Genomic DNA, 117,740 nt, shown 5'->3' on the forward strand with positions numbered 1-117,740 from the left:
AAGGATTGTTTTTTTTCTCAAGTCCATAACCAGTACTTCTCTCCATGAGGGGTCCTGATCCTTGAAGTTAATGCTTTTTTGGGGTGACTGCCTTTCCTTATCTGACTGTCCTTGGTGCAGAGAGATACACAGAGAGACAGACAGAGTAAGAGAAAAACCAAGAAACAGAAAGAGACAGAGAATGATAATAAAAATGTGTTTGTTGTTGTTCAGTTGTGTTGGCAAAGATACTGGAATGGTTTCTCATTTCTTTCTCCAGCTCATTTTACAGACAAACAGGGTTAAGCGGCTAGCTCAGGGTCTTATAGCTAGTAAGTATCTGAGCTAGTAAGTATTGAACTCATGAAAATGAATTTTCCTGACTCCAGGCCTGACAGGGAAAGAGAGAGAGACAGACAAAAACAGAGAGACAGAGATAGAGACACAGAGACAGATAGACAGACACATGGGACAATATGCTTGTGGGAGTATCTCAGACAAACACATGTGACTATAATACATATGATAGTAAATACCCATATAGTACTTTCCTTGAAATATCAGCCTTTATGATAAATCCCAGAGGTAAAAATCCCCAAAAGGTTTGAATTACCAGGATGCAGTAACTGAGTTAGCCACCAGATGGTAATCTGCTCAAGGTACCGGCCAAAACTCAGTCAATATGTATAGCTGTTGTGATTGACCTTTGTTCTGGAAGAGCACCATGACATCAAGATGATGACATGACTTGCACTTGACTTTGATTTGAGTGAGGGAGAGCTGTGCAGGTCACCAGCCTCACTTCTCCTCCTGAACCATCTGGGTCCAGTGACCAGATATTCTTCAGGATGACTGGAGACAGCCCAGGATGCAATGGGAGACCTTGGCCTTTTAGGCTAAGGTCTTTTCAGGTACTCACTTAAAGTGAGGTGATGCCCATTCAGGGAATAGGCCTCACCTCTTTAAGAAGTGAATTAAGGGTTGGTACTTTTAATTAAAAAGAAAACAGAACAAAAAAGAAATCAAGCTGGGAGGGGGAGACCCTCAGGGTTGCTGTTCCAAAGAGAAACAGTTACCATAGACATTCACTCTAAATTCACTCAAAGCCATGAGGGCCCAAAATACAGCCATTAAGTGGAGCTTGGCCAGGGACCCATTGTGGTCGAATATACGAGCTTCAGAGTGAACTAGGGAAAGGAAGAAAGGAAGAAAGGAAGGAAGGAAAGAAGGAAGGAAGGGAGGCAGGCAGGAAGGAAGGGAGGCAGGAAGGAAGGAAGGAAGGAAGGAAGGAAGGAAGGAAGGAAGGAAGGAAGGAAGGAAGGAAGGAAGAAGGAAGGAATCTAGGCAATAAACCTCAAATTAACTGGAAATTTACCTCCCTTTGGTCAATACTTAAGCACACACAGGTAGATGATGCCTACCTGGATCTTGGCACATGAACATTGCCAGCCTCTGGATGAACTTTTGACTAAGAAGGGGCATTTTAACCCCTTACTGCTTGGAGTTCCAATCTAGCTTGAAGGGTTATCATGAGAAAGAAGGATTCAACATATTTTGTTTGACTCCAGAGTCTATAAGGAGGAATACTGGGTTGGAAGTTGCAAAAAGGCAAATTGAAACTTGATGCTGGGGAAAACTTCCTAACATTTCAAGAGCATTAGAAGTGGAGTGGGCTGCCTCAGAGAGACCTTCACTCCATTGGGCATCTTCAAGCAAAGATTAGATGATACCTTGTTGGCATACTCAGGACTTAGGGGGTGGGGTGGGGGCAGAAATTCTTTTTCTGGTATGGATTGGACTAGAGAGCTACCAAAATCTCTTTAAGTTTGAAAGTCTATAAAATTCTGTGATGTTTCTATTATCCAAACTGAAGGGAGAATTCAATCTCTGTCATTAAGGCATCCTTTTCTGATCCCCACATTATTAACGTTCACCCTAGAAAATTCCTTTGTGCATATTTGTATTTACTCACCTATGTATATGTAGTTTCTGTTTGCTACCCAAAGTAAAATGCAAATGCTTTGAGGGAAGGAAATAAACTTTTGGGCTTCCACTGTCATATACAGCTCTATTTTCAACAATCTGACCAGATTTTCTTTTACATTTTAAATATTCCAGACTGAATGCCTGGTTGCTTATTGTTCAATGCACTTTTAGAGTCAAACTATTATCAAACAGACAAATTTATCCAGCCAGAGCTGGATAAATGATATTTTCTCTAAGAGGAAGACTTTCTGGGACCCTTATTCATGTATTATTTTTCATATTCATTACTCTTTCTCAAAATTTTATGGAGCCTGGGATCCAATAGTGTTCCCAAAGGGTAGATACTGTGAGACTTTTACTTTGTATAGAAATGGACTCAAAATACAGAATATGACAAGTGTTTTTGGTCCTAAACAATGTGGGAATTTGTTTTGCTTAACGATACACATTTGCTACAAGCGTTTTCTTTTCCTTTATTTGAGGCAAAATGGAAGGAAAGGGCAGCTAGGGAAGGGTATGGGGGAGAAAAAGAAATTTAGAGAAAGGAAAGAAAAGAAATTCATTAGAGATTTTGAAGCAAAAGTATCTGAGTTTGTAACCATCAATAGGGGAATGGCTGGACAAGTTATGGTAGTTATGGTATATGAAGGTAAAGCAATACATTTGGACACATAGCTGCTGCTTGCTTATAAATCTGTTTCTCACTCAGTACACAGCACAGGGAGCAGGATTGCTCCTCACCTTGGAACACCATTCCCTAGTCAGACTGCCCTGTATGTATGACCCAGAACAATCAGATGATCAGATGATCAGGTGGTGAACAATCAGATTTCTAGTTTGCACCTTTTCCAACCTCTTTCACAAGTGTAGGTCTCTCTGTGCTGAATTTGAGATTTCTTGACTGCATTAGAATGATTCTGTGGTCTTTCTCTGGATAGACCCTGAGCTAAGTGTCTGCATACGTAGTTTCACTGTGATTTTTTTTTTTTCTGGATTTTCCAATGAGGATTCAGTCTAGTACATTTTCTAGATCTGTTTAGAAAAGTTGGAGATGGAAAAAGCTCATTACTGTCCTCTTAGCTCCATCTCCCTGTTGTTTATTATAAGTTCTCTGTAGGAGAGGCTGGTCGCCTCCAGAGCTACTGACAAAAGCTGTTACCTTTCTATTCTCACACCTTAAATGTACTTGTGCTAACAAGATAAATTAATCTAAAACCAGTCTTCATTTCTCCAGAACAGAGAAGTGAGAAACAGGCACAATCACTTTTTTTTCTTCAAAATACAGGGAAGAAGACAGAAAGGTCAAAAGAAATTACAAACAAATGGGACAGCTTTGAAAGTTACATGTTGAATTTATTATATGTTTTAAAAGAAAAACAGGGTGTACATAATAATGATTCACTGTTTCCTGTATAATCTTCTTTTTCTGTTCTACTATGTATGTGGAAATGGCCATTTTATTTGGTGGAGTTCAGAAAAACAGTAAATTAAAAAACAATAAACAACCCTTCACCTCCCTCTCCCTAAAGGGTCTCTGGGTATAGGTCATTGACTATCTACACTGTCTATATTTCACAACGTGGTTTTCTGAGACTGGGAACAAACGTAACCCTTTTTTGTCGGTATTTTTAATTCCCATCATGGTCTGAAGGCTCTTTATGTACAACATTCATTATCTGCCTCAGCACAGTCTGAGTGTTTTCTTTCTTTTTTTCTTTGTAAAATATCTCCACAAAGGCAGCTTAAAAGATTGGTTTTTTGTTTTGTTTTGTTTTTATACTACATTTTCCCTTAACTTTATCCCCACTCTCCCTCGCCCCCATAGGGTTCTAGATTTTAGGAGGAAGGGCTCTTATAAGTAGGTCTTGGCATCAGGCAGAAATATAATACTTCCATGTTAAAAAATTCTGAAATCCCCCTATCTGACCATAATTTATTGGCTTTTCACTTCACCCTCTGTCTTTCCTTACATAACTCTACTTTCCAACCACACTGTGAACTCCAATCTCTTTGCCCTTCAAGTCTTTCCTAGGCCATTTCCTTTGCATTAGCCATTCTCTCTTCTCTCCATATTGATTACTGTGTGAACCAATTCAATCACACTCTCCTCCTCTCTGGCATTCGTAGCCTCTTATCATATTGACAGTTGTGTCCAGTCAAGTCTCAGCCTTGGATCACTGCTACCATTGCCTTTGAGCCTACACACATACTATTGAATGAAGTTAGAGAAAATAATGCAACCTTTCTGACTGGATTCACTAAAAATTGATGGTATATAACCTCAACTGAGGCCTCACTGCTGCCAGGCAATCTTATACTACCTGCCTCATCAATTCACTACCTCACTGTCCACAGTGATTCTTCGAAACCTTTTCATCCCTCCTCAAAACTCTTGTGAATCTCCTACCTTTCAACCCTCTCAGCAGAGAGACACTTGCCTCATATTTTACAGAAAAAATTAAGGCCATTTCCTGTGAGCTCCATCTTCCCTCTTTCTCATCTCACCATCACTCAGATGCCTTCTGCCATTTTCCCTTCTTCATCCCTCTCTCACATGATGAAGTGGCCTTATTCCTTACCAAGGCAAACCCCTCTACTTGTTGAAGAGACCCCTTTCCATCCTGTCCCCTACAACAGATTGCTGGCTCTGTCATTCCCCACTCTTTCACTTATTTTCACTCTCACTGTCTAACTGCTTCCCTATTGCCTACAAACATGTCTGTGTCTCCTCTCACTCAATCCTTCCATCTCTGCTAACTATTATCCTATGTCTTCTGCCCTCTGTAGCTAAAGTCCTTAAAAAGGCCATCTCCAATAGGTGCCTCCACTCTCTATCTTCTTACTCACTTTCAAACCTTTATAATCTGACTCCTTACCTTATAATTTTACTGAAATTGCTCTCTCTAAAATTACTAATGACCTCCTAACTGCCAAACCCAACGGCCTTTTCTCAGTCCCCATTCTCCCTGACCTCTCTGCAGCCTTGGACACTGTTGGTCTCTCTTTCCTCCATCATATGCTTTTCTCTCTAGGTTTTTGGGACACCACTCTCTCCTGGTTCTCCTCTGATCTGATTGCTTCTTCTCTCTTTTGCCGGATCCTTGGCTAGATCATGCTCTCTAAGTGTCCTTCAGGGTTCTGTTCTGAGTCCTTTTCTCTCCTCCTTCTATGCTTCCCTTGGTGATCTTATCAGCTCCCATGTGTTCAATTACCATCTCTTCGTTCATGATTCTCAGATCTACCTATCCTACCCCAGCTTTTCTACTGACCTCTAATCTCACATCTCCAACTTCCTTTTGGACATCTCAAACCGTATATCCAGAAGACATCTTAAACTCAATTTGTAGAAAACAGAACTCATTATCTTTCCCTTAAACCTTCCCTTCCTTCTACCTTTCCTGTTACTATAGAGGGCAACACCATCCTTCAAGTCCTTCAGGCTTATAACTTAGGAGTCATCTTGGATTCCTCATTCTTTCTCACCCCTTATATCCAATCTGTTGCCAAGGCCTTATGATTTCATCTTTGCAACATCTCTGAAATATGCCCCCTTCTCTCCTCTGACATTGCCACCCCTTGGGTATAGGACCTCTTCACCTCACACCTGGATTATTGCAATAACCTGTTGATGGGGTCTGCCTGGTTCAAGTCTCTCTCCACTCTAATCCATCCTCAGTTCAGCCACTCAGGTAGTTTTTCTGAAACTCAGGTCTGATGACAACACCACTGCCCCTGCTCAATAAAGTCCAGTGGCTTCCTATTGCCTTCAGGAGCAAATACAAAATACTCTGACATTCAAAGTCACCCTTTCCTATCTTTCTAGCCTTCTTAGAGCTCACCTTCCAGTCACATACTCCTCAGTTCAGTGATAGCAGTCTCCTGGCTGTTCCATGAACAAGACATTTCATTCCTTGGCTCCCTGGCATTCTTTCTGGCTGCACGACCCCCCTCTCCTCTCCCCTCCCCTGCCCATGCCTGAAATGTTGTCCCTCCTCCTCTAACTACTGACCTCCCTGGCTTCCTTCATGTCCCAATAAAATCTCATTTTCTGCTGAAAGATTTTCCTAATTCTTATTAATTCCAGGGCTTTCCTCTTTTAATTATGTCCTATTTATCCTATATTTCGTTTGCATTGTATATATTTGTTTGCTTGTTTTCTTCCCTATTAGATTGTAAGCTCTTTGAGGGTAGGGACTCTTTTGTCTGTTTTTCTATCCCCACCACTTATCATAGTACCTGGCACATGGCAGGCACTTAATAAATGTTTAATGAACTGAATTGGATTGGAGATTCCAATCCAACCTCTTTGTTTTACAGATGAAAAAACTGAGGCTCAGAAAAGTTAAGTGAATTGTCCAAGATTACAAAGGTGACTGTGGAAAGTCAAGATTCAATGTTAAAAAATTGTTTTTACATGCAACTGGGAAATAAGATATACAGGCAATGGAGTATAGAAAGCTATCTTGCCCCTCAAGAAAATAAAAGGGAAGGGGATAAGAGGGGAGGATGATAAAAGGGAGGGCAAACTAGGGGAAGGGATAATCAGAATACATGCCATCTGGTAGGGGGGAAGGGTTTGGGAAAGGAAAGATGGGGAGAAAATTTGGAACTCAAAATCTTGTGGAAATGAATGGTAAAAACTAAAAATAAATTTAAATCTTAAAAAAAAAGAAAATCAAGATTTGAACTTGGGTCCTCTAACTCCAAATTCAGTGCTTTTTCCCACTGAAACTTCCCTTTTAACAAATAAAAAAAAAGTCAAAATATTTGAACAAAATTAATCAACCAATAAAAGACTGGATCTAAAAGTGTATATCACATTGGGCCTCCATAGCCCCATCAGTTTATGAGAAGAGGAGATATGCTTCATTGTAAGTTCTCCAGAAACAAATCATTTATTGAAATTAATATGAGCTTAGATGCCATTTTATGTTATTCCAGTCATTGTGTATAGTATTCTCTTGATTCTACTTGCACTACTCTTTGTAACTCTGGACGAATCTTTCCATCTTTCTTTGAATGCTTTATATTCATCAGTTCTGATAATATAATAATATTCCATTACACTCACATTTGAGGTTTTTCTTGTGGATTAATTCTCTTTTTCTAGGTTTGTGTCTGAGGCATCTCTGGCATCATGATAGCTCTTTTACACATTCTGTGATCCAGTAGTATTGATTTTTTGCGTCCCTTGTGGAAGACACTCCATCTTCTTACTCCAGGAGTTTTCTGTGACTGTTCCCCATGCCTGGAATGCTCTCCTTCCTCATCTCCACTTCCTGGTTTCCATCAAGACCCAGTTAAAATCCTACCTTCTACCAGAAGCCTTTTTCATTCCGCCTTAATTCTAGTGCCTTTCCTCTGTTGATCACCTCTAATTTAACTTGTATGTAATGTGTGTACACAATTGTTTTCATGTTATTGCTGCCATCAGACTATGAATTCCATAAAAGCAGGGGACAGTATTTTGCCTTTCTTTGTATCTCCACTGACTAACTGGCTGAATCTTTACCTTTTTTTGGTTACTTATTCTTTGAGAAATCTGTTCTGGGCAACAGCTTTGTGTTGTTGGCCTAGCTAAGAGTGTCTTCCTTCCACCCTAAATCCTAAGTGGCTAAAGGGTAATCTCTTTGCAATTCTTCCACTCAGTGTCCTTGTCTCACAGGACTGTTAGAATGGTCATTGAGATTTTTCATATATCTATCTATATCTATAGGTATGTAAGTATAGATAGATACAGTTTTCAATAAACCTTCAAGATTATAAATATCAGCTATTATAACTCTCTTCCAGACTCAGGTGGCCACTGGTTGCATCATCTCCAGGAAGAATTTCCTTATTTCCCCAGTTTAATTCTCTCTCCCTGCTTCAGTCACGTTGTATTGACTTATTAGTACACATTGTATAGTATACATTTCTTGGAGATCTATCTCCTCACTATGCCCTTACTCTGGAGTCATCATCCTCATCTTTCTCCCAGTGGAACCTTGGACTCCCCTGGGTCCCCCCGCCTTTTCAGTGCCGTCTTCCTCCATTAAAATGTAAGATCTTTGAAACAGGGACTTTGTCTGCTTGGGTTTATATCCCCAAGTCATTAGCACAGAGTCATGCACACAGTAAATGTTTGACAAATACTCTCTTTATCTACGTGGTATATTGTCCAGGAGAATGCATGCTCCTTGAAATCAGGGACTGATTTTTCTTTCTGTGTATCTGTGACCTAGCACAAGGCCTTGCACATTGTTGTTCCTTAATAAACGTATTGACTTTGATTGATCTTTAGTCCTCTCACCATTATAAAAATCCTTCTCCCCATACCTTCTAGTTTTTCCAATATCCTTCCTAAAATGTGCTGCCCCAAAGTGAATACAGTAATCCAGATGAGATCTGAACAGGAGAGAACACGAGGGAATCATCTATTCCAGGCAGAGATGATAGGGAGAAGAGACTTCCAGGTGGGAATGCTGTTCACTTTCATTGAGGGGGACAGAGACTGTGGTGGTGGCAGATTCCATGTGGAACCATGGAGGGACTTACAGGAGCCCTTGTAGTCTGCGTGGGAGAACTTGTACAAACTCATCCTGTCATCTTGGGAGAGTCTGTGCTCCTTTCCGGGTCAAAATTTCCTCATTTGTCCCATGGGCACCGGACCAAAGGGCATCTGGGGTTCATTCAAGCTGTGATGCTCTGTAGACCCGGGCTCTGCATCAGAATACTCTCTTCGTCTAAAATGAAGCTCAGGTGTCATCTTCCTTGCATAAAACCTTTCCTGATCCCCACAATTACCTCCATTCCAAATGCACAAACATATGTACATAAAACAGATAAAAAACTCACATGGATAGTATAGTAACTCATTCCTAAGGCTTGGATTTCATATACATGTATATATTCACATATATATGAATACATATATACATGCATATATACATATATATCAGTATTTATTGATTACTATATTGATTACCATATTTGTATTTATTGACTTCATATTTACGCTGAATACATTTCGAAACCAACTCCCCGTAGAGCGTCAATTCCTTAGGGGCAGAGATGATCTCCTTCCTCCTACTTACGTCCGCTTATCCCCAGGCACACAGCACGTGCCTAATAAAGGCTGGTCGATTTACCGATCGGAAGTAGGGAACCAGGAAGTGGGGGAGGTGGGCAGGATGAATTTTCCACGCAGTACAGACTTCGGCACCTCACGTTTGGTCCAATCAGCAGCCGGAACGCGGTGGCTTTCGGCAGCACTCTCAAGCATCCCATCCGCCCAACCTCGGCTAAGCACTCGGCCCCGCCCCTGCCCTTTGACCTATGTCCCTTCGCCTCAGGGGCCTTTAACCTCGCCCTTCCTACCTCGCGATAAGAGGGAAAGGCCCTGAGCGTAGGCGGCGGAGGGCGGGTCACTCCGAGGAGAGACCACTAGGAGGGGGGCGGGGGAGAGCCGCGCGCATGCCCGCCGGCTCGGGGGCGGGAAGGGCGCGCGCGCGTCGAGGCGGCGCGGGGATCGCCGGTCCTGTTGCTGGCGTGAGGCGGTGGCGTGAGCGGCTGCGGTGGCCAGCTGGGATGTCGCGCACGGTGAGGAGACCCCCACCCCTAGCCCTCCCACCCCGGGGACCCCTGCCCACGGACCCGAGACATCTCCCGTCAGGCACCCTGCTCCGATACGCCCCCTCCATCTCCCCGAACCTGAGACATCCCCTCCGGCAGAGCCAAACACTCCCCCCGGAGAGATTCCCGCTAGATCCCCCGGGCGCCCGGACCTTTCCACCCCAGAGCCCCCGATTCCCTTTCCCCCATCTCACACCCCCTGCACCTCGAGAGAGAGGGGAGGGGCGCACCTGTCCCCGGAGGAGACCTCACCCTCCCGGACTCTAGGTAGGTCTGATCCCCCACCCCCACCAGGGGCTGGTCAGGAGCCTCCCCCTCCCCCTGCTGAGCGATGCCTGGTCCCTAGACCTGCCTGGCGCCCGCCCCCCAGATCCCGTCTTGTCAGGTCTTGCCTCTGACCTTTGCCCCGCTTCCCTGTTACTCATCTGGGAGGAGCCCCTCCTGCCAGTCTTCCTGTCTTACCGGAGCTACATCAGGGCTTTAGGTGTATTGTGCTTCTAATCTGGTTGTAAGCCCGAACCGGAGGTAGTGGAGAGAGCGCCGACCTGGAGCTTAGGAAGGGCTGGGTTTGAATCTTTGGACACCAAGTGTCAGACTCCGTATCCCAGACAATTCTCCAATCACACAGCAGTTGCCCGTGGTACAGGGAATTTTCATACCTGGAGTTCCTTTCATAAAAGAACAGGTGCATCCAAAAACCAACAAACCTTCCAAACTATTGAAGAAATTAAAGTTTATGGACAACTGTTGGGACTTGTTTAAGGGACCGTGTCTCCAAATCTTTCATGTTTTCAAGATTCTGCATCTGTTTCCTTAACCCCTTATGAAAAGGGGACTCTGCTTTTCCTGATTTCGCAGGGTCCTTTCTATCGTTGAGCTCTTAGGAGACTCTGGAAAGTGTTTGCTATGGTAGGCAAAAATAATGTGATCTTTACACTGCTTTAAGAGGCAATTCTGCCTTGATCAGACTGCACCTTTGAGTATTACTTTCCTTCTGGGTGTCACATTTTACCAAAGATAGTGATAAGCTGGAAAATGTCCAAAGAAGAGCAGCCAGGCCTTGAGATCATGCCATAAGTAATTCTGGAGATGGTCTTAAAATATTGTAGAGCGGTCACATAGAGAAGGGGTTAGATTTGTCCTTCTTGGTCCCAGAAATAGGAGCAATGGTTAGAAGTTAATAGAGAGGCAAATTTAGGCTTGCCTTGTTTCCTTCTGTGCAAGGCTCTTTCTACTATACTATGTAGCCTCCCATCAACAACCTCTATTCCAACTGGCCTTGTATTGTTAGTAAGGACTAGCTAACATTAAGTAAGAGTCCTTGACATACTTGAGAAAACGAAGTATCCTCTTTTGACACTAATTAGCTGTGTGACTTTGGGAAAAATAGCTTCTTTTGGGGTTCAGTTTTCTCTTCTGGAAAATGAGAAGTGTAGAGAGATTTGTCAGTTCCATATAAGGAAAATATCCTGTACCAAAATAAATTAGGCTGCCTCATAAATAAGGTAGTGAGCTATCTATCACTGAAGGACTGAAAGTTGTTGTTGAAGAGATTCTCATCCCAGTACAGTGTGAAATAGATCTCTTTCAGCTCTGAGATTCTAAGTTTCTGTGACTAGGTGGTTTCTGAGACTCTGTTCTAGCTCTCACATTCTGAATCTATGATTTCATCCTTGCCAGGATGACTTGTGCAATAGAAGATATGGAAAGCATCTGGTGTAAAAATGCACATAGAGATGACACTTTCTTTGTTGAATGAGTGAGTGTACTTTGAGTTGGCTTCCTAGAAGTACACATAAATTGGCTATGCTGTCTTTCACTTTTGTACCTGGAGCCCCTTGTAACCAGTTGCACATAATTGTCAGACCATGGCCCTTTGGTTGAGATGAAATCTGAGTCCAGGAAACAGTTGTTTTTTATGCAGAAGTGGCTGGGGATCAAAAGTATAAAGAGAAGAAAATAAAGTCAGCAGGGGCCATGGACTGGAAAATAAGAATGGATGTAGGGACTAAAGGTCACCAAATTTTAGTTAGAAGGGACCTCAGAAGCTGTCTAGTCTACCCCATACTTGGCAAAGAATCTCTTCTACTAGATACCCTCAAAGGGGTCATACAGCCTTTACCTGAAGGTTACCAGTGAGAGGAAATCCATTACTTCCTGACAGTCAGTTATACTCTTGGATAGATCTAGTGTTAGGAAGTATTTCCTTTAGCAAGCCTAAATGTACCTCTTTACAACTTTTGCCCACTGCTCTAGATCTGCTTTTTGGGCAAAGAGAATAAGTCTAATCCCTTTTTCATGTTACAGCCCTTGAAATACCTGAATGGGTCATGTCCCAAAATCTTTTCTTCTGTAGGCTAAACAATCCCAATTTCATTCAGTGGTTCTCAAAGTATCCCTGAGACCCTTTCAAAGGATCCTTGAGGTCAAAATTATTTTCATAATAATACTAAGACATTTCTAATATGGTAAGTATCCACAGATATAACCCAAAGAAATAAAAACTCTTTGGGAGATTCTCAGTAATTTTTAAATGCAGAAAGGGATCCTGAGGCCAAAAAATTTGCGAACTGATGCTGTAGTTGACCCTCATATGGCATCAACTTGCTTTCTGGAAATCCTTCAGCTTGTCAGCATCCTTTCAGAAATATGCATATGGGTCTGCATGGGATAGAGTATAGAGTCAGCTAGCATAGTTGGACACTACTTCTCAAATTGCGGCCCAACATCTTATTGGAGTTTTTTGCACTGCCATATCATATTGGTGACTTGTTGAGCTTATATTAAACTAAAACCCAGATATTTTCAGATCAGTTGCTATCTGTGGTTTTCTGTTTGTTGAAGTTGATTTTTTTAAAATTGAGTTGTAAGACTTTATATTTATCCTTATTAAATTTCATCTTATTAGATTTAGCCAGTGTTACAACCTGTCAAGATATTTTTGGACATGATTTTGTGATCCAGTGTGTTAGCTACACTTTCCACTTTTTTGTCACCTGCAAATCTGATAGGTATGCCATCTGTGCTTTTATTTAAATTGCTGATAAAATTGTCAACCACTTAGTGCCAAGCACAGATGCTTTGCACTCCACTGGCAGCCTACTTCCAAGTTGGTGGTAAGGATAAGGAATAGATTTAGGATAAATGAGACAACTAAAAGATGAATGAACAGTAGGTTATGATTAGAGAAGAGAATTCTAGGACTCAAGATCTTGGAGGTGGCAGTCATAGGTGACAGTAAGATCTAACTTGGTGCTTCCTTGTTAAGAGGCTGAGGAGTTCTGGGAGCTAAGGTGATGAACTTGGAGGCCAAGATGTTTGAGGGGTCAAGAGTTTATATATTGAAATTCACAAATATAAGGACAGAGATTGGGATGAAAAAAAATCAGTCAATAAACAAGCATTTATTAAATGTCTAGTATGTGCAGCAGCTTGCCGAGTTTTAGGGATGATAGGAGCTCACATTTATAAAGACCAAAAAAATGAAACTGTCCCTACCCTCCAGGAGAGCTTTTAAGTCTATCAAGGGAAATAACAGGTATAGATTAAAGTGTGAATGTGTGTACACACATACGCGCGCACACACATAGAGATTATAAATAGATATGTATATAGAAAGTGCATGCATACATAGACATAACTATACTTTTTATCTCTCTTGATAGACCTAAAACTCCCTGAGGGCAGGGATAGTTTCATTTCCATAGCAGATCTGTACCTATCTGTGTGTATGTGTGTCTGTACCTATCTGTATGTGTGTATGTGCGCGTGTGTGTGTGTAGGTTGGAGTCAGATTATTAAGGATTTTAGGAGTGTGTTTGTACTTTATCCTAGGGGCAGTAAGGAACAATTGGCGCCTGTTGAGCAGGGGAGTAACATGGTCAGATCTATGCTTTAGGAATATCACTTTGGCAGGTGTGTGGAGGATGAATTAGAGAGGTGAGAGACTTCATATAGTCATACATAGCTCTAGAGCTGGAAGGGACCTCAGAGGCTGTCTAGTTCTTAGCCCCTTTCATTTGACAGGTGAAGAAACTTGGAATCCAGAAAGGTTAAGAAGTGACTTGCTTAAGGTCACTTAGGTGGTAAATGCCAGAGGTGGAATAAGGTAGGGAGGAAGACCCTGAAATAGGGAGATGAGGCTGCCAGATTTCAGCAAAATGGGTCTGGACTGGGTGATTGGGACAGAGTGAATCTCAAAGGAGAAGTTACTAGGTAAAGACAGTAGTAGGAGGGCCTGCAAGCATCAGCAAGGAGTAGCACCAGCGCCTTCTGCCCTGTTGTATCTTCTGACATGAGAGAAGGATCACCTTATCTAAAAGGGTGACTAGGGATGCAGTATCTTCCAGAGGGAGCTAGGTTTCCATGAGCACAGGAAGATGGAAAGAGTGAGGACAAGGTTTAGGATGAAGGGACATTTCTCAGATTCATTAGACTATAATAGAGCTGAAAGTGACCACAGAAATCAGAATCTAATTCCTTCATATTACAGATGTGGAAATTGAGTTCCTGAAAGAGTAAGTGAGTTGACTGAAGTCACACACTACACTTCTAACAAGAGAAACCAGAACTATAAGAGTTTTGTCAAGATGAGGAGCCTCTGAATTTCAAAGGGTCTAGAAAGAACTGTTTAAGGTTTTGAACCTGTGCAGAGCTGTTGAATTATATGAAATTATACTTGATTAACTCCAATTATATGTGATTTGTGCTTTAGAATTCTCTCATGTTGTAGTAGGTTTGTTGTAGATGCACTGTGTGTACTTGACAACTTTGTACAGGGTTGGAAAAAGAATGCTTTTCCCTCTTCCTAGAGAAGGCAAGCAATATGATATAGATTTTATACATATGAAGTCATGCGAAACATTTCCATATTAGCCATGTTGCAAAAGAAAACAGACAAAAAAGAAAAAGAAAGGTTTTTTTTAAACATATGCTTTGATCTGCATTCATGCTCTATCATTTCTTCGGAAGTGGATAGCATTTTTCATTGTAAGTGCTTTGGTATTGTCTTGGATCTTTATATTGCTGAGACTAGCTAAGTCACTCAAAGTTGTTCATCATACACTATTGCTGTTACTCTTGCTCTGTACAGTGTTCTCTTGGTTCTGCTTACTTCACTTTGTATCAGTTCATATAAGTCTTCCTGGGTTTTTCTGAAAGTATCCTGATTTCTTATAGCATAATAGTATTTCATCACAATCATATACCGCATCCCAACATTTTCTTAATTACTGTCTTGCAACCTCAACTCCTCACTCTTAAGATCCTGTTGGACATTTCAAATAGATGTCCCAGAAACATCTTAAACTCAGCATGTCCAAAAGTGAACTCATCTTTCCCACAAACCCTCCTTCCCTCTTCCAGACTTCCCTATTTTTGTTGAAGACACCACTATCTTTCCAGTCTCCTGGATTCCTTAGCTCAGCATTACCTTGAACTCTTCATTCTCTCTTCATCTACATATCCAGGCACTTGCCAAAGCTTACTATTTTTACCTTCACAATATCTTTCACATTTGCCCCTCTCTCTTTACTTACATAGCTACCACTGTAGTTCAGGTTCTCATTATCTCTAAGCTAAATTATTGCAACAGCCTCCTAATTGATCTCCTTGCTTTATTTCTTTCTCCTCCAGATGCCAAAGCAATTTTCCTTAAGCACATATCTGATCGTGTGATTGCCTTATGCAATCAACTTCTTTGGTCTCAAGGATAAAATATGAACTTAACTTTTAAAGCTGCCCCCAACCTATCTTTCCAACTTCATTAGACATTACTTTCCTTTGAGCGCTCTGTCTCTGTATGTTTCTCACACATGCCATTCCACGTCGTGTCTCCATGCCTGTGTCCTGGCCATCTCCCAGGTTTGTAATGCAGCTTTTTCTTACTATTGCCTCATAAAAGACCTTCTCTTCCTTTAAGATACAGTTCAGAAATTCATCTGAATGAAACCTTTCCTGATTCTTCAACTTCTGGCACCTTCCCTCCCAAACTACCTTGTATTTACCCATGTGTATGTTTTCACTTTATACTTATGCTGTATATATTTTTTTACATATTTGTTGTCTCTCCCATTCAAATGGAAGCTCTTATTAGTAGGGCTTGTTTCATTCTTTGTCCTTGTATCCACAAATGGCTAGTACAGTGTTTGGCACGTAGTAGGCATTTAATAGGTACTTTGTGATGGATCAGTTCAGGTTAGGGACTGGGCCCCCATTTCACAGTAAGGATTCCATTCTCCTTAAGATGCCTAAGCAGGACCATAAGATCACAGAGAACATTTGGTGGGGTTGGCCACCAGGTTTTATAGTATGCTGTCTTTAATGAAACCTGGGAGAATTCTAGGGATGAGTAGCCCTGACTCTTCACTTTACTGCATTTCTTACCTTTTCTAAGGTTCTCCCAATGCATCAGAGCTAGTACCCCAGTTTGTGTGGGTGTGTATATGGTGTGTGGCCTTGCTAAAACTAAGTTTTTCTCTCCTGTAAGAAAACATAGTTCTTTTAGGACAGTAGTTCAAGGACCTTTCCCTTTGAATTTTAAATTGTTTTGTAGACCTTGAGATTGTCTGAAATGCCAAGTTCTGTGACTAAAATGTCCTGCTGAGTTGGAGCCAATATTTGGTCTCTTGTAAATTTGTAATCACTTAGTGGTGGTGTAGGTTTGCTTCAGGGGTTAATACACAAGGCAGTTATTCTTCTGGTCATTCTAAGGAGGTATTAGAACACTCCAGGCCGGATCAAACAAGTATTGCTTCATTTTTTTTGTAGGAACTGGTCTTGGTCCACCACAGGGACAACATCAACCTGAGTTCTGACTCCAGGGGCAGGGACCAGGATTTGAAGTCAAGGGGATGCTAGAATTTTCTACAAATCCTTCTCCTTTGTATCTCTTCCTCAACTCAGCTCCTCAAAACTGTTCCTGCTTTTCACAGTGATTATCTCTCTTTTTCCATTTCTGATCCTCAAAGCATTTCCCCAGTGTTTTCCTCCTCCCCAATATGATTTGGGTCACAGTTCTCATCCTGTTTATTTTTCAGGACAGAGTTCAGCATATCCATAGGACAGTTATACCTCATTTCTCTTGTCCCATTGGGGCCATACCTTGAAAGTCTTGTGGTCCAAGAAATGAAGTCCCAAGCATAAAGATCCTTACATTAGCAGAACTATTAAACTTTAGTCTGCCACCTATGAAGAGTGGCCAATTCCAGCATATTCCCTTCTGCTATCTCTTCTGGTTGAATAATCTTGTTCCCCTTAACTTTCCCTCCCACAACTTCTTTTCTATCTCATGGTCATCTTTGTGATACAGCCTAAGGACTCTTTCCCTCTGAAGTTCAAGAGCCCAGCTGTGACTCACATGCTCTTTGGAGAGGATTAGACATGGGGGATGGGAGCTGTGCCCATGGCCCAACAAACTTCTTTCTGGGCACAAATCTTGTGTAATGCATAGATTGGCCTGATAAGCAGAAAATGTTTTCCTTTTTACTCCTTCATTTAGGTTATTGATTTTGTTTAGCTTTGCTTCTGCATAGCCTTTGGGTCCATTCAGTTCTTAGTGTTATGAGGATTTTTCCCACCCAAGCCAAAGAGTTGCTATTTTTTACTATCTACCTGGGAGCACCATGTAGGCATCTTATAGCAGAAGCCCTTTGGAGTTTGCTTTGGCCTTTAGCCTTTTAACATTTTTACCAAAGACCTGTCTGGTGAGATGGCAGAGAGTATACCCATTGACTAACTTTTAACAGCCAATTCTTCCTGCCTCCAAAATATGCCCTGTGCTAGAAGGGACCTAAAAAAGATCATCTGGGCCAGCCTTCTGGAAGTTTACATGGTATCTCCTCCTTTAAAAATAAGACAATTGAGAAGAGAAACTCCTTCCTGAAGAAGTCCAGGAGGTACATCCTGGGCTGGAGCTGTTCCCTACCACCATGCAACCCCCCTTCCTCCTAACTCACTTCCTATTCTGTGGGCTTCGGTAGGAAGATATCTTTGTTAGGCCTTCACCAAAAATGAGCTGCCTTCTGTGAGCCTCATCCCAGGTACCAAGAGGGGATAGGGGTACAAAAGGAGATGAAATGAGCTCCTATCCTTGAAGAATTTACAGCCTCACCAGGGATATGAAACCTAGAGATCTGAAACACATAGTCAGCAATATCAGGTAGCAGAAATGCTGTGACAATTTCATGATAAAAACAGCAGACATTTATTATGATGCTTTAAGGTTTGCAGAATGCTTGTTCCTAAGCTTTTTTTTCTTCAACTAGAAAAGGCTGCTTTTGAGGCTCATGACAGAAAATAAGAGTCCAGCTCCTCATAGTTCACTCTCACTGTTCTTGTGCCCACCTCCCCTGTATTGTGTACAATTTTCATGGCTAACAGATGACAACCTGCCAAGGTCTCACCACAGTCCTCCCCTCCTTTTGCAGATGAGAAAATCAAGACCCAGAAACGTTAGGTGGCTGCCAGGGTTACACCCCTATTAAGTGCAAGAGTGTAGGTTCAAACACACTTCAATTGATATTCATAGGATCATTGATCTAGAGCTGGAAAAGACCTGAGGCCATCTAACCCAACTCTGTCTTTGGACTCCAGCATTTTTTACATTATACCATGTTCTGCTTAGCTATGCACAGATAGCTGTGATACAGGACAGCCTGGGGTAAGTTTCAAAAGAGAGGCACAAAATAAATGCCGTTAGAGTTCAGAAAGGGGAGGGACCACTGCCTACTGGAGAGATCAGGTAAAGTTTGGGTCCTCACTGAAATGCGAGGCTAAGTCATCTGCTCCAAGTCTAGGAGTTGGAAGTCTGAGCATAGAGGTTCAGGATTTGTTTTGGGGAATGAAATGAGGAGTCATTTTAAGAGCAGAATAGGGCTTTTGAGCAACAGCAGACTTAAGTAATGAATTTTAGTGAGTGAAATAAACTTGATTTTGTGATTATAGTAGAGTGGAAGAAATAGACTTGGTAGAAGAGGCAAGGGGTAAGAAATTGGAGGTAATAATGAAGACAGAGAGTAGTTGTAGGAGAGGTGGAAAGATGGGAAGATGTAGTTAAGAGTGGAATGTCACAATTCCAGATGTTGGATGTGGTATAATTCCATGATATAGGGAGTTCTAAATTGTTACTCTGCCTTATTATGCAGCTGAAGTGGGAAGAAAGAGGCGATTGTTGATGTTGTAAGAGTTAAGTGTGGTAAAGGTGTTAGAAGAATTGTCATTATAAATATTAAAATTTATGGTTATGACAAAGGATGAGAAAGAAATGGACTGCAAACCAGGTTGTCTTTCATTTTCAAAGAAGACCAATGACATCACAATGTTGGAATCAGAGTACGGTTTGGATCAGTCCACTATGAGTTTGGAAGGCACTCCCACAAATCAGGCACAAGTGGTTCATTAGAACTTTTAGAGTGGAAGTGGCTCTGGGTTTGCACAGCTCATGTTTCCTTTGTGCTTCTACAATTCTGCTTTGCTTGTGGAATACAGCACCTTCTTTGATGCCATCCACAGCATGCTACATAGTCCTATGGCAGCATTTCCCGTGTCTCACAGTCATATTAAAGTTCTTCAGAGATACCTCAAGAGTGTCTCTTCTTTTGATTACCACATGAGCACTTACTTTGTTCGAGTTCTCTATAAACTAGTCCTTTGGCTAAGCATGTGATTGGCATTAGAACTATGTGGCCAGGTACTGAAGTCATTGAATCAACATTGGGAATGACTTGACTTTTGGTAGATGACAGCAGCAAGTTTGGGAAAAAGGCGATTTAAGTTGATTACATTTTAACAGGAGAAAAATGATTAAGTAGTAGTGATAGTGATTGAATGATCAAGAATCAAGATAGACACCAACCTTTCTCAGATTTGTGGATCAGGGGGCAGAAAAGTTGTCTCAGTTGATGCTGTGCCTTCAACAAAAATATGGAAGTTGAACAGAGGGACAGACTTGGGAGAAAATACAATGAATGCAATTTTAGATGTGCTGATTTTGAGGCTCTGGTGGGGGACACTTAAGGTAGAGGTATCCAGCAGGCAGTTGGAAGTTTGAGGCTAGAGCACCAGGGAAAGGGTGATGGAAAATATTTTATTAAATTGAATTAAACTGATTGGGTTGGTATTGAAAAAGTGCTTAATGATATTTCATTGAGGGTGTGTTGTTGAGCAACTGGATATTGGGGACTAGAATTTGAAAGAGAGGTCCAGGATAGAGATTTGGGAGTCATCTAAATAAAGGTGGGATTTAAAGCATTGTGTTAAATGCTGGGGTTACAAATAGAAAAGCAAAACAGTCCTTTCTCTCTAGGAGATCTCATTCTGATCAGGAAAAACAACAGAGATTTTTTTCCTGCAAGTTGAATGAAAAGATCCCATGGTCCTTAGGGTAGTAATTCTTTAATAAAGGGTTCTATAATGTATTTCCATTGGTAAGATCATATTCATTTCTTATGTTAAACCATTTGACAGTGCCAAGGACTTGGACGGCCAGACTTTCATTTTTCTGGTTTTCAGTAGCTTCTGGCTGCTAAACAGACAGATTCTAGGTCTCATCTTCACAAAGATTGATTTCCTAGATGATGGCTGCAGATACCAATGGAGGCTGGGGATAGTGGTGTGCTGCTATTCTCAGGGCCTTTAGGTCCTAAGTTGGTCAAGGTAGACAATCTTTTCAAAGTAGTTGTAAGAGAAAGAGAGGAGAGATACAGAATCATAGCTTGGGGGCATGGTGGAGGGGTCTAGTGCTGATTTTTTTAAGGAAAAAGGTGGACATGTTTGAAGGCATTTGAGAAGCTGTCAGTACATAGAGAGAGGTTGAAGATTTGAGGGGGGGATAATTGAGGATGCAGTCTGCTGAAGAAGACTAAGTAGATGGGGAAGGGAAGGGAACAAGTATTTATTAAGTACCTACTATGTTCTTGGCATTGTGCTAAATCCTCTACAAATATTATCTCGTTTGACCCTCACAAAAACCCTGTGAGGTAGGTGCTGTTATTATCCCTGTTTCACAGTTTGAGAAAACTAAGGCAGACAGGATAAGTGACTTGCCCTTGAGACTGGATTTGAACTCAGGTCTTCCTGATTCCAGGCCTCGTACTTTATCCGCTGTCCACTTCACTACCTAACTGCCTCCAATAGGATATATCACTTCCAGAAAGAAGCTGAGACACACTCAAGACAGATATGGATACACAGCCACTTGAGGCCTAGAGCAGTTTTAAGGAGTATCATCCTTGGCAGAAGAAAATGAAGTCAAATAAAGAGAAGGTCCACTTCTTGGCCCAGAGAGGGTAGCAAAGGAAGGAGTGGGAGATGACAGAGGGAGCTCACATTGAGTCCATTGGCCTAAGTATTCCCAGTAAAATGAGGCAAGTTCCTCAGCAGTGGATTGTGGGAGAAGAGAGGGAAGACAAGAGAATAACTTCTACTGGGAGTGAGATAAGCAATTAATTAGGAAGGAATAAAAGGACTGCCTGGCTGGCTTCAGGGTGGAGCCTGGTGGAGTTTGGATCACATATATTTGTATTGTACCTATTCTACCACTCAGGGAGAGGAGCAGAACCTGGGAGTGCTGGGTATGGGGCTGAGGTTTGACAAGAGATGAGTGGTGATAGGATTAGAAGGACAAGGGATTTGAGAGAAGAAAATAGTATGGAGTTGAGATGGCTCATTGTTGGGTTGAAATTGAAGAGAGAAGTAAAGTAAGTCCAGAGTTAATGACCTGCAAAAGTATTAAAGGGTAAAGGGATTAGAAGTCTCCAGGCTGGGAAAAGAGTAAGTTTAGAAGGGGTGAAGCATAAGAATTGGTCACATTATAGGAGGTTATGGTCAGATAGGGGAATGTTAAACTGTCTAATTTGGGAAGTGGAACGTGTGGAAAATGGTAAAATCTTGTGTGTGGCTGAGGTAGAGTGAAAGAATTAAGGTTGAGGGATTTGCAAAGTGCTTTCCTCCCTATTTCATGGATGAGGAAACTGGGGTGCTTTCCTCTAGTGATACAAGCAAGTCACCTTCTAAAGTGGAAGTCACACCCAGCTCTTCTGCCTCAAAGTCTATTGGAAGCACGCTTGACACACAAAAAGGTATCAAGGAAAATTTATTAGAGTTCCAAGCATTTGAACATTTTGGTCAAAGCTGACTAACACTCCTCTTCAGTAGGAGGGAGGGCCTTCTATGGTCATTATGAAGCAGTGGCTTCCAAGTAAGACTATAGAAGACTACAATCCAGTCCAATCCTGTTCCAAATTTTGAACTCCACACGCCACCATTCCCTGGCCCTGTGACTTCATGTTCTCCTCTCTCACAGGCTTTCCCTCAAACAGCTCCCAAGCTTGAGAACAAGTTTCTGACCTCTAACCTGAACGTGCTAGGTCATATCTCTGGAAACAGAACTTCTTCCTTGTTTCCCACAAACTCTAACACTATGTCTGTTATGCCTTAATGCTCTGCAACCCTGATGCCTTCATGAGCAGAAACTCAGGCTCCAGATCTTTTCTTTTTCCATCCCATCCCTCCCGCTTGGTTACTGTCAAAGTGCTCTGATGATCTGAGCTGTAGTATTAGCACAGAGAAGGGAGTCTAGGTTTGGGCCTTAGGGAATACCCACATTTAGGGGGCAGGAGAAGGAGTCAGTAAAGAAAACAGAAGTGGCCAGAGAAATAGGAAAAAGACAAGAATAGAGGGGAATTTTAAGAAGGAGGTGGTCTGTGGTGTGAAATACTGCCAAAAAGGTAGAGAAAATGAAAAGTAAACATTTTCTCAGGGTTGAGGACTTTAGGAGTCTGGTTAGGTACAAAAGAAATTTATTTAAATAAATAACCCAAATACTGGTTGTGAGTCTGGTTGGATGGGTATGATTAAAAAGAGAGTTATTTTTCTATGTTTCTATTTATATTATCAAACTGCTCATCTCTGAATAGATTTTCTGCTTTGTAGGTCATGAACTCACCTCTGACCTTGGAGGCAGGAGACTGACCTTTGACCCCTGTTTGGCTACTTATTAATCTTGGACAAGTCACTTCTCTCTTCTGAACCTCAGTTTCTTCACATATGAAATATTAATTTAAATGGCCTTGCCTATGTTAAAGGGTTTTTGCAAGGATCAGATATGATAATGTATGCAAAGTGCTTTGGTAAACTTTAAAAGCATAATATAAATAGCAGCTTTTAAAATTATTTCCTGTGCCTCTTTTGCCTGCAGTCATCCACCTTGGGTGCCTGCCACTCTCCCCCTTCTCCTCCCCAACTGTTCTCCCGGGCAAACCCTCAGGCTCCAGACCACTCCTCCCCCAACATAACCCTGCTGGCTGCCTAAACTAGCTCAGTTGAGAAACTAGTTAGATTTGTGGTACTCCTATTCATAGGTAAACACAAAATGTTTTTCTGTGGTAAGGTGAGGTGTCTGCTGCCCTCAAGGTAGGACTTTGACTGTCTTACTGTGGTGTCCTTTCATCCTCCTTTCTGCCATCTATATTTGTTTCCCATGTATCCACCAGAGTGTACCTGCTTAGGACTGTCTTCAGTTCCTTCAGACCACTGATTTCAGCCAGACATTAAGAGGAAGGGGACCTGATTAGTTAGTGCTCCTTCTGGATCTCTGCCCCCTTCTAGGAATGTATTCCTTCCCTTGCACCTCTGTAATAAAAACAGCTCCTATCTCTGTAAGGCTTTACAGCTGACACTGTGCTCTCTTCCTAGCATCACTGAGGCAAGGAGAAATTGAGACTCAGGAGAAGTGGTGTGACTACCCATTATCACATAACTGGTAATTGTGGGAGCCAGAACCAGAGCCATGCTATTGAACAGCTTCTTGTGTCTTGAAGGCTGTGCCAAATGTGGAGAGCTTCCAGCACAAGTCTGCCCTGTGGTAGACTGTCACTTGGGGACCAGAGGAGGATCAGGATAGCTCAGGTAGAATCAGCAGAGAGCCAACACTATCTTCTAAGGCATGAGGGGCTTGTGGCCTATAGTGTCCTCAGTGAAAGCCAGAGTCTTGAAGCACTGAAGCCAGGACCCTGGGAACTCTCTCTGGCCTATATTAAAAATAGGGATAATGCCCCAAGGCTGGGAAAGAAATGTTGCATCTCCACCTAAACCTTTCCCCATTTGTTCTTTTTCCAGTTGCAGCTTTGCCGGTTCCATTCAGCATTGCTGCAGAGCAGGCAGCTATCGTGGCTGTCCCCGGTCATATTCTTCAGGAAAAACTTGACAGTGGGACCTGCAAAGTCATTACCTAGAAGGTAATGAATTCTCCCCAGGCCACCAGGATCTTAGAAGATTTTACATCCATACTACATGCTTGAGATCTAGCCCTGTTCCATAGTGTTTACCCAGTCAATTTGTAAATATATTTCTTGGGGCCTTGTGCTAGGTACCTGTGAGGTATGCCAAAGTATATGACCTACTGGTGTCTACATCTAGGAGCTTGTCTCTGAATCATTCAGCTTGTGAACAAGCCTAATGTATTATGTGTGCTCATGATGCACACAGGAGGCTTGGTCTATGGTCTCTTGGTCTCTGGTTCAGAGGAGCTTATAATCTAGTATAAGTGATTACAAATATGAGCATCAGGTTCCATTTATATAAAACATATGGCAGTTTGCCAAGCTCTTCCCTCACATACCACTATGGGACAAATAGTACAAGTATTTCTCTTCACATTTTACAAAGGAGCAGGCTCACAGAGCCGAAGACCATCTAACTTGTGCATTTTGAAGCTGGGACCCAAATTCTGCTCTCCTCGCTCGACAGCCAGTGCTCCTCCAGTCCATTATTGCTATTCCTATGAACACGTATAGTGCTCAGAATAGAGAGCCATGCTTTCGAATTACTGGGCCTCCAGCCTTTTTTCTGTTGGACATTTGAAGCAGCGTGTCGTATAGAACTTAGAGGAAAAGAAATCCATGAAGCATGTGACTGCCTGAGAGGAGTAATGTTTAGGGGAAGGAGTAGTCCCTCACCTGGGCTCTTTCTGTGGGACAGCCCAGGGTTAAGGCAGTTCGTGGAAAGGATAGCATTTATCTAAATACTTTCTCCATCTGTCCAGTCTATCACTGCCTTTGTTGCAATAGGACAGGATTCCAGTTACTAATGTGTGCATGTGTGTGTGTGAAATTAACTTGGTTATATGAGCAGTAGCAAAACCTTTAAGTTCTTTGGATGGTTAAAAAAAAAATGGCAGAATGGAGGGAGAAAAACCCCATAGAAGCATACAGACTCACTTTGTAACTTCTTTGGGAGCTTCTTTTCAAATGATGGTTATTGTTTGGGGTGGAAGTGGAGAGGGAAATGGCTGGAAAATGATGGATGAGGAAGGGTGAGGGTGAGGGTTGGGGTTTTTGTCAACATCAAAAAAGAATCATCACTGCCCTATGGCTCCCCTCCAGCCCCACAGTTCCCAGACCCTTGTGGAAGAAGGCAATTTCCGTCATGGTGCTAGGTGTGCCCCTGCTGTTTGGGCTCCGCTATGCTGTTGCCAACAAACGAGAAAGGAGGAAGATGAGGCTTTTGGCAGATGGCATCGGACGATTTGGCAGGTTGGTTGCCTGTGTGTGAGGGCCTTTTCTTGGGCTCATCCTTCTAATTTGCCTTAAACCACAAAGGATTCCTCTACAATATTGTAGTGTTCTACCCAGTTGAGTCCATTTCTGTAACCCTGTACCAAATACAGAAGATGCCTGTCTGGGCATCAGGAGGATCATAAACTAACATGTCGCAAACCTAGATGCTAAGGCCACTGAGGCTTCGGTAGGTAGGGAATGATATCTATGGCTAGAGTTTTTAAAATGCATGTAAACATCTTCAGATGTCAATTGTTGCTTATGAAACATTTAAAGTCTTTGGAAAAATCATCATCTAAGACTTAAGGCTGTGAAGATGGGGATGTCAAGGGTCAGACTGACTCAGGAATTTGTAGGTCCTGATTTGTCTTCTTTGACTGGTAATTCAGTTAAACATTGTTATATGTCTACCATGTGCAAGTCATTATATATACTTTTCTCCCCCACTTAATAGTATTTTTTTTCCAATTACATATAAAGATAGTTTTCAACATTCACTTTTATAAGATTTTGATTTCTAAAATTTTCTCCCTTTCCTTCCTCCCCACTCCCATCCCTAAGACAGCAAGCAGTCTAATATAGGTTATACATGCACAATCATATTAAATACATTTCTACGAGTCATAGTGTAAAAGAGGAATCAGAACAAAAAAGAAAAACTACAAGAAAGAAAAAACAAAGTGAAAATAGTATGTTTCAATCTGCATTCAGATTCCATAGTTCTTTCTCTGGATGTGAATAGCATTTTCCATCATGAGTTTTTTGAATTGTCTTGGATCATGTTATTGCTTATAAGACGTGAGTCTATCACAGTTGATCATTACACAGAGTTGCTGTTCTCTTGATTGTGCTCAGTTCATGTAAGTCTTTCTAGGGAATACACCTGCTACTCATTTTTTATAGCACAGTAGTATTCCATTACATTCATATACCACAACTTGTTCAGCCATTCCTCAGTTGATAGGCATTCCTCAATTTTTAATTCTTTGCCACCATAAAAAGAGCTGCTGTCAATATTTTTGTACATGTGAGTTCTTTTCCCTTTTATGATCTCTTTGAGATACAGATCTAGTAGTGGTATTACTGGATCAAAGGGTTTGTACAATTTTATAGCCCTTTGAGCACAGTTCCAAATTATTCTCCGGAATGATTAGATCAGTTCACTACTCCACCAACAATATATTAGTGTTCCAATTTTCCTACATCTCCAACATTTATCATTTCCCTTTTTCTGTTATATTAGCCAATCTTACAGGTCTGAGGTGGTACCTCAGAGTTGTTTTAATCTGCATTTCTGTAATCAATAGTGATTTTGAGCATTTTTTCATATGAATATAGATAGTTTTGGTTAGCCAATCTGATCAGGGTGAGTTGTTTTAATTTGCATTTTAGAGAATTTTTTTTTATAAGACTATAGATAATTTTAATTTCTTCATCTGAAATGCCTATTCATATCCTTTGACCATTTATCAATTAGGGAATCCTTTCTCTATATTTTAGAAAAGAAGCCTTTATTAGAAACATTGGCTATAAAAATTATTTCCCAGCTTTCTGCTTTCCTTCTAATCTTGGTTGCATTGACTTTTGTTTGTCCAAGAACTTTTTAATTTAGTGTGATTAAAATTATCCATTTTGCGTTTCATAATATTCTCTACCTCTTGCTTAGTCATAAATTCTTTCCTTCTCCATGATCTGACAGGTAAAATATTCCTTGTTCTCCTAATTTGCTTATGGTATCACCCTTTATGTTTAAATATGAACCCATTTTGACCTTATCTTGGTATATGCTGTGCCTAGTTTCCACCATACTATTTTTCCAGTTTTCCCAGCAGTTTTTGTCAAGTAGTGAGTTATATGTACTTTTTAGGGAGTTGGATATTTTTTTCAGTAGTTATTGATTATTTCTTTTGAGAACTATAAAGGTAACCTTGCATATCTGCAAAAAAGCAAAGCAAATTGCTGAATTCCTTGAGTCATACGCCCTTAACAGTTTAAACGGTTGTATAGTATAATGGAAAGAGCACTGGATTTGGAGTCAAGACACCAGGGTTCAAATCTTAGTTTTGAGATTTACTAGTTGTTTGACTCTGGGAAAGTCCCTTCACCTCTCTGAGCCTCAGTGTCTTCATTTGTAAAATAGGACTAATAATAGTTACCCTGCCTACCTGCCTCTCCAGGTGTATTATGTGGAAAGTGGTATAGAACTCTGACTCGTAATTACTATTGTCTTTATCATTATTTCTTTCTCTTTGGGAAAGTGTAAATCTAAGGAAAAGTATCCCTTTGTAGCTGTACCCCTAGCTGGGGCAAAGGACAGCAGCGGTAACCTTCCAACTTGCATTGTTTTTGTAAGATTTTTTTCAGGTTGGCATCTCTAGGGAGAAGACCCAGGGATTGGCCTGGGACCAGGTATCAACAGAGAGCTCTGGTATCTTCTTCTCAGTTACTTTGCAAGGGTCACCTCAGGATGGCAGAAATATCTTATTTGCTAGATCATCATCATAGGATCATAGATTTAGATCTGGCCACCTGGTCTACTCCTCATTTTTACAGATGAGGAAGCTGAGGACTAGTGAAGTTAAATGATTTGCCCAAAGTTACACAAGTGGTAAGTGGTGGAAGGGATTTGAATGTTTGTCCTTTAGCTCCAAATTCAGGGTACTTTCCACTGTACCATACACCTCCTATTCATTGATGTATCACAAGGCTCTATTCTGGGCTCTCTTCTTTATCTTAGTGTTCTCATTAGACTTGTCTACGTCCATTTATCTCTACAAAGATGACTTTCAAATCTGTTTAACCATCCATTGTCTGAATCTTGAGCTCTAGCCCTGTTTACTGCTGGATATCATTGCCTGGATGTTCTATAGGCATCTCTAATTTACCATGTTCAAATCAAAACTCGTTTTCTTTATCTTTATACTCAACCCTCTTCCTGACTTTTCTTTCAAGGATACCACTGTCCTAGTCATCCAGATTACAACCCCAGAGTTATCTTTGACTCCTACCTGTCCCTCACACCCAGCATCCAGTTGGTTGCCAAGCCTTGCCTATTCAACCTTTACAGGTTCCTTTACAGTCCTACTCCTATCTTAACTCACATGGCCATGTACTAGTTTACATCTCTTGTGTCTTGTAACAGTCTCCTGATTTGTCTTGTTACTAGGCTCCAAAGCTTCTCCCTTCTCTGTCTTCCACACAGTTGCCAACTAATATTACCAACCCTCTTTGACACTGTCTCTCCTTGCTCAAAAGTGTCAGTGGTTCCATACTGCTAATAGGATAGGTTCTTAACTTTGTTTCATTGCTCCCTTAGAAAGTCTAGTAAAGCCCATACATCCCTTTTTAGAATAATTTTTTTAATTAACAAACTAAGAAAATAGGATTACAAAAGAAACCAATTACATTGAAATATAATTAAGAAATTTTTAAAATGTTTATAGATTCTAGTTATGAAATTTTTAAAATGTTCATAGATTCTAGGTTAAGAACTCTTGCCTTAGGATCGAAGGGCTTGGAATATGATATTCCGAGTTCAGAGGAGCTAGGATTGAAGCCAAGAATCACCTACCCAGCAAAACTGAGTATAATCCTTCAGGGGGAGAAATGAATATTCAATGAAGTAGAGGACTTCCAAACATCTTGATGAAAAGACCAGAGCTGAATAGAAAATTTGACTTTCAAATACAAGAATCAAGAGAAGCATGAAAAGGTAAACAGGAAAGAGAATTCGTAAGAGACTTATTAAAGTTGAACTGCTTATATTCCTACAAGGAAAGATATTTGTAACTCATGAGCCCTTGTCTTTATTAGGATAGTTAGAGGAGATAGATAGGTAGATAGATTGATAGATAGATAGATGGATGGTTGGATAGAGGGCACAGGGTAAGTTGAATATGAAGGGATAATATCTAAAAAAATTAAACGGTGAGAGGAATATATTGGGAAAAAAAGAAAGGGAGAACTAAAATAGGATAAATTATTTCACATAGAAGAGGCAAAAAAAAGGTTTCACACTGGAGGGAAAGTGGGGGGAAGTGAGAAGGAATGAGCGAACCTTACTCTCATTGGATTTGGCTTAAGGGGAGAATAACATACATACTCAGTTGGAATTTACCCTACAGGAGAATAGGGGGAAAAGGGGATTGATAGAAAAAGAAGACAGATTAGGGGAGGGGGTAGTCAGAAGCAAACACTTTTGAAAAGGGACAGGATCAATGGAGAAAATAGAATAATTGGGCGGCAGGATAGAATGGAGGGAAATACAGTTAGTCTTTCACAACATGATGATTATGGAAGTGTTTTGCATGACTACATATGTGTAATCTATATTGAATGGCTTGCCTTCTCAGTGAGGGTGGGTGGGGAAGGCAGAAGAGAGAGAATTTGGAACTCAGAAGTTTTAAAAACATATTAAAAAATTGTTCTTACATGCAGCTGGGAAATAAGATATACAGGCAGTGGGGTATAGAAATCCATCTTGCATTTCAAGAAAATAAAAGGAAAGGGGACAAGAGGAGGGGATGATAAAAGGGAGAGCAGACTGGGGGAAGGGGTAATCAGAATGCATGCCATCTTGGAGTAGGTGGAAGGAGACAGATGGGGAGAAAATTTGGAACTCAAAACCTTGTGAAAATAAATGTTGAAAACTAAAAGTAAAAAAAAAATCAAAAAAACTCTCTTCCCAGGATAACCTTTACTCTATCATTAAAGTCTATCACAAGAGCCTTGGGCTGAGAGTCCAGAGAACTGCTTTCTGTGCCCAGTTCAACACCTGAGTTGCAATGGGTCCTGGATGTGATACTTTTCCTTTTTTTGCCTTTGTGGCCCTGGCTGTAACATGGGCATGATACTGCTCCCTGAGTTTCCGTGAATCTTAGTGAAGCTCAGACAGGATTCCAGTCAGAAAATTTCCTTACCATGTAGCCTAGTCTCATAGCCTGTTACTCTGTGGTGCAATTGGATATGCATGTCCCTACTCCTGAAGAGTTTAGTTTGAGATCAGAAACCCCTAGAGCAAGCAGATTTTCACATCAGTAAGTATTTAGTATATACATTAAGAGCAGAGTCTGTTTTCATTTTTGTTTTTACATCCCCAACACTTAAAAGAGTGCTTGGCACATAATAGGAACTTAACAAATACTTGTTAATTTGGATGCTATATAGAATGTGAGAAACAAAATCCCTTTTTCTTTTTTTTCTTTTTGTGCTTTAAGGATTGCAAAATACTTTATTTTTTTTCAGTTTCATATAAACAGGAATTTTTAACATTTTTCAAAATTTTGAATTCCAAATTCTCTCCCTCCTCTCCCCCTTTGAGAAGACAAGCAGTTTGATATAGATTATACTCATGTAGTCATGCAGAACATTTATTAGCTATGTTGCACAAGAAAATACAGACCAAAAAAACTTAAGAATAATAAAGAAGGTTAAAAAAAAGTATGCTATGTTCTACATTCAAACACTCTCAGTTCTTTCTCCTGGTTCAGCTCATTTTACTTTGTTTCAGTTCATATAAGTACAAGATCTCTTTTCTTAAGGAGCTTACATTCTTGTTGGGAAAGATGAGGCTTACACAAGCAATAGCCAGCATAAACAGTTCTTCCAGGAAGTGCTACAGGAACCCTAGCTGGAAACTATTTTCTTCAGTTATAGGATCATGGATCTAAGTTGAAAGAAACGTCAGAGACCATTTAGTCCAACTCTCCTATTTTATAGATGAGGAAAATGAATAGTCAGAGAAGGGTTGATAGAGGAGGTAGGATTTGTACTGGACCTTTAGAATAAGTACGATTTGGAGAAGTGGAGGAGAGAAAGAAGATAGAAATGGCTTGAAGAAATTGGGAATACTTAAAAAGATTTTTAAAAGCCTTTGTTGAGACAGACCTGTCTTGTATAATAGTTCTTACAAGGAGTCTAGGTGGCAGCATGTAAGTCCTAAGAGAAGATGATAGATCAATGGATAGAAATTGAAGAGAAGTAGATTTCAGATAAGTATCAGGAAAAAGTTTGCTAAAAATTAGAGTTGTCCAGAAGTGAAATACACTGCCTTGAGAGGTAAGTCACCTCTTAAGTAGAGGTTGATTGGTCACTTAGAAATGTTATAGAAGGTCATACTTGTTCAGGTGACATCTGAGGTACCTCCTATTGAGATTCTGGGTTAGAAAGTACCTAAAACTTTCCAGGTTGTAGTTTCTCTCTTTTTAACCAACATTTTTGGTTTTTTTCCTTTTCCCAGCCCCTACTGGAAAAACAAGAAAAACAAAAGCCCTATTATGAACATGTATAGTAAAGCAAAACAAATTTTTACATTGTCCATATCCAAAAAAATTATCTCTCAGTCTGCACTCTTGAGTCCATCTTTTCTTTGTCAAGAGATATCATATTTCATCACAAGTCCTCTGGAATTGTGGTTGGTTGTTCCTAAGTCTTTCAAAGTTTTCTTTACAATATTATTTAAATTGTTTTCCTGGTTCTCATTTTCCTCTGAATCAGTTCATACATGTCTTCACAGATTTCTCTGAAACCATCCCCTGCATCATTTATTACAGCACAGTACTACTCCATCACAATCATATACTATACCATAAGTTGTTCATCTGTTCCCACTTGATGGGCACCCCCTGAGTTTCCAATTTTTGCTACTAAGAAAGGAGCCGCCACAACTATTGTACAGATGTATCCTTTTCCTCTCTCTTTGATCCCTTTGGGGTATCATAGTAGTAGTGGTATTGACATCTCAAAGGGTATATATAGTATGGCTTAAAAACTTTCGAGGGACACATAGTTCCAAGTTGCTTTTCAGAATGTCTGGACCAATTCACAGCTCCACCAACAATGCATTGTTGCTCTTGTTTTCCCAAAGCCTCTCCAAAACTTATTTTCCTCTTTTATCATCTTTGCCAGTCTAATAAGTATGAGGTAAATACAAGTTTGCTTTAATTTGCATATCTCTATTAGAGCTTTTTTTTGCCATATAATGGAGGAATTTATTTATTTTGTGGATATATACTTTATTTTTCAGTTCTTAACTTTCACTTCCCACAAGAATTTGAATTCAAAATTTTCTCCCCATCTCTCCTCACCCCCTACCCCAGGGTAGCATGCACCCCATCCACCCCTTCCTCCAGTCTGTCCTCCCTTCTATTACCCACCCTTCTTCTATCCCCCTTCCCCTCTGTTTTTCTGTAGGACAAAATAGATTTCTATACTCCATTACCTGTATAGCTTAATTCTCAGTTGCATGCTAAAACAATTTTTAACATTCATTCTTAGAGCTTTGAGTTCCATATTCTCTCCCTACCCTCATTTAGAAAACAAGCAATTCAATATGTGTAACAATGCAAAGCATTTCCTTAAAAGTTATGTGTGTGTTTGTCCTTCGTTGCCGAAGAAGATATCATCAGAGAAGTGATGACATGACTTGCACTTGACTTTGTTTTGAGTGAGGGAGGGGTGTGCAGGTCACCAGCCTCACTTCTCCTCCAGAGCCACCTGAATCCAGTGACCAGATATTCATCAAGATGACTGGAGATGACCCAAGATGAGGCAATTGGGGTTAAGTGACTTGCCCAAGGTTACACAGCTAGTGAGTGTTAAGTGTCTGAGGTGAGATTTGAACTGGGGTCCTCCTGACTCCTGCCCTGGTGCTCTATCCACTGCACCACTTAGCTGCCTCCTCCATAATAGTTATGTTGTAAAAGACTAACCACATTTCCCTCTGTCCCATCCTGCCTTTCATTTATTCCATTCTCTCCCTTGACCTGTCTTCCCACAAAAGTATTTGCTTCTGATTATCCCTTTCTCCAGTTTGCTCTCCCTTCTATTATCTTCCCTCTTCTGTCCCCTTCCCCCTTGCCTTGTTGCAGGGTAAAATAGATTTCCATATTCAATTGAGTGTGTATTATTCCTTCTTAGGCCAAATTCCATGAGAGTAAGGCTCAATTATTTTCTTTCATCTACCCCCTCTTCCCCTCCATTGTAAAAGCTCTTTCTTCTTGAGCTGATTTGCTACATTCTACCTCTCCTTTTCTCTTACTCCTAGTACATTCCATTCAACAGTAAATTTTATTTATTTTAGATATTCTCCCTTCATATTCGGTTCACCCTGTGCCCTTTATGTATATATACATACATGCACCCATGTACATATACATACCTGCACATATGTAATATACACACATATACATACCCATACACACCTACATATTATATTCATTCTATCTCCCCTAATACTGAAAAAGGTCTCATGAGTTACAAATGACATCTTTCCATGTAAGAATGTAAACAGTTCAACTTTAATGAATTCCTTAAGGCTTCTCTTTCCTGTTTACCTTTTATGTTTCTCTTAATTCTTGTATTTGAAAGTCAAATTTTCTATTCAGCTCTGGTCTTTTCAACAAGAATGCTTGTAAGTCCTCTATTTCATTGAAATTCCATTTTTCCTCCCTGAAGTTACACTCAGTTTTGCTGAGTAGGTGATTCTTGATTTTAATCCTATCTCCTTTGACCTCTGGAATATCATATTCCAAGCCCTTTGATCCCTTAGTGTAGAAGCTGCTAAATCCTGTGTTATCCTGATTGTATTTCCATAATACTTGAATTGTTTCTTTCTGGGTGCTTGTAATATTTTCTCCTTGACCCTGGAATTTGGCTACAATATTCCTAGGAGTTTTCCTTTTGAGATCTCATTAAGGAGGTGATCAGTGAATTCTTTCCATTTCTATTTTACCCTCTGGTTCTAGAATATCAGGGCAGTTTTTCTTGATGATTTCGTGAAAGATGATGTCTAGGCTATTTTTTTGATCATGGTTTTCAGGTAGACCAGTAATTTTTAAATTCTCTCTTCTGGATCTGTTTTCTAGCTCAGTTGTTTTTCCAGTGAGATATTTCACATTGTGTTCTATTTTTTCATTCTTTTGGTTTTGTTTTATAATTTTTTGGTTTCTCATAGAGTCATTATCTTCCATCTGCTCCATTCTAATTTTTAAAGAACTATTTTCTTCACTGAGCTTTTGAATCTCCTTTTCCATTTGGCCAGTTCTGCTTTTTAATTCTTTCTTCTCCTCATTGACTTTTTGGACCTCTTTTGCCATTTGGGTTAGTCTGTTTTTAAAGGTGTTATTTTCTTCAGCATTTTTTGGGGTTTCCTTTAGCAAGTTATTGATTCACTTTTCATGATTTTCTTGCATTACTCTCATTTCTCTTCCCAATTTTTTTTTCACCTCTCTTACTTGATTTTCAAAATTCTTTTTGAGCTTTCCATGACCTGAGACCACTACATATTTTTTTGAAGGTTTTTGGATGTAGAAGCTTTGACTTTGATGTCTTCCTCTGATGGTATGCTTTGTTCTTCCTCATCTGAAAGGTACTTTTGATACTTTTTCACTAAGAATGTAACCTTCTGTAGTCTTATTTTTTCCCCTTTTTTGAGCATTTTTCCAGCCAGTTACTTGACTTTTGAGTCCTTTGTCAAGTGGAGGATGTACTCTAGGGACCTATAAGTTTTCAGTTCCTCCAAGGTGACACTATGAAGGGAGAGGACTTTACTCCTCTCCTGGCCTGTGCTCTGGTCTGGGAGCAACTACAAGCACTCTTTTCTACCCAGGATCTGCAAGTAGGATTCCTTCTCCATAGTCACCACCAGCTTCACCATGCCAGTACCCCAGGACCTCCACTCAGGACTAAGACCCAGATCAGCTGCTTGATTCCCCCAGGGTCTTTTGCCTGAGGGCTCTAAGTGGATGCTGCTGCCACAGTGGCTGCCGCTGCCCTGGGGCCAGACCATGTTCCCCTCTCACCCAGGTGAAAGAGCTTTCTTACTGACCTTTGAAGCTGTCTTTGACGTTCGTGAGTTGAAAAATCTGGGAACCACAACTGTTAACCATGATTCTGTGCCCTGAAGCCTGCTCCAGTCCTCTCTGTGAAGTGCTGTGTGGTCCAGACTGGGCTGCCCTCTGCTCTGAGCCCGGTGCGATAAACCTGTCCTGTCGGTTTTCCAGGCTGTCTTGGGCTAGAAATCTCTTTCACTCTGTCATTTTGTGACTTCTGCTGCTCTAGAATTTGTTTAGAGTCATTTTTTACAGGTATTTTATGGGCTATGGGGGCAGAGCTAGAGCATGTCCGTCCTTCTGTTCTGCCATCGTGGCTCTGCCTCCTAAGAAGAGCTTTTTAAAATATGGTTCTTGATAGCATAGATTTCTTCCTTTGAAAACTGCCTAGTCATATCCTTTGACTATTTATCTCTTGGAAAATGACTCCTAATTTTATACATTTGAATCATTTCCTTATGTATCTTGGAACATGAAATCTCTAGCAGAGAAACTTGGTTCAGTTACTTGCTTCCCTTCTAATTTTAGCTATATTTGTTTTATTTGTGCAAAAATTTTTTTATATAATCAACATTGTCCATTTTGTCTTGTGTGACCCTTGTTTTTTAATCAGGAACTTTCCCCTTTCCATACATCTGAAAGGTAATTTCTTTGCTCCTCTGATTTGTCTTTGATGTGACCTTTTCTGTCTAGATCTTTTATCCATTTGGAGCTCATCTTTATACGTGGTATGAGGTATTGGTCTAAACCAGGGGTGGGGAATCTGTGACCTCAAGGACACATGTGGACTTCTGGGTCCTTGGGTGTGATCTTTTGATTTAGTGCAAGTTTTACAGAACAAATCCTTTTACTAAAAGGATTTGTTCTGTGAAGTTTGGAGTCAGTGAGAGGGGGATTGAAGGGCACCTGAGGACCTAGAGGCCCACATATGGCTTTGAGGCTGCAGGTTCCCCACCCCACTCTAAACTTAATTTTTGTCAGACTGCTGTCCAGTTTTCCTAGCATTTTTTTTAATGAAATAGTGAATTTTTCTCCTAGCAACAGGAATCTTTGAGTTTATCAATGACCATGTTATTTTGTGTTTGTTTCTCTATATTATGTACCTGATCCACTAATTGACCTCTCTATTTTATATGGACTTGGCCTACCCATGAGCAGTTCATTTGTCTCCATATATTGCCAGATATGTTACTAAGGGTGAATTGGTAGGATTTGGTAGCTGGTGGTAGGAGATGGAGGAGAAGAGACTACAGAGTTTTAAAATATGCAGATAATAAGATAGACAATCAAGCACTTATCTTTTATCTATCTGAGGGCATTTGTCTTATGAAAGGAGACAGTTTATTACTGGAGTGGACTGGGGTGTCAGGTCAGGGAATAGTTGTCTTCCTCTGGCCTGGTGGATTGTCGGGGAAACAGGCCAACACCTAAGTGCTAATTCCTCATGAATGAATTCTTATCTGTCTCCTGTAGTACATGATAACCTTTCTTCTTCCTCTGAGCTCCTGCCATCTCTCTCACAGGATTCAGCTGATAAGTCTTTGAGAACTCAGAGTCAGTTCCATGCCATGAGGAAAGATGGCAGTGGGACTTTGGTGGAAGACATCTTGAAATGCAAGGACTACATTTCATTATTAAGATTAGTAAATATGAGACATGGTCCCCTCCGTAATGAAACTCACAGCCTGATTCTGAGACAAGACATACATACACAGAAAGAAAATTGACCATGGAAAACAACATACTACAAGAAGTGCCCAGAATGGTGTAAATTGCATTGCTATGGAAACTCAGTAAGGACACTGTAGACTGTATGGATCCTGTCTAAGAAAATTCTAGCCCCAACTTCATGAGTGAACAATTTAATTCAGTCAACCTTAAGTGCCTCTTGTGCACCAAGTCTTATACTAAGTGTTGGGCGAGACAAAGTTTAAAATAAGACAAAAAAATCTTTGCCCTCATGGAACTCCCTATCCTATAGGGAAATAAGACCTGTAACGTACAAGAATATATGGCAAATGCCTTACCCAGGTGCAGATAGTGTTACATGTAGTCCGAAGGCAAAAGGGTCATAACTGAGAAGGTGTAGTGGTTTATAAAGTCTTTATGGAGAAGGTAGGTGATTGGGGTTGGGAGGTTGGAGGAAGAAGGTATTTCTAGCCGTAAGGTAGGGTGTGAGCAAAGATTTGTTAAACAGGAAAGTACAAGCCATGTCAGGCAAATCCAATTTGGCTTGTTGGTTAATTGAAAAACATTAAACTAGAGAAACAGAGAATAAAGTTGCTCCTGAATGCTTGTTACAACCCCCAGGGAGTTCTCTTCCCACTGAACACCCTGACCTTGAGATACGCTTCTTTGTATTTAGTACATACTCCTTTGGAATTGGGGGGGAGGGAGGAGGCCAGGAAAAGACTCCCCTTATTCCCACTTTAAGCTTCTTTTGGCCTTGGACCATGCATTATATTCATTTCTTTAAATCTACCTTGCTCAGCTTTGGGTGAGTGGGTAAGAGAAGTAGTTAGTAAATTCTTGCTGAATAAAAATGGAACCTAAGAGTTGCAAGTTTATCTCAAGGTCATCTAGTTAACCACTGTGCCTGATATGAGACTCCCTTCTCGGACACCTCCATCCAATGGTCAGGTTAGGCAATTACAGACTAATTGGGTAGAGTAAGCAAGAGTTTCAGCTCCTTAGGTTTCAAAGACAGTTCTAACCAAGTTCCCCTCTTACTCTGGATACCTCCCTCCAACTTCCTACTTCTATTTTCTCTTCTCTTTGGCCCCTTTTAGTACCTTACTTCTCATACAGTTTCTGCCTCTTGGTCTGAATAGAGCTGAATGTTTGATAACTAGCTAAGAAGTCTGCTTTTTTCCTAAATCATAATTTTCTTCCAAAGTAAAATCCTTGCTTTTTTTACCCCAATCTCCCTTTGTCACTGAGAGAAGGCCCTTATTTTGACCATTTGGTCTTGGGGATGATTGATGGGCCTCTTGATTTCTCCATTAGTAATTATGATCATCTTATATGTACAAAAATCTCAGAATTATAGAACTCGACGAGGCTGCAGGTGGCGTCCATCAGAATTCCTGACAAGTAAAGAGATAGCTTCTTGAAAATACTCAGAGTGGGGAAACTCATGAACTTATAAAACAGCACATTCCACTTTGGGATAACTTTAATTGTTAGGAAGGTTATCATTACATGAAGCTTAAATTTTCCTCCTTTTAACTTCCACTTAGTTCTGTTCTCCAGGGCCAAGAAGAATGTCTCCTTTCTCATGTCACTCCTTTAAAAACTGTCATAACCCTCCAAGTCTTTAAGTGTTTTCTCTAAATTAAACATTTTCAGTTGCCCTATCTCGTCCTTATGTGGAATGGCAGCTAGTCCCTTCACTTATCTTGGTTTTTCTCCTTAAGGTCTGTCAAAATCTCTCCTAAAATAGTATACCCAGGACTTTTTTTTTCATTTTTTAATTAATTTATTTTTAGTTTTCAACATTCACTTCCACAAGATTCTGAGTTCCAAATTTTCTCCCCATCTCTCCCCTCCCCCCACCCCCAGAGAGCATGCATTCTGATTACCCCTTCTCCCAATCTGCCTTAAAATAGCACACACCCCCATCTCCTTCCCTTCTATTTTCCTGTAGAGCAAGATAGATTTCTATGGCTCTTTGCCTGTATATCTTATTTCCCAGTTGCTTGTAAAAACAATTTTTAACATTCATTTTTAAAACTTTGAGCTCCACATTCCTCCCTTCCTTCCTCCTTACCCACCCTCATTGAGAAGGCAAGCAATTTGATATAGGTTATACATGTGTAGTCATGCAAAACACTTCCATAGCGGTCATGTTGTGAAAGGCTAACTATATTTCCTTCGATCCTATCCCACCCCATGTTTATCCTGTTCTCTCCTTTGACCCTGTCCCTCTTCAAAAATGTTTGCTTCTCATTACGCCCTCCTCCCATTTGCCCTCCCTTTTTTCACTCCCCCCAACCCCCTGCCTCTTTTTTCCCTGTCCCCCTTGCTTTTCAGTAGGAGAAGATAGATCTCTATACCCAATTGTGTGTGTTTGTTATTCCCTCCTCAAGCCCAGACTGATTAGAGTAAGGTTCACTATTCCTTCTTACCTTCCCGCTCTTCCCCTCCATTAGAAAAGCTTTTCCTTTCCTCTTTTATGTGAGATAATTTACCCCATTCTACCTCTCCCTTTCTTCTCCCAGTATATTCTTCTCTGTCACCACTTTTATTTTTTAGTTATCATCCCATCATATTCAATTCACTGTGTGCTCTCTCTTTCTTTCTGTGTGTGTGTGTGTGTGTGTGTGTGTGTGTGTGTGTGTGTGTGTGTTCCCTCCAACTACCCTAATACTGAGAAAGGTCTCATGAGTTACAAATATCATCTTTCTGTGTAGGAATATAAACAGTTCAACTTTAATAAGTCCCTTATGATTTCTCTTTTCTGTTTGCCTTTCCATGTTTCTCTTAATTCTCATATTTGAAAGTCAGATTATCCAGCTCGGATCTTTTCATCAAGAATGCTTGAAAGTACTCTATTTCATTGAATATCCATTTTTTTCCTGAAGTATTATACTCAGTTTTGCTGGGTAGGTGATTCTTGGTTTTAATCTTAGCTCCATTGACCTCCAGAATATCATATTCCAAGCCCTCTGATCCCTTAATGTAGAAGCTGCTAAATCTTATGTTATCCTGATTGTGTTTCCATCATACTTGAATTGTTTCTTTCTGACTGCTTGTAATATTTTCTCCTTGATCTGGGAACTCTGGAATTTGGTACAATATTTCTAGGAGTTTTCCTTTAGGAATCTCTTTTAGGAGGTGATCAGTGGATTCTTTCAATATCTATTTTCCATTTTAGTTCTAGAATATCAGGGCAGTTTTCCTTAATAATTTCTTGAAAGATGATGTGTAGGTTCTTTTTTTTGATCATGGCTTTCAGGTAGTCCAATAATTTTTAAAGTGTCTCTCCTGGATCTATTCTTTAGGTCAGTTGTTTTTCCAGTGAGATATTTCATGTTGTCTTCTTTTTTTTTCATCCTTTTGGTTTTGTTTCATAATTTCTTGATTTCTCATAAAGTCATTAGCTCCCATTTACTCCATTCTGATTTTTAAGGAATTGTTTTCTTCAGTGAGCTTTTGGACCTCCTTTTCCTATACCCAGGACTTAGGGCAATAGTACAAATATGTCCTATTCTAGGTAGAGTATAGCCAAATTTTCTTCCTTCATTCTAAGGGTTAAAGCCTCCTAGTTGGGTTATAGCCCAGGAGTGAACTTGAACATTATAGAGCATAGGATGGCAGGACCAGAAGGCACCTAGCATTTACTTAGTTAAACTCATTCATTTCACAGATTAGAAAACTGAAGCTCAGAGAAAGCTAGTTAGTGACAGAATCAACACATCGTCTCATGTTTCTTGTTTCCCAGTCTAGTATTCTTTCTGCTATGCCACTTTGCCTTTCCTTTGGCTGACGAGCCTTGCAGTAAGAGAAAGGTCAGAAGTGTGCTCTCACAGAGGACATATCAAGCCATCTGATCATGGAGCAGAGTGGTTATGCCTGAGCTTATTGGAGATAATACCCTGTATCTTAGATTAGCAAACATAGCTGGGAGTCCAGACAGAGATCTAAAAAACAAGGAGAGGGCCCCTCTAGGCCTGCACCTAGATTTCTAGCTATAAAATACTTTTTGCAAAATGAACACATATTCCTAGCTTTATTAGCTCAGTCAGTCAGTAAACATTATTAGAGGCAGCTAGGGGACTCAAACGGTAGAGTGTTGAGCCTGGAATTAGGCCTCCAACACTTAGCTGTGTGGCCCTGGGCAAATCACATAATATTTCTCTGCCTCAGTTTTCATCACTGCAAAATCAGAATAATAGTAACAGTTCATGGGGTTGTTATGAGGATCAGATGAAATGATGTTTACAAAGCACTCAGCGCAGTGCTGGGCACATAATAAATGCTTATTCCAGGAAACACCTATTATTTGCCTGGTATTGTACTAAGCCCTAGGGATGCAAAGAAAGGGAAACAAACCAGAAAAACCCTGTGCGGTGAAGAGAGTGGTCACCACAGTGTAGGGGATGCAAATGGGGAGATGGGATGGCTTACAGGCCCATATCGGATGCTGGACATTCATTTGTCTCATCTCTCCAGTCTCTGTATTCCTTTTTTTTACCCTCAGCCCTGAGCCTTCTTAAACCTGACTTATCCTCCCAGGGTAGTTGCTCCTCTGCTTGGAGCAGGAAATGTACCTTATGCTCAGGGATTTCACGTTCCCAGATACCAATCTCAAGCCCCTGAGCTTCTGGCCTGTGAGTTGACTTGGGGCCCAGATTATACAGATTGAAGGCTCTTATTTCCTTCTTTATTCTGCTGTTACCTGCTGTGATTAGACACCTAAGAGTAGCATCTGTACCCTCTTCCCCCTGCCCTTCTGCCCACTGTGTTGCAAGGCTTTAGGTCACAAGGGTTTATTCACAAGGTTGGAAAAGAGAAAATTCCAATTCTGAAATATTTACCAGAAAGTAATTTGAAATGTGGGTGAAAGAAATCTTAGACTGGACAGTATGTCACTAAGTCAATCTCTCTAGCCACAGTTCCTCAGGCCTGGGTTAGCCCATAATTATTCTTCCTATAGTCCTAAATGAGAATGCCTTCTGTTCCAGAGAATAGAGCAGGTATTGACTTGGGGATTGGCCTCCCTGTACATATTGGCTATATTTTTAACCCTTTATATAATGCCAGCTCTCAGCTCAAAGATGTTCATGATAGCTTCTGTTCCTGTGTCCTTTGGGGTTTACAACGCACTTTCTTCATACTAACCCTGGCAGGCCAGGGAAACCAGTGAAATTCAGATTAAGAAACTCAAAGAGAGGAAGTAACTTGCTCACTTAGTCTATAAGCATTGATTAAGTGCCTACTATGTGGCACACACAGTGCTAAGTGCTGAGGATATAAAGAAAGAAAGGTCAAAGACATTCCTTGTTCTCAAGGAACTAGAAGTTCAGTGGAGAAAACAACATTTGCACATTCAGTCAAGCTGTATACAGGATGAATTAGAAATTATCAGTAGAAGGAAGGCATTAAGAGTAAAGGAATTGGGAAAGGTTTCCTGTAGGATTTTAGCTAAGACTTGGAAGCCAGCACATTAGCATATATTGTACCTGGCACTTTAAAAAATGTTTCATTCGTACTTAAAAAAAAATCGTCACTATCTAGTAAATAGAACTTTCCCTTGTAACAAAATAGTCCAGTTAAGCTAAATATACTTGCACGTTGACCACATCAGGCACATATATCTCATTCCATATCTGTAGTACATCATCTCCACTGGGGGAAGTATGTTTCATCCTCAGATGTCCCCATCATGGCACTGACCTGAATTTTTAAGTCTTTGTTATGTTCCTTTACATTACAGTGGCCAAAATGACTTACAAAAAACCTTTCCCATGATTTTTCTTACTGGATACAGGGCAGGGTGGTTGTCCCTATTTTAGAGATGAGGAACCTGCGGCTCAGAGAGGGGAGTGACTTGCCCAAGGCCACACAGATAGTGAGTGGTGGAGCCTGGACTTGAACCCGGGTATTCTGGTTCCTAGATCAGGGTTCTTCCCCTTGAACCACGCTGCCTTAGGGCCCTAGGCCCCTGCGGGGACAAATGATAGGGAGTTCTGTAAGCAGATTGCCCCAATGGGCTGGCTTCGCCCAGACTTTGAGTCTCCCAACCACAAGATTCCCCTATGCAAGAAGGGCCCAGAGGGAATCTGTCCAAAGTTGGCATCTGTGTGGGACTGTTACATTCTGGCCAATGACTTATCCTTCACCTTTGTTCTGTGTCAGGTCTCTCAAAGTGGGCATGAAGATCTCCCTGGATTACTGGTGGTGCACAAATGTGGTTCTCCGAGGGGTGGACGAGGTATGTCTCCTGTTGTTGGGAATAGAGGGCAGGGGAAGCCTGACGGCCATTAGCTCTGGGGATTTCCTTCCAAAGACCCGTGGTTCTCTAGTGTGCAGGAGAGAGGTCAAGTAGTGTCAACGTTTCGGTTTGGATTAGTTGTACTGTTTTGTCCTCTGTGTCCCTGGAAGGCTAAGTTATCAGTGAAGCTTCCTTAGAGGTGGTTGGTAGCAGTTAAAGATTGAGAGATAGTATGAAGTGGTAGGATAAAATAGGCTTAGATGTCATGAAATAATGAGATTTGAACTCAGGTCCTCAGAGTCCCATGCCTGTGATTTCTTCTCATTAGACCAAGTTCTGTAGTAGCTTGTTGTGTGACCTCAGGAAAGTAATTTGACTTCTCTAGGCCTCAGTTTCCCCCTATAATATAAGGAAGTTGGATTCAGTAATCTCTAAGGCCCCTATGAACTCTAACAACCTTCCTGTAAGGGTGTGAATTGAATTTAGTTGCTCAAAGAACCCTTCCCGTAGTAGATGGTTTTGAATTATGGCATAAAGGGGGAAAAAGATAGATGAGATTTTAGAGACTACCTGGCCCAAACCTTTTATTTTACAGATGTGGAAACAAACCAGAGAGGTTAAATGAATGTAAAAGACACAGGGTGGGAGGCTTCTTTGCCTAGAATGGAAGCCATTCTAGGGTTGCCCTGAAGGGTGGGGGGTTGAGGAGGAGCAGACACCCCCTCCCCCATCCCTTCTTTCTGTCCCTGTGGCCAGAACAGCCCTGGCTATGTGGAGGTGATGTCAGCGTGTCACCAGCGGGCAGCTGATGCTCTGGTGGCTGGAGCCATCCTCAATGGAGGTCTGTATGTGAAGCTGGGCCAGGGACTCTGCTCTTTTAACCACCTGCTACCCCCTGAGTACATCACCACCCTTCGACTACTGGAGGACAAAGCCCTCACTCGGGGCTACAAAGAGGTTAGCAGCCCCTGGGCCTCAGGGATTGACAGGGGATGGAGGGTGGGGGTGGAACTGGGTAGTCAGGGCTAACTCATGCCATCAGCTGTGAAAAACTCCAGCCCCATGCTGAGCACTGGGGAGGACTTAACTTATATAAGTAACTGAAGGTATAGGCTTTGCCTTCTGGAGATTTTCTGACTTGATGTACCAAGAGCTATGGGAGATGGAAGAGCTCGGGGTTCTGGAAGGGGGGTAGTTTCCAAACCTGGGGAGCCTAAGACTTGGAGGATGGTATTGTGAGCTAGATGTTGAAGATAGTGGGGGATGGCCCATATGAAGGTTGGGAGGTGAGGAAATGGAGGGAGAGTGTTGAGGCTTTGGAAACATTACCTTGTTACTTGACTAGGATGCCATTAGTGATCATTAGTAAAGAAGGCTAATGAGCCAGAGTAGGCCTGAAACAGTGTTCAGGAGATGGTCCCTGAACTGGGCTCCCTTTCCCCTGCAGGTGGACGAGCTATTCCTGGAGGATTTCCAGGCCCCAGCCAGTGAGGTGTTCCAGGAATTTGACTATGAACCTGTAGCAGCAGCCAGCCTGGCCCAGGTGCACAAAGCAAAGTTGAAGGATGGCACAGAGGTGGCTGTAAAGGTGTGTGTCTATGTGGGGGTACCCCTTCTCTGCCCAAAGACTTGGGATGGGTAGAAGGGACCATTAGGAAGGCAGATCAATACCACTTGTATGCTATCAGCATGTCTAGTTCTTGTTCAGTTTGGAGAGGCATCAAGATTGGTTTAAGACAATCCCTGGCACCTGTGGAGTCTGAAATCACAGGATCTTAAAGAATATTATTGCTGAAAAGGACCTGAAGAGTCCAACTCCACATTTTGCAGAGGAGAAAAACAGATCCTGAGAGATTCAAACATAGGTCTTGTGACTCCAGGCCTGCTTTTGAATCCATTACACGTCTTTACCTCAAAGAGCAGTACAGCAACCTATTATCTGGCCTCCTCATTTCCTCTAGCTGCACTGGTTTGAACCAAAAGGCTGCTTTCATCAGGTCACTGTCCTGATTGGGAAACTTTAATACTTTTAGTACATCACTAGAAACTTAAGGACCAGATCATCCTTACCAGCTTTTCCCCTGTTAAATCCACCTGTTTCAGTTTTCCTTATCCCCAATCATGTCTGGAATGCCTTCCCTCCTTTGTCTTCCAGGGCCCATTTAACCCCAGGCCCACAAACTACTAGGAAGTCTTGCTGACCTGTTTCAACCCCCACTGCTCTTCCTTTTCTAAGCTGGCCCATTTACAAGCAAGTACCACACTGTTTAGCCTTTCCTTAACTGACCTAAGACCATTTCCAGGTTGTAAATGGGATCCCTCTGCTAGGTGGGAAATACAAGGTAACTCATGGAATGAGAGCACTTATAATGGGGAATCAAGAAAGGCTTAAAATAAGATGGTCCCAGGACTGTTTCTTGAAGGAAGCAAGGGGTTCTGAAACGGGATGGGACAGGAGAAGTCAATATGTGTTGATGAGACAGAAGATGACTCAACCCCTGCATCCAGTACAGGTGCAGTACATTGACCTAAGGGACAGGTTTGACGGGGACATCCACACCCTTGAGCTCCTGCTGCAGATCATCGAGTTCATGCATCCCAGCTTTGGCTTCAGCTGGGTCCTCAAGGTAGCTCTGGCCCCAGCCCCTTAAATGCATTGCACATGGCACTAGAAAGAGAGTAGAAAACACAGCTATACCTAGACCTCAGGGAGATTCCAGTCTAATGAAGTAACAGCCTCCATTCTTGGGAGTTCTGAATCTGCTACAGTTCTACCTCAGGACTCCCTTTTTATCACATCCTCCTTATGTAAAACCCAGTCCCCACATTGACACCTGTCCCTGTTGGATTGATTCCCCAACTCAGGACCTGAAAGGCACCTTGGCCCAGGAACTGGACTTTGAGAATGAGGCTCGGAACTCAGAGCGCTGTGCCAATGACCTGAAGCACTTCCGATATGTAGTGGTGCCCCGTGTTCACTGGGATAAATCCAGCAAGGTTTGAGCCCTGAGATTCCTCAAGAACTAATTCTTTCCTTTACACAACTAGGTCCTCTAAGGATCCTTCCTCACCCCACTACCCCACCCCCTTACTATTCTTATGCTAGGCACATTTGGCCTGCTTATCAGCCTTTGTCTTCCAATTTCCAGAGGGTGCTGACTGCTGACTTCTGTAATGGCTGTAAGGTCAACAATGTGGAAGAGATCCAGAAACAAGGGCTCAGTTTAAGTGACGTGAGTACGAACCTGTTTGTCCACACTTCTGTAATTTATGCACGTGACCTGTGACTTAACATACTCTAAGCATAGTTGTTTGTGAAATTAATATGTGAAAGAAGAATGGGATTTGTCAGTCTTTTATGAGAGAGGTAGCTTAGGGGGTTCAGACTTGTGCCATCCCTGATGATGCTGGGGACGTCCCATTTCTGCTTTTGAGGAAGTGATTGTCACCTCTTAACGGGCACCCTCTCTTTTAGACATCATCTAAATTGATTCGAGTATTTGCTGAACAGATCTTTTACACAGGCTTCATCCACTCAGATCCCCACCCTGGAAATGGTAAGATGCCACACTTTTGGGAGGGAAGAGATTAGTCTGGATCATCTAAGGTTGGGCTAAGTTTGGGTACTCCCCACCTACATTCTCTCTTAGTATTGGTACGGAAAGGCTCAGATGGGCAGGCAGAATTGGTGTTGCTGGATCATGGCCTCTACCAGTTCCTGAATGAGAAGTAAGATCCACACCTATGACATACCCTAGTCCTGGGGGGAGAGAGGAAAGAATTGTTTATCTGCATTGGATCAACCCTGTGGGCCCCCAGAGACCATGCAGTTGTGAGGAACAAGGGGTGGAATCTCTGATCTGACCAGAAGGGTCACAAATACCAATACCACTAACCCCTTCCAGGGAGCGCTTGGCCTTGTGCCAACTATGGCGGGCCATTATCTTGCGGGATGATGCAGCTATGAAGAAGCATTCTGCTGAGCTTGGTGTTGAAGGTAAGAAAGGGGATGAGGTGATGTTGAGAGGTGGGCTTACCCTAGACCATTACGTTTACACAGCAGTCGTAAGTGGTCGTGAAGTTTACCCTAAACTGCCTCGTGTTGCTTGGATTTCTGAGATTGAGGTTCAGACAAGCAGTCAGGCTTTCCACACAGGTGGTCAACACAAATGATTCTTTATTAGAATTAGAAGTCTGCACTAAAGCAGTTAAGTACTGACACAGGGCTATGATTAGAATGACTAATCATTTATATGAAAGTGGAATGCAGTTAAAACTTTTCCAGACATCTGGAGTGCATAGCCCAAACGCCATATCAATCTGTTGCTGGTGTTTTAGTATGTTTTTATTTAATTTTAGAATTTAATATTTTTAAATATTCCCAATTACATTTTAGTTTGATTCAGAACACACTCGGAATGTGGTAGGCTACATGTTTGACACCTCTCTGCTTCAGATGGTTGTTTTCTACTGTTTAACCTAACTCTGGATCTCTGCTCAGTACTGATGGGGGTACTGCCCTTAACTCACCTTTTAAACTTGATTAAGACCTCCTTATGTTACAAGGAAGCTCTCCTCCAATATAGTCCCCTCATTTAACATACAGGTAGATAGATGTTGGCTAAAGTCAGAGGAAGGAAAAAGCTTTGTCCTAGGTTTCTTTGGTTACTCATGAACACCTAAGCACTTTGAAAATTTCTCTCTTTTTATGTTGCAGTAGCTGAACATAAAGTAACATGTCACAATTAGCCTCTTTCTAGACCTTACTTTGCAGGATTAACCTTACCAGTTATTTTTTTATACATTGTTGTAAAAAAAAAAATTACCTGGGATAGCTAACATTCCACTTTTGAACAAAAATAATTGTTAATTGTAAGGTGGGGTATCTTGACTTGAAATCTACCTTAGCAAACTTTCTCAATATTCTATATCTTCACTCTGCACACCAGAACTAGGCTAATCCCTCTTCCCCAACAGTCTTTAAGGCAGAGATATCAAACTCAAATAGAGGAATGCCATATTAACTTTAAGGCTGGACTTTTGAGTTTGATACGTCTGCCTTTAAAGTGCTTTAAGACTGCTGTCATAGTCTCCCCATCCAGTCTCTAACATACTCTCTCCTTCCCCCACCCCAAGACTATTTCCTGTTCTGTGAAATCCTAATGCAACGACCAATTCATATGAAGCAGTTGTGGGATTCTGGTATACTGAGCCATGCAGAGACAGCCTACATGCAGGAAATGGCCAAGGAACACTTTGCCCGAATCATGGAGGTGCTAAAGGCCTTGCCCCGCCCCATGCTGCTCGTCCTGCGCAACATCAACACTGTACGCTCCATCACCGTGACCCTGAAGGCCCCTGTGGATCGCTACTTCCTCATGGCTAAGAGGTCTGTGCCCTTGGAACATAGAAGGCCACAGAAGAGATGGAACTTGCCCATACTCTATCCTATCACAGGCAATTAAACCAAGTGTTAGCCCAACACAATAAAATGAGGAGCCTGGATAGTTAGTAACTACTGAATCTACTACCCACCAAAAACCTACAGCAGAGGGGAGGTGATGGGTTGCTTGGCTCTCTGGCACTTCCTGAGGAAGAAAAAACCCAGGGTCTAGAAAAGGTTGGGGTAGCAAAGAATGTATACAAAGGAGAGAAAATGCTAATTCTGTGGGTTTTTTTGGGGGTGCTGGAGAAGTGCTGTGAGGAGCTGGAGCCGCCTGGTGGGAGAGCAGACTCAAGGTACCTTCTACAGACGCCTTCTGAATTGGGTCAAGGTCACATGGGACAGCTTCAAGTTTGAAATGGTCCTCAGGTGAGGCGGGAGCAACAACCCTTGTGAGAAGGGGAGGGAGAGGAATGGGAAGGGGAATGATGCCACCATCTAGAGTCACTGCTAGGTCCCACCCTTAAACTTTCTCCTGGCTCCAGGTTGGAGATGTTATCAATGCACCTAACCTCAAAGATCATCAAATTCCTGGTTTACCTGGGTGTCATGCCTCAGCCTGAGGAGATATTCAAGGAAATGAAGCCCCAGATCTGAGTGGCCCTGTCATACCCACCCTCAGCTGCACAGATTCACCTTCTTCAACAAAGAAAGGAGGAACAGGCATCAGCCACAGGGCAGCAGGACCCACAGGAGTCAAGGGGCCAAGAATAGAGAGATAACAGACTAGTTGTCTCTCCTCTTGCTCAAGGCGAATGCAGGGGTGGCCCCCTGGGACACAGAATAAAGAAGTGGATGCAATGCTCAGCCTCCAACTATAACTTCCTTGGTTATGGGGTGTAAAGAGCAGAATCTTCAAGGATAGGAAGGCCCCTCTTCATCCCATGGCAGCTTCACAGAAAATAAGTAAAATTCTAATACTCATCCCCATACCCTTTCAGTTTCCTTAAAACAAAACCTCTTTGTTTTATCCAAAAGTGTGTATTTGGGATAGGGGCAACTAGAAGTGAGCTGTAACACGGTCAATCTCCAATAGGTCATCCAGAATCTGGAAGGACAGAGGATTGGGTAGGGTAAGAGTAAGGTACAGGCAAATTGATTGTCTCAGACAGACAGATAGGGCAAAAAACTGAGAGTCTAGGAAAGCTGCTTACGATGTCAGGTGTGGTTCCAATCTTCTTAGCAAGCTCACCACGTTCCATGGTGCTAAGGTAGAGATATCGATTAAGGAGTTCCCCATCAAGGACGTTTCGTACAGCATTTTGTAGGATGCGACGATCAACATGCAGCATCCTGCATTTGGGGGAAATTAAAAATATAGTGTCATCTAAAGAAAGGGGTGGGTAGGTAAGGAAGTTATAAGAAAGGAGTGGCAATGTCTCACCGAAAGGCACGAGGGTTGAGGCCAGCATGGTGGGGTAGCATAGTGGTCAGGGCATTTTGCAACATCAGTAGCCGCCGATATGTCTTCTCCTGCATGGGCAATAGGAGCCCAATGCCACCATCTAATGTGGCTGAAGAAAAGATATGGCAGGCATTGTTAATGTCTGGCCTCTTCTCTGCCCCCCACCCCCACCCCACCCCAACCTAAGGTATTCCTTTCCCTTTTCAATGACTAACTCACCAAACCATGTGATATGCTTGTTCTCCCAGACAATGGATTTCTTGCTAGGCCCTTCTGCCGCCCCCCGGCATGGTGTCCTCCAGAATGTATTCACATGGGCACCCACATGGAAGTCCGCCCGTCGAAGTAGCCGCATCCCCCCAAAACTCTCCTTGGCTAGGATTAGGGGGAGATAAACTGTCATTTTCATCTCTCCTCCCACCTCCCTCAAAAATCGCTGGGATGGATGAAGAGCAACAGTGTGGCTTCAGTGGCTCCCTCTAGTATGGATTGTGGAGAAGTACTCACCTTCAGGCAGATACATGTATACCATGAGGTTGCGGTCCCGGTCTGACACTGTTGGGGAGGAGGGGGAGAGGAGGAAAAGGGTCAGCAGACCCATGTTATATTCCCTGCAAACTATCTTAGAAAATGTCCTTTCTACCTTTGGGGTTTCAGGTTCACTCACCCAGAAAGCCAAGTTGAGCACTGTCTACCATGAAATCCACACTGTACACCTCCAGGGGCTTGGCATCCTGGGGGTAAATTGAGCTTAGTATCTTCTCTTGTGGGCCCAACCCTCCTCCCATCCCCTCCTAAGTTCTGAGTGCCTCAGTCCCATACCCGGGACACCAGGCTCAGGGTTTTGCTTTCCTCCTGGTAACGAAGCAGGGAAATGCTCTTCATGACATCAGCTGCCAAGATGAAATTCTTCACACTGATCATCTGGTGAATGTAGAGCTGCGTATCGATGAAAGCCATGCCTGTAAGCTCGCTGGCCCGAAGACTCCACAGGAAGATCTGGGGAAACACAGAAAAGAGGAGGGAGGACAACCTGGGTCACACGCAGACGGCCCTTTGAGCCTAAGGCTCACCCAGGGCTAGATGGGGTCATTACCTTTTGGCCAATGGCTGACACCAGGTGGCCATTGCAGTGACAGAGAGCTGTCACTGGGCCTTTTTGCTCTTTCTCGTACAGCACTTTGAACTTATTCTTTGTCAGTGGCTGTCCTGGCTCTGGAACTACCTCAATCACATCCATAATGAGAATCTGTGGGGAAAAGGCAATTTAAAGATTTGAGGCCAGCAGTCCCCAGAACCACATCCCTCCAGTAATGTACACGGTTGCTTACCCTGCCTCGGCATGTGACTTCCTCCCCCTGCATGAGGCAGGTCCCAGCAGCCACATAGCCCTTGAGGCCAGATACAGTCTCCTCACTGCGAAGGGATACTGTCTTCATACAGGTCACATGCTCCCATTCCTCCAGCTCAATCCTGCAGAGAATACCCAAAAACACTGGATAGGGCTGAAAGGGATATTAAGAGGGATGAAAAAAGGATGGGAGAAGTTCCAACCTAAAATCTTACCTGGCATTAGGGATGGCCTCCCAACTGACTGGGGAGATAAGCTGGATAGAGAAGGCTTCCTGCAAGGGGTGGATATATCGTTCATCTAGGAGGAGAGGAGTCATCATCAGCCCTTTCCCCTAGACCCATTACTCTTTAGAGGACACCATACAGTCGTTGGAGATGAGAGCGAATGGGTTATGAAGGATGTGAGGAGAAGAAAAAGGGAAGGCTAGGTGGATAAATCACTAACCTCTCTCTATTGTCTCAAATTCCTTTTCTTCACCTGTCATTCGAGGGATGCGGGTGCATAGGGCATTGGTGCTTGTGGCCACAGCATAAACCTATTTGTTTGGAGGAAGCAGGGTTAAGGGGTATAATAATTAATTATGGGTAAGGGACAGAAGAGACAGGAAATTCTTATAGAGTTATAGGAACAGGACAGGGTGGAATGTACTGGGAATTTTGTTCAAGGGATCTCCAGGTATGGTTTCAGGAGGCATGGCTATAGGCTGCTAACCTTGGATTCCACGTGATAGGCAACGTAGTGAGCTGTGCATCGCAATGGGATCTTTCTTACTGGCCAGGGAGCATCATAGGACAAATATGCTGGGAGCACACTGATGCGAAGCTCCCCCTAGGGAATCCAGAAAGGGAAAGGGAGATAAAGATTAGGCAGGTCCCAGACCTGGACACAGCCTTCCATGCTCCTCTGACCTTCACCCGCCTATCCCTGATTTAAAAAATAGGATACTGCCCCACCCAGGTTCCCATTCAGTTAAATAGTAATTACACATTAGTAATATACCCCTCCTGCTTTACCAAAAAAATGCCATCTACCATGAGCTTTCTCATCTCTTACTTATCCATTCCCACTTTGTTTCAGCCTCTAATGAAGTAGCCAATTACACTGTATTTATACCCTTGACCCCATCTTCTTCAAGATCTCCCCTTCCATTGTCTTTGTGACTCCCCATTTCAATGTCTCTCTGTTGGCTCCTTTCTTACAGCTGACACCAAGGTCTCCCAGAATTTAAAAACAAACCCAAAAAACGCTTCACTTGATTGTAATGTCCTTCTGTATCTTTCTTCACAACTAAACTCCAGAGAACTCTCCCTGTCTTCATTTCTTTTCCTTTCTTCCTTCTCACAAACTGGCTTCTAAATTCACCACTTAAATTGGCTCTCTACAAGGTTTCCAACAAGCCCTATGGCCTTTTCTTAAGTCATTTTCAACCTTTCTGCAACATGGGGCACTGCTACTCACCCCTTCCTCAATACTCAAAACTCCCTGGATTTTCATAGCACTGTTTCTCCTAACTGTCTGACTATTCCAGTCTCTTCTTGCTGAATAATATGTACATTATAAGTGTACATAACCCTATCACGTCCCAGGCCTTGTCCTGGGTCATCATCTCTGAATTCTCAGTGATCTCATCAACTCCTAGGGGTTAAAATAACCTCTGCACATATTTCCCCATTTAAATGATGTTCCATAGGCATCTTAAATGCTACATTTCCAAAATGGAATTTGTTCTCACCCCAAAGCACACACCTCTTGCAACTTGCCAATTCCTGTTGAATGCTCCATTGTTCCAGACACCCTGGTTCAAAATCTTTATCATCTAGGATTCTTCCTTCCTTACTACCTGCATCTAATCGGGTGTCAAGTCTTGCCAGTTCTTCCTTTATGACACCCCCTGTATCCATTCTCTTTCTCCATTCACAATGACATCACCTAGTTCAGGACTACATCACCACTTGTTTAGACTATTACAACAGCGCCTAACTAGACTCTGGACTTTCAGTGTCTTCCCTCTCCTATCTGGCTTTCACACAGCTGCCAAAATAGTCTTTAAAAGCACAAGCCTGTCCATGTCACACTTCTGCTAAATCAATGGCTCTCTTATTTCATCTAAGAAGCTTAGCACTTAAAGCCCTAAACAATCTCACCCCATTCTACTTTCCAGGCTTAATACACATTACCCTCCTTCATACAATGTTTCATCCAAATGGGACTACTTTTGTTACCAAAATTTAGTATTTCTATCTGTGCCTCTTTTTACAGAGCTTGTCACCCCATGCCTCACCTAAGCCTCTTCAAAGCCTTCCTTTCATTCTTGGCTCAATTCATTTTTGATCTCCTAAAAGAAGCCTTTTCTGAGTTATCAAATTATGCCCATATTTCTCAACTGGCAAGCTGTGGGCCCCAGGAGCATAGAAGCTCCTTGAGGTTGGGGGCTAGTTTTCCATTTTGTCTTTTTCTCTCTCGCATAGCAACTTACACAGAGTGAGTGCTTAATAAATGTTTTCTGGGTAAATTGGGACACAAGAGAAGATGAGGGCCCTCCCTTCAAGGAGTCAATCTAGTTGGAGGTAAGCTTCACGTGCCTAACAGAAAAGAGTTGAAAACTATGCTATTGTGTAGTGTGGATTAAGAAGAATGACATAAAGTAGTTGGAAGCAGTTCAGAAAGATTTCCTAGAGCTAAGGGAAATGGGGCTGGACCGAGTAAGCAGTTGAGGATCTAGAAGCTCACTGTGAGTAAAAACATGGAGGTGGGCATAAACACGACATGTCTGGGACAACCTTGATAGGAAGGAAGAAGAGATTGAGGTCAGAATATGTAAGGTCTCAAGAGCCAAGCTACATTCCTGTAGAATTCAAGGACGCTCTGAAGATTTGCAAACTAGAGAGAGTCATGGCAAAGTGGTGCTGCAGAGTAGTCTGGCAGTCACATGAAAGGACTAGATGTAGAAATACATGTCTGACTGACAATGACCCATGTATAGAGAAGGATGAGAGGGATGTATGAAGGACTTTTTGTTGCTTCTCCATTCCTACCTGTCTGTTGAAGTACAGGAATCCCCTTGGACAATTGACATTGTGGAAAGGGGCAAAGGAGTCAATGGGGCCATCAATACCCATGGGATGCAATCGAAGGGCTCCCCGACCAGTCACCAGCAACCAGTGGGGTGAAGGACCACAGATGAACACCCCTGAATAGCCATAAATATCTTCAAAATAACGGAACCGGGCCACACGGCCCCGGGCACCAGCACCCTCTTCAGTTCCACCCCCCTCTGGCTTCTTCTTTGATGGCTTTGGCTTCTTCTCCCTGAAATTGATGTTGTGGGGAACCTAAAGCATGAAAAAGAGATGTGAGGAAGGCAGTGAGGGAGGGAAAGGTGGAGACAACACCTTGTCATACCAGAAGTAGTTCCCAGATAGTATGAACCTTAAGGAGGTTAACTCGCATCTAGACGCTTAGAGACAAGAGACCATCCTGTGCAGCCTAATTATTTTACAGCTCACAAATCTTGGTAAAAATAAAGAATGAGCCATATTCAAGTCATACAAACAGATAAGTATTAGAGGCAAATTTCAATCCCAGGTCTTCCAATTCTACATCCAGTGTTCTTGCCACTACACCACTCTCTTCTGGGGTCTTTCTACCAGTGTTCCTCCGCTCCAAACACTATTCATTCTTCAGGCCTTAGCTCCTTTCACCACCCCCAACCCACCCCCCACCCCTGGCATGACCAGGAAGCTTTCCCTGACCACTATTATTTCTGTATTTGAGTCTTGTCACAGTGTAGGTGCTGCCCAGTCCTGGTCCTGCCTCATAATGGGTTGGCCCATATGTTAACTGCCTATGCTAAGAATGAAATAGAGGAGGTAGGTACCTTTTTGAATCGCACTTTGAGATTGCTCTGACCAAGCTGGGAGTCATGGGCAAAGGCTTCATAGATCAATAGTTCCTGGTCTACATGAACCTAAGGGAGGAAGAGGCTATTAGGGCTGGAACATGGGGAAGACTCAAGGCCCCTACAATAGGGGAAATCATGTAGGGGAAAGGGGTAGTCTCGTGTGTGAAACTCACCAGCAGGTAGGGGCGGGTCTGACGGTTACCCAGGGCAACCAGTAACACCTCCTTAACAAGAGGAAGTTCCCCTTGCCTAGTCACCTCTTCTTTCTTGGTATCACCTTGGGTGGCTGGCTGTCCAAAGGAGCTGTCTACTAGTACCCGCTGCCCAACAGGGAAATTCTTCACTAGAAACACCAGGCGCCAATCTGGGAGCTGATAGATCTAGGGTCAAGGACAAAAGAGAGTTAAGTGGCCAAAAGGCCCTTCCCTTCCCAACCCCACCTTCTTGCATCAATACACAAAGACCACAAAGGCAGGAGTTAGAGGATCCCCACTCTTCCATATTAACACAAAGAGGCTGTATTAGTGGAAGTTAGTAGTGCATATCACTGCTGTCCATAGGCCAACAAAACTATACTAACACAGAGCTCAGGTTAAGAGTTAATACACCTAACTACGCCCACTTTCCTGCATTAACACACCCAAGTCAGTGGGGAAGAGGGAGGAGGGTCAAGGATCACTCACTTCCATGGCCCCACTCTCTCGTACTAGCACACACCAGTGGGTGGGCTCTGCTCTGTATGGAGGAGGGTCCCGGTCAGCAGGTGGGAGACTGCTCCTTCGAGCCTCTTCTTTGCTGGGACTGAACAGGGAACTGGAGTCTCCATACAACATCTCTTCTTCATCATCCACAGTGGGGCTGAAGGCAGACAGTGACAAAGCACAATCAGGTTTCATACTCAAAGCTTTAGCCCATGGCCCTGGTCCCTTCCCCCATATATACCTGATCTCGGGTCCTAGGCCCTCAGCCTCCAGTCCCCCTCGACCTCCCAGCTCATCCCGGGACCCAGATGCTCTGCTCTCAGTAGTGAACATCCCACTGACATCCCGGTACACACAGAGTGCAATCACCTTTGATTGCTATAATAGGGAAAGAATGAGAAATCAGCATACCATCTCAGAGGGGCAGAGAAAGGCAGTTGGTGGTCAGAGAGAGGATTAAGAATATGGTCTGGATATAAGAAAAATCAAAAAGAATTATTTTCAGGATTCAGGGGGTGGGGAAGGGAAAATGAAGGAAAAGAAATTAAATTTGAGATCAGTGATTGAAAAGAGGGGTTGGAGAGTAATAGCATTCTCCTACATGATGCAAAGGGGGCTTGTGAAGGGCCAGACGATGGTTCCTTCCCCCATAGGAGTCACTTTTCAGAAGGAACATAGTTACATGACCCTCAGCACTCATAATGACCACATAAGGATCAGCGACAGCACACTGCACAATGGGAGAGCCCAGGTCCACAGGAATGAAGTGCAACTGGTTCACTGCAAGACAAGTGGCAAATCCATCACCATCCCCCTCCTAATGAAGGAGCAGGTCCAGCACTCAGGCTTAACTGCTCCACTATGCTTCTCACAGGTCTTATCCCCAACCCCAGGATTTTAAGTTCTCACCTCCCTCCAGCAGACGAATACCGAGGGGTGACACCTGGACAATGTATCGATTGTCACCAATGTTACCAGCATAGACGGTGGGACCCTGCGTGGCAAAGCCACTTGTATCTAGCTCCATGATCTCCTGACCTGTCTGTAGGATCTAGGGGGGATGAATAGAGAAGATGTTAGACCTCAGGCCTAGGGTTGAAAACTATCTCTTTCCCACTAGGTATTTATAAATAAGTATCATCTCTAAGAATGAGAACTTGGAGGTCATTTAATCTTGCCTCCTACAGTTTCAAAAAAAAAAAGAAAGAAAAGAAGAGAAAAAACCAAGGCCCCAAGAAGGGAAGTGATTTGCTAAAGCTCACATAACAGAACTGGACTCCAACCTAGAGTTCTTCATTTCCAGTTCAGTGTTCTTTTCTTTAATACCAGCTTGTCTCTCAGTACCCCACATCACAGTCCTCCTCCCCTTAATGTCCCCTCACCATGGTAGAATCCTCCCGGCTGAGAATGAGAAAGCCATGTCTCTTCCCATCATCTTCTGTTTCTGGGGAGCTGGGTTCCTCTTCTGCCCCCTCCCCCTTGGTAGTATCATCCTGGGGGGAGAGGAAGACAGAAGAAGACATAAGATTGGGAACCCACAATAAGAGGAAGGAAGGAGACAGAAAGCAGAGGAGGCCTACACGGGATAGCAGCAGAGGGGTGGGGATGGGACACAAAGAGAAATATCAAGGAGATTTTAAGAGATTTTCCCAAGGTCACCCATGAGAGTAAAAAAGAAGTTTTGAACTCAGGTCCCTTGACTCCAAATCCAGAACTTTTTCCATTCCATTAAGATGTCATTTACCTGCTTTGTAATTAATAGCTATTCATTAAATTTTCTCACTCTTCATTTTAAGAGTTATATATTTTATAGAAGTGCCTAAACCATGCAGTAAACTATATTCTCAGTTACCCATGCCTAGAAGAACAAACCTAATCTGTTGGCTTATATAACCTTAAGCTAAGTCACAATATTAAAAAGTAACATCAGAAGGAAATAGGAAGAGAAAAAAAGAATAGGCATGAGGTAGGAACAAGGGTGGAGCTTTGACATGGCTTAGGAGAAAGGAACGGTGGGGGGACTCCCAAGGGCAGGGTCTGACCTCTTCTTTTCGTAAGGGTGCAATGACTGTCCACATGTCATAACAGCCAGGCAGCTCAAAGGTTGTCACCACCTGGGGACGAATGCTCTTCTACAGGAGCAAAGATTTGTTGGGAAGACATCAACTGTAGTATCCTTTACATCCACCTCAGGCCCTCCTCATTTCCCACTGCCTCCTCCTGGGGCACATTACAGGTAGGGAAGGAAGGAGCCTGTGTTGGGATTTAGTCTTCTTGACTTTTCCCCAGAAATCTCCATGTGTTCCCAGCTGCTGCTCACAGGCAGCCCAGGGAGGGACCAGGAGTAGCGATTACTGTGGCACCGGTACCAGACTTACAGCACACGCTCTCTGCTGCAGGCCTTCGCAGGGTGCAGAACCAGCCCCCCCAGACCCCTCCCCTTTGCTATCAGTCTTTATAAAACCCCACCCTGAAAGCCAAGGGGAAGATAACAGACTCATCACCTGAAGCACAGACAACGCTCCGTTCTTGCCATAACCAGAGCAAACCACAATTTCCAGGTCTGGCTCTGGGCTGTTCTGAAACTGCAAAGCATGTAGTAGGGAGAAACAGCATCAGTCACAGCATGGCCTGAAATACCTTGGTCACCCATAGTCTCTCAGCTTCCCCCACCCTATTCCATGAGTCAAGCCTCAAAGTAGAACCCCAGCTGCCTCCCTTCAAAAGAAGAATGCCCCAACTAGGGTGGGATACCTCCTCAGACAGGAAAGCTGGTTCTCCCATAGCAGCATTAGCACAGGGTCCAATATTCAGGATGCTGTCACACACCTGACAAATTGAGTAGCAGTAGATATAAAATAGCTCACATCTATATAACGCTTTAAGGTTTGCAAAGTGTTCTGAATACATTTTAATTTGATCGTCCCAACAAACTTAGGAGGTAAGTCTTATTTACAGATGAGGAAACCAAACTCAAAAGGTTAAAATAACTTGTCTGGTGTCACACAATTCATAAATATTCCAGGTCAGGTACTCTAGCCTGCTGTACTCCCTCAACTGGGTAAGAGACAGAAGTTAGAGATGAGAAAACAGATGAAAGAAGACAGGAAGGAACGAAAGGCAAAGGGGAATAAATTATGAGGAGACAAGATGAATATCATGGGCTGTGAAGTCAGAAAGACAGATACAGTTTCAGGGCCCAATCCACCCATTCCCACACTTAAGTCAATGTCTAAACAGAAATGGAAAAACTGTGGGCGGGTATATGTGGTGAAAGGTCTTTCAAGGACAGCTCCCTTTCCTTTTCTAATTCTCTCTCTCACCTCAAAGGAATAGGTGGCCAGCTGGGTACCAGACTGGGCTTCACTGCCGTACACCTCAATTTCATCCACCTCATCTTGGGGTGCTGACTTCCCACCTGCAATATCAGCCCAATATCAGGCCACTCTCAGGCCCAAGATCAGATTCGCCCCAAAACACAAGCCCCACTCCTATTCAGAGTCCCAGCTACCTTTCCTCATCCCCACCCCCAAGGCCAGGCCAATGTCCCCCACCACCTGCCCAGCCGAGCGTGGACTCCACTCGCTTCTTTTTGACAGGCGGTTCATCCTGAGGATATAATAACAAAAATTCACATTTATGTGATACTCTAGGGTTTATTTTATAAAAACACAAGCTGGGGAAAGGGATGTAAGAGAAAGGGATATTGTGGAAAATCTTATTATGTCTACCCCACTTCCTGTTCTCCAAGTCCCTATAGTAAGGCCCCTTCCTGCTATTGACCTGGAGGGTCTCTGAGGTATCTTCATGTGGCATAAGAAATCTAACCTTGTCAGAAACCTCCCGTGATGGGGCTTCTCGGGCAGCACTGGCTGGTGGTTCCTGTAGTTTCTCTGTGTATTTGAGAAGAAGTGAATTCCCAAGACGAGAGCCCAAAAAAAGGTAACCTGGTTCCATGGTGATCATCTGGGGAGATGAAAGAAAAAAGAATATTCCACAGAGGACCTAAAGCCTTCAATTCTTAGGGGACCATCCCTACTCACTGCTTTCCAGGGTCCTCTCCCCAAAAAAGTGAATTTTCTCCTCCACAACAGATTCTCCCTAGCCCCGTCCCCAGGAGGAAGGGAGTGCCCATGTTTCATCACATGAACTCACACAGGTGGTAAGAACACTAGCCGCTGCTTTGTCAAAGTGAAAGGATCGGACACTACGCATCCCATCTGTGATCAGGGTCAGTACGTAGCTGGGAAGAAAGGAGGACAGAATTCCACTTGAATCATCAGACCTAGAGCTCAATACCCCGAGAGATCATTTAGGCTAAGCCCTTTATTCTACTGGGGAAGGAATAAAGCCCCAAAAGAGTACTAGCAGTGAGCAGCACAGCTTGACTCAAACCCAGGAGGGAGGAGCCAGAATCAGAGGCTGGGCAGGGGAAAAGGGGCCAGAAGTCATGGGGAAAGGGGCCAGATGTCAGGGCAGGCTCACATCTCGCCCCCTTTCAAGGAGATGACCATTTTGTCATAGGATATAAAGGCAGCCTGTGCACAATCCAGAGTGATCTTCACGCCATCCTGCATGCCTAGAAGCAGAGAAAGCACAATGACTTAAGATGCATCCCTTATGGCCCAGTTCTTCCCATATAGACCATTTTCCTCTAACTCTATTCATCTCCCCCCCACACACAATTCTCTCCCATCTCTCCAGCACCTCCCATCCATTCCCAGGTTGGCTCACGTAGAGGAAAGGCTGTGGTGCCAGCAGTGAGGCTATTGAGGGAAACACCATAGGGTGGGACACTCTGGTTCAGGTAGAGGAGGGAGTTGACAGCAAAGATTACTACTCCACCTGGGAGGAGAAGCAGATGGGCAAGCAGAGCTACTCAGAAAAGAGCCTCTAGCCTCTTGCCAGCCTCCCCCACCCTCATCAAACATCCTAGATTCCCTTAGAGAAGGGAATCCTCTTTAGAGAAATGGATTAGTCCCTGGCCTCATGGCTCACCTATTGGTTTGGGTACTGCTAGTGCCTGGGTGCAGTCAAAAGGCAGGTTGGTGAGGGACCAGATAACTGGGTGAACCTTCTGCAGAATGTTCAGAGAGATGGCAACAATGGAGCACGTATCCTGTCGTACAGCCACACGCCTGGCCAAAGAAAATACAGAGGCTCAGAGGCTGCCATAAGCATCTTTTTTTGGGGGGGAGGGAGTAGGGACCTCAGGTTCACCAGGGAGTATGTATCCTACCTAAGACATGGGAGGAAGGATCAAGGAGGAAGCACATCAATTCTGAGAAGGGCATGTGTCATGCTAGACAGCCCTCCGCTGGTCAGGGTGGGAGGTGAGTAAAAGTCTGATCAGAGGGCAATGAGGTCACAAAAGGTTAATTGGTACAGGGGTAGTAATGTACTTAACTTATTTAACTTTGTGTAAATGCTGTTTCAAATTAGATAGGTACAAAATACTCAGAAGGAATGAAGGTGAAGCATATCAAAGAAAAGAGCCTAAGTGTTGAGTTAAGAACAACCAGGGCCAGATTCCCATCTCCTCTGCAGATTTTCTCTGGGGTTTGATTTACCAAATAACCCAGAAGAGATAATGAAGCTGCCAAAGTATGGGTTAAATCTCTAATAAAACATCTCATGTTGGTGCTACATACAATCCAAAAAGCTCACTCCCTTCCAAGGCAGCCCAGTCTTCTTTTGAATAGCTCTGACTGCTGGGAAAGTTTTCTTGATAAGTCTACTTTTCTGCCCTAAGCCTTATTGTTCCTGGTTTTGCCCTGGACACTCTTCCTTGTGACAATAAATGCATCAGGTAATGAACTGAATGCAGTTACTACCAAAAAAAAAATCAACTGTATCACTTGACATTTCAGAAGAAAACTACACCAGGGAAAAGAAATGTCTGGCAATTCTTTAGGTGTTAGCATCACTGATCATTCTTGCAGTGGAAATGGAAAACCTTAGAGAAATGGAAAACCCTCGGTGGTACCTGTCTTGCAAACTCAGCCTTGTTCTATGTGTCGGTATGGTAGGAAAGGAGGAGCACTCAGAGCCAGTCAATGGCATTCATTAGCTATGACCACAAACAAGACATGTACTGCCCCAAACCTCAGTTCCCAGTTCTCAAAGGCAGAAATAATAATATTCGTAGTGTCCATCTCAATGATCTGTGAGGAATAAATGAGTGTCTGTAAAACACTTACTTTGAAGGCCCCAAAGAACCATATATTTGTCTACTGGCACTGTTATTTTCATGACAAATATCAAAGAAGACAAAGGAAAGTCCTTACCCTGGCCAGGTCTGATTGGGTTCAAACAAGATGAGGAGGGTGGGCTCATAGTACCCATGTAGGAACTGCAGATCAATGATATTCAGGAGCTTCTCATCCAAGGCCCGAACATCAATAATGTAGCTTGGCAGGAAGCTTGACTTCTGTCTGGGGAGAGAGATATAGGAGAGAAGGGAGGAGAGAACTCTATCTTGGGTTCCTATCATGGCAATTTCGACTTATGCCCCCAAGGTGGATCCATATATCTCTCCTCAAACAGGAAAGCTCTTGCCCTTCAAAGCCAAATCTATACACCCAAAACAAGGGGCACCAAGAATAGTGGAAGAGTTCCAGAATAAGCTCAATTCCAAACATATGGAGAAACACCAGGTTCACAGGTTCCAGCTTTTCTCTAAGCCCCCAGGAATTCCACAACCTCCATTTCCCAACACTTACCCTTCCCCTACCAGCCCCTCGTGTTCCTCTGCCAGGCTCTCCCTTCGGAAAGGCAAGACTACAAGTCGTGTTCCATAGATCAGCATGACCGCACAGCGCCCATCAGGGTCCACTCGCACCCGAGGTGTGTGTACATTCTGGACAAAGCCATCCTGGATGGGGGAAAATGTTGGGGGAGTACACAGCATCAGGTTAGCATCTGTCAGAGCCTGTGCAAGCGTCCATATGACCCAGAGTAAAGGTGGGGACAGGAAGGTAGTGTCAAGGCCACTTGACCAATTCAGGTCCACAATGAATATATCTGAGGTACAGAGGCATTTCTCCTACTGTAGAAAAAGGGAAGTCCCTACCTAATTGTGACTTAGGGGATTCCAATTTAGTTCTCCCTTCAAAGAACCCAGAGGCCCCTACGTATAGGGTTCATCCTGAGAATGGTAGGAAACTACAGGCACACAGAACCAGGTACTAGAGGGTGAGGAAGACAATTCACAGAGACTCTTACCCTCAGCTCAGGCTCCTCAAAGTAATGTAGTGAGAGGGTCTTCAGGTCATGAGTCCCAGGGTCATACTCCACCACTGACAGCTGAAGACCAGATGGAAGAAGAGAAGAGTTCATTTCATTCTTGGCCCTTCATACCCCATGCCAGGCACTCACAATGATTCTGTACCGATGCCCTGGCACTAGACTGATAATATTACCTCTTCTTGAGACCAGGAGGGCAAGGCAAATTCAGTCAAAAACACTATGGGTAATCTAGAAGTTCACTTCAGGGTCAAACCTGTCTAAGGCTCCACTTATGATCCAAGGCTAGGGAAAGTCTATCCAAGGTCAGGGGCCCTCTCACTCCATTCTTCTCCATCCTAATTCCACAAGTAAGAACAATGAGTTAGCTGACCTAGGGCTGGAGAGTACTGAGCTTAAAGAATTGGAGAACCAGTGTAAACATGGAAGTGTTCTACAACACAGATGCCATCAGTTTTTGTTTTTTTAAGAATTGTATTTTGTGGAACTTCTATACAGAATCATGGACTGTCAGATAGGGAAAGGACCCCTGGTAGGGCATTTATCCCAATCTCTGAACAAAAGTTCTCACTACAAGATTCCTGAAAAGTCTCTGCAGAAGTACTTCATGGAATTCACTTTGGGCTTTCAAGGAAGTCCATTTCACTGTAGGATTGTTTTAACTTTTTATAAATTTTACTTTATGCAGAGCCAAAATCTGCTTTTCTGTACCTGATGCTCTCAGAGACTCTTCCCCCTGGGCCCAAGCAGAAAAAGCCTAATCCCTCCCCTGTGAAAGCCCTCTGCATATCTGACAGTGTTTGTTATTTCTGGTCCAGTAAAATAACCCTTCACTTCATGAGGTTCAATCAGAACTTTCATTTTGCTTTTCAGCCCATTTCAAGTGGGAGAATGAGGACTGTCCTGCTTATTCACCCTTTCCCAGGATTGTGTCCTGAATCTCTGAATATACAACTTGCTACCATGGAAAGACATCATGAAAGTGGGTAAAGAATGTTGGACAGACAAAGGTCAGGAGATGTGTTTGTCTATTTATCAGCTCTCAGGCATTCATTGTGCCTTCACTTCTCTGGGACTACATTTCTCTATGTGTAAAATTAGGGAGTTACACTAGATAAAAGATTGTTAATCTGGGGTCCGTAAACTTTTCAAAAAGTATTATGATAACTGTATTTCAAAAAGATTGGTTTCCTACATAGTCGTATTCTATTTTATGCTTTTAAAAATATTATTCTGAGAAGAGGTCCACAGGCTTCACCAGACTGCCCAAGGGAGTCAAGACACAAAAAAGTTAAAAAACCCTGTACCAGATAATCTCTTAAGGCCCCATCCAGTTTTAAATTCTATAATCTTATCACCCTTCTGATTTTGTTCTCTTATCTATAAAATAGGTATTATAATGGTCACACCTCAAAAATTTGTTATGAGAACAGTATAATGTAAACTTTAAAGTGCTAAAATTATCATTATTATATAAAAAACATTCTCATCTTTTTTGATAGGGTTCAGACAGAAACAGTCCTAAATCTAGTAACTACTATATTTTTTTCACATTTATTATTCTGTTGACTGTTGGACAGACAGAAAAAAATAATTTTTTATACTCAAATATATTCAGAAAATATGCAGATGCTATTGTTGCTATTATTATTATAGAGATGAAAATACAGGAAGGGAAAGCTTTGCCTTGTTTCCCCCCCCTTCCCCTCACCACTACCAAGTAGCTCTGGCACCTTGGCATCTTTGAAACTGAGAAGTAGGGCATCTCTCTTGGCTCCAGCAAGCTGCACACTGGCCATAGACATGACATTTCCAAAAAAGGAGAAGGAGGCCACCAGTTCGAGCTTTTCTTTGTGTTCCTTGTGTAACTTCCCTTCTGGGAATAGAAGCAGAGGTATATTGGGGTGAGGGACCTATCCACAGACAATACTGTCCTCTGAAGACTGTAAGACACCAGACCTTCATCTCCACCCACTGGCCCAGCTGCTTACCTGCGTTCCTATCACTCTTGGTTGAAGTCTTGGGAGAAACAAACACAAAGGAAAAGTCAGATCACTGTCCCACCCCTGGATGCAGAGCAGATTCCCCTCCCCTTATCCCTCATGATCTGTAGGAAGATCAAGGTCAGAACCCCAGACAATTAGAATGATCTTTCCTACTGCTACCCACTACTCCATCCCTAGACCCAGGAAGAGAATAAACCATTTACCTTAGCTAATTGTTCGCTCACATGCATGCACACACACAGGGCACACATGTACACTCCAAGATGAGTTTGGAAAGACCCAAAGTATTGAGACAAGGCGGTCCAGGAATATATATGTGGTGGTAGGTGGCTAAGAAGGAAGAGAATATGGAAAAGTAAAGGGCTTTACCTCTGCATCATGGTTGAGCCGGTATACATAAAGCTGGGAAGTTCCAGCCACCACAAGGTTGCGTTCAGCATTGCTGAAGAAATTGCAATACATGGAAAACTCCAGCCCCGTAGGAGGGTGTGCCTGCTTGTACACAGCATACATGGTGGTGCCAGAGGGAAGGAGCCTCACAACCTAAAACCAATGTGGGAAGAGGTTAGAATGGTTACTGATAACCACCGTGCACCAGACCCAATCACCTTCTCAGAGATCCAGGGGACCAACATATAGTTATCCCTGCCCCACAGCACCTCCAAAGACTATACTTTGGGCTTACACGTACACTTACTCTGCTCCCTCCACTATCACTCTAACACCGCCCCAACCACCCTTACACTACTCTCCCTTCTGAGCCCTGACCTTCCCCATAGGCTAATTCCCTAATATCCATGCTACCTAGGGATACAGTTACCTCCTCCTACCCTGACAGCTCTCATAATGCTTTCCATCCTTCCTGTCTCTCACTGGCCCCCATCCACATGCTTAGGATGCTCACCCAGCCCTTGCTCCAGTCTCCAGCCCTAGCATCTCTCCTGAGTTCAGACCCCCATCTCTAACTTGCTACAAGACACATGCACCTGCTACACTAACCCTATCCAAAACTGGGCTTATTTTTCTCCCTAAATTTGCTCTTCCTTCTGATTTCTTCACCTTCACCAACTTACTGAAATCCTACCATCCTTTTAAAGCCCAGCTCAAAGACCATCTTGAAGAAACCTTCTCCAATCCCCCATTTAGTCTGTAGTTACCATTTTCCCTCCCACCTCAAGCAAGGATTTGCTTTGTACCTCCCTTATGTATTTAGCATGTAACACTATATATTAGAAGGATCTATACCATACATATAATACTATATATACTATAATACTCTATATTAGAAGTGGTGGTAGCGGTGGTGATGGAGGTGGTTGTCCTTTGTCTTCGAAGAAGACCAAAATGACACCACCATGATACAAGGAAATTTCAGCGTGTCCAACTCTGACTGATCAGACCAATACGAGCTCGGAATGCTCTACCACAGGTTGGGCACAGATAGTCCCTGTGAACATTTGGGGTGCATTCTCCAAATCTGCGCGTCCTGCGTTTACTTTGTGCTGTCTCAATTCTGCTTTGCCCATAGGGCACAGCACCCTTTCTGATGTGGGCACGCCATGCTGAGCCGTCCTGTGCCGGCGTCTCCCATGTTGCACAGTCTATCCAAGAAGAACTTTGTCTATTATCAGTATATACATAAATAAGAAAAGAAGCATATAATACAGGACACCATACATGAGAAGTGTCTTTGTCTCATCCTCTGACAGGAAGGTCAGCTCCATGTGGGCAAGGAATTTCCCTCATCTAAGCCGCACGTTCCCGGCATCCAACGGGGCTACAAGGCTCTGAACACAGCAGGCGCTCCAGACATCAATCAGCCCCTGCACAGCACTGACCCTGGAGTCGGCCCAGCTGCGTGTAAACCTGGCCCAGGCAGCTCACTGCGCCCCGCCTTCCAGGTTGTGGGGCAGACGGACAAGGGGGGTACATGCTCGGCAAACCTTACGGCTGTACGCAATGACCACCAGCATGTGGCACTGCCAGGAGCCCTGCTGGGCTGCGCGGCCCCCACCGCTCCGGCCCCCACACTTGTTCGCGCCGAGCCCTCCCCCAGAATCCACCTTTTGTGCTCCCTAAGGGCCCCCAAGCCTCGTCTCTCAGCACCCCCGGGCCTCCCTCGGCCTCGCCCCCTCCCTCTCCCCCGTCCCGCGCTTCCTCCATCGCCCTTCCTCTCCTCAGGGTCCACCCCCCAGGGCCCCGAGGGTGAATTGTCCTCTGCCCCCCAGGTTCTTCTCTCCTTCCCCCCTTCAGGGCTCCCCCATCTTCTCCCCGCCCCCCGGGGTCCCCTGGTCGCTAACTTTCTTTCCCCTCCCCCACCTGTACCGCGCGCCGCCTCCTCCGCCTCCTCACGAGGCCTCACGCGGTCTCGCTCTCGGCGCGCACCGAGCGCGGCGGTTGGACTCGCGGCGGCAGGTAAGGGAGAACGGACGGGGAAAGGAAAGGGCTCCAGGACGTCCAGCAAAGCGTTCCGGCCGCCCCGCGGAACCCTAGCACAAACGTTCCGCTTTGGCCCCTCCCCTCCCCTCCCCTCCCCTCCCCTCCCCTCCCCCCGTCCGCTCCTCCTCTGCGCGCCCCACCCCCACACGCCTGTCTAATCTCGGAGAACATGGGGGCCGAGCAAGCCGCGGGCCGGAAGATCCGCCGCCGGCCCTCCCCGGCGCCTGCGCAGTGGCGGCCCCTGTCACAGTAACGGGAGTCTTAAGCGACGGAGAAGAGTCTGGCATTTTCCGCGCCCTCCTTCCTCCAGTCGTTCTTAAAGCTTTGTTTTTCTTCTAAAAAGTACTGAAGCCGCTCGACCCGTCGGGGTGTGGGAAGCTGGCGAGCCAAGATGGAAAAGGCCCCTCCGCGCCAGCGTGGCGCTGTGTGAGCTCCCCGCCCCCCAGCACCTACGGCTCCCTGGGCCGCTCCCGCCACGCTGGAGCAGAAAGGAGCCTCCGGCCTCCTGCTGCGGTGGAAACAGCGAGCTGTGCCGGGCCGAAGGAACGAGGGAAGTCCCAAGGGGCGAAGGCCGGATCCCTCCCCCCAATCCAGACCCTCTCTGGCTGGGACTGCCCCCTACCTGCGCCCGCCCAGCTCCCAGGCTTCCCCCCCAGCCCCTCGCCGTTCTAGAACCTTTCCCGTCTTCGCCATTCCCTATGGATCCTACCCTGGGCGCAGCTGTCTCTGTCGTGAGATGGGAAGCCCCTGGGATGGGGGGCTGTGCTGCCTTTTGCCTTTTTAGGCCTCCCCAGGATGCCTGGCGCACAGTAGGCGCTTAATAAATGTTGGCCGATGTGCTGGGGCCGGTGAGCCTAGAGGTCCCTAAACCTTAACTGGGCAAAGGAAAGAGAGCCGGGCTTCTTAAAGAGTGGGCCGACAAAACAGGAACCCACTTCAATGGAATAGGGTGGAATAAGGTTAGTGCAGGAGAGAAATGGGAAATGCTGGAAGACTTCGTGGAGCAGACAGATGGCCCCTGGAGCTCTATAAATGTGTTCTTTTGAGTCCTCTAGAGTTTGGTCCTGATGTTTTTTCCTGTTTACTTCCTATTACTTGCCTTCTAAATTCAGGCGGACTGGAATGCTAGCTGTTTCCTGATCTCACCCTCCTCCCCTCTGCTTTCATGCGTTCAAGCTTCACTCTACCTGTGTCTTAAGGGTTACCTCTTCCATGAAGTCCACCATGACCAACTGAAAGTGATCTTGATTTCCACAAAATTTCCTATACCACTTTGTAGCAGTATCCACGAGAGCGGGCCATGGTCATTCTTCCCCTCAGTACCACCTAACATGGTCAAATACAATACAAAAGCCCTGATGGAACACAGCACCTGGTACCTGGTAGGCTCTTAATAAATGCTTGTTGACCGACTGCACCTATGCTGCTGGCTGCTAGCTGCTGGGCCTGCATTCTGGAAAACCATCCTTAGACATTTAAATTGTGTGACCCTAAATGGTTTAACCTCTGCACCTTACTTTCTTCAACAGTAAAATGGGAATGATAATAGCAGCTATTTCTCAGAATTGTAATAATATTTGTAAAAAAAAAAAGTGCTTAGCACATTGGCATGATGTGGTAGGTGCTATATAAGTGCTTATTTCCTCCCTCCCTCCACTCTCCCCATTCCCACTTTATTAAGTGGGGAAACTGACCTGATAGGGAATGGTTGAGTCACATAACCAGAGCAAAAGGAGGTCAATAAATATTTCCTGTCTTCCCTCTCCCCCATATCCAGTCTTGTTTCTTCTTCTCTTCCTCCTCCTCCTTCTTCTATATATCCTGTTCAGCCTCCAGGCTCCACCAACTATGATATGTACAAATCCTATTTCTATGTCATTAAAGGACCAGATATTATAATATCATTTTTGTCAAATGCTTTTAAAACTGGAAAAGTTAAAAAAAAAATCTAGTCAACATTGGAGGGAGAGTGGGAAGACATGCAGACTGTGGTCCATTCGTTCCAAATTTCAATTTGGAATTATACAACAAAAGTCACTAAACTAGGTCACTAAACTGGCCTAGCAATTCCCCTACTAGGCACGTAGCCTGAAGGAACTGCCACCCCTCTCCTGGTTCTCGTACCCATCTGAGCACTTCTCAGCTTCCTTTGCTGGAGGTTCATTCAGATTAATATTTTAAAATAATAGTTAAATAGTGAGTGTCTCCTAGGGCTCTGTCTTGGATCCCTTATCTTCTTGATCTAAACTGTCTCACTACCTGACCTGGGCTCCTATCGGTTCAATGATCCTCTCTAAGCAGATCTTATGAGATTGGGCAGCTTCAGGGTGATATGGCCGTAGACAGTGGTGTAGTGGATAGAGCACCAGTGCAGGAGTCAGGAGGACTTGAGTTCAAATCTCACCTCAGACACTTGACACTCACTAGGTGTGTGACCTTGGGCAAGTCACTTAACCCCAATTGCCTCATCCTGGGTCATCTCCAGTCATCCTGATGAATATCTGGTCACTGGATTCAGATGGCTCTGGAGGAGAAGTGAGGCTGGTGACTTGCACAGTCCTCCCTCACTCAAAACCAAGTCAAGTGCAAGTCGTGTCATTATTTCTCCGATGGCATGATCTTCTTCAGCAACAAAGGATGAACACACCTAAGCACATCTATTTGTCCAACCCTAATCTCTCTCCTGACCTCCAGTCTCACATTCCAAAGTGTCTATTGGAACTTTCCAACTGGATTTCTCATGAACATCTTAAACTCAACAAAACTCTTTCCCCAAAACTTTCCTCTCTTCCAAATTTGTCTATGACTGTAGAGGGTACTAACATCCTTCCAATTACTCAGGGTAGAAACCTGGAAACCTAGGTATCTTTCTCAACTCTTTATTCTCACTGCTCCCGTCCTCCATATTCATTCTGTAGCTAAATCCTATCTTTCTGCCTTCCCAACTTTCCCAAAGTAAATTCCATTCTCTCCGTCACTGCCACCACCCTAGAGCAGGCCCTTCTCACCTTAAACCTGACAGCTAGGTGGCGCCTTAATGCACAGAGTGCTGGACTTGGAGCCAGAAAGACTCATCTTCCTGAATTCAAATCTGACTTCAGACAATAGCTGTGTAACTCTGTGTAAGTCACTTAACCCTGGTTGCCTCAGTTTCCTCTGGAAAACAAGCTGGAGAAGAAAATGGCAAACCATTCTAGTACCTTTGCCAAGAAAACCCCGCATTGGGTCATAGGAGAGTCAGACACAACTGAAAAATGACTTAGCAACTTGCAAGATGTTGTTGATCTCAGGGCTTTACATCTCTTCCCATTTCCCATTTCTCATCCTCTAGTCAGCTGTCAAATTAACCTTTCTAGAGTGCAGGCAGATCATCTCTCTCTCTCTCTCTCTCTCTCTCTCTCTCTCACACACACACACACACACACACACACACACACATACACACACGTGCACACACACACACACACAATCACACAGAACTCCAATGGTTTCTTTTCATGTCCAGGATCAAATATAAACTCTTCTGTTTATTGTTCAAAGGCTTTTATAATCTGGCCCTACCTTTCCATTCTTCTTCTATCTTACTCTCGCCCCACATACTCTTTGTGATCCAGTGACACTGGCCTCACTGGCCTCCTTGCTGTTCCTGGCACAGGACACTTCCTTTCCCAAACCTGTGTGTTTTCACTGGTTGTCCTCCATGCCTAGAATTCTCTCTCTGTCCTCACTTCTGCCTCCTCTGCCTTCCTTAGCTTCCTTAGCTTCCTTCTAGTCCCAGCTAAAATTACATCTTGCACAACAGTGGTGTCAAAATCAAATAGATATGGGGGGCAATAAGGATTCCTGCAGGCAGTGTATTGCATTAGTTTTAAGATGTAATATTATCAATGTTTTATTGTATTTGTATATATTTTGTTAAATATTTCCCAGTGACATTTTAATCTGGTTCTGGCCACATTCAGGAGTGTTGTGCGTCACATAGAACCAGAGGGCTATTCTACAAAAAGCCTTTCCCAGCACTCCCCTCAATACTAGAGCCTCCCCTCAGTTGGTCATCTCCAATTCATCCTGTCTATATTTTGTCTGTACTTGGCTGTTTGCATGTTGTCTTCCCCATTATATTATGACCTCCTTGAGTACAGAGACTTGTTTGTGACTTTCTTTGTATCCCTAGTACTTAGCTTCACTCTTGGAACATAATAAACACTTACCCTATACTTACTGACTTGCTTAATGACTAAGAAAAAAAAGTCAAGGATAGAAGGAAAGGTCCAAAACACACAAAAATATTTACAACAGCATCTTTAAGGTTGGAAATAACTAGAAACAAAGTAAGTGCCCATCAACTAAGGAATGACTGAGAAATTGGTATATAAATGCAATGGACTCTTATTGGACAGTAGAAAAATGATGACTACAGTGAATTCAGAAAATCATGAAAAGATGTGCATACTCTGACCCACTAAAAATAGACAGAGCCGAGAGAATATAATTAATAACCATAATAAACAATAACTGTAATAACACAAGTGAAAAGATGGATTAAAGGAAGCTGAACAATGAATAATGGAAAAACCAAATAAAGTCCTGAAGAAAAGACAATGAAACATAAAGTCCCATGAATTGTCTTATTTTTTTTTACTAGCTAAAGCCAAATAAGCCAAAATTAACCAGTGGACAGGTTTTATTACACTCAGAGTAGGGCATTCTGCATCCTCAGTTGTTGGGGGATTATGCATCATTCCCAATGCGGTGAGCAATATTTGCACATTCCATGAAACAAAGAAAAAGAAAGGTGGCTATTCATTAAAATGCAAATGGCCATACAAGAAAAAAGTATATCCTTTGCTACTGGAGATAGATAAAGGAGTTATCTTCTTAGTACAGCTAGTTTCAATAAATCAAAGAGAACTGCCTATCAGGTCAGACCAGGGAGGAGGACATTCATTCCAAAGACTCTGGAATCCTCTACCTTCAAGAACTAAGTCTTTTTGTACCAGTAAGAAGAAGAATCAATCAGTCAGTAAACATTAAGTGCCAACTATTTTATCAGGCATAAAGAACACACTGAAGTACACCAGCTGCTGCAGACGGCTTTGTAGTTCATGAAGGTTCCTATGCAGTAAAATAGCTGATACAGACCAAGATGGAGTCAATTATTTTCTCCCGAGAAAATTCACTTTCAATAATACTTCATCCCTCACCTTAGAGAGGTAGGGGGTGTAGTAGGACAGAATATTGTATACATTGTCATACAAGGTTTTCTGTACTGGATACTTTTACTTTAATTATTGTTTGTCACAAAGGAAGATTCTGTCTGGGAATGGTGGGGTAATGACTATGATTTAAAGACATTTTGTAAAATGTATTTATTTTAAAACTGCTTTTGAAGCACTTTTCCCCTCTTCTGACAGGAAGAAACAGTGTTTCTTCTAGTCTGTGTGATTAAAATTGCTACTCCATCTGCTATATCTGCATAAGCCACTAGGGGGTGGGCTACTCTTAACTACAATTTCACAACCATTTTCCCCCACCCCCACCCCCCCAAACTGGGAAGGGAACCAACATTTATCAAATACCTACTATGTGCTAAGCACTACAAATATTTCATTTGATCCTCACAACAACTCCATGAGGTAGAAGTTATTACTTTCTTCATTTTACAATTAAGGAAACTGAGGCAGAGAATCTTGTCTAGGGTTACACAACATATGTGAAGCTAGATTTAAACTCAAGTTGTCTTGACTCCAGGCTTAGGACTGTATCCACTGTGCCACTTAGCTGTCCAGCTTTGGGCCCATGGGCAAGATTATTCCAATGACATCACTTCTTTGACTCTTCTGTCCCCCTTTCCAGTAATTCTCAGTCTTGTTTTCCCCACTCAGCATGTCCCCCAAATGACTGACTAAGTTGAAAATTGGGTCAAATCCATTTACTAAAGCAAGAGAAAAAAACTTAAAGTGAAGGGTTTTGGTTTTTGTTTTCTTAACTAATTTATTTATTTTTCATTTAAAGTGTAGTTTTAAAACTCCAGAATAGCAGGCTGTGAAAAAAAATAATATTGTTCCTAGGAAGAATGTGTTAACTAATTGACCTTTAGATCAACTCACAATCACAGTCACTTCTCCAACATTCCATTCCCTGGCCACTGTGTGTGTGTGTGTGTGTGTGTGTGGTCTTTCCCTTTTAGAATATAACCTCCTTGAAGGCAGGCAGGGACTGTGTCTTCTTTGTATTTGCATCCCCATGGCTTACTCCTTAATAAATGCTTTTTCATACGTTCCTGGTAATCTTGGAATTTCCAGTTTTGCCCATCATGTCTTCTGTATCTTTAAAAACATCAGATGTATCCAAAAGTCCCAAAGTCACAAGGGAACAGGAAACACATCATATTATTAAAGTTTCTTAAAGAAAGGACAATGACTAACACTTTGTCCTAGAAATGTTAGCTTTAGCCATAAGACAAGAAGTTGAAGGAATTAGAATACGCTACAAGGAAACAAAATTATCATTCTTTGCAGACAATATGATGGCATACTTAGAGGATTCTAGAAAACCAATTAAAAAACTAGTTGAAATAATTAACAACTTCAGCAAAGTTGCAGGATATAAAATAAACTCACATAAATCATCAATATTTCCATATATTGCAAGCCAAAGTCCAGCAGCAAGAGATAGAAAGAAATACCATTTAAAATAACTGTAGACAATATAAAATAAGTGAGGGTCTACCTGCCAAGACACACCCAGGAACCATATAAACACAATTACAAAACACTTCTCACAGAAATAAAGTCAGATTTCACCAATTAAATCAAATTGTATTATAAAGCAGTAATCATCAAAACAATCTGGTACTGACTAAAAAATAGAGTGGTGGATCAGTGGAATAGATTAGATACAAAATACATAATAGTAAATGACCACAGTAATCTAGTGTTTCACAAACAAAAAGATCCAAGCTTTGGAGACAAGAACTCAGTATTTGCCAAAAAATATCTGGAAAAACTGGAAAGCAGTTTGGCAAAACTAAGTAGGCATAGAACAACTCCTCATACCAAGATAAAATAAAAATGGGTACATGATTTAGATTTAAAGGATGATATAAGCAAATTAGAGGAGCATGGAAAATTTTACCAGTCAGATTTATGAATTAAGGGAAGAATTTTTTATGGATTAAAGGAAGAATTTATGACCAAACAAAAGACAGAGGACATTGCAAAATTTTAAATGGATAATTTTGATTATATCAAATTAATATGTTGTACACAAACAAAAGAAATGCAGCCAATATTAGAAAAAATGTTTTACAGCAAGTTTCTCTGATAAAGGCCTCATTTCTCAAAGATATAGGTAGCTGAGTCAAATTTATAAGAATATGAGTCATTCCCCACTTGATAAATGGTCAAAGGATATGAACAGGCAGTTTTCAGAAGAAGAAATCAAAGTTATCTATAGTCATAAATGGAAAAAATACTCTAAATTACTATTGATTAGCCAATGCAAATTAAAATGATTGACTAATATGACAAAAAGGAAAATGATAAATTTTGGGGATGTGGAAAAATAGGGACCCTAATGCATTGTGGATAGAGTTGTGAACTAATCTAGCCATTATGAAAAGCAATTAGGAACTATGCCCAAAGGGCTTTAAAACTGTGCATACCCTTGGATCCAACAAGACCACTTTAAGGTCTATATCCCAAAGAGATTTTTTTAAAAAGGAAAAGGACTACAAATAATATACAAAAATATTTATAATGGCTTTTTTTATGGTGGAGAAGTATTGGAAATTGAGTAGATGCCCATCAATTGAGAAATGGCTGAAGAAGTTGTAGTATATGATTATTCTGGAATACTACTGTGCTGTAAGAAATGACAAGTAGAATGCTTTCAGAAAAACATAGAAATACTTACATGAACTAACACAAAGTGAAATGAGCAGAACCAGAAGAACAGCAATAGTATATGATGATCAACTGTGAATGATTTAGCTATCCTCAGCAATACAATGTGTTAAGACAATTCTGAAGGTAGTATGTTGAAAAATACTTTCCAGATCCAGAAAAAGAACTGATGGAGTCTGAATGCACATTGAAGCATATGTTTTAAATTTCCTTTATTATTCTTGCTTTTTTGGTCTTTGTTTTCTTTTGCAACATGGCTAATATGGAAATGTTTTGTATGACAGCATATGTATGATTGATATCAAATTGCTTGCCTTCTCAAGAAGCGGGGAGGGGGGGAGAGAATTTGGAACTCAAAATTTAAAAAAAGAATGTTAAAAATATTTATTCACTTGTAATTGTAAAATAAAATAAAAACTAAATATTTAAAAAAAAACAAGGAAAGGACAAAATCAGAGATGAGTTTCAGCAACATTAGTTAAGTAGCTATGTGGAAAATAGATGGGAGAAGGAAGATATGGGAAGAAAGGAGACCAACTGGAGACAATTTCAATAGTCCATGTGATGAGGGCTGGAAAAGGGGTGTGAGACCTCCACAAAGACGGAGGTACCAGGGGCAGGTTGTCTGGAGAAGAATTCACAAATTCAAGCATTGTTGAAGTCAAGGTAAAGATTTATTACACTTTTCAGCCAGCAAGAGTTCTTAGGGAATCTGCAACCTTAAAGGGGTACAGGGAAGGTTTATATAGTATATTGTATAGTATCACTTGTGCCAAATATGCTAACTAGGTGTTTTGGGATGGGATTAGGGAGTGGTTAAGGAGTGGTCAATTCTTAAAGGAACATACACTTTTGGTATCTACTACACAGGTATTTTACCCAAAATTCATCGGGAAATAGCCCAAGGTGGGGGCCACCTGGAGGTGTGGTTTTAGGCCTGAAACATCATTAAGTCATCCAAGGGTTAGGGCTGACCAGGAAAAACCATATTTCTCTCCTCAATGTCTTGTTAGACAAGATTAATGTAAGGGAGTATAGGTATGTCTAAGTCTAGAATACGTATGATTGGCCAGTAAGCAGTAAATGTTGGCATGACCCAGTGCACAGCATATTCAGCCAGTACACAGCTGGTTCAAACTAATGAGTTCTATAGATGCCACTGGCTACTATAGCAAGAAGGGAGATAACAGTTGTTGCTAGGGCAGGCTGTGTCCCTGGGCTGGGGAGAAACTGCCTGAGATAGTATTTTGAGGCTAGGGAGAAATATGATTTTTAAAGAGAAATGTGATTTTAGAATTGGGGCCCAAGTACATGCACCCAAGCACCCCATCACATGCATTAGGTAGAGTGTGAACTAGGATAGAGGCTAAGAGTAGAGAGAAGAGAAGGGTTGTGTTACATTTTAAAATTAAGGTAAAAGAGCACTCAATTTATTATTTAAGTTAATAGTAAGCAATAAGTTGGGTAAATGGTCTTTCTCAATGACTAAAAACTCTAAGTGAGGGCTGACAGGGTCTTTTAGAACAATTGGCAAGATGACAGAGCAAAATCTTGAGCAACAAAGATTTATCTTTTTCTAATCGGCTATTCCACAAACATGATACTCTATCTCATGGTTCCAGACCATGGCTGGAATGGTCTCCCTCCTCAACTCTGCCTACTGACCTCTCTGGCTTTTACAGGAAACCTTTCCCAACCCCTCTTAATTCAAGTACTTTTTCTCTGTTTGTTATTTCCCATTTATCCTGCATGTAGCTTGCTTGTATTTCTTTGTTTGCATGTTGTCTCCCCCACTGGACCGCAAACTCCCCAAGACAAGGACTCTCTCTGATATCTTTTCTATCTCAGGTCACAGCTCATCATCTGGCTTATGAGGCAGGTAGTAGTAGGTGCTTAAAAAATATTTACTGATTGATTGATCCTTCACTCTTTTATACCACTCTATTTTAAGTATGAAAACATTACTTGTCTCATAAAAGGAATTTTAACAGAGTACCTTCTCTGTTCATTTTTTTTTTTAGCCTTCATTAAATACTTACTATGTGCTAGGTATTCTGTCATGCTCCAGGGATACAGAAAAAGGTTTAATCTGTCTGATCACAGGGAAGTCACAGGACAATGGGGGAGACAACGTACAAACAACTACATACAAATTTGATCAATTGGGGGTAGGTTTTTTCTAAAGTAAAAAAATTATGCTTTAATCAGTGCTCAGACCCTATCAGTTCTTTCACTGTCAGATGGATAGCATTTTTCATCATAAGTCCTTCAGAGTTGTCTTGGTTCACTGTATTGCTGAGAATAGCTAAGTCATTCACAGCTGATCATCTCACAACGTTGCTGTTGCTTTGTACCCAGTACATTTCACTCTATGTAGGTTGAAACAGATGGTTGAATCACTTCACAACTCCAACGACAATGCATTAAAATCGCATTTTTCCTACAATCCCTCCAAAATTTGTCACTTGTCTTTTCTGTCCTATTAACCAATCTAATAGGTATGAAGAAGTATCTCAGAATTGATTTAATTTGCATTTCTCCAATCAATAGTGAATTACAGTATTTTTTCATATGGCTATAGATAGCTTTGATGACTTGATCTGAAAACTGCTCACATCTTTTGATCATTTATCAATTTTGGAATGGCTCTTATTTTTATAGATTTGCCTCAGTTCTTTATATATGAGAAATGAGGTTTTTATCGGAGAAATTTGCTTCAATTTTTTTCAGTTATTATTATTAACTGTATTTCCCTTTATCCTATCCCCCCATTAATTCTAACCCATCTCTCCTTTCACCCTATTCTTCCTCAAAAGGGTTTAGCTTCTGACTACCTGCCCCGCCCCCCAATCTCCCCTCCCTTCTATCATACTCCTACTTGATAACCTTCTTAATGGTTACCTTTGTTATAACCAACTTCTCATTTAGATTTGGAGGCGAGAAGTGCTTTGCCTGCTAAAGGTTTAAGTGTCAGACATATATATAAATATCTCTATATATTTATATATATGCATATATATATATATATATATATCAGAGAATAAAAGATTTAGAGATAGAAGAGAGCTTAGAGACCATTGAGTCTCACCTCCCAGTTTTACAAGAGAAGAAAAAAGTAAAGTGACATGGCTTACCCAGGGTCATAGGACTAGTGTGTGTCTGAGGAGAATCTGAATCTCCAGGTTTTCCTGACTCCAAGTCCGTTGTCCTATTCACTATGCCATACTGCCTCTCAATAAGAGGATATTAGCCAAAAGGAGGAAGTCTTTAAAGTTGAAACACTTTAATGTGTTACGGAAGGGATAATAAAGTATTTTCTAGTCTTAGAATCCAAAGCTGCCATATGAGATAAAGGTCAAATGTTCTAGGAAGGCCAATCCAAGTCCAGTCAATAGACCCCAATACCTGAAGTCCCCAAGATAAAAATTTTGAAAATTGGTGGAAGCTAGATGTCACCTATTCAATAAGGGGTTTGGAAGGTGAGGAAGACGAGTTCAAATCTGATCGCAGATGCTCAAATGATCTTGGATAACTTACTTAACCCAATAAACTCTCTGCTTTGATTTCCTCATCTGTGCAATGGGGAGAAGAACAGTACCTACCCCCAGGATTGTTGTATGATAACATATGTAAAGTCCTTTGCAAGTCTTAAAGCCCCATATAAAAGCTAAGTATTATTAAAACTGCAGAATGAGATACTTATTTTCAGATAACAGCCAACATATGGACTTCTGTAATTATATTTATTTGTTATAAGGGAAAGTTTTAAAAAATAATTATGATGGGGGCAAGAGTAAGGGGAAAGGGATAGGGATAGTGATACTTTAAAAAAAAAAAAAAGAAGAAGCAGTGGTAAGTCATAAAAAACAAACAGAAGAGCGAGGAAAGAAGTTCATTTGTTCACCAGGCTGAACTCTGGATTTCTCTCAAGTGCAATATATGCCCATAAGAACCTAATCCTGTAATGGAGATGAGCTGAGCTACAGGAGCTGACGCTACACAGCTGCTGTTGCTCTTGTGACCCCATTTTGGGGTTTTCTTGGCAAAGATACCAGCATCTTTGGTTTGCCATTTCCTTCTGAAGTTCCTTCCTCTGATTGGATGGCTCCTTCCAAAACCCAGGCATCTCTTCATTTTCTACCAGGCTGAGCTTCTCCATCATGCATTGCTCCCTTTTCTCTCTCTCTTCTTAGCTTTCTCTTATGTGTCATTTTCTTCCTCCCTTAGAACATTGGCTCCTTCTAGTCAAGGACTTTTTGCTCATGTTTGTATTCCCAGGGTTTAATATGATGCTTGGCACATTGGTAAACACTTATGAAATGCTTGTTGACTTAACATCACCTGAGAAGGGGACATGGACAAGCAGAGCAGTTGGCACTACCATGCATTAAACTGAAATGAACAAAAACCCAAAATGCAGGTGTTGGAGGACATGGCTTCATAGGCAATCTTCCTTTCCTGTTCTTTGTCTAGGGAAATGTTCATTTCTGTTGATGTCTGTCAAGTAGGTCAATAGTAAATATTTAAAATGAAAAAAAAAAATCAGAGGCAGGAATAACTGATAAAATGTCACCAAAGAAGGTTTACAGTTGGGGCTTTTTCTATAAACAAGGAATGAGCTAGAAACCCCTCTTCACAGAGCTGCCACCTATATTGGCTCTTCCCCAAAAGACTAAATAATTGTACGGATACTTTTCTGTAAATAAGCTTTTCTAGAATACATAAAGTGTATTTGAGTTGGTTTTTTCTTTTCCTGGAGAAGCCAGAACTTACCACATAACTGCTTGATACTACATAATAGAGAATAGACAGAGGACACAAATAATCTCCTCAGCTCTGAAAATTAGCCCTTCTAACCCAGAGCTCACAGCCTGATGGGAAATAGAATACTGACCCTACTTCCTAAGAAGTATTGTTCTCCGACTTCAACCACCATGGGAAATGGAGTTCTGGGACCTTTTGCCCCTCAATGCTGCCTACTATACGTCATAGGTAGCAGTATACCAGGGGCAGTTAGGCAGCACCATAGATAGAAGCCTGGGCTTGGAATCAGGAAGACTCATCTTGGTGAGTTCAAACCCAGCCTCAGACACTTACTAGTTATGTGATCCTGGGCAAGTCATCCTGTTTGTCTCAGTTTCTTCACCTGTGAAATGAGCTGGAAGGAAGTTGCAAAACTTTTTGCCAAGAAAATCTCAAAATGGGGTCATGGAGTGTCAGAGACAACTGAACAACAATTAACCCAATAAACTCTCTCTGCTTTGATTTCCTCATCTGTAAAATGGGGAGTACCTGCCTCCAAGATTGTTGTAAAGTCCTTTGTAAACCTTAAAATCCCATATAAAAGCTAAGTATCATTAAAACTCTGCAGATTGAGACACTTATTTTCAATATACCTGGTGGGAAACAGAATCAGTATACCTGTCAGTTCACCTTCATTAGAGGATTAGGTTCTTAAGAGCATATGTTATTGACGAAATGGTTTTTCGTCTTTATACCCCTCATAATGTAACACAAGAACCTCACTCTAAGAATCCTATAATAAACATTTCTCAAATGGAATGGATGTCCTGAAGAATAGTTTTGCTATTGTTTCAGATTTCAGGAAAGTTGGGTCAAAATTGCATGGACTCTGCCACTCATTCCTTAACTGAGCGTCCAAGGACCTCTGAAGTCTCCGATCCGCTTTTTCAGGTTCGGTGCATTTTATTTCCCTGCATGTTCTGCCAAACTAGATTTTTACCGGTTCCCCAACCTCTATAATCTGTTTCCTATCTTTTTGCCTACTCACCTTCAGATCTAGCACTTTATTATCTATAATCATGGGGAAGCTATTTAGCTTCTTAATAATTGGAGATGATATCTGTAGTGCCAACTTTTCAGGGTCATGAGACTTTAATAAGATAATGTAAAGTGTTGGGGGTGTAAGCTCAGTTCTCACATGGACAGTCTCGGGCAGGTAAAGGTGAGGACTTCTAAACCTCAGAGTTCTCATGAGGCCCCCCAGGGAACAGCTGGGAATTGAGGCATGAGACATGGGCTCTCGTGCATTTCCACCTCTTCTCTGGGAAACTTGCTGGGGAGAGCATCCCACCCTTGAGATTGGCCCATGGTCTGAGCACACCTGTTGTTGTCTAGCTAAGGGCTGAGAGCAGGCACGGTATTCAGGTGCAAACTATGCGGCGGGAGAGCTTAAGTAGGGACAGGAAAGCCTGAAGGCGCTCTTCGAGCTGAGGGGCGCTTAGAGGGCAGAAGGTCCCTCCCCTCTCCCGCTCCCATCCTCTTGCTGTACGATCTTTGCCCCTTGGGAGGAGGAGGATTCCTCTCTCCTGAGGAAGAATTCACCATGCACATGTAACTAAGACCCTGAATAAAGCCTAACCCTTGTTCGACTCTGGAAAGTCTCTTCTCTCAATATGTTTATCCAGTTGGCCACCGAAGACCTGCAAAAGGTAAGACTTGGGTAGCCCATCGGCCTCAAGGCCGAACAGTAAAGCACCAGGCAAACTGGAAAATATTACACTTGGTGTCCCAAAAGTCTTAAGCTATTAAAGTTGAAAACAGCAGTCAGACTTTTGGGACACCCTGTGCTGATGTCACTTGTTATTTCTCGCATCTATCTCTAAGTATCTTTATTTTTCTGATAGTTTTAGTTCAAGCGTAATTTTTTCAGTCATTAGTCCTATGTTCCTCCTCAAATTTCCTTATATTTATTTAACTGTGTACATGTAGTCCCAGCCCAAAGTAGAAAGTGATCTCATTTAGGGAGGATCCTCTGTTTTGTTTGGTTTTTCTCCTTCCCAGGGTGTAGGCATGCATTGCACAACTGAGTTTGATCTAAAACTGATGGGTCTCATCCCTTCCGTAGACCTCAACTTTTTCATCTGTAAATGAGGGTGATGGAGCAGATGGCCTCCCAGGCCCCTTCCAACTTTAATCTTGGTTGACTTCAATAGGTAGAAATGTGGCAGGAATGCCTCCCTTTCCATGAGGACCAGCTTCAGGAATTCAGGGATGTGGGAGAGCACAGAGGGAGACCAGGGAGGAGGTGTTAGCTTACTTTGGTAGGGCTCTATAGTGACAAAGGAGAATAATATGAAATAAGGTTGGAGGAGTAGGATAGGGTCACATGGAAGTTTTCAAGGCCAGGAGAATGGTTGCATTTTGCCCTGTAGACTATGGTGAGCCTCTAAATATTTTTGGCAGAGTAGTGCAGAAGGCAGGGTAAGACCCAGGAATTGGGAAAATTCTTTCGATAGCTGTGTGAGGGAAAGACTGCAAGCAGGGAGACCAATTTGGGGTCAATAGTCTGAGGGAAAGGAAAAATCAAAGTTGCTTTCTCTCAGACCTTGGACTCCTTTACTGGATTGACCTTCATTCAGCCTGACTGAGTTAATTCCAAGACTTGGTTACCAAGACTGTGAGTACCTGTCTGCACTATGGGTCAAGGCACTGATGCCTTGAAGACTAGGGGCTTCTTAATTGTGAACCTGGATTGGAGATGGTGGTAAATGACATCTTTATTTTTACTGAGTCATGAGATTCAGCATTTAGAAATGTAGGGGGAAAAACCATGGTAGAATTAATAGTACTTGTGACTAAACAGAAATCACACATATTTTCACATCACATTATATCTCCAAATATCATTTATGCTCATTATTATTTTAAAGTGACAGTATTCAATTAGGCCCATGCTAGATAGGTTACTACAATCACAGATTTTTAAAGAACAATTTAAATAACTGTATTTCAACATAATTGATTTCCTCTGTTATTTTATACATTTTAAAACATTCTGAGAAGGGATTCATCACCAGGGCTATCACCAGACTGCCAAAGGGACCCAGGACAAAGAAAAGGTTTATAGATCCAGATAGGATTATCTCACCATGGAATTCTTTTGTCTGACTTCAAAAAGGACTCTGACATGTTCAAGAAATCCTCTTATATAATCAATTATTTTTCTAGCCATCTTTCAAACACACACACACACACACACACACACACACACACACACACACACACACATGATTTCACTCCCTCTTTTACTGTGATATAGAGACAGAAGCTCTCAACCTAGGACCTAGGATATGTAGGTTCCGTTCTCCCCCTACCACAATGGCCCCTCAATTCAGTATAATGGGGGAATATTCCCAGCTCTGCCTCCTGACTAGGGCAATTGAAGGGAAGGAGAAAGCTAAGGCATGGACACTTTTAAATGCCAATGGAGAAGACCATAAGAATTCTGGATGAAGTTCATTCAAATAAACTCAATACAGCTCAGAGAATCAGACTGTCCACATCTGAAGGGAATAGCCAGAGCATCTTGTCCAACTTCTCTTGAACAGAAACCTCCCCACTTTTGCAGATATCCAGCATCTGCTCCATCCTGCTCCCCCTTCCACACTGGCCTCCCTCCATCCTTTCATTGTCTCCTTCCTCCTTCTTAGTGAAGGGCTTAAAGGGTTACGTGAAGCTAGTTATAGGTTACTTATAGGGTTACTTATAAGAGTTACAAGAAGTGGTGACAGGGCGCCTCTCTGGAACTCACCCTGGGTTAATCTGCTCTCCCTGTGCCCCTGTGTCTAGCACAAAGTGTACAGCAGGAATTCACAGAGGCCTGAGGGACTAAGGACCAGGAACACAAAACTGATGCCTAGGACCATGAGGTCATTGGAGGTTAGAAGGGGGGAGGAGAGAGTGAGTGATGAAACCCTCCTCACCCTCCTGGTGCATTTTAGAGTATGTTGAAAGAATTTTGTAGAAATTCTCTCAAGCTCTAATGTAAGGATCCTGAAAGATCCAGAAAGTGACGGAGATGGGAATGTACCTAGGGGCACCTCATTAGGAATTATCAAACAGCCTCCTAGAAAAGCATCTAGTGCATTGCAGGAGATGACAGAGGGAGTCAGAGGTCAGAGGCCAGAGGGCTATGCTGAAGCCAGTTCAGAGTCAGAGAGCAGAGGGTGGACAGTGAAGGGTCACATGTCAGTCAGGTTGCCCAGGAGGCCAGTGAGAGATCAGAAGGTGATGTTCTCCTCATACAAGGAGAGCACCAGCAGGATGACCCAGCCACTGAGGAGGCCTAGATTGTGCAGGAAGAAAAGCAGCCAGGGCCTCTCATCCCTCACGTTCATCATTGATGGCAGCTAACAGAGAGAAAAGAGGCAGGGTCACTGCATGGCGTATCTCACCCACCTCTCAGCTCTCCCCAGCACCAGCCACCCCACTTCTCTGTCCCAGCACTGACCATGTCACAGAGTGCCACATAGAGGAAGAGCCCTATGGCAACTGCAAGGATCCAGATCTCACTTTCCTTGCTGGACCCAATCCCCAGAGCCACATAGAGCCCAGCAAAGGCTGTCAAGCTTGAGACCAAGTTCAGCAGCAGGGCACGAGTCACTGACAGCCCTGCATGGAGCAAGGCACCAAAGTCCCCTGGGGAGAGGAAGGAGGAGCTCTCAGTACCATGTACCAGATGCTCCTCTTCCCCAGGGTACAGGCCCCCATGGGTCACCCACCCTGTTTTGTCCCATCTTCTAGGACCCTGGGCCAGCCCCCACAAGTCTGGGCCAGCTTGTTCCCTGGGATCAAGAATTTGGGGATAGATGCCTCACCAAGTTCATGGGGCAACTCATGGCACAGAACAGCCAGGGAGGTAGCCAGACCCGTCTTCCATGAAGCAGTAAAGGCAGCACCCACTGTCAAGCCATCCGCAAAATTGTGAAGGGCATCTCCAAGGGTGATCATGTAGGGGAGGAGCCGCAGCTCTGGAGGAGAGGGACAGAGAAGCCAGGGCTCAGCAGGCAATCTGGGGAGGGGAGGCTCAGGAAATTCTCAAGGGGTTCACTTAGGGGACAAAGGCTCTTCCAGGTACTTTCCAAGGAGTATACTATTTGATTTGAGAGAGACTTTTATCAAAGGAAGCTTCCAGATTCTAAGTTCCACAGGGCAGGGGGCTGTGTATTGCTTTCAGCACACAGTAGATATACATGAAAAAATGGTTCCATGGGACAGGCTTGAAAAAAGAGAGAGACCAGTGTTTTTGTGAACAGTGGATCAGACAGGAAGGGCTTTCTATTAAGAGTGGAGACTTGAAAGAGGAAGGATGTGGGGATGGGGTGGGGAAAGGTGTGGGGAGAGGGTGTTTGGGAGAGGCTCTCCAGGTGGGGAGAACAAAGACAAGGAGATAGGAGCACACAAGGCACATTCAGGGAAAAGAGAAGAGACCAGCCTAGACAGGTTGTCTGAGACCAGGTAATGGAGAACCCTGAATATCAGGCTGAGGTGTATGGATTTTCCCCAGAGGAAATGTGGTATATTGAAAAGAGTGCCCAGATTTGGCATCAGGTTATTGGGGTCCAAACTGTACCTGTGTTACCTGAGGTAAGCCTTTCCTTTCTTAGATCCTGACCCCTCCTTAGAAATGTGATGTAGTAAAAGGGGCCACTAGACTGAGCCATAGGAGACCTGAGTTAGAATCGTCCTTCTGTCATTTACTCGTCCTTTGACACTGACCAAGTCACTTTCTATCTGAGCCTCTCTCTTTTCCCATCTGTAAACATTAAGGGGCTATAAAATTGAGCTGGATGATGGCATTTAAGGGTCATTCCAGCTTTAAAGCTCATGATCCCACTGGTAAAGTAGAACTGAGGGAGGAACCCAGCTTCAGGGTGTAGAAGAGGTAGCAGGGGTGGGAAGGCATGGAGACTGTTGCAGTGACCCTGGAAGGGATGAGATGGAGAAGGAGGACCATGCTTGGGAATGAAGAGGAAAAGATAGGAAGGAAAAGATGGAGGAAGGGATGGTCAAATGGTCAGATCAGGGAGACAGCAGAACCCAGGTAAAGAGTATTGCCCAGTGTCTGGCTTACCTCGGTCCAGTCTTTTGTGATCCTGACCAGAAAGTTCTAGGTTCCCATCTGACACCTGGAGAGGAAGAGGGGGAGACAGAAGCTTGGGGAGGATGGCCAGAGGTCAGTCCTCACACAGGTTCCTGCCATGACCAGCCAGTCCAAGTTCATGGAGGTGTTTTGGTGGAGCCTTGGGGAGGCTGATTTGTGACCTCCTAGGAGCTGGATTCACCCTTCTGTCTGATTGTCCTCTTACCTGGAGGTGGGGAAGCTCAGGCAACCTCTTTGGGCTCCCTGGAGCCTAGGACATGCCATCATATTGTACCTCTCACCCCTGTACAGCAAGTGGCTCAGAAAATAAGGGGGAGTGGGGAGGAGAGAATAGTGACCTTGGGAACTGCAATTTGTGCCGGAGAGGGGCTGGGAATGGGACTAGAAGTGAGGTCAGAGGTTCAGGCTGGGCTGGTGCTAGACACACATAGCATCCTCCAGGGAATACTTCCTTTATTTCCTTTAACCTCAGCCAATAACACTGGGTCATGACCAGAATACACCCTTAATAAATGCTGGCTGAACGGTATGGAGGCCGGGCTATGATCACAGCCATTACCAGGTCTGTCCTCGAGCCTTCCGGCTGCTGCTGATGCTTCTGGTGTGACAGTTCATCTGTCACCATCTGCAGGGACATTCCATGGCTGTGGTTGCAGGTGCTATTGTCCTCTTTTCCCTGTAGGGACAATGGATATTCACCCCTAAAGTCCAAGGGACACTCTGCTTCCTCTCTCCCCAAGACACTGACTCTCAGACAACCCTCCCCACCCCCAGCCCTAAACACTCTCCCTTCCTCCCCTTTTCCCATCACCCCTTTGACTACCGGGGTTTCCTCACCTCTGAATTCCGGGACATCAGGATGTTGAAGAAGTTCTCAAGGAGAAAGAAGGCATAGAAGCCACCCAAAACGCCCAAGAGCCTCCACACCAGCTCAGGACTCCCATGTTCACTCTCCTCCCCGTGAGAATGTTGGCCCAGCACCTGGAAGGAGAGAGCCAGGAAGACAGAAGTGTGGTTTTTGCCTTTCTTTTTATCCCCAGTACTTAGCACAGTGCCTGGAACATGGCAGGCACTTAATAAAGGCTCACTGATGGCCTGACCGATTCTAGGGTATAGCAGGACATAAGACTGTTATCAGAGAGAGTGGAGGGAGAGGGATCTGGGGGAATGAAAACTAAGGGGTTGAGCCATGTCCTACCAGGCTTGGGGAGACTGAGGCCTCAAGGCCACACATGGCCCTCTAGGTCCTCAAGTGTCACCTTCTGATTGAATCCAAAATTCACAGAACAAATGCCCTTAAGAAATGGATTTGTTCTGTAAAACTTGGACTCAGTCAAACAGCTGCACCCAAGGACCCAGGGGGCCACATGTGGCCTCAAGGTGCAGGTTCCCCATCCCTGTAACCAAGGTGAGAACTGGCAAAGGGGACACCTTACCTGGTCCCCATCTTTTAACTCTTCTAGGGTTCAGGAGGCAGTTGTGGGGAGAGGGTTTGTAGGAAGGGTCAGGGTCTGAGGAATGGCAATTCAGGGGGCACTTTGGAGGGACATACCTGAGGGATGAGATGAAGTACAGCATCCCCAGTGAGGGAGCCCACAGCCATGCCCAGGAAGGTCTGGATGACATAATGGGAGATGACTTTGCAGGAGGCACAGAACACAATCACCAGGCCAAAGAGGGAGGCGAGGCAGATGATCAGTGTGGCTAGGGAGCTATACAGGTATTCTGTGAGTATAGACAGGGGATAAATCAGGGCTGAGGAGAGGTCACCTGCTGTCCCTCCTCTCCTAGGAGTGAAACTGGAGAGCTGTCCTGGGGACAGACTGGTCCTCCACTGTCCCCTTTTCTCCTGGAGCTCTTTCCCTCCTCTGCTGGAAATCATGGAGACAGGAGAGAGGGATAGAGGGGAAGGGCTGGGTCAAAACAGAGATGCTTGATTTGGCAATCCCACTGGGAGAGATCCAGACACCCTACTCCCTTGGCCCCCCCCATCCCGGTGATCTTCAAGAAGGAACTGGGAAAGTGAAGAAGATGTTGAAATGGGAAGCAAAGGGAGAAGAGGTAGCAATGAATAGATTAGACTTTAAGGTGGGAACATTTTTAAAAATTTATTTCAATTTTCAGTTTCAAAATCTCTCCCTCTCTCCACCTCTCCCCCACCTTCTGAAAACACAAAGAAGACAATACCTATTCTATATAGGAAGTCATGCAAAACACACATTGAAAGTTCCCCACCCCTGGAATAGGGATTGAGTGGCCAGGATAACATTCCTTCTTAGTAAGTCAAGCATTCAAAACTGGAAGACCCTGAGAAGGCATCTAGTCCAACCTTAACCTGAGCTGAAATCTCCTCTGCCATATTCCAGCGAAGGGGTCATCTACTCTTTCTCAGTGGAGACTTTGCGGATCAGGGAGCTCACTATCTTTCAAGGCAGGCTGTTCCATTTTTGGCTCAGCTCTAATTAATGGGAAACTTGTTCTTGGAGGAGAGAGGATATAGCATAGTGCAGGAGTGGGGAACCTGCTGCCTTTTAACTGGCCTCACTTGAGGATCTAGAAGGCCACATGTGGCCACAAAGCTGTAGGTTCCCCACCCTTGGCACAGTGCATAGTGTGCTGAACTTGGAGGTCAGGAAGACCAGGGATTGTTCCTGCCTCCTAATACTAGGCTGCCTCTTGGATGACCTGTCACTCATGGAGTGCTTCTCTCACAGAGGATTGATTCTCTGTGGCTACCTGTTCCCACAACCTTTTGCTGCTGTGGCCAGGTGATATTCTAGTAGGACTGACCTGTGACTGAGGCTGGACTATGTAAGGACTAAGGGACTACCTACTCCCTTATCCCAACCCCCTCAGGTGGCAAGAGAAGGACTAAGCATTAAAAAAAACGAAAGAAGTGGCCCCAAAGGCCAAGTGGATGAATGTAGGCTGAGTGGGATGGAGTTTCTGTGGCCTCAGCACTAGAGGCCAACCTCTAGTGGGTGACACTCACTTTCAGTGACAGTGAGGTCCCCGTGGGTGATGGAATGGACAGACACACAGGCCCCACTGAGCTGCTGCTGGAGTAGGGCTGGGCTGAGCTGGGCCCAGGCATCTGGGGATACCCCTTCCTCTTCTGACAGCCCATACACCTCCAGGACATCAGAGGCACTCAGGCATACCTAGGAGCAGAGAGGGGAATGGAATTAGGCAGCAGGGGGGAAAGTAGGTTAACTTCCTCCACTGTTTTCCTCTCTTCTCCCTCTCCCCTTCCTCCTGACTTACTGTGTCCCATACGCTGTCAGAGTCCTCCACTTGGGCCTGTTGAGGAGTCCTCAGCTGGTGGCTTGCCCTCCCTTCCAGGCTGTACTGTGTGTGATAGTGCTGGTGTTCTTCATCACTGTCATGGGGATGGACCTCAGCCTCTGTCCCCACTTGCAGCTGGCTCATCAGAGCCTGCAACTCTGGGTAGGGAAAGCAGGGTGCTGCTGTTAACTTCTTCTCTGCCCCCCACCACCACCTCAACAGCCTCTGCCTTTAGGAAGCCTTCCAGGACTGGCCCACTTCTCCAGGAGGATCTGGACTGAGCACAGTGCTCTTGTCACATGGTGGTCATGTCCAAGGATTGGGAGGGAGGGAGAGAAAGGTGGAGAGATACGTGTGTAACAGGAACTGAAATGGACATTGACTGGGATATGTTGGATTCTTTAGCCCTTCATGGATCTATTCCTAAACCTGTTATTCCACTTTTTCCCCTTTAGGGCATTTCTCCCATGAGTCTTCCCTTTTCCTGAGTCCAAACCCTTCTCTACTCAGAGGTCAAGTGAAGCCTTCCCTAAAGGGAGCCCATCTGAAGACTGCCCTACTCTGAGATCCATCTTTCCCTTTCATCTCTAGTCTCAACCCCCTACTCCTTACCAGAGAGAGTGAGGTTCCGTGACTCATTGCTATGAAGTCGGAAGACGAAATCAATGAAGTACTGGGGACTGGGCAGGACATGGAAGCAGGACCCAGCTATGGCATGGTCCAGGAGGGCAGCCAGAGCCTGGCTTGGACCTTGGCTCTCAGTTCCCTGGGCTCCTGCTGCTTCCTCCAAAATCTGGTGTATGTCCACACAACTCTGAGAATCAGAGATCAACACTCAGGCCCCTCCTCACCCCAGCTCACTTACCTCTTCTCCTCACCACCCTCCTGGGGTGGTGGTGGCACCCCATTACTTATGTGGGGGGTTGAGGGTGGGAATGAGGGAAGGCAGATGGCCCCCACATACACATTTCCAGCCCTGACTTCTCTCATGAGCTCCAGGCCCACACCTCCAGTGGCCTAGAGATCATCTCCATCAAGATATCCAACTTCACATACATATCCCTAACTCAGCTTGTTTCTTACCTCTCCCCCTGTAACTCTTCCTCTGGCATCATGGACCTAATCACCCAGGGTTTAAACTCAACCCCCTTCTCTCTGAGCTTCCATATGCATTCAGTCCTCAAGTCCATCCTCTTGATTCACACTGCTACTTCCTTAGTTCAAGCCTTAGACCTTGGGCCTAGACTTCCAACCAGCCTCCAGGCCCTTCCCTCTCCAAATCCACCTTTGCAGAACTTGAAGACCACTCTTCCCACTGCACACAGCATCAGGATTTAGAGCTGCTAGCACCTTTCAGATCATCTTGTCCCTCCTTTAAAACCTTTAACAGCTCCCCACTGCCTACAGGATAGTCCAAGCCCCTGAGCTCAGAGTCCAACCTCCCTTCCCAACCCACCCAGTTTAAAAATGATGGAATTGAGGTCCAGAGAGAAGGAAAGAGACATTCCCAAGAGCACAGAGCTCTTCCCTTCCATATGCCTTGTGCTTTCCCCCTGTCACAACACTGCCCTCACCTGGCCTGGCTCTCCTTGGTAGTGCCTTTGGATCTGCTGAAGAAGTTGGTTCAGGATGTTGGGGTAATGGACCCCAGCAGAGGCCAAGGAAGCCAGGAAGCTCTCTGCCTGTGAGCCCCAGCTGCCAGCCTGGATAGCAGCACAAGTGCTCTCTGGATCCCGGAGGTAGAGAGCGATTCCTGCACAGAACTGGGTCACATTCTGGGAACTCAGAATCCCACCCTGCCCAGCCAGGGCCAGGGCATTCTCCACTGTCATGCACTGCAGGCACAAAAAGTCAGTCCTAGAAGTTAGGGGAGTAATCAGGGGAGTTTGGGAAATAAGCATTTCAATAGCCATTTTTACAAATACTTTCTCAGTTGGTCTTCACAACAACCCTGTAAGGTAGGTGTTATTATTATCCCCATTATACAGTTGAGGAAACTGAGACAGAAAGAGATTGAGTAGCCTACCCAGGGTCAGGCAGTTAACAAGTATCTGAGGTGGTATTTGGACTCCTGACTCCAGGCCCAGCTCTCTGTCCACTGCCCCACCTCAGAGGAAGAAATCTCCAGTGCTCCCCTGGGTTAGCCCTATCCTTTCCTTTCCTGGGAATCCTTGTCTTACCCATCCCCCACATCCTGCCCCCACCATTCCAGTGGCTCTAAGCTACACCCAGTTATTCCAAGCCTTAACACCAACCCCAGGGCCTCCAGGATGAGGCCACAGCATGGGACACATGCACTTCCAGGCATTGAGTCAGGAAGTGAGATTGTGTGCCCCTGTGCTCACAAACTCTAGTGTATGTTCGTCCTTTGTTGCCAAAGAAGACCACGCCATCAGAGAAATGATGACATGACTTGCACTTGACTTGGTTTTGAGCGACGGAGGGCTGTGCAGTTCACCAGCCTCACTTCTCCTCCAGAGCCATCTGAATCCAGTGACCAGATATTCATCAGGATGACTGGAGATGACCCAGGATGAAGCAATTGGGGTTAAGTGATTTGCCCAAGGTCCCACAGCTAGTGAGTGTCAAGTGTCTGAGGTGAGATTTGAACTCAGGTCCTCCTGACTCCTGCCCTGGTGCTCTATCCACTGCACCACCTAGGTGACCCCTGCTCACAAACTAAAAAAACAACAGAAAGGAAGGAAAGCCCCCTGGCCCTACAGGTGGGAAGTCCCATTGTAGACTCCGGGAGTGCTGTTCCCTCTGCCTCTATCTTTCCCTGTCCCACAGACATAAAGTACTCTCTCACACAAAGTACTCAGAGCTCTGTTGACCACCCCTGTACAGAGGAGCCATGTCTTCCTCTTACACATATGAAGCTTCCTGTTGGGGCAGCTAGGTGGAGCAGTGGATAGAGCACCAGGGCAGGAGTCAGGAGGACCTGAGTTCAAATCTCACCTCAGACACTTGACACTCACTAGCTGTGGGACCTTGGGCAAGTCACTTAACCCCAATTGCTTCATCCTGGGTCATCTCCAGTCATCCTGATGAATATCTGGTCACTGGATTCAGATGGCTCTGGAGGAGAAGTGAGGCCGGTGAACTGCACAACCCTCCTTCACTCAAAACAAAGTCATGTGCAAGTCATGTCATCATTTCTCTGAAGCCATGGTCTTCTTTGGCAATTAAGGATGAACGCACATGAAGCTTCCAGAACAAGATGGAAGGGTGCTCTCCCACTCCCTTTCACACACACACACACACACACACACACACACACACACACACACACACACGAGTGCCAGCTCTCCCATTTACTCATGAACACAGATGGGAGACTTATTGCAGCCTCTCACTCAGAGGAGAGGGAGAGAGGACAACATAACAGTCACTGGCCCCTAGGCACCATCCACTTCTGGCCGAAGGATGACTTTAAGCCTCTCAGCTAAGAATCCTAGGGAGAGGATTGGGCCCTGGGGGGAAGTCTGGAGTCTCAAGGGAAAAAGGAAAAAGAGGGGGAAGGAAAAAAGGGGGAAGAAAGGAAAGAAGAGACACTAGTGTGTCCCAGGCCCCAGACTTTCCTGCCTTAGTAGAGCACAAGCTACTCTCTTTTCCCATAAAGGTCAGCCCAAGTGTGCCCACCCCTCTCTATGACCAGCTCTTCCCACCCCCGTTTCCTAAGGTAGCATTGGATGGCAAAAGCCTGGCTCCTTTCTGCCCTGTCCCCCATTTCAGCTTCCCATCCCAGGCTAAGCCCCCTCTCAGTCCCTGGGTCCTCCTCTCTCCTGGAGCACTGGTAAAAAGTGATAGGTTGAGGTGGACCCTCTAGGGCCCCTTTTCTTCCTTGGCTGTCCCTTGCCTGCCAAGACACCTAAGTCTTGTCATCTCCTATCTTCTCCCCTCCCTCCCTCTTGGAATTTGTCCCCTTTGCTCCCCGCACTAGTTAGGGGTGGGGTAAGCAGAGGGAGGTTAAAGCTATTTGCTGTCTCTTACCTTTCCACACGGCTCATCTAGGCATTGCACACGGGCCGCCAGTGTATTTAACAGGGAGCCCAGGGCAGCCTGGTCCAAAGAACTTTGGTTGGAGGTGAGCACGTTTAGTAGACTGGCAGGTCTTGGGGTAGTCCCCAGGGCTATCCCCAGCCATACCCCCAGCCAGAGACAGACCACACTCCGCATAGCTCAGGTTTCCAGAAGATTCTTGACAAGGGTCAGGTTAGGTTTGGGGAGGGGTGGATGGTGCTAAAGGATTTCCTGGAGGTGGAGGCAGAGGTGGGGATTTGGAGGGCTGGGCTATGGATCTCTGCGGGCCTGGCTGAACGGGTGAGTGGGGACCCCCTCGTGCAGATCTTGGTCTCAGGAAGAGGAGAAATAAGAGGACTGTACTGCAACTAGCCACAAGAAGTCCTGGGCTAGGGCAGGGCTGAGCTGTAGGATTCTTGGGGAATCTCCCAAGTAGGTATTTCCTGCCAGGCACTGTGATTGGCTGCCACCCAGATGGCCCCAGGTTAACCATTCCAGTAGTTGATCCTCCCTAGATAGAACAGTCGGAACTATCCAGTCACCATGGCCTCATTCCCTCTCCCAAAACTCAGCTTCACTTTTTTGAGGGGGCCTAAACTTTTAAGTCTTTTTGTCCCTACCCTTTCCACTATGTTTCATGGACCTACAGCATTATTTCCCAGGCCCAAGACCCTATGCAATATCTCTCTCCCCCCTCTCCTTTTCTTTCCTTTCTCCCTCCCTTCCTCCTTTTCCTTTCTTCTTTCCTTCCTTCCCCTCTGGATCCATATCTTGTTATGCAGCCCTTTGTCCTGTGAGATCTGTTCCTCTCACCTGTATCTACAGAAAGCCATGAAAGCCTGGGGACGGTTCAAGGTCTCCTTCCTGGACTACCCAGGAGCTCATCCAACTCTGATCAGACCATGATACTGATGCAGGTAGGCAGACATTATACAAAGATACACACAAATTTACATAAACATATGGATAGGCAAACTCAGATTTACACAAAATACAAAGAGAAACAGAAATAGTCTTGTTTTTAAAAGTTTGGTTCCTTAGACCAGTCAGGCTTGGCCCAGACAGGGTGAGAGAGCAACAAACTTTCCTGAATTTCCTCCTGTCCTCTGGGCCATATGCTTTGGGGAAGGCAGGGGAAAATTGGAATTCTCCTTTACCCTTCCCTTCTTCCAGAGTCACATCTGAGAAATTCTCTTGGCAGCAGATCTACGTTTGGGTGAGGAAATAGAAAGAGAAAAGGGTTGGGCTAGGAGAGTGACTAGAGGAGAGAAGGTTTTTGCTGTCATGGAGCCAAAGCACACAATTCGTGGGGGTTTCCCAGCACTGGGCAGGGAGCTGCAGACACTTCCCCTCCATCCTGTCCTCCCCTCACTTTCCCCTTCTCCAAACTCTTTCTCGGCTGAGTAGAAGCAGTATGGGAGTGGCAACTAGAATTCCTGAATTTTGCCATTTCATTCCACTCTTTCACAATTCTAAATACCAGAGTTTGGGGGTAGGGTGTGGTAGGTCGGTGAACTTGTTGTTAGGAACTGTTACTAGGGGACCTCCGAGACCTTGTAATATCTGAAAAGAATTCGCTTTATGACACACCTAAGTGGCCATTCAATTTTCTTTTGAAGACCGCCTGCTAGGAGAAAACCCATTTTGTCCTTTCCAAATTTAGATAGCTCTCCTTATTTGGAAGTTTATTCCGCTATTTAGCCCCATTTTTACTGCTTTACCGCTCCCACCCATTGTGCTGGTTTTGTCCTCAGGGGTTATCTTTCCCAGTCTTTCCCAGATATGCATCCTGTCCTATCACATTTGTACTTCTCCAGTATACTTGAGGAGAGGAGATAAGCTAGGACTCTTGGGCAGGTTAATAGTAAAGGGGCTCCTGGGGTCCCTGGCTAGGGATGGGGTAGAAGTTTTGAGTCAGGGCCCTAGACTGGTCAGTTAGGGAGAGATCGCCAGCGTCCTGAGAGATTTGGTAGACTCCACAAAGCCTGGTCAAGGAACCTGAGCCAATCAGTGGGGGAGTTCAGGGATGCTGATTACAGGTTCTGGGGTTCCAAGTGTATTGCTGTCACCCAGGGAAGGTAGAAACTGCTGCTGGTGCTGCTTCTCAGAGCCAGAGCCAGAGATCTGGGGCATGACTAGGGAAGACAAGAAGCTCATTGCTGATGGTTAGTTACTGTCCACCTGCTCCAGTTTCCTGACTGGGAGCCTGTGTCCCACAGATAAGGTCCCAGTACAGCCATACTTTTTATGGGCATGCATGTGGGAAGATTGAGAAATAAAGGATATGAGGGATAAGGTGTCCTGCGGGGGGAGGGGGAGTGCCTTCCAATTCTAACATACATGGACATTGAGCATGGTGGTAGATCTCAGGGAGGAGGGAACAGAAAACAGCCTTTATTTTACCAGAGTAATGACAGTGCCTTCCCTAGAGTGTCTAAGACTTCTCTGTGGTTGCTTGAAGCTAGGCTCACAGAGGACAAAGGTTCAAGGAAACTATGTCCAAAGGAGGGGGAGGTTGGGCTGGAAAGGTAAGGGTCAAAGTTGGCATACTTCTGGCCAAGCCCTCTCATCTTATCAGCCTCTCCCTGGCCTTTGCCCACCAGATTTTATCAGACGCTATTTAGCCAACTCAGCAGGTCTGGGCCCCAGAGCAGCCAGAAGAAGGGGTAAGTCATCAGGTGGGGTCAGTCATTGTTTAGCAGTTTCTGGCTCCAAGAATTCAGATAAGCCAGTCAACTAGACACCCTATACTTCCAGGTGGAGACAGGCATTGTTGGAATGGTGTAGTCCACATTTATCAGCCACTTTTTTACCCCCATTCCCTCTCCAAATACACCCTGAGGAAGTCCTGGGATACTGTCTTGTTCTAAGTCAAGTAGAATAGCCTACCAGAAGCTGCTTCTAGGTACTGTTATGGTGTTAAGGTGGAATAATGATACTGAGGAGTTACGGGCAGATGATTTATTTAGCAATGAATGATACTGCAGAAACAAATCCAGTCTAAGGCTCTTAGTTTGCATAAGAACTAAGACTATTGGTGTCTACAGCCATTACATCTGGGCAACAGGATAAACCTAGGCAAGCTTCCCCACACTATTTGGCATGATGCCTCACTATTCTCGTAGGGAACAGGTAGAGTGACTTGCATATACCCCAAGACCTTTAGAGAGAAGCATCCCCGTGATAATCAAAGTCTCAGGGGAAAGAGAAGCACTTTCATCATACTTCAGCTTCCCCCATCTTGTGTGGGAGAGGACATATCATATCTTTCTGGTCCACAGCTGGGTGAACATTAATTCTAGAAAGGCCATTTGACTCCTAGCCATTCAACACTTCAGTTTTAGTTCCCAAAGTTCCAGTCATTAAGAGCAAATGTCCAAAGAAGCCCAAGGGTGCTAGAAAGTGTTAGAAGTAACTCACTGGCAACTGCCCTTTATGGTAATCCTGAGCCTTTTTCATCTTCCTTTGATGCCTAAAGATACAGAAAATTGCTGGAAAAAACTGCCAATAGTGCATTCAAAAGCTTAACGTCTATTTGGAAACATATCTATGAGAGCAATAACAGAGAAATGCAAACCAAGGCAACTTTAACCTAACCTTACCTGCGCAAGACAGGTAAACAAAATGAAGACCCTTTGATCTAGCAATGCTACTGCTAGGTCTAGATCCCAAAGAGATCATAAAAAAAGGGAAAAGGGCCCACTTGAACAAAAATATTTATAGTAGTTCTTTTTGTGGTGGCAAAGAATTAGAAATTGAGGGGATGACCATCAATTGGGGGATGACAGAACAAGTTGTGGTGTAGGAATCCTATGAAATACTATTGTTCTATAAGAAATGATGAGCTGGCAGATTTCAGAAAAACCTGGAAAGACTTCCATGAGCTGATGCTGAGAGAAGTGAGCAGAACCAGAACATCGTGCACAGTAACTGTAAGACTGTATGATAATCAGCTTCGATAGACTTAGCTCTTCTCTGCAATACTATGATTTAAGACAATTCCAAAAGACTCATGATGGAAAATGCTATCCACATTCAGAGAAAGAACTATGGAGTCTGCATGAGGATCGAAACCTACTATTGATGGGGTTCAGACTCTGGGAACCTCCTCGAACTTCCCTGAAATCTTCCCACTTAATGTGGCCTTTCATACTCAAATCTGTGGCGCTTGGCCTAGCCTGGCCTTCCATTGTCTGTTACCTCTGGATTGCCCCACCTGCGTCCCACCCAAGCCCTCCATTGTTCCATATCTCTTGTTTGCCTCCAGCTGTTTCTAACCCTTGACCAGTCACCCCACTCCCATTGACCTCCTCCTAGGACTTCTCAAAACCCTCCCTAAATTCCTCCTCCCATCACCCTAGCCTACCAGACCACCCCCAGATCCCTCCTACAGTCCTTTTCTGTATTCAAGTTCCATCTCGCCTTCATGAAAGCACTTGAATTCAATCCAGCTCAGACTCTCTCTGAGATTCTATCTGGCCTACTTGCGTTACAAATGCTTAGACTCCTTAAAAGTCAACCCAATAGGGCAAATCTTTAATAAACTTTGTTTTTCTTTGGCTTTAAGAAGGTTTGCATCAAATTCATTCGAGCAGGAACTGGCATGTCAGTATTTCGGGGTCCCCACCACCCTGAACCTCAACGCTATTATCTCTTTTTAAAAAAAATTTTTTTCTCTTGGTTTTTCCCTTTTGTTCTGATTCTTCTTTCACAACATGATTAATGTGGAAATGATGGGGTTTGGAATCTGGGAGCCTCCTGGAATCTTCCCACTTAATCTGGCCTTTTTTACTCAGATCTAATCTTCCCATTTGTTCTGCCAGTCTCTGGAAGTCTATGGGTGTTGGGGTCCCCTAGACCATTACGGGAATCCCTAAACCACGACCCAAGGCTCATGTCCAGCAAAAGGCCTTGATTTGGTGAGTAATGAAATGAGGTATGAGACAAGGTGGTGAGAACTCTGTTTATTCCAGCTAGCTCACATGCATATATAGTCTTAATTATGTGAACATTCCTAAGCCTATACATTGAACCTATCACCTAACATTATTCCTGTTGACCTGAAAACTTGGTTAAAGAAAAGGCAACAGGCTAAATGCATACATTTTATGATTTAATTAATTAATTGATCAATTCCCTATTAAAGACAACCGTAACATAATCCATTATGGAGTCAGAAATCTTCTGGCTTATATACATTTTGCTGTCAGAAAGGAACTCTCCGAGTTGAACAAATCATAAATTTAGTAAGACAAGACAATTAACAAAGTAATGTTGGTCAGGCCTTGCGATTCCAGGCTGGGTAAACATATGTCTCGGTGACAAGGAAGGAAATCCCACCGCTAGTGAGTGGCAGGCTTCCTGCCCTAAACAGATAACTGACATAGGAAAGGGTAAACAAAGTTCAATAGAAATTATGACCTAAGATGTCTATATTTTCTTTACCATTAATATGCCATAACATAGTATATGTCTATAGATAATAAGATATAAAGGAAAGTCCCATTATTCAAGATAGTGTCTTAGGTTAAAGGTCTCCTAAGGAATGTAGAGTCAGCCTTGGCTGGCTTTGTTGACATAGGAAGAGGCACCCTCTGAGTTTGCTTCAGAGAGAACAAAGAGATTATTCCAAAATTTTATATTAAACATTATCATTTCTTATATGGGTGTCTTCTCCACTGGACATCCAGAACTGGACAAAGAACTGCCACGTTGCCAACAAAGACGAGACCCTTCCTCCTGAAATCCATCTAGTTCCACCCCTACTGAGAAGCCCCCAGGTTATCTAGGCAGGCTCTCAGTGTGGTGTCCTGCGATGGACAGGGGTCGGCTCTAACTCGTCCCGTTACGTATGGGCTTTTCATTATTGCTGTGCCCAGGTCTCTGTTGCACTCCCCACCCTTGATTCTACTGAAGCCCCATTTCCCCAAACTGCTGACTACTCCCATCAAGATCCTTCCTACAGTCTATCTGTATTCACCCCAGGGTACCGCTCATTCCCATACCGTTCCTATCTAGACCATCCCTGAGGCCCCAGACTAGTTGGTGGCACCTGGATTCTTCCCTCCTATAATCTTTTCTGTATTTAAATTCCATCTTGCCTCCATGAAGGCACTTAGATTCAATCCAGCTCAAACTCTGTCTAGCTGAGATTCTATCTGGCCCCCTTGTGAATACAGGCATTACAAATGCTTAGGCTCCTTAAGAGTCAACCTAGTATGGAGAATCTTCAATAAACTGTTTTTTTTCTTTGTTTTTAAGAAGGCTTGAGTTGAATCCATTCAAGCAGGACCCAGCGGGCAGTATTTCAGGGTCCCCAGCAGCCCAGAACCCCAATAGAAATACGTTTAATATGATTGTACATGCATGGTCTATATCATTGCGCTTGCCATCTTGGGGAAGGAGAAAATAATTTGGTACTCAAAATCTTATCAAAGTGAATGCTGAAAACAGTTTTTACATGTAATTGGAAATAATAAAATACTATTAAGTTAAAAAAGAATAAAATTTGGAGTGGTGAAAAAGAGAGGTAACAAAAGCAAAACACAAGATTCAACGTTGGTGGATCAAGGAAGAAAGAAAGAGTTCCTTTGGGCTGTCAGTGGGAATGCGGAGTCCCACTCTTTGGAGGGTAAAGAGGCCAAACAAAATAGAAGTTGGAGAATGGAGATACTTTGATTAAGTTATTCAATTGCTAGGACTTTGTCCTTAATATATCACAAAAAAGTACCCATACAAAAATGTTAATTGCTCTTTATTTGTAACACTGAAGAACTGGAAACAAACTGTGTTCAGTGGTATACAGTGGCACTACAAAACATAAACATGAAGGATAAAAGGGAACACACAAAGACCTGAATGAAATGATGTAAAATAAGATTAACAGGAGCCGAACAACATATACACATTAAGTACAACAGTAAGAAAACTGAGCCACACATCAGACACGAGAACAAATCTTGTCAATTCGCTTTTACTTTGTTAAAATAGCCAATATACTATGCTAAGGATTTTATGTAAAATTCTATTTCTTATGTTGTATGTTTCATTAATCCTTTTGATGGCTGTTTATAACTTGGTTAAAAAGTATCACTGAATATACAGATAAAGAAGTTAACTTATAAACTGTTAAGGGTAACTTAAACATCAGTACAAACCTGACCACAAATCTTTTCCTTAATTCAAAAAGCCTACAAAGCTTCCTGTTGCCTCTGGGGAAAAATACCAATTCCTCTGTTTGGCATTCAAAGCCTTTTACAACCTGGCTCCAGCCTGTTTAAAATGGTTCTGCACAGCTATCTCTCTTAATCCCAGGACTGTCTCTTAAAGAACATTCCAACTCCATCCCTCCACACCTTTAAGGTTGTCCCCGAAGCTTGGAATGTTCTCCTTGACTTCAGCTTCTGGGAATATCTGATTTCCTTCAGGTACCCCCACCCCTACTAACCATGTATATATACACACATAAGAGTTTTCGCTTTACCAAAGTAGGCCATTCTGTAGACCTCTTGGCAGAATGATTTTTACTTAATGCAAACTTGCTCATGGACTTTTAGAAGGGAGGCAGGGAGAATGGGGGCAAGCAGTTCAAAGGGGTGGGGGGTGTGAGAGGAAAGAGCAGGAACAGGCAGGGGCAAGGCCAGCCAAGTGGGGGCCAGAAATGGCAGTTAGGTGACATGAGATCTGAGCCAGACAAGTGATAATCAAATGCGTATAGAAAGAAACTAGACATACAAGCAAGGGGGCAGAGCAGCAGCAGCCTCTTCCATGTCCTTTCTTTCCCTTGGGAGTTTTCAGGGCTTTTTTGGGGGAGGGGGGGCCTATAAAGATGTGAGCCGAGAGACAGAAGCAGAGACTGAGCATAGTACTGTGGAGCAAAGTTAATGGAGCTATCTTCTTAGAATGTGGGTTTCTTTCAGAATTCTTTATGTAGTTGAATTTGTATAACGCAAATTGCCTTAAAGTGAGAACCATCTGTGTGGTTTATATTTACTTACCTGTGTACTTTGTTTTAATGCAATTGGAAGTTAGGTTGAGAGTGCTGTTTCTTAACATCCCCTACACTTAGCTTAAGTGCTTGGCACTTAGTGGTATCTTAATGCTTGTCAAAATAAATGAAGATTCATTTTTAAAAAATCACACACGCACAGCTGTAAAACTTTCTGTGTCTCTCCTAGGTTCAAAGGGTAGATTACTTCCTGATGAGGAATCTAACTGAGTAAGTCCAGGAAAAATTTCTTCCCTTCTTTGCACTCTTTCAGCATTAATAATCAACCCAAACCTTGATTTTAGCCTGCCTCAAATTCTTCTCCATTCTTTTCCTGCTGATTTCCTGGAGATTGTTCACTCTACTCATTATGCCAGACATGAGCCAACACCGGCTCCATTTGTTAATACCCTGCATATCCTTCCCTGCAACCTCCCCACTCACCCCCAAGTCTCTGTCCAGTGAACTCTACAAGTACTTTGTAGGCACTTTGCACGTTTCATTTTTTTGTAATTTTAAACTATCTTCTCTGAAGGCATTCAAGTCCCTGGAGTTCAGGAGTCATTTGGATTTAATTTTACACTTCCTCCAGCATCAACAACACTGCTCTGTACAGTAGTCATTTAATGTTTATTCAAGTCTCAAACTTCTTAAAAGCCAGAAACTGTACCTTACTTGATGTTTTAATCTTTGCTTGCAAAATGCTCTGTACACATAACTAAACAAACATTTATTAAAGTGCCTCATATATGCAAAATCCCGAAAACAAAAGAGTTTCTGTCCTTAAAGAACTTAACAGTCTTCCAGGGGACATGTAGTATGTACACAGGTATGTAAACACAAAGTAATTTCAGGAAGGAGAAGGCATTAATGAATATGGAAGGCTTCACAAAGGTAGCACTTTCCTGAGTGCACAGGAAGCAGTTAAAAAGTGTTAAATGAATGACACTAGGAGACTAGATAACAGAGAAGCAGGAAGAAATATAACCCAGCTCCTCTAAGATAACTCCACTAAGACCTAAGAAATGAACCAGACTGAATCTTGAATGGAAAAGCCAAGGGAAAAAAAAAAGTCATTTTTCCAGTCCAGGTCACTGCAGGGAGGCAGAGAGGTCGCACTGAAAGCTTTCCTCACCCTGTTCCTGACATCCTGGAATGAACCAACAGTTCTTAACAACAGCTACAGGACCAGCCTAGACTCTTCTTCCAGAAGTGCTGTAGAGCCCAGGCCTAACATCAAGTCCAAAGTCAGAAAGCAGTCTGCAAGAATGGGCCCTCCCCCCATAATGGACTATTATGTGGCAGGGCTGCTTTCTGACACAAAGGCAGAAAAAGCCAATGACTCCGAAATATCAACAAGCAAGGCACCCGAGAAAAATACAGACTGAGCACAAACCCAACTAGAAGTGTTGGAAGAGATGAAGCGAGAGTTCAAGTTTTTATAAACGGAATGAGGGAATGAAAAATGCTATCCACCTCCAGAGAGGAGAAAACTACCAAAGGATGACTTTATAGAGCTAGAAAAAACAGTAACAAAATTCATCTGGAAGAAGAAAAGATCAAAGGAACGAATGAAAAGAAGAGGAAGGGAAAGAGGCCGAGCTAGGCCTCAAACGACACCACAAAGCAGTAATCACTCAGATAATTTGGAGCTAGCTAAGAAACAGGCTGATCAGGGGAAAGGATCAGGCACACCAACCACACATACTGAAGCAGATGAGCACGGTAACCTAAAGATCCTCGCCACTGCAGCAAGAACTGACTGTGTCAAAACCTGCTGGGAAAAGAGAAAGGTACAAACCAAGAGCTCACATTCACCACCACAACTCTCCAGTCTGGAATATGACTCAGACATGAAGCCTGGCATCATCAACAAATTAGAAGGGAAAGGAAGAAATCATCTGTTACTTCTGTGCAAAAGGGAAGATTCGTGACCAAATAAGGGTCACAGAAGATAAAATGGACAATTTTGATTACAGAAAATTACGAAATTTTTGTATAAACAAAACCAATGTGGCTAAAATCAGGACAGGTAAATGGGGGAAAAAACCCTTGCAGCAAGCTTCTTTGATAAAGGTCTCATTTAATAATAATAATACCTAGTATTTATATAGCGCTTTAAGGTTTGTGAAGCACTTTACAGACATCTCTTTTGATCTTCAGGAGAACTCTGGGAGGTAGGTGCTATTATCATCCTCATTTTACAGATGAGGAAACTGAGGCTCAGAAAGGTCAAATGACTTGTCTAGGATCACATAGCTAGTGACTGAGACTGGATTTGAACTTAATCTAAACTGAGTTCTTGACTCCAGTCTCAGTACTCTATCTCTTGTACCACTTGGCTGGGATAATATAGGGCAAAGACATCAAACTGCTGTCTTACCCGTCTCCCCTGCAAAACTGCCCAGTGTAGCCCCTGAACCAGATTAAAATAGAATTGGGAAATGTTTAACACAACACAAAATAGAAATCCAACATAGATAAAGTTAATTTGTGGTTTCCAACATCATTACGTGGTTGGCAAGGATCCATTTCTATTGGAGTTTGACACCACTGTTAGAGAAAACTGATTCAAATTTATAAGAATAAAGCCACTCCCCAGCTGATAAGTACTCAAATGACAGGACTATGCCATGAATTTTCAAGGGAAGAAAACCCAAGCTATCAATAACCATATGAAAATATATTCTAGTTTACAAATAATTAGTGAAATGCAAATTCAAACAACTCAAGTTGTAAACCTGACAAAAATGGAAAAGGACAAATATCAAAGGGGCTTTGGGAAAACAAGCACATCGATACACTGTTGGTAGTCCAGCCATTCCAAAAGGTAATATGGAATTATGCCCTAGACATGATTCAATTGTGTATGCTCTTTTGACCTATGTCCACTCTCCAGAGAGATCAAAGAAAAGAGGAAGAAGACCCACACGTATAAAAATCACTGTAGCAGCTCTTTTTTGGTGACAGAGAATAGGAAATCGAGGGGAAGCCCATCAATTTGGGGAGGGATAAATAAGCTATGTCATAGGAAATATGATATGATATTCCTGTACTATAAGAAATGAAGCAGGGGATGATTTCAAGAAAAATTTGGAAAAACTTGTGTGACCTGACACAGAGTGAAGTGAGTAGAATCACATTTTGTGTAATAACAATAAAGGCCACTTTAAAGACTTTGGAACTCTCATCAGCATAATGACCAATCACAATTCCAGAGTACACAAGATGATACATGTTACTGACCTCCTGAGAGAGAGGTGATGAGAGTGAAGTGAGACTTTTTTTTTAAATCATGGCCACTGGGGGAATCTGTATTGCTTGACTATGTATATTTGTAATGGAGGTTTTGTTTTGCTTGCTATCTCAATCAAGGAGTGGGAAGAGAATGCTCATAAGAAAATAATTTTTAAAAATATGACTAAAATCTCCTTGAATGATACCTTGTGTTCCCAATAGTACCTAGACTGGAGTGAATAAATGCCCGTTGACTCCTGAGAAAGGCCTAAGAAGAAAAATGCAAAGAGAAATAAAGAGAGAGAGAGAGATATTCGACAGATTTTCTGAATTCTGTTGGTGGCAGCGTAGTGAGGGGGAGGCAAAGGGGATGTGGACAGAGAAAGACATGTCTTGTCCCTCATCCTGCTCACTTGGAGAATTAATCCCATAGTAAGGTTGGCATTGGCCGTTCAAAGATATTTGCCTCATTCAGGTCTGGTCTTAGTTTTTTCGTCCCCTACTTAGTACTAGAAGGACCAGAATTTAAGAATATTTCAAAAGACCAAGCTACATCAATTGACAGAGAACATTTCTTTTATCCATAAGACAAAAGAAGATAAAAATTTTCATTTCAAAATAAGATTATAATAAAACCTGGTCCTTTTAGTGTTAATAACTTGGTGATCTCTACCCTATCCAGCTGCTGTCATAATCAAGGTTTTCTGTGTGAAGGGGTTCATATTCATTTCAAATTCAAGAATACAAGGACAGCAGGCCAGCGCCTAACACTCACAAATCAGAGTTGGAAAGAGATCTTAGAGGGGCCATGTAGTCTGACCATCCATCCAATGGAGAACTCCCTACCAAAGTGGTCTCACCAATCTACCCTCTCTACCAGAGCAAACCCCTGCACTAAGAATGATCCTGTTGACAGGGGTCAGAATCATGGATAGAGAGTAGAAACTTAAGTTGAATGGGGATTAGACTGGAATCAGATTTCCCTAGCAATGGAAGATCTCTGGGATTATCAGACTAGATATAGTGATGCAGACTCTTAATTCATATCAGCTAAGACTTACACCTACACTCTGCTCTTATGGAGGCTGGGGGCAGGGGCAGGCTTGGAGCACCTTCTAGGCTCCAGACAGTGCTGGGTCCAAGAGGATAGTGACAAAAAAGACGAGTATCTAACTTGGTAACTGCTTTAGGAAAATGAGTTGACTTGGTTCAGGAGAACCTTCCCTGTTGGTGTAGAGAATTTTAAAAGTCTCAAGGAGTCTAATGGGTATGAATTAAGTTCTAGCATGTCATTCCAGTGTATGGAATTAAGAGATTTCAAGGGGAGGGGAATAAGTATTTCTATAGTGCTTACTAGATGCCAGGTATTGTGCTAGGCTTTTTGCAAATATTATCTCAGTTGATCTTTATGAGAACCCTGTGAGGTGGGTGCTAATATTATCCCCATTTTACAGCTGAGGAAACTGAGGCTGAGAGAGGTTAAGCAACTTACTCAGGGATCACACCCTACTGAGGCTGGATTTGAACTCAAGTCATCTTGATTCAAGATAAAGGGCACAGTCCTTATTCTGGGAGACCAGTGGGACAAGATAGGGCAATACCTACTTAGCCCCATAAACACTCCCACCCCTGCTCCAAGGAAGAGAGATTAAAATGGCCAGGGGTAAATGTGGGTTGTGTGGATTTGGAAAGAAGGAAAGGAGGAGAAAGAACTCTCTAAGGAACCCAAGAGCCCCTGATGACTTGGCTCATACACCATCTGTAAGCTAAAGTGATTGTGTTAAAGCACCCTGGGTTATAAGGGATGGGGCCAGCCCAAGCAGAATGCTCTGGTGTGAATGAACCCCAGGCCACCACTTACAATCATTTCTTGAGGAAGTGGTGAAAGAAAAGCATTCTCATGTAACCCTGAGACAGGTCCCCTCCCAACCCCTACCCCACCAAGCTGGAAGAAAGGGGGGAAATGAGCAGTTTATTCTAGGGTCCTACCCCACAATTCAGGGATCCTAGCCCTGTAAACCATGGTCCTAGCCCTGGGTCTCAAACTATAGCTGAGTGGGATGGACCAGGAGCCCTGGGTTTAGGCGTGCAGAAAGCGGTTGAAGGCATTGTATGCAGACTCCAGATCAAACAGCATCTGCCGGACCTGAGAATCATCCAGCTCATCCGCAGCTGACATGCCACTCAAGGTCTGTAGCCTGTGGGAAGAAAGAAAGGTCACTGGGAGCCCATAAGAGCTCAGAAATTAGACTTTCCCCCTGAACCTCTTAACACCATGGTAAAAAATGTCCAATTTTTCTGGCTCTTCAGGATGTTGTAACTTGGAGATACTCAGATGACTCTCCCCTAGACAGTCCTGTTTACGCCCCTTTCCCAATGACTTACCACTTCCAAGCCATCTCCCAGGGGTCACTCACCACTGGCTGACTTTCTGTCGACCCTCAAAGTCAGGAGGCAAATGGCTCATGCGATTCATGGTCTCCATTAATTCTCGAAGATCAGGCTGGATCTGAAGGTTAATGACGTGTCAGATTCCAGGGAGAATTATCCCTCCTTACTTCCCCCTCCTGCCCAACAACCAAAGCCTTTCCTAAGATGTATAGCACTCAGCTCACAGTCAGTCTTGCAGAAGATGGAGTGCCCTATAGAGCCGGGCCCTCCCAAAATAAGAGCATTCCCTTATACCACTTTCACTCAGTCAGGGGATAGAGGGTGGATTTCTGAATGCCCCCTTGTAGACACCTTACCTCATCCATGGCACGGATTTCCAGACGGAGTTTATCCATCACAGTGATGAAAAGCTAGGGAGAAAAAACAAACTTTAGGCACAGACCTTACAACATTAACTCTGACAGAGACTTGAGGGAGGGCAGAGCTATATTCCCTAATATTTAAAAAAAAAAAAAAGGTAAGGATGTCCCAAACATCTTCCTTCAAAAATGCTTTCTGACTTTGCCATCTATTAACTTACTTTTTCCCCCCAACCTGTTTACCTTTTCAACTCATACCACCTTTTGGTGGGCATCTAAACTTGTTTCAAGTTTCCAGGGATGCCCCCTTGTTATGGTTTAATATGGTGCCTGCACACCTTTGTTTTTGCAGATCAGAGCCCTTGTCTTTTTAGTCTGTCCTTCTGGGGCATCATCTCACTCTGGTCCCCAATGCCCTTCTCAGGCAATGTCCAGTTCTGAAACTAGGTTGTGTGATGTACAAGGTTAGTAAGATTCTGAACTTGGAAGAAACCTTAGTCAACCTTTCTTATTTAGACAGTGGGAAATCGTGGCCCAAAATGCTAGAATGACTTGACCAAGGTTATAACACAGGAGTTATGTGGCAAAGCAAAGACTGGAAATTAAAGTCTCCTGACTTTCAATTTATTGCTATTTCTTGCTGGCAGGGACATGCCCAAGCTTCCATATCTATCACTTTTCTGCTCAATGGTTTGCATGAAGCAAAGAATTTTTGCTTTATTTTCAAATCCCTAACTGATGCTCAGTTCTCTGTAGAGCCATCTGGCCATATCTACACATTCAGCTGTTTTCTGGGAAAGTTCTCCAGTGATTCCTGGGCCCCTTTTCTTGCTTTGTAACCAATGGTTGAGGCCATCACCTTATAAATATTGGATTTCCCTAAAATACAGACTGGTTGCATTCCATTAGATTCACTTCATTTCCAAGTTAGGTGTTTGGAAACTGAAAAGTGTTCTCCTATAGAAACAATGTCATGGATTACCCAGAAGTTGTGGTATTTAATCTTACTTTTTCCTTTTCAGTAGCATCTGACTCTTTGTGACCCCATTTGGAATTTCTTGACAAAGATACTAGAGTGGTTTGCCATTTCCTCCTTCAGCTCATTTTACAGGCGAGGAAACTGAGGCAGACAGGGTTAAATGACTTACCTAGGTATCACCCAGATTGTAAATGCCAAGGTCAGGTTTGAACTCAGAAAGATGAGTCTTCCTGACTCTATCCACTGTGCCACCCAGCTGCCCTACAAAAGCCGAGTTATACAGAAAAGGGAGCTGCTCCTCAAGTTTATCCACTTGGCCTCAGGCCTTTGCACCTGGGACTGAGCTAATCTGAACGGTGAGTAAAGGCCTAAAAACTCACCTCATCCCAACCCATCTAGCACGTGCCAGATCACACTTCTTTGTGTGCCTCCTAGCTGGGATGGATCTCAGGCCCTGCCCAGCTTGGGCTTGTCCCTAACACGCCCTGTAGCACATGTACCTGCTCCCCACTTCCAATCCCCTTTTCTACTCTCACAACATTGCTTATGTGTCCCCTGCATGGGCTGCCACACCATCATTGCCCTGACAGGTCTTTCTGCCTCTATCACCCCTGCTTCAACCTGTCTTTTCATATGCTTCTCAGCTCATTGTATATATGAAGAAATCTGGTCATGTGAATCTTCTGATCAAAAGCCTCCAGGGTCTTCTGATTACCTACAAAGTATAGTTCTAACTCTACTTTTCATCATCCTCTTGGTCACCTACCTCAATCCTATTTTATAGATGATGAAATTAAGGGCTAAAATAACTTGGCAAAGCTGGAATTTGAACCCAAGTCCTCAGGTTTCAGATGCAGTCCTCTTGCCTCTGCCAGACATGACCATACCTTACCAAAGTAAACGATTTCACCCCAAAGGTGCTTCACTATTTAGGAACACAGTAGTTTTCCTCAATTGGGTTCAGGAGCATGAGTACCATGTAGTTTATATAACCACTGAAATGGATGGCCCTCAGAAATCATCCAGTCCAGCAAACACCTGAACAAAAATCCTTTCTGTATCATTTGTGAAAAAAGGCCATTTGTGACTTACAGTTCTGGAATGAAAGAGAATTCATTACTTTCTGAAGCAGCCCATCTAATTTTGTATAGCTCTAATCGTTAAGTTTATTCTTACATCCAGCCTAACTTCAACTCTTTGCTGCTTCTATACATTGTTCATAGCATAGCCCTCTGAAACCAAGCAGTACAAGTCTAATTCTGCTTCCTTCAGTAGTTGGGAGAAAGCTGTCATGACCTTTACTAAGTCTTCTTCTCCACAAGTCAAACATTCCTAGGTCTTTCAATCAATCCTCATGTAACAAGAAAGTCAAAGTCCTTCCTTACTCTGGAGGCCCTCCTTTGGAAGAGCAGCCAATCACTGCCCTCATGATTGTAGCCTCCAGTACTAAACAAAGCACTGAAGATGCCTTCTGATCCCAGCAGAGGGAGAGGGAGAGGGACTCTGCCTCCATGTTGTGGGGGCTTAGTCTTGGCCATTGTGGCTGCCAGATCACACCACTGATGCTTGCCGTGCTTGCACAAAAACAGGCATCGAGGGGGGATAGTGGGTAGAGCACTGGGCCTGGAATCTGAAAGATCTAAGATCAAATTTGGCCTAGTGATTCTGGGCAAATCATTTAATCTCTGCCTTCCTCATTTATAAAACAGGGATAACAGCAGCACCTGCCTCGAAGGGTTGTTGTGAGGGGCAAATGAGACAGCAATTGTAAAACACTTAGCACAGTGCCTAGAACACGGTGGGCACTAGATAAATGGTAGCTCTGATTACTGTTGTTACTGTATGAACCTGTAAAATGGGGATCACAGCAGCATCTATGGCCCAGGGTTTTTCTGAGGATCAAATGAGCTATCTATAAAGCACTTAGTACAGTACCTTGCACAGAGTAGGTGCTTAATAAATGCTTGTTCCTTTCCCTTCAAAGTCCACAAAAGCTCTTAGATAGTTTTCATATGCACCGCTATCGAGGGACACCTCCCTCATTTTCTATTTGGCAAAGCTGGTTTTTGGAACCCATTTATTCTTACTCAATTTCATCTCATTAAATTTGTTGTAGCTTCTTTCTAGGTCTTCTCACCCAATGCACTACTTATCCCCCCACAACTGTTGTCTTAACATCTGATAATCATATATTTTGTATTAACCCTTCTTTACCTACCTTTGTTTCCATCTTCTGAATAGTCTTTTAAAAATTAAAGCTGGTGAATTTCCTGTATATCCATGTCAGTCTCTTTAGGGATAACCTCAATTCCACTCTTTTCCTCACTACTAGAATTGTTCCCTTTCACATCTTCAGAATTTCACTCTAGAAAGCATCTTATCCCTTTTGAACAGATCTTGACCAAAGAATTTAGTTCATTAGACCTTATCTATCTCTTCTGAGGCCTTTGAAATCTGCTTTCTCCAAATCTTGCAGTGGCTTGGGTGAGTTCCTGAAATTTTTGTAGCTATTGTGGACCCAGACAGTCCACCTCATTTTCCCCTAAGTACCTGAGGCTCTGCTGGCCTGGTGATCTGAATTATAAAATGGTCTTCTGGCTTAGGAAGTCCAGGGATGGGGAATGGAGGAGCAGAGGGGAGTTAGGTGGCTTGATACTGTTTTTAAACTTCAATTATTGAAGTAGTTTTAATTGGCTATTACAGTTATTGAGTACATCTCACATAAGCGGACAAGTTCTGCAGACCTCTCCTTCCCCTCATAGAGTTCCCTGTGGCCCAGCTCCTTCTGAAACCAGAGTGGTTTCAGCTTCAGTGACTGGAGTCCCAACAACAAATCCCAAGTGAGAACATCTTCTGTATTAAAAACAACAATAACCTGAATCTACCAGACTAAGCCAGATTCAGGCCTAGCTCACAATACAATACAGCAGACTCTTGCTTTCTTCCTTTTTTTTTTTTTTTTCCCCAAATGCCAAACCTCAGGTAAAGTAGCCACCTCTTCCCAGGGACTCTTTTTCCACTTTTTGAAGGATGAAATATTAAAGAAAATTTAGAAATCAGCTGCTCTGCTTTGGGAAGAAAGAGAATTCCAAAAGATACGTGGTCATGACTGTTACACCAAGCCTCCATGTCACGTTTATGACATTTCCTAAACTCCTCTATTTCTTATCTCTGTATAGATGGTCCACACTGCTCTTGACTGACAGGCCTGCTTCTGTTTCTTCCTCCATTAATCTTCCCCCAAATGTTCTACTAAGCTTTTTCCTTGGATTTCTGGATCCTCCTAAGAACTCTTCATCATTTACAGTGTTGTTCAGTAGTTAGTCCCATCCCCTTTTTACCTATACCTTAAATCCTTCTGAATAAAGTTACTCTTCCAGAACATTATTCTAGACTTGAGTTTCACCCAATCATGTCTCAGTGGTCCTTGTGTGGCCAAATTTATTTCCTTCCATTCCTATCTCTAAGACTTCTTCCTTTGTGAATCCACACTCTGTGCCTCTGTAAACAGACATGAGGCCAAGGTTTTGTTAATGGTTCCTTTACTGGAATGTCTCCCTTGAATCTGAAGGGGGTACTTCTATTTGTTATTCTTTCTACATTGTAGTCACTCACTCTGGTCTCTAGTTGGAAGATACATGTAGAAAGTTTTCTACCTCCCCTTTTTTTTGACAAGATACCAAGCAAATATATTCTTATCAATCTTAGTAAGGTCCACTCTATTCCTGGCCAGCAACCTGTTATTCCTCTATTTGTCCAGAAATCTACATCTCCCTTTCAGTCATGATCATCTTAAACAAACACTTACTTCCTAAATCTGTTTCTTCTCCATTCCAATGATCAGTGATTGTGATGGAAAATAAAATACTTTCAGTCTCTTGCACGTGACTTTAGTTATATCTTGACTTGCCTTAAAAGGTTTTCTCGTCATGTCTCCGACATAGCGTATCTTTGAGTTTTGTTATCAATACCTCTCATTAGAAAATCAGCAACTGTCACTATTTATCTTTTCTTTCTTAGAGCCTCATTGGAATATCTCTTTCCAGGCAACCTGCTTGGATCCAATCATCATTCCTTAAAGGACAAAAAGCTGCTTCCTCGTTGAAGGAACCTGTGTTCTCTTTCAGAAAAGTTTTATATATGTTACTTAGATGTAAATGATCCTTCTTCCCTTTTGCTTCTGTATCATAGTCATCCACCCTCCAATCTCCCTTTTCAGATCTCCTTTAGGTTTCATATTGAAATTCTTCCATTTTTTAAGAACACTTCTTTCTCCATGATAGCCTGAAGAATGGAGAAGAGCTCTTCTAGTCTCTTCATTTTCTCTTTTAGAAGAAAGACCAATCTGCACTTTGACTAGAAGTCACTTGGCCCTGGCAGAGATACAGGTACTGCATGCTCTATATGGGGCACTGAAAAACTCTTTCTGCTCTCTCTAGTAACTGAAAGTTCGAACCTCAATCTTTTGTTGGTCTTGCTAATGATTCTCAGACCAGTCCTAAAGTACAATTCCTCTTGCCTCACTCTGATGTTGGGACATAAAATGGGACTGAGGAGCTAAATCCAGAGTGACCTTTCTCAGGGTGCAGGGCTTACCGAGACAATGTCAGCAATGCATCGGTTGAGGTTGCCCTTGTCGTCCTTGATGGTGATTGGTCGGTCCTCCTTGATCCTCTCCATCGCTAGTGGGCAATCAAGCTGCCAGGAAAGTAAGGGGATATGAAGTTACATAATATACCTGGAGATAGCCCCTAATACCCAGGGGAGAAAAGTCCATCCAACTGGAAAGATAGATCAGAGTAGGGGCAAGGGTCAAAGCACCCTGGGTACTCTCATCAGGTTGGTTGACTCACTCGGAACTTTCGGCAGAACTCATCAATGGAACTGATTTCTGAGCCTTGCACTTGCTTGAAGGCGGCTTTGTATTGGACCAGGAGTCGGGAACAAGCTGCTGTGTACCTGTGGAGAAGTAAGCCTCAGCAAGGGTCATGACCCTTTCAGCTAAGAAAAAGACAGATGTCTGGCTCTCCAGGATCAGAGTTCAACCCAGGGTGGGGAGGGGCTTGGGTCTTAAAGGTCAAGTAGGAACCTGGAATTCTAGATTAATTTAAGGGAAAAAGAACTTATGCCAAGGGAAGGTGAGAGAAATGCCTGGTTCATGGATGAAATGAACCTTAACAATCATCTAATCTAACTCCCTCCTATCACAAAGGAAAAAGCTAAGCTTCAGATAAATGATTTGCCCAAGATTCCACAGCTAGTACCACCTAGTATGTAGCAGAACCAGGATTCAAACAGATTTCACACAAAACTACATGATAAGCATATTAGCCTGCTACAAAAAAAAAACAAATGCTGTATGAAATCTGAAGGGAAAGTTCATCATTGACCAGGAGAATCAAAGATGATTTCAAGAAAGAGATGGTACTTGAATTGAGCTTTAAAGAATCAGTATTCTTCACAGACTCATAGAATTAGACTGAAAAGCACTTTAGGTCATCTAGTCTAATATATGGAGAGAACTGATGCTCAAAGGACTTATACATATTAACCAAAGTTTTATAGGTACTGAGTGACAAAGCTAGAATTTGAACCTACAACCTCCAAATTTAATAATGTCCCCACTGTACCACACTGCCTGATACACTTTTCTTCTTGGTATTCTTTTCAGCACAGGCTAGAAACAGTTGGTCTATCCTCATAACAGAAGCTCAAAAATCACATAACTTGGAAACCTAAAGAGGTGGAAGAAAACTTAAAGGTCCACTCTTTCAGAACCTGTAGCAAACATCAATGTTTGTTGACTTAAATGGATGAAAACATATACCTAGTACATTCACTAGCGTGCACATTGCAAAGTTAATGTGTTTATAAAATTAGAATGCATCAAAAAGAATACTGAACTGGGAGTTAGGAGTTCCGAGTCCTACTCCCTGTTCTGTCACTGACTTTGTGTCTGACTTTGGCTAGGCCCTCTCAGGGTCTTAGTTTCCCCCATTACAACAAAGAGGACAACTGGACTAAGTGACCATTAAGGTCCCATCTGTTCTAAGTGTTTTAGAATTCTATGAAACTAATAGAAACAAATTAAAAAATAAAAAGTAGACAAATTTTGGAACTTGTTTGGAAAATCTAACCCTGAAATAATTTGGAGTTAGCAATGTTTCCAAAGCTTAAGGATTCTTTCTAGCCACAGCTTCCTAGATCTTCCTTATGTCTATACAGAGAGAGAGAAAGAGAGTAATGGAGAGAAGTCAGATGCTCTATTCCAGAACTTCTGAGTATCCAGAAAACCAGAAAAAAGACCTAGAAACTAAGCGAGATGTCAAAGGTGCCTCCCTTCCTACCCTTTCCTTTCCTCCCCTCACCAATCTCCCTTCCTTCAGGACTCACTCATTAGGGGTGACACAGTCCTTGATGTATGCCTTCTCCAGGGCTTGCATCGTCTTCACCACAGCAAACAACTCTGCCATGTTGTCATACCTGAGAGCACGAACCTCGTTAGTCACACTGGCAGTTCCCAGGTAGGGCGGACAGAAGGGGCTCTCACCCTTCTCCTGGGGGCGGCCATGGCTCCGGTCCCCCTCCACTCACCCTCTATGCATTACCTTCTGCGGTGCTGTAGCCCTCTATGTCCGAGACGCTCACGGCAAGCACGGAGAATTAAGGAGGCAAGGGCAGGGTCGGGGGACGGGGGATTTTCTCGACACCTCAATGCTACCCAACTCAAGGAACGGAGCCCAGCAGTTACAACCGGGGGCCCCAAGCGCCTAGCCAGCCCTGGTCCACCATGGTCTCCAGCCTGCCACCCCGCAGGACATGACCCCCAGTAACTGCCCCGGAGGGGACCAACACAAGGGACGGCTGCAGGGCAGAGGCCGGGGCCCTCCCCTTCCCCACCCTCCTTCATGGAGGGGACTCACTTCTCTCTTTCCCGGGCATTCTTGTACAGCTTTACCTCCTGCGGAAGAGAAAAGAGCCCAAGGTCAGCTGGGGGCCAGGGGCGAGCCCAGGGCCCCGGACACTTGTCCATCAATGGTGGTAAGAATCGCTCCCCGGCCTCGTGGGGAGAAGGGGCGCGTCCCGCAGACCCACGAGGGGGCGGCTCTCACCTCGTACAGCTCGGGCTTATTCCCTGGGGCTGAAAACAAAGAAGATCCAGATCAGGACCCCGGAGGGGCAGGGCCAGGCCCCCCGCCCCCTGCCCGTGCTCCGCGGGGAAGCTAACGCCAGCCTCGGCTCCCACTTCTCTCGCACCGCTTCCCTCCATCTTCCGCTCCCGCTGGGCACTCGGACGCCAGAGGCGGCCTGGGGGCAGCCTGGTGCTCGCGCGAGGGTGGACAGAGCCCCGCCCCGCCCCCTCCCTGGGCCCGGGCTCCTGGCGCCCCCTGCCGGGGGAGGCCGTGTTTCCTTCCTACTCCCCCGGCCTCGGTCGGAGGGATACCCGGCCTGCCCCCGGCATTAGAAGGCCGAGGCGGGGAGAGGAGAGTTACCTCCTATCCCGGGGGTGGCTGGGATCCCGTGAAACATGCTCGACGGCGGTGCCCGGGTCCTCGTCTGCGGGCGCGAAGCTGAAGCCGGGCGGGGCGGAGGAACGGGGGGAGGGCCGCGGCTGCCGCCAGGCCTTCTCTTGGGAGCGGCGGAGGGCTCAGGGGCGGCCTAGATTCCTTGGCGCGCCTGGGAGGGGAGCTGTCAGTCTCCCACTGGGATCGACTCCCGGTACCTGGGGATCGTTCTTCTCCGGACAGCTCGATCCAAGATGGCGCCAGCCCGGGATCTCTCGGGCGATCGATGTTTCGGCGCTCGACCGTGTAACGCCGGGCATCCTACGCTTGCGCAGATCCTCTCGAGGAGCTCGGGGCCAGGAGAGCCTCGCAAGCCCCGCCCCTCAGCCCGGTCTAAGGTGTCCTAGGCGCCTAGATCCGGGACGAAAGCCGAGGGTGGAGCCCAGTTGCGTTAAGGGCTCTCTGGGGTCCGGCTTTTGTTTCCGAGTACAGACCTGAGTCCGCCCGGATCCTGTAACTGGCTTTCCCTTACCCACTTAACCCTGGGCTGATTCTCTAGGGCAGTTTCCATCCCTGGCCCCTGCCGTCACGCCCAGGGCGACTGAAGGAGGAAGTCCGGCCTTCTGATGGATCCGGCGTAGACCGGGGCCAGGGGCAGACCCCTGCCAGCGCCACGCCGAGCCTCTTCAGACCCCTTTCGGAGAGCCAGCCCAGCTTGTGTGGATCTTACTTTGGCCGAGGAGATAAACAGTGGAGAAGCCGGAGAAAGGGGAAGATGGGGCTGTGTAGCTGTCCTAGCCGTTCTCTTAGGATGGAGCTTGGAGCCCCCGGACCGAGGCGTTTTCCTGAAGACCGAAGAGGGGTGCATGTGGTGAGCGGAGAGTGCGCGTCTATTGAAGGATTGCGACTCTTCTTGCGCAAAGAGCATCCTTGCCTCATTTAATATTCGGGACAAACTAGGTGGCCCACGTGTTCTCAGTGGTTGTAGGTTACCAGAGGGCTGAGGTGATACTGACATTTGTGACCGGAATATGTAAACAATCACACCTGTTGTCAATTTCATTGTCAGCAAACTATGTTGTAACTTTAACGTTTACTGAAACCTAGGAGAGCGAGAGACTTGATATATAGAGAAATGAGTATCTTACGTTAATAATGGCAAAGTTTTCTCTATTTGTGCTTCATTCTTAACGAGAATCAAATGACCTCACTTTATGCTGGAGTCAGGTTTCAGTGTCTCCATCCATGGCTGATCGCACCAATACAAGCTCGCGATGTTTCACCGCAGGTCCCCCCCCCCACACACACACAGTCCCTGTGAACTTCTGGGGTGGATTCTTTAAATCTGCACATCCTGCCTTTCCTTTGAGCTGTTTCAATTCTGCTTTGCTCATTAGAGCACCTTCTCTGATGGGCACACTGACCCATTCTGTGCCAGTATCTCCCCTGTCACACAATCAGCTCCAAAGTTCTTGAGAGACCTTGAGTGTCCCTGTCTTTTTCTGACTACTATGTCAATGCTTGCTGAGCTCTTCATAAAATCATCTTTTTTGGCATTCAAATGTGGCCCATCAGAGTTGCTCTCTGAAACAGTTCGAATGCTTGGCAGTCCAGCTTCTTATCCTGCCAGGTGATCTTCAGAATCTTAAGACCACTCAAATTTAACGATTCAGTTTCCTAGCATAACACTGGTTTCATAGACAAACAGTGAGGTCAGCACAAAAGCTCTGTAGAGCTTCAGTTTGGTAGTCAGGCTAATAACTCTTCT

General features: G+C 43.6%; 4 protein-coding genes across 8 annotated transcripts; 1 reads left to right on the top strand and 3 right to left on the bottom strand.

Annotated features, from left to right (window-relative positions):
* Positions 1-9,405: 9,405 nt before the first annotated feature.
* On the top strand, positions 9,406-49,143 carry ADCK5 (aarF domain containing kinase 5). The gene is made up of 15 exons (XM_072602726.1): positions 9,406-9,546; positions 23,695-23,813; positions 24,960-25,109; positions 42,824-42,899; positions 43,656-43,856; positions 44,347-44,487; positions 45,413-45,526; positions 45,765-45,896; positions 46,049-46,132; positions 46,375-46,456; positions 46,550-46,628; positions 46,805-46,896; positions 48,036-48,288; positions 48,595-48,711; positions 48,828-49,143. Exons 1-15 carry the CDS (start codon positions 9,421-9,423, stop codon positions 48,937-48,939), a joined length of 1,878 nt encoding a protein of 625 aa, XP_072458827.1. The 5' UTR covers positions 9,406-9,420; the 3' UTR covers positions 48,940-49,143.
* On the bottom strand, positions 47,060-67,426 carry CPSF1 (cleavage and polyadenylation specific factor 1). 3 transcript variants are annotated; one of them, XM_072602723.1, is made up of 37 exons: positions 67,274-67,426; positions 65,324-65,497; positions 64,940-64,967; positions 64,682-64,824; positions 62,928-63,008; positions 62,426-62,577; positions 61,991-62,137; positions 60,702-60,841; positions 60,438-60,548; positions 60,189-60,282; positions 59,859-59,946; positions 59,532-59,669; positions 59,261-59,312; positions 59,027-59,121; positions 58,458-58,532; positions 58,208-58,288; positions 57,746-57,835; positions 57,086-57,196; positions 56,613-56,754; positions 56,305-56,483; positions 55,945-56,081; positions 55,686-55,860; positions 55,176-55,382; positions 54,979-55,068; positions 54,137-54,433; positions 51,813-51,929; positions 51,546-51,636; positions 51,314-51,398; positions 51,079-51,220; positions 50,844-50,996; positions 50,570-50,746; positions 50,415-50,481; positions 50,255-50,302; positions 49,967-50,122; positions 49,727-49,856; positions 49,497-49,635; positions 47,060-49,390 (listed from the first exon to the last, which is right to left on the bottom strand). In XM_072602723.1, the coding sequence occupies exons 2-37, from the start codon at positions 65,465-65,467 to the stop codon at positions 49,343-49,345; spliced, it is 4,350 nt and encodes a 1,449-aa protein (XP_072458824.1). In that variant the 5' UTR covers positions 65,468-65,497; positions 67,274-67,426; the 3' UTR covers positions 47,060-49,342. The 3 variants fall into 3 exon arrangements, with proteins under 3 accessions (XP_072458824.1, XP_072458826.1, XP_072458825.1); XM_072602725.1 differs by lacking the exon at positions 67,274-67,426 and adding an exon at positions 66,632-66,699; XM_072602724.1 differs by lacking the exon at positions 67,274-67,426 and having other exon boundaries at positions 65,324-65,581.
* A 15,505-nt stretch (positions 67,427-82,931) lies between these two features.
* SLC39A4 (solute carrier family 39 member 4) lies at positions 82,932-93,805 on the bottom strand. Of its 2 annotated transcripts, XM_072602730.1 has the most exons (12): positions 93,485-93,805; positions 91,066-91,326; positions 90,104-90,305; positions 89,471-89,649; positions 89,199-89,367; positions 87,759-87,931; positions 87,044-87,187; positions 86,766-86,882; positions 86,177-86,231; positions 84,921-85,073; positions 84,554-84,741; positions 82,932-84,452 (listed from the first exon to the last, which is right to left on the bottom strand). In XM_072602730.1, exons 1-12 carry the CDS (start codon positions 93,668-93,670, stop codon positions 84,324-84,326), a joined length of 1,956 nt encoding a protein of 651 aa, XP_072458831.1. In that variant the 5' UTR covers positions 93,671-93,805; the 3' UTR covers positions 82,932-84,323. The 2 variants fall into 2 exon arrangements, with proteins under 2 accessions (XP_072458831.1, XP_072458832.1); XM_072602731.1 differs by lacking the exon at positions 84,554-84,741 and having other exon boundaries at positions 84,290-84,452.
* Positions 93,806-106,691: 12,886 nt separating this feature from the next.
* Positions 106,692-116,416, bottom strand: VPS28 (VPS28 subunit of ESCRT-I). 2 transcript variants are annotated; one of them, XM_072602733.1, is made up of 9 exons: positions 115,961-116,416; positions 115,580-115,608; positions 115,391-115,428; positions 114,861-114,950; positions 113,321-113,426; positions 113,064-113,165; positions 107,486-107,539; positions 107,156-107,247; positions 106,692-106,936 (listed from the first exon to the last, which is right to left on the bottom strand). In XM_072602733.1, exons 1-9 carry the CDS (start codon positions 115,995-115,997, stop codon positions 106,819-106,821), a joined length of 666 nt encoding a protein of 221 aa, XP_072458834.1. In that variant the 5' UTR covers positions 115,998-116,416; the 3' UTR covers positions 106,692-106,818. The 2 variants fall into 2 exon arrangements, with proteins under 2 accessions (XP_072458834.1, XP_072458833.1); XM_072602732.1 differs by having other exon boundaries at positions 115,076-115,428; positions 115,961-116,253.
* Positions 116,417-117,740: the final 1,324 nt, after the last annotated feature.

The sequence above is a fragment of the Notamacropus eugenii genome, chromosome 4 (genome assembly GCF_028372415.1).
Source record: "Notamacropus eugenii isolate mMacEug1 chromosome 4, mMacEug1.pri_v2, whole genome shotgun sequence".
Taxonomy (NCBI): Eukaryota; Metazoa; Chordata; class Mammalia; order Diprotodontia; family Macropodidae; genus Notamacropus; species Notamacropus eugenii.

Excerpts from the sequence above, each read along its gene's own strand:
- ADCK5 (XM_072602726.1), top strand. The coding sequence starts at position 9,421 with ATGCCCGCCGGCTCGGGGGCGGGAAGGGCGCGCGCGCGTCGAGGCGGC. Across the intron at positions 42,900-43,655 it reads TTCTCCGAGGGGTGGACGAG|AACAGCCCTGGCTATGTGGA; the intron begins GTATGTCTCCTG and ends CCCTGTGGCCAG. Across the intron at positions 44,488-45,412 it reads GCACAGAGGTGGCTGTAAAG|GTGCAGTACATTGACCTAAG; the intron begins GTGTGTGTCTAT and ends CATCCAGTACAG.
- SLC39A4 (XM_072602730.1), bottom strand. The coding sequence starts at position 93,670 with ATGCGGAGTGTGGTCTGTCTCTGGCTGGGGGTATGGCTGGGGATAGCC. Across the intron at positions 87,188-87,758 it reads TACTTCATCTCATCCCTCAG|GTGCTGGGCCAACATTCTCA; the intron begins GTATGTCCCTCC and ends CTCTCCTTCCAG. Across the intron at positions 84,742-84,920 it reads TGAGTTGCCCCATGAACTTG|GGGACTTTGGTGCCTTGCTC; the intron begins GTGAGGCATCTA and ends TCCTCTCCCCAG.
- VPS28 (XM_072602732.1), bottom strand. The coding sequence starts at position 115,377 with ATGAAGGAGGGTGGGGAAGGGGAGGGCCCCGGCCTCTGCCCTGCAGCC. Across the intron at positions 113,427-114,860 it reads GACTGTGTCACCCCTAATGA|GTACACAGCAGCTTGTTCCC; the intron begins GTGAGTCCTGAA and ends ACTTCTCCACAG. Across the intron at positions 113,166-113,320 it reads AGTTCTGCCGAAAGTTCCGA|CTTGATTGCCCACTAGCGAT; the intron begins GTGAGTCAACCA and ends CTTTCCTGGCAG.
- CPSF1 (XM_072602723.1), bottom strand. The coding sequence starts at position 65,467 with ATGTATGCTGTGTACAAGCAGGCACACCCTCCTACGGGGCTGGAGTTT. Across the intron at positions 51,399-51,545 it reads ATTTGAGACAATAGAGAGAG|ATGAACGATATATCCACCCC; the intron begins GTTAGTGATTTA and ends CTCTCCTCCTAG. Across the intron at positions 49,391-49,496 it reads TTGGAACCACACCTGACATC|ATTCTGGATGACCTATTGGA; the intron begins GTAAGCAGCTTT and ends CTGTCCTTCCAG.